Raw genomic sequence first — 144,179 nt, 5'->3', positions numbered from 1 at the left:
TTGCTATTGCCAATTTCTCTTTTGCAATACTTCTTTCTCTTGGAACTGATGTATGATATAGCTTTGTATACTAGTCCCATACACCTATTCTTTCTTAGTTGGATGAGATGAGATCACTTGACCTCTTGGGTGAAGTGATCCCTCCATTTGATGTACTGCACTCATCTTTCATCTTCTAATTTTTGTTCATTTTCCCTCTGATATGTTCAACATCAACTTGCTCTTTTCCTTTGTTGACTTCTATCTTGGGTGCTTTTGACTTTGTTTGGAAATTCTTGCTGATATGACCAATCTTCAAGCAACTGAAACATGTATTTTGACTTAACCATCTACTACAATTCCCTCTAAAATGTGTTCTTATGCAATTTTTAGGAATGTGTCCATACTCCTAACAATAATGATAGCTATACCTAGTGTTGTAATCCCAGTTGTAGTGATGACCATGGTTGTTTCCCTTTATAGGCTAATTGGGTGTCCACATAGGCTTTGATTTGCATTCAAATGCTCTATGTCCATACTTTTTATAGTTATAGTAGTGTCCTTCAAATCTTGGTGTCTTTATGGTCTTGGTTCTACATTCATGTGCTTAATGTCCTGGCTTTTTGCAGTTGTGACAAAAGCTTGCATTTGTAGGCTTAACATGCTAATGACTGTTCTTGATCCTACATACATTAGAGGTATGTCACCTTTTACCACAAAAATGACAAGTAGGTTTAGTGTTCTTACCTTTGTTACTCCTTTCTTCAACAATCATGGATGATTCTCTTTGCTCAGTGCCAGTGTAACCAAGTCCTGAAGTATCATTGCTAGCCCTTGGTGATTTCAGTAATTGATCAAAGTACTTGATAGAATCATTAGAGAAAGGAGTTTCATGTCTTTGCATATGTAACTCTCATTTCTATGAATGCCAAATTCATAAAAGGTGTGTGCAAAGTGTCAAGTTCCTCTTAAGGAGGAATATCTATTTTCCTTATTAAACGAAATACAAAAATGAGTTGTCCTCACAAGTGGACAACAGGACAAGAATGACATGTTCTTTACATGTGGACTAGAGGAAAAATAAATAATACATAAGGGATGCCTTGGTTTATCCCAATAAATAATATAAATACAACCAAGAAAAGACTATTAATTCTAACAATATGATAGTGGACATTATGGCTGGCTATGAGATGTACTCGCTTATGGATGGGTTTTTTGGTTATAATTAGATAAAAATTATGCCAAAAGACTAGGAGAAAACTACTTTCACATGTGTGTGGGGAACCTTTTGCTGGAATGTAATGTTATTTGGCTTGAAAAATGCTAGTACAACCTATCAATGAGTAGTAACTACAATTTTTCATGACATTATGCGTATGACCATGGAGGACTACATGGATGATACCTTGGTCAAAAGTACCAAATGAAATACTCATCTACAATATTTAGGACCCACCGTAGATCGCATGGAAAAATTTAGCTTGCAGTTTAATCTTAAGAAATGCACATTTGGTGTCACATTAGGAAAGTTACTTGGATACATCATCTCTACAAAAGGAATTGAGGTGGATCTAGAGAAAATACAAGTAATAATGGATATGCCACCATTGCATAACATTAGTTAGATGAGAGGTCTACAAGGCAAGCTCCAATCTATTCGTAGGTTTATCTCACAATTGGAAAATAGATCACAACCCTTCAAAAAGACTTTACATAATGGTGTGAGATTCAGTTGGAGCTATGATTGTGAGCAAAGCTTAACAAAGATCAAAAAATGAGTGCTAAGTGTTCCATTTATTCTCATGAGAGATGGATTCATGTTGAATCACTACTCATGAAATATGGGTCAATGAGTTTGACTCAAAATCACACAGTTAAATCCTAATATTCACATCACAATTTGACTTGCTGTGGAAATTATCTCCTACTTATCAATTGATGAGGTTAAGGGGCTTTCTAATGAATGGTTCATAAGGCACAACACTTGGTGAAGGTTTTGCAAATGGGGTTGCAAGCTTTCGGTTTAACTATGGAGGAAACTCTGTAGTTAAGCGCGCTCAAGCTGGAGTAGTACTGGGATGGGTGACCTCCCGGGAAGTCCCGGTGCTTCACCCCTGTGAGCATCACCTAGATCTAATGAGTGCTAAGTGTTTCATTTATTCTCATGAGAGATGGATTCATGTTGAATCACTACTCATGAAACATGGGTCAATGAGTTTGACTCAAAATCACACAGTTAAATCTTGATATTCACATCACAATTTGACTTGCTGTGGAAATTATCTCCTACTTATTAATTGATGAGCTTAAGGGGCTTTCTAATGAATGATTCATAAGGCACAACACTTGGTGAAGGTTTTGCAAATGGGGTTGCAAGCTTTGGGTTTAACTATGGAGGAAACTCTGTAGTTAAGCGCGCTTAGGCTGGAGTAGTACTGGGATGGGTGACCTCCCGAGAAGTCCCGGTGCTTCACCCCTATGAGCACCACCTAGATCTAATGGGTGCTAAGTGTTCCATTTATTCTCATGAGAGATGGATTCATGTTGAATCACTACTCATGAAACATGGGTAAATGAATTTGACTCAAAATCACACAGTTAAATCCTGATATTCACATCACAATTTGACTTGCTGTGGAAATTATCTCCTACTTATCAATTGATGAGCTTAAGGGGCTTTCTAATGAATGGTTCATAAGGCACAACACTTGGTGAAGGTTTTGCAAATGGGGTTGCAAGCTTTGGGTTTAACTATGGAGGAAACTCTAGAGTTAAGTGCGCTCAGGCCGGAGTAGTACTGGGATGGGTGACCTCCCGAGAAGTCCCGGTGCTTCACCCCTGTGAGCATCACCTAGATCTAATGAGTTCTAAGTGTTCCATTTATTATCATGAGAGATGGATTCATGTTGAATCACTACTCATGAAACATGGGTCAATGAGTTTGACTCAAAATCACACAGTTAAATCCTGATATTCACATCACAATTTGACTTGCTATGGAAATTATCTCCTACTTATCAATTGATGAGCTTAAGGGGATTTATAATGAATGGTTCATAAGGCACAACACTTGGTGAAGGTTTTGCAAATGGGGTTGCAAGCTTTGGGTTTAACTATGGAGGAAACTCTGTAGTTAAGCACGCTTAGGCTACAATAGTATTGGGATGGGTGACCTCCCGGGAAGTCCCGGTGCTTCACCCCTGTGAGCATCACCTAGATCTAATGAGTGCTAAGTGTTCCATTTATTCTCATTAGAGATGGATTCATGTTGAATCACTACTCATGAAACATGGGTCAATGAGTTTGACTCAAAATCACACAGTTAAATCCTGATATTCACATCACAAAAAATATCTTTTCAATCCACCAATCTTGATGCCTCTTATCCATGGGAAGCCTTTTCTTTTGTGCATTTCAGTAACTAAAACCTCTTTGGGAATCCTATTGGCTTAGGAAGACAATGGAAACAAAGAGAGAGCTATTTACTACTTGAGTCACACACTAATCTCTTATGAGATGAACTAGAACATCATTGAGAAAGCTTGCTTGGTAGTTGTCTTTGCTTTCCAGAAGTTGAGACACTACATGCTTTCCCACACTATGCAGCTCATGGCTAAAATATATCCACTAAAGTACTTGCGTAGTAAGGCATCTCTCACAGGAAGATTGGCTAAGTGGGTTACGATATTCAACGTGTTTGACATCCAATATGTTGAACACAAAGCTATCAAGGGACAGGTGATTGTAGATTAGCTAGCTAACGCACCTATGTAGAGTCTCCTACCAGTGAACATTGATTTCCCTAATGAATCAATCTTGATACTCACACATTAGATGTGGGTCATGTTCTTTGATGGGTCCTTCACACAATAGGGATCTGGTGTTGGATTACTCTTTGTAACACCACAGAAATATTTGTTGCCCAAAGCATACAAGAATATCTTTCCCTGTACAAACAACATTGCTTAATATGAGGCTTTGATCAATGGCATGAAAATTGCAGTCGAATGGAGAGTGGATCAATTAGACATCTTTGGTGACTCTTAGCTTGTCATCAATCATGTTAATGATGCATACCAAATAAAGGATGAAAAACTAATTCCTTACAAGCACATGGTTGATGACCTAAAGAAGTAATTTGCACACATTAACTTCCAAAAAGTTCCACGAGTAGATAATAAAGTGGCTAATTCCATGGATAGTTTGGCCTCCCTACTAAATGATGGGGACACAACCCAAGCACAGAATGGACACAACAAGAAAGGGAAAATTTTATTAACTATGAAAATATGCTAGTACACTTAGTGCAGAGAAACAAACTTCAAAACATGCCCTATGGGCTCACAATAGCATAAATCTGGAGATAAATTCTTCTCCCAGTACCTCCTCTCAAACTCCACTGCAAACTGCCTTTTATAATGCCAAAAATGTTCTTAAATAGACCTCAAAGTGTTAAGGATTAGGAATACATTCTAGAAAGTGCTAGTTGGCATCCACTGCCAAAAAGGAAGGTTCCAGAAGTCGCTTTAGAAGTCATTGCAAAATTAGAAGATTCCAAAAACGGTCGCGAAACTTTTGGGAGGCATAACTTTTGAACCGTAGCTCCGATTGACGAACTGTTTAGATTTCTAAAAAGCTCTCAAAGTGCTCTATAGTCCTATAGACAAGATTTCTCATCCCCCATTTTTTGGCCCTATTCAAGGTCATTTAATGTCCCTAACCTGACTTTGAAGCATTCTTAGGAGGTCTCCAAAAATTGAAAAACTGCAATAACTTTCAAACCATTGAGCCTTTTGTCCTGATTCTTTTTCTGGAATGCTCTAAATTACAATTACAATCATCTGACCAATTTAAATCTTCTAATTCACCAAAATTATGGCTTAATTACATATTCATATTTTTTTGGCATTTACACATATCCCAAGGTGCTCAAATACTCTATCCTATAACACTGACAGTGGAATTGTGAGAGTTGGAACCTTTATTTGACCCAAATGGGTAACTAGAAATGAAAACACATGAAATAGAAACTAAGTCTAATTACATTTTTTGGGTGACATAGGAGTGCCCTTATACCTCTAGATGCTCTTGCATCACTACAGATGCCTGAAAATGATCTCTGACATGAGTTCTTGGTGGAAGCATTGCACTACCCAGCCTACAACACCCTTGATTCTAGGATGATTTATTCTATTGTAGGACAAGAGGTATCCTGCTCCCATCACATCTATTCCTATCTCTGTAATCAAACCATTTTGAAAGGTCTAACCCAGAATGAGAAACATTATCTAATCCATAATGCTTCATAGTATGTCATTATTGTTGATGATTTGTATAGGATAGGTCTCGATAGAACACTCCTTAGGTGCTTAGAACCTAAAGAGTCCAAACATGCACTAATTGACATTCACAAGGGCATTTGTAGATCCCACTCAAATGGCCTAACACTAGCTCGCAAACTCCTTAGAGTCGGTTACTATTTGCCTAAAATGGAGCAAGAAGCTATCAAGTATGTTAGATCCTATAGGTAGTGCCATCTTCATGGGAATCTAATCCATGTTCCAGCTAGAGTTTATTATTTCTACTACAACATGGCCATTTCAACAATGGGCCTTTGACTTGGTTGGTTAGATTCACCCAAACTCTTATAATGGACATAAGTTCATTATCACAGCTATAGATTACTTCACAAAATGGGTAAAGGTAGTACCTCTCATAGTTGTCACTGGAAAAACTATAGCTCTTTTTATCACAACCTAAATCATCTGCAGATATGGTGTATCATACTTAAACATTACTAACAATGGAGGACAATTCAAGAACAAAGACCTCAAGGAACTATTCAATAAATTCAAAATCACACAACATTGGTCTTCTATTTATTATCCCCACGGGAATGGCCTGGCTAAGGCATCCAATAAGGTGATCCTCAAAATCTTTCATCACACAACCAACAAATCAGGGAGAGACTAGCATCTCCAAATTAATCTAGCCATGTGGGCATATATGACAAGCATCAGAACTCCAATAGGTACAACTCCCTTTGCTTTGGTGTATGGAGTAGATGATGTGATTTTGATAGAGGTTGAGATTCCTACTTCAAGAATCTCTATTGAGGGCCTTATTACTAATGATAATTACTGAATAGCTTAGCTTCAAGAGCTAGTGTTACTAGATGAAAGTTGACAAGTGGTGTGTGATCATCTATGAGGCTATCAAAAATGAATGTCAAGAAGCTACAATCAAAAGGCTAGGTCACATGACTTCCAGCTGGGTGATCTTGTCCTAAGAAAGAATCAATAGCAATGAATCCAAAAAGGGAAGTTTGAACAAAACTTGCTCAATCCTTACATCATTACTATAGTCTATGGATCCAACACCTATCAACTTTCCACAACCAAAGGAGAAGTGCCCAAGGAACCTGTTAATACTCTCCACCTAAAGAGGTTTTACTATTGATCTAATATCAATAGCTCTTTGTACATATCTATAAATAATAATAAAAATAAAAATAAGTCCTAAAAAAATTGTTACCCTGGTGAAAACCTAGCAATAGGTGCCTTAGTAACACCAAAAGAATGGAAAAATAAAAAATACAAAAAAGTTGAAAAACGAAAAAAGTGCCATTGGTGAAAACCTAGAAATAGGAATCGTGGTAGCAAAAAAAATTTAAGCTCTTCCACGAAGGTGAAAACCTAGTAAACAAGTGCCTCTTGTTCCCAATGCTCCACCTCACAGTGCAACTTATGGATTTATGTACTATTGTTTTATTGCTTTTCTTTCTTTCTACTCATGTATCCATGGATTGAGTCTTGTCATAGCTCAAGGGCATTCCCCTTCAGTGTCACTCTTTTCAAGATTCTCCTCATAGAATCTCTTGTGCAATAGTCACCATTTTTTTTGGCTGTGTCTACCTACCATCACCAAGTGTCACTCTTTTTGAGATTTTCCTCATAGAATCTCTTGTGCAACAGTCACTAGTCATTCTCGCTGTGTCTACCTATTGTTGCTAAGTGTCACTCTTTTCAAGATTCTCCTGATAGAATCTATTTCATAATAGTCACCAATTATTTAAGTTGTGACTACCTACTATTGTTTAGGTCAGGTCTCCATATTCCTTTATGGAAGATCTCTCTTGCATCAGTCACTAGTTGTCCTAGTTGCATCTATCTTCTATCACTTGGTCCTTTTAGGTTCTTCACCTTGAAGATTCCTCTTTGACCTTAGTCACTAGTTGTTTTCACTACATCTACCTACTATTTTCACCCTACTAAAGAGATTTATTACAAACATGTCCAGGACACTTATACTTGACATCAATCCTATAACACAAAAATGAATTCTAAATGACATACTTGTTTGGATATGCTGAGCATTTTCTTTATGTGTTTTGTTTTCACTTTATCATGTCTCCTCAAAAAACTTGATGATGTCATTTCTAACTAGAGAAGTAATGACTAGGGGCATGATCTTTTCTTTTCTTTCTATCTGCAGTTTAGTTCTAATTAGTTGACAAATTCCTATAAGAGGGGTGTCCACTATACGAGCCTCCATCTCATATTGGATAGCCGAGTGTACCTCAACTCCTTTTATACAAATATGTCAATAATCTTGTTTCTTCTCCTTATTTGTTAGAGTGAACTCTTCATGCTATAGTACAAACTGATAATCATCCTACTAAGTGAATGCATCGGTCACTGCGAGTATATATTGCACACTTTTGTTTCAGGTTATGAATGCAAGGGTCATTGCGGATAGAATACTTACTGAATACTTAGCATAAGATAGATCTCTCATGTGTTTGGTATGTCTACCATGAAAGCAACATTCTGGTCATCCTAACATTTATTTTTTGATGCTTATGTTAACTTGCTAGAATAGAAGGGCCAAATGTTTTGGTCATTCTAGCTTCTTGTGCCTTGAATTCTTACATTTAATCTTGAAAAACTTATAAGATATGTCCTATTCATATTCCTATGATTGTAATTTCAGTGGGAATTGTATAACATATGGGATTTCATCCAATGCCTAGTGATGATAATTGGCTGAGGCTTGGTAATCAAACCTAGGGTTTCATTTAACATAGTCTTGCATTGCATACTTCACTTGCATAAGTACGTGATTCAATTAAAAATCTACTTTTTCCTTCTGTAATGAGGGATTGTTTGCCTCTTTAATGCATCATGTTCTTCATGACTACACAAATGATCAATTAATCACCCCCTATATAATTTGATCATTCTGAACCCATTTTTGGGACCGAATTCAAAATTTGACATACCTAAGTAGCTCAAAAATGTGTTTTAAATTTTTTGGGACTGACGTGATCAAATGCTTCTGCAGTCCAAATTTTTTTGTTACTTTGTGATTCTTGGAATCTTTTCAACTCAAAATTCTTCAAATTTTCAAAATTTATTTTGCAAATAGTCAACTATGGTCAACTCTTGTCAACTTTTGGTTAAACTTGGTCTTTTGGACCTCAAAATCATGTCAAATTAACACTGAATTTGCTTTTGATTTCTTCTACATTGTGGTAAATCTTGGATTACATCTTTAACTCTCAACATATTGCTTTACATAATATTTTTGGTGTGTCATCAATTTATTTTCCTCCCAAGGGGTAGGATGATTACATCATTGAACTTAAATTCTAAATCAATCTAAATCCTTATTACTTGGAGCATCTCATTCCCATCTTATGTCCTCATCATCTAAGGCATCTCATCACTAGGGGCATCTTATTTCCCTCTTTCTAGCATCTTTTTCCTCTATTTCATCTTATCATTAGTTGATTATAGGTATTAGGATAGTCTAAACCCTGACTCCAGAGGATCAAGCTTCACTTTGGGGATGATTCTATGACTCATAATTTGATCTTGCTATCTTTTATCAATTTTAGGCATATAAGTGTTCTATCTAGATTCTTAAAGATTAAACTTCATTCTATAGATAATCTTTTAAATGAAATCAATTTTAGGTATCTAGGTGTTCTATCTAGATCCTTAAAGATTAAACTTCATTCTAGAGACAATCTTTTAAATGCTATCAATTTTAGGTATCTAGGTGTTCTATTTGGATCCTTAAATATTAAACTCCATTCTAGAGACAATCTTTTAAATGTTATCAATCTCAGGTATCTAGGTGTTCTATCTACATCCTTAAAGATTAAACTTCATTATAGAGATAATCTTTTAAATGCTATCAATCTCATGTATCTAGGTGTTATGTCTGGATCCTTAAAGATTAAGCTCCAGTCTATAGACAATCTCTTAAATGCTATCAATTTGAGGTATTTAGGTGTTCTGTCTAGATCCTTAAAGATTAAGCTCTGTTCTAGAGACAATTTTTTTTAAATGCTTCTCAATCTTAGGTATCACAATGTTCTATCTAAATCCATAAAGATTAAAATTTTTTCTAGAGACAATCTTTTAAATGCTTATCAATCTCATGTATCGAGATGTTCTATCTAGATCCTTAAAGATTAAACTCCATTCTACAGACAATCTTTTAAATGCTTATCAATTTCAGCTATCTAGGTGTTCTATCTGGATCCTTGAAGGTTAAACTTTGTTTTGAAGGAAACCTTTAAAATGCTTATCAATTTGGGTATCTGGTTTTTCTACTTGGATTCATTAAGATCAAGCTCCATTCAGGAGGTGGTCCTTAAAAGCTTATCAATTGGACTGGTATCATCAATTCCAAAACCAATCTTATCTCTTGATCTTTGCATCATACTTTCAAATTTTCTTTGAATCAAACATGCTACTTGCACATTAATTCAAAGAGGGGAAAAATTTAATACCCCAAAATTGGCTTATTGTCATAATCACCAATTCTGGTTTATTCTAATCAAACCTAAAGTCCTATCTCATTAGGCAATTCTTATTCTGATTGTCACTAATTGACTTAATTGTCAAATGCAAAAAACCCCAAATTTGCGTTAATCATACTCTTTATTTAATTCTTATAGTACTGACTCATATTAGTCAAATTAAACCTATTGATTAAGATTTAATTTAATTTAAACTATTTATACTTTAAATAAATTAAAATATCACCTAAGGCTAATGTACTAAGGGATTAAATTTATTTAATTTAATAATTATGCTTAGTTTAATTAACTGAATATGATTATTCAATGAAATAGAAAATGCATTTATGAGATCATATCTCACTTTATTAAATTAAGTAATATCTTCAAAATCCTCTCTTCAATTCTAAAATGGAAACTCTGAGTGAACTACTTCTTCAAATTGGAAACAATCTAGTCAACGTACTCTCACACTTATGACAAGTTCAGTTAACTACTCATCACACTCAAGATCAAGAAATAGTTAACTCCACCTACACAAGGAAGTTTCCATCTTAACTAAATCTTTGCTTCAATCTTGATCATCAATCCGAGTTGATCTCACCCATTGATGGATTCTGAGAATTCTATTTAAGGGACTCATAATTCCTCATTACGGAGGTTGAATCAAATTGTTATCAAATTTCTACTAAATTGCATACTCATCTAAGCTTATTTCATTTCTATAAACTTTCATTTCTTAGCTTAGTATCATTTAGATTTAATATCACATACATTTAGTTAATCTTATTTCATATGCTAATAGGTTAATCACATAATCATTTAGAAAACTTGCATGTGCATATAGATTAATCATTTTAAACCCTTTGTTCTAGCATGGTTCGATTTCCTGAACCTCAAGTTTGAGAGCATAAATAGGCAAAACCCTTCTAGATAGAAGGCAACGGGTCATCTTGTAGGACCCTTCTTGGATGAAAAATCTCATGTTCGTTGCAAGATGAATCCGCATGTAAAGACTGTGTTGAGGTGTGTGTGTGTTAAACAAAGGCCACATTCCAAACATACTATATATATATATATATATTAGTCTATGACTAAAACTCTTATATTATTGTTTCTTTATTTACAATATTATGAGGGATATTCCCTTGAATATTCTAATGGTTTGTAATAGGAGATGGAATTAATTTTTGCTCTCCATACAAATTCTAGAGAGTAAAAGTGCATCTACAACAAGTTTTCTCTCATAATACATTTATACTTTGCTAGCTATTGATTCATTCACCCTACTTAATTTTTTATGGTAGTTTTTGGTTAATTGATAGTACATTATAAATGACATATTTAAGAAATTACTAAGATCATTAGAAGGCAACATAAACATTTACCTAAGTGATAAAATAAGACAAGAACTATATAACTATTTGGTCAATCTTATCAATAATAAAGTTTGTAAGAATTTTCCTTAGGGAAGAATTCACCCAAGGCAAAGGAACTCAAAACACAAGCACAAATTAGACTAGAGTATGATCAAAATAACCGTATAGTATTCAATACAATGTACAAGAATACTAGGAGTGCCTGAATATAAAGGCCTCTGAAATGCATCTAGAATGCTTCAGAATCAACATCATGATAAGTCCTACAACTAGGCACATGTCCACTAGATATGGGTTCTCCTCTAGTAAGCTCAAAAATAAGTGCAATGATGAGAGCTTAAGCCTACAAAGGTGTGGCATGCATATTAGTGTTGTAGAAAATATGTGCTAGATTAGGATTGTGAATAACTATGTTGTTTACATGAGAACTCAGTGAATGATGGAAACTCATGTGTTGTAGACACCATGTGCATAATTGGAGTTGTGTACTTTTGTGTTGTCTACATGAAAACTCAAAAAGGTGTGCAAACTCCTAAGTGTCTCATTAAAGGAAATAATAAAATAATGCACTAACCTAAGTAAACTTAAGTAAAGTGTAAATAGTAAATACCTATTCACAACAACACCCCCCCTTAAGTGCAAATTAGGTGAATGCACTTAAGCTAACTAATGCATAATGGGTCTTGGCTATGAGGCCATGTTAGGTACCCATGTGAAAAAGCAATGCTATAGAATGATGTAATGCAATCTCTCATGAAGCGAAGAAAGAGGGAAAACCTCATGGGAGAAACCATCCTCCAAAAAGAGAGATGAGTACAATAAAGAAGATGAGAGAGAAGAAGACATCAGAAGAGCAAAAAATTCCTCCCAGAAGAAGAAGAAGAAGAAGAAGAAGAGAAAAGTCAAGGGACTCCCCTTTTTGCAACATCGCACACCCCTACAAGATCTTGCAAATGAGTATACTTGACCTTAGTGAAGGGTTTGGTGAAGATATTAGTGACCTACTCTACTATAGGATAGTACTATAGTGTAATGATCTACTCATGGATAAGATCTCTAATGTATTGCATATGAACCTCAATTTGCTTTGTTCATTGATGCTGAAATGGATGCTTAGAGATTTCAATGGAACTCTGATTATCACAATGAATAATTGTAGGCTTAGGTAGATCAAATCCAAACTCCTCTAGGATATGTTGTAACGAAAGATCCTTTGTAGCTACATTGAAAGCCCCTCAATACTTAGCCTCTGTGGAAGGAATAGCCACATTTTTTTGCTTCTTACTTTTCCAACAAATAAGGACAGAACCAAGGTGAAATATGTACCCTAAAGTGGACTTGCAAGAATCTAAGTCTCCTGCATACTCTGAGTCTATGTATCCAATCAGATGAAGTCCTATACCTACTACATAATCAATCCCATTTGTATGTGTACCCTTGATGTAGTGAAAAATTCACTTGGAAACCTTCCAATGAAGCTCATGAGGTTCTTTCATAAAGCATGAAACCATGCAAACTACAAAAGCAATATTAAGGTATGTATGTGTCAAGTAGATAATGCTCCCAACTAACTATCTAGATAAAATTGCATCAACAAGTGGAGTGGTGCGCTTATCCTCTAGCTTGATACCTGATAGGAAGTGAGTATAAGTAGGCAAGTCAAGAGCATACTTGGGTTGTGAAAGTGCGATCCCTGCTAAAGATTGTGTAATATCAATTCCAAAGAAATAATGTAGCAAACCCAAGTCTATCATGGAAAATCTATCCTATAGAGAGGTCTTGACCATGGCAATGATGGATGAAGTGCTCCCTATAATGATAGAGTCATTGGCATAAAGTAGTAGGATCAAGTGAATGTCATCTTTCTGAATAATATAGACATTTGAATCAAAGTGACATCTAGTGAAACCTATTAGGAGGAGGAAAGAATCCATTTTGGCATACCAAGCCTGAGGAGCCTGCTTAAGACCATAAATAAACTTCTTCGATTTGTAAACCATAGTAGAATCTTCTATGAACCCCTGTGGCTACTCCATGTAAATTTCCTCATGAAGATCACCATTCAAAAAAGTAGTCTTAACATCCATCTCGTTTACAACCCAACCTTTAGCTACTACAATTGCTAGTGTCAAGTGAATGGAGTTCATCTTGGCAACTAGTAGAATAGTTTGTATATAGTCTATATATTGAACCTACGAGAAATCTTTGGCAACTAGTCTACCCTTATGTTTATCCACACTTCCATCCATTGAAAATTTGGTTTGATAGATCCACTTACATCAAACCTCTTTTCTTCCTTTAGGAAGGGGAACTAAGTCCCAACGGTTTTTTTTCATCATTGAATTATATTCTTCCTCCATAGCTTTATCCCATTCTAGAATCCTTGATGCTTCTTTAAAATATTGTGGATCTCAAGCAATGGTTTTATATGCATGTGGAAATGACTTGTGTTGTGACCTAGTCCTCTAAGTGTTTGAAGGATTTCCCACCAATGAACCTGTTGCATCAAGGGTTTCCTATGTCCATTGAGGTTTAGTGGAAGAAGAAGAAGGAATGGTCTCAAATATTTGTTGACCCTGTGAAGGTGGTGTCCTGGGAGTCAAGGTTGGAGGAATCTCATCCTCTGAGTCACTATCATCACTATGATCACTATCCATGAAGGAGGAAGAATGAGGAGTTGAAGAAGCCAAGTTTGGACATGTCTCTTCGAAGTGAACACTCCTCTCATAAAATATTTCATGAGTCTCTAGATCCATTAGTTTGTATGCCTTGAGATGGTTAGGATATCCAACAAATATGCATGGTTTCCTTTGTGGTTATAATGCCTTTCACTTTTGTGGAGGTATCCTTGCCCATGCTAGACAACCAAAATCTTTGAAGTGTTTAACACTTGGTTTCCTACCAAACCAAGCCTCAAAAGGTGTTATTCCATTTGAAGCCTTCTGTAAATTTTTTTTTTGGATGTAGTTGGCACAACACATGGCTTCAACGCAAAACACTTGATCTAGAGACTTATGTTGAAGAATGAAAGTAGTCATTTCCTTAAGGGTCCTATTCTTTCTTTTAGCTAAAGCATTTTTTTGTGGTGTGTATGAAACTAAATATTGAAGATCTATCCCCTCATGTATGCAAAATTCTATAAGTCTAGAGTTGACATATTCTCTATCATTATCTATTCTTAGGATCTTGATGGTTTTCCCTAATTTTTTCTCAAATTGATCTTTGAAGGTGATAAAGTTATCATATACTTCACTCTTATGAGCTAGGAAAATGACCCAAGTGTACCTTGAAAAGTCATCAGTAAATGTGATAACATAGTATGCCTTACCAAATGATGGTACTAGAAAAGGGTGAGCTACATCACTATGAAGCAATTCTAGAATAGTAGTTTCCTTCCAAGACTTCCCCTTGTCATATTTCTCTTCAATATGCTTACCTTCTTCACAACCTAGATACACAGCCTTTGAAAACTTGACTTGAGGTAGAACAATGACCATTTCCTTGCTATGGAGTTGCTAAAGGTAGTGATAATTAAGGTGTACAAATATTTCATGCCATAGTTTACTTTGTGTGTTTGAATGAGTCAATAGGGCAAGAGATGTGGAATTAGGCACAAAGTGTGAGAAGAATAAAGTCTTGTCTCATGATTTTCCTTTTCAACCACCACCATTGAATCATCTTTGATATTTTTCACCACTACTATGTTAGGGAGGAACTCTACTTTGTTGCCACATACATAGTGAGTTATTTGATAGATGGAGAGAAGGTTGGTGGTAAGGTTAGGAACATGTAGTCCATCCTTAGAGATGCTATTTTCCAACTCAAAATTTCCTTTACCTTCTACTTCAACTTGAGTATCATTGCCCACATGGATGTAAGGCACATTTGATGGTTTTAAAGAGGAAAACTACTCCCTTGAAGCACCCATATGATGTGTTGCTCCTGAATCAAGAACCCATTCCTCCACATTGTTTGTACTTGAAAGTAAAGCTTGCCCCTTGCCCTTTGAAGTGGATGATGATCCCTTGTCCTTATATGCATCTGGTACATCAATTTTTGTGTTTCCTCATAATTCTAACCAATTCAAAAATCTACTTATACTTGCACTCATGTTCATCATGACCATTCCTCTTGCAATAGGAACAAGTTTTCTTCTCCTTTTTGTTGGAATTGTTCCCCTTTTGATTATTTTTGGAAGAAGACTTTCCTTTTTGTGAAGAAGAATGTGGAGTGCAAGAATATTGACTTGAGGAAGATTATTGTTTTTAGGAGGACTATTGTGTGTCATCTTGTGGCTTGGCCTTCTATTGCTTCTAATTCTTGTTGGATTTTTTACCACTTGATTTATCTTCATTTTCAACCAAGGCTTTGGTTTTGGAATACTTGAGAATTACCATACGCACTAGATTGTCATATTCTAAGATCAAAATTTCTAAGAATTTCTCAAATAAAGGCTTAACATAGGCACTACCCATTGTTAATTTGTGTGTATTAAGGATAGAAATAAAAGGAGCACATTCAAGTGGAAGATGAGTCATGATGTGCTTGATCATCTTTCCATCCTTGATGGGTTCAACATAATCCTTCAGTTGTGCCCTATACATTTCTGCTTGGGTAAGATAGTCCTTAATTCTATCAAAATTTTTAGGATCCAACTTTAGAAATTTATCCTCTATGGTGTAAGCCATGTCTTCATCTACTATCCCATACAAAGCTTCAAGTTTAGCCTAAACCTCTATTGGATCTGTAAGATTCCTAATATGAAATTTGATAGGATCAGAGATATTTTCCAACAAGGTTCCCAAGGCCATCTCTTGTTTGGATTCCTAGTCTTCTTTCTAAGCTTCATCAACATCAAGAGGAGGCTTATTTGCTACACTAGAGACATACCACAATAAACCTTTTTCTACCAATGGTTCTTTAATATTTTATTTCCAAGTAACATAATTATGTGGAGTTAACTTTGAAAAAGAACCCATAATGCAAGAACACAAAATCAAGGAGACATAGTACATAGTACACCACCCTCCCTCCCCCACCCCCCCTCTCATTCAACCAAAAAATCACTACCAAATGAATGATTTTGGCACTTTATATATAGTGCATTTAGAAAGGGCCACTTACCAAAATTGACAAAGTGGGCTTTCTAATTTTTCTGATTACAACCTCTATATAGAGTACAAATATGGACTTTTACAATGTAGCTCAAAATTACAATAATTATAAAGTAGTACAATGCAAAATAGCACCTATCTCTAAATGTGGTACTTTTTTCCAAATAAGACTATAATCTAACTACAGATCTAAAAAATAGATGAAAATATACACACTTTCAAAAAAAATAATACCTGAAAAGAAGTCTAGATGAGCTTGTATGATGCATTTAAAGTTGTCAAAAGTAGGATTAGGTAGGTATAGTTTCCAAAAAAGCTTATTCTGACAAATCTATACACCAAAACTATAAAAAATCTACACCACTAAAAAACATAGGAAATTTTACCCAAAATAAAAAAATGTGTAGCTGATTTGGAGTTTGGATGACTGAGTTATAGCCATTTGAAGTCGAGCTACCCAATCAAGACTACATCTGAAGAGGGGTCTAGAGTGGAAAATACTATGTTAAATTTGATGGTCAAATGGTCGTCATAGTAGTTCAATATTGCCCTAGAATGATAGTCAGATGGCCATCAAATTTTAGCTCCTAATTTGCTAACATTAGTGAAAATGGCTGGCCCCTGCTAATGTGGTGATGCCATCACCCTTATGACTACTAACGTTAGCTATATGAAACTGTACAAAATCATACAAAATAATTTGATGTGTACTACTAACTCAGCATATAGATGATCACATGGTGGCTTTCGAGGAGGGTGATATCACTGGCTAGTTGGCATGGACTGTGTCACTGAGCTGTGTATCATAGGATGATATAGTACTAACTGGGATGTTTGTGCATCCATGTATTGAGGGTTGCAAGTTTAATTTGTGTGGCAAGTAGCTATCCACATGTCCTCATTCTAGAAATATAGTTATGTTGTGTGGCATTTTCTTAGACATCTATGTGGTTGGAGTTCACCAATGTGTAGCATTTGCCAAAAACTAAAAGACTAGCTAGGAATCTTCTATGCAATGCCTAATTTTATAAAATAAATGGGAACGAAGTTTTAAAAAACCACTGCAATGGGCATTAAAATTAAAGGTGGCAGTGTTAGGTTTCACCGTTGAACTACTTCACTTGGCTGATAAGTTTCGCCGGTGCCAAATTAATAATGTAGCTAGCATGATTTGAAAAAATATTGAGCCCTAATATTATAGTCCCACATTGATAAGTTGAAAGCGCTCTGCACTATTTAAAATGTAGAGCCTATGAATGTAAAGTAATAGACCATGGTAGGTGCTTTGAGCTAGAAGTAAAAAAGGCCACTGGTGTGGATTCCTTCAAATATCACTAGACTTACGCTGTGAATGCTGCCAAATAATGTGAATAACCCTCTATTTAAATAATGCTTCAAATAATAGGTGATTGCCTTGAAATAAAATAATACCTACATAATAAAATAAATCAAATATTCTACACTGAATAGGGCTAGAGTGTCACTGCTTGATGTCTAGGAAAAAGAACTTTCTTTGCCTGGTGCCTATATGAAAAATAATAATTCCAAAAAATATTAAAATATGCTTCATTAATCAGATCATAAAATGAATAAATTAGACTAGTAAAAGATCATACCCAACTTCACAAATCGGGCCTTTGGGTTCTAATTTGCAAAAAAAATTGCCTCCTGGTTGACTATGGCCTAAAATAGGCAAATGTTTAGTCAATATTCACCAAATCATCACTTAGGACACATTTTGGCTCTAGATGATCCCAATTGCTCATGATGCTCTAGATTTGAATTGGGTCCCTTAGAGAGATGAAGCAATAAGGTCTCCAATTGCTATGTGATGAGTATCACCTTCAAATTTGATACCATGTAAGAATCTTCCTTAGGGTAGAATTCACCCAAGACCAAGGAACTCAAAAAACAAGCACAAATTAGACCACAGTATGATTAGAATAATTGTATAGTATTCAATACAATGTACAAGTACACTAGGAGTGCCTGAATATAAAGGCCTTTGAGATGCATCTAGAATGGCTTAGAATCAATATCATGATAATTCCTACAACCAGGGACATGTCCACCTGATATGGGTTATCCTCCATTGAACACAAAATAAGTGTAATGATGAGATGATAAGCCTACAAAGGTGTGACATGCAAATCAGTGTTGTACACAACATGTGCTAGATTAGGAGTGTGAATAATTGTGTTGTCTTCAAGAGAACTCAGTGAATGATGTAAACTCTTATGTTGTAGACACCATGTGCATAATTAGCATTGTGTAATTTTATATTTTCTACATGACAACTCAAAAAGGTGTGCAAACTCTTAAGTGTCTCATAAAATGAAATAATAAAATAATGCAAAATAATAAAATAATTCACTAACCTAAGTAAACTTAAGTAAAGTGTAAATAGTAAATACCTATTTACACCAACAAAGTTTAAATAAGAATTCTCCTTAAATAGAAACATAGTGAATTTTATTGAATGGAGTCTTACTTATATTGGTTCTTAATTGAAATGAACACATATACACCACTTAACTTTAAACAAAAATGGCTATTATAATGGATCTCTTACACATAAGCTATCTATGAAAACATATCTATGGTTTTGATTCATAAATCAACATATGGAGAAATTCTTCATTTACATAATAGCTACTTTGTCATCATAGTAATTACTATCCCTTTATGTGAGACTCTTTCTTTTACTTTATTTAGAATTATGAAATTGAAAACAATATTTCCTTTTCAATGTAACTATATACATAAAATTAAATCTTACAATGCAGCTATGTGTAACATGGAGAAGAATTTCACCCTTTCAAATACTTTACAAAATTATACATCCCTTCCTTGCTACTATGCAATCATTCATTACAACAACTAGAATAAAATGGAGGAATATTCTCCAATACATGTATAGTGTACAAGGACAAGTTTTCTCCTTCAAGCAACACCTACAAGATCATCTTCCCAAGCTTATTCCATTAATCCCTTGAGCACTAAATCTGAAAATACATCACAAAAAAAACAAGAAGACCATGAGTACTCCCCTACCAACCATAGGCCTCCAAAGAGACCACCCCTGACCTACAGGAAACAAGGCTCAAACTAGGTTGCATTCAAATCTTACAACTACATCCACAACACATTACAACACTTGAACAATTCCATCCATAGGATATTTAACCATGGTTCACAAGTGGAACAATCAATATAGGGTGAAGGTGTGCTTTTCAAATGGAGACTGACCATATCAAATAGCATCTACAATAAAAAAATTGCCATACCTTTTTAGGACTTTCAAAAATAAGAAAATCTCATGCCCTTTTGGAGCTTCCACACTCATCCTCTAAATACACCACCATCAGTTGAAGCTTTCTTGGAGTCCATCCTCAATGTAATATTCCTTCCTACACAATACTCCCCTTATCACCCCTAACAAGATGTGAATGATTATGGCATACAATGGAGCCCATACTTCAAGGTTCTCAAATACATTTTCAAGCCCCACTAACCCCTTCACCCTAGACTTCTCTTCCCTCCCCAAAGAGTGAGTTAAGTCCTCACACCCATGAACAACATACATAACAAAATGAAGAAACAAAATGAAATTCAAATAAAAGAACACAGTTCATCTCAAACCAACAATATCACAATCTTTACACAACATGGAACACCATTCAAACATTTACATGAACACTACATCACAATAAAATACCATGAAAATCTACTTACAATATGAACTCCCACTCCTTCATGCTCATGAATGAAATGCCAAACTGCAAGTTTTGAAAAAAAATAATATATGGGCAAGAACGAACCAACCTTGAATCCTTTTACAAAATGGTAATGAATGGTTGTAGAAGAGTTCCCTCCCCAAGCTTCTAAACCCTAAAAGTCTCTAAAGTTATAGAGTGGGTAGACAAACCCTTAATTTTCTCCAAGCCCTCTAAAAGGCCTCCAACTTATCACTTAGATAAAAAATGGCCCAACCAAGAAGCCTCTCTTTTCTTACATCCTTGCCCCTTTCTAAAATTTTGGTCTTGACCAAGTGGAAGAAGCATGTGAAATATTCAATTTTGAAATTCTAAGAAAGTGACATGTTTGGAGGGTTCCCAAGGTCATCTAGGCATACTAAAGATTAAATTGAGACCCCCAACCCATAGTACTATCACAAGAGCACTTATTTTTCACTAAAATAATCTCCTAGGACCACTTTTTGATCCTTAAAATTTAGTAGGAAGTTGGAATTCGAATTTCCTTTGATGGAGACTTCTCTTAACACTCTACCATAAAGGGGTTAACTTGCGTATTGCATTGGGTTAGGTGTAGGATAGGTGACTTTTTTCGAAAATCCTAAATGACAAGGCCCCAACACATGGACAACACAAGTGTCAAGTGACACATAAAAAAATAACAGTTTGCACTTATAGTGACATGTCTCTAATTTTATATGAATTAAACTATTACACACCCATACAATTCATTTTTATGAAACAAAACACATTACAATGAGGTTTCAATCATTTCCACTAATTCAAGCATGGCTATGTCATGTTTAGATGGGCTTGAAGCTTGGTTCTCTGTTAAATCCCATGGTAAAACTCTTGCACACTAAACACAATCATTAGTAGTCCAAGAAATCATATAAAAATGCATATGTATAAATAAATGACAATTTTAACATGTCATAATCAACATATTCAAATTTTCATAATTACATACCCCTACCTTTTTTTCTAATCTTTTTCATATAAGAAAACATACAAAACATTAAAATATCAAAATTTTCATATCAACATTAATCTTTCTCTATTACAATCAAATCAATATTCTAAATCACATTATATTCCATAGGTCTTGGCTTATCAACCTAATGTAATTCTCAAATAGGATACTTAACACTACAATAACTAAAATATTTATTAGTCTCAATAAGATCTTAGGTCCATTATTGATAAGGAAACTGCCAATCATGAGACACTTCAATCTCAAGCCTTGTTAATGATGTTCTATCATAAGGTGTAAGGTTCAACAACTCACATTCTATAAATGAGAGACAAAGACATTAGATATTAACTTCTTACGCTTCCTAGGTCTAACCATATTCATTTAATTTATAATAGGGTACTAGGCAATGGGCCTTACATCTTCCTCCCTTGCTTTTGACTTCCTCCTAGAAGTCATCCAAAATTAGGGATAGAGCCTTCATAAAGAGTACTTCCCTATTCATTACATAAATGGTCTAATTTTTTTGAGACATTTACATACCATTCAAAATAACTTTATGTGTACACCTAATTTAACTTAAGGGGCTATAAACAAGGTTCATAGTATGGATAAATTTTCCTAAGATTATTTACTACACACATATGATGATTAGGTATCCCTTAGATAACTCTCTACTTGGGAGAAGAGGATTGCAACAATTCTAACAATGTATTTAAGGATCAATCTAACATAATGCAGTCTCATATTGTCAGGTCAAGTTTTTCATGTTCATGACTTCTTATTGGCTTTTTCAATCTTGTTTAACTAAAATCATTTCTATTTACCAACCAGTAGTAATATCTAGCTACTTATTTTTCAGACTTATTAGATCATTTCTTCTAGGTTCTATTATGAAAATCTTCTACATTATTACAATGATCATTCAAATCCTTACCTCATTTAGGTCTATCTGTCAAATGCACAATAATTATTATGATGACTTTTAACATCCTTTCATGAGGTCTTTAACATGGTGCCTATTCATACTGTAATAGGTCAAAGGAAAACTACTTATATGCTAGTAGTGGTCAAATGAGTTCATACTTATGATATAGACAAGAGTGGTGTTCCAGGGACCTTATCTAAAAGCTTTATATCTTATAACAAGAGTACTTTATGGTGCCCTAATTTTTCTACATAGTTTATCAGGAATACTTCTTGGCATGACCATTTCTATAAAATACTCTTATGAACACAATTTGCAAGAAAATACCTCATAAATAACTTAAATCCAAGATAAAAATAACCAATTAAAGGAAAACAAACACAAGTATGGCCACAATTGTAAACCATCAATTAAAACAAGGCATATACCCAAGGAAAAGGGGACAATAAAAGAAATCAATGTAATCAATATTTGACATAGTTGACAAAATAAATTGAGAACCACAATGATTCACATCAATTCAAAATTTTAAGAGCGATGCGGTCATACAAAGTTTTCTTGATAGAAAGGAGAGGAAGAATTGTCTTATAAATGCATTAGGAATCAAATAAAACCCTCTTGTATTTTCAATCTTTTCTCATAATAGAAAAGAGGGTGATCAAAATCTTATGGTTGGTGGGGTTGTTGAGTCTAGGGCTCATTCTATTAGCACTTACATTTTTATTTATTATTGTTAGGGATTATTGAAAGTTATTGGGAGCTAGCGCTTAAACTCTAAATTTATACTAATGACCCTTTCGCTATACAAAAAGGATCAAGGTTTGTATCACACACCTTGGAATACGATACTAAAAAGGTTATTATTAGAAGGACCAATGAGATATCTCTATACTAATTTAATACACCTTCCTAACAAGCACCATTCAAGCTGTAATGATGAGTTTTTTAACGAATGGGTTTGCACTAAAAATAATAATAATTTTGTAATAGGTATTACCTTAGAGGTACTTATAGGGCTAGCAACCTCAAATACACACATTCTAAGAAATGTTTCCTACTCTCTATCTTGATGTGTGGCTTTCATCATCAAAGTATAGAGTCACTGTCACAATAGTCAAATCATAAACATTACCATTTAAGTCTAATATTTGATCATTATTCCACTAGAACTTCAAGGTAGGGCAGGTATTCCTAACCTTAGAATTATCTTCCATTTGTTATTCTCATCAATTTTAATTAAGAATATTGTGTCAATCAAAAGAAAAAAACTTGAGTGCATGAAGATTGCTCAATTTTTCTTAAGGATGGGCTATCATTAGAATAGGTCCTAAATTCATCTGATCATCTTGAATCTTGGCATGTCTTAAAAGTTCCTTTATGTTTGACATGCTCATGGTCCACTGATAAATTATGGCTATCAAGGAATGCTATACATATTTCCTCATTATCATGTTATTTAAGGATTTTAGTTCCACAAATTCTACACTAATACTTCCCTTGGTCTATACTTTAATCCTCTAAAGATTCAAAATTTAACATTATTATAGAGTAATATTATCCATTTAAGGTCTACAATGTACTTCTCATTTTGAGAAGACAATGGCTATTATGATTTGATTCTCTTTTGGAGAGCATACTCTCTTTTGCAACATGATATTATTTCTGTTTAGTATATTATTATATCTTTGTGTCATTATCACAAGGTCCCTTGTCATCATTAATCATTTACGATTAGTTAGCCTTGAGTGGTTTACCTAAGGGTGTTAGGTTTTCACTTGAAAAACTCTTATAGGCCACTAGATTGAAGGATAGGTTATTTGAAGTTCTTTTCTTACGAAAATTCAAAATGTATATTCATTTATGGACCCATTAATGCCCAATGTTGTGAAACCTGGCTCTGATACCAAAATGTCATGCCAATGATTTCAAGGCAAGAAAACCCCTTTTTTTCACCACAATTTTTTTTCCCACTTAATCTATCATCTATTTCTAATCCTATTCTAAATAACCTACAATTAAGCACTACATAACAATAATTGTAATAAACTAATCATTTAATAATTCCTAAGCTACACTCCTTCTTCATCATCCAAACTACTACTATCATCATTATGCATACCAACTAATCTACTCATTAATGCTAATACTAACTCTAAAAACTAAAGATTAATTATTAACATATCCATCTTCTTAACTAACGATAAAATAATTATTCTGATGTATTTACTCACATACTTATGTATTACAAGGTAATCCCTAAACTTACCATGTTAACTTATTTACTAACTCCCTCATACTAAAATTTCTCCACTACTATTAATTGTTTTAAACAATCTACCATACCATTTAGAAATATACATATTCTAAATAGACTCTTATATTTTATCATTTAATTAAATTCTAGCAATATTAATCTAACTACATACTACTAGCTAGCTTAATGAAAACATATATGATTTTTTTAAATTCTAAATGCTACCACTATTTTATTATTATCTACAAATTAAATAGTACTAATCATTGTTGATTATCAATTGACAATATAACAAAAATAAAAAATTTAATATACTAGACTTTAATAGTAAATACCAACTAAGTTAACTCTAGTTATCCATTAGCTAGACTAATCTTAAATTCTAACTAAGTACTAACATATCCTACTAACAAAATATTATTCACCAAATAAGCTACCCTTAACCTTTCCTAACCACTAATGACAATAATACTAATTTAAATTAGTAAACCCAAAATCCCTAACAAGTACATCACACTCTTACTTTACTAACTCAACCATTACCCAAAACTACTCAATAAAATTAAAATTAAACTAAATACTATAATATCTAACTCTTTTTCCTAACTATTTGCCTTTTCCAAATTGTTTCTTTCCTAGGCTCATGTGACTTCCATGGGGGGTAGATTCATTTACATTTAACTCCCTTTTTAGAGCACTTCTCCCTAGATATTGAGGAAAGGTATGGTGTGCATTGGTTTGGGGAAAAGTTTGTTGACTTTCATCCACCAAACTTCCCACACACACACCCCCCCCCCCCCCCCCCCCCCCACCCCCCCTCCCTTTTCACTTTATTTGTTTTTCAAAATCATGTATTTTCTTTTGGAGAATGGGAGCCTTCCCACATGTGAGGGGATGAAAGTAAGTAGAGTGTAGAATACGCTTTGTTTTCATTTTTATATAGGATACTTTTTATCGGTAAATTGTATTATATTATTATATTATTTTTATGTTATTTCTGATGTGACTCATTTACCAAGTTTAAGTCCCATGTTTCCTATGGGGTAGCCCTTCTTTTGATATATAGTTTTCTTGTTCTTTTATATATATAACACTCTTATCTTATTGTTTCTTTATTTACAAGATTATGACGGATATTCCCTTGAATATTTTAAAGGGCTATAATAGGAGATGGAATTAGTTTATGTTCTTCATATAAATTCTAGAGAGTAAAAGTGCATCTATGACAAGTTTCCTCTCATAATACATTCATATTTTGCTAGCCATTGATTCATTCACCCTACTTAATTTGTTATGGTACTTTTTGGTTAATTGATAGTACATTATGAATGGCATATTTATGAAATTACTAAGATCATTAGAAGGAAACATCAACATTTACCTAAGTGATAAAATAAGACAAGAACTATATAATTGTTTGGTCCATTTTCCTTATCAATAATAAAGTTTAAATAATAATTCTCCTAAATAGAAACATAGTGAAATTTCTTGAATGGACTGGTACTTATATTGGTTCTTAATTCAAATGAACACTTATACACCACTTATGTTTCAACAAAAATAGTTGTTATAATGAATCTCTTACACATAAGCTATCTAGGAAAACATATCTATGGATTTGATTCGTAAATCAACATAAGGAGAAATTCTCCATTTACATAATAGCTACTTGGTCATCATAGTAATGACTATCCCTTTACATGAGATTCATTCATTTCCTTCATTTACAACTATGATATTGAAAACAATATTTCCTTTTCAATGCAACTATATGCTTAAAATTAAATCCTACAATGCAACTACGTATAACATGGAGAATAATTTCATCCTTTCAAATAATTTACAAAATTACACATCCCTTCCTTGCTACTATGCAATCATTGATTACAACAACTAGAACAAGATGGAAGAAGATTCTCCAATACATATACAGTGCACGATGAGAAGTTTTCTCCTTCAAGGAACACCTACAAGATCATTTTCCCAAGCTTTTTCCATTCCCTCTTTGAGCACTAAATCTACAAATAAATCTCAAACAAAACAACAAGACCATGGGTACTACCCACCCAACGATAGGCCTCCAAAGAGACCACCCCTAAGCTAGGGGAAACAAGGCTCAAACCAGGTTCCATTCAAATATTACAACTACATAAACAATACATTACAACACTTGAACAATTCCATCCCAAGCGTATTTCACCATAGTTCACAAGTGGAACCATCAATGTAGGGTGAAGGTGTGCTTTTCAAATGGAGACTTCCCATTTCAAACAATATTTTCAATAAAAAAATTGCCATACCCTTTTGAGGCTTCCCCAATCATCCTTTAAACACACTACCATCAGTTGTAGCTTTCATGGAGTCCATACTCCATTAATATTCTTTCCTAAACCATACTTGCTTTATCACCTCCATGAAGATATGAATTATTATGGTATACAATGGAGCCCATACTCCAAGGTTCTCAAATACATTTTCAAGCCTAACTAACCCCTTCACCCTAGACTTTTCTTGCCTACCCAAAGGGTGAGTGAAGTCCTCACACCCATGAACAACATACATAACAAAGTGGAGAAAAAAAGGGAAATTCAAATACAGCAACACGTTTCATCTCAACCCAACAATATCAAAATCTTCCCAAAACATAAAACACCATTCAAAAATTTACATGAACACTATGTCACAATATAATACCATGAAAATCTACTTACAATATGAACTCCCACTCCTTCATGCTCATTAACGCAATGCCAAAATGCAAGGTTTGAAGAAAAATATTGTATGGGCAAGAAGGAACCAACCTTGAGTCCTTTTGCAAAATGGTAATGAATGGTTGTAGAAGAGTTCCCTCCCCAGGCTTCCAAACCCTAAGAGTCTCTAAAGTTAGAGAGTGGGTAGACAACTCCCTAAGTTTCCCAAGCTCTCTAAAAAGCCTCCAAATTCTCACTTAGGTAAAAATGGCCCAACGAAGAAGCCTCTCTTTTCTTAGCCCCTTGCCCCTTTCTAAAATTGTGATCTTGACCAAGTGGAAGAAGCATGCGAAATCTTCAATTTCGAAATTCTGAGAAAGTGACATATTTGGAGGGTTCCCAATGTCATGTAGGCCTACTAAAGGTTAAATTTTGACCCCCAACACATAGTACTATCATGAGAGCAGTTATTTTGCACCAAAATAACCTTTTAGGACCACTTGTTGATCCTTAAAAGTTAGTAGGAAGTTGAAATTCGAATTTCCCTTGATGGAGACTTCTCTTAACACTCTACCATAAAGGGGTTAACTTAGGTATTGTATTGGGTTAGGTTTAGGTTAGGTGACTTTTACCCAAAATCCTAAATGACAAGTCATTAATTCATGGACAACGCAAGTGTCAAGTGACACATAAAAAGAATAACACCTTACATTTATAGTGACATGTCTCTAATTTTATATCAATTAAACTATTACACACCCATGCAATTCACATTTCTGAAAAAACACATTACAATGAGGTTTGAATCTTTTCCACTATTTCAACCTTGGTTATGTCATGTTCATAGGGGCTTGAGCCTTGGTTCCCCTCTAAATCCCATGGTTAAACTCCTACACACTAAACTTGAGCATTAGTAGTCCAAGAAAATCATATAAAAATATGTGTGTATAAATACATGACAATTTTAAAATTTCATAATCAACATATTCAAATTTTCATAATTACACCCCCCTTTTTTTCTAATCATTTTCATATAAGAAACATACAAAACATTAAAATATCAAAAATTTCATATTAACATTAATCTTTTCCTATTAAAATCAAATCAATTTTCTGAATCACATTATATTCCATAGGTCTTAGCTTATCAACCTAATGTAATTCTCAAATAGGATCCTTAACATTACAAATCTTAAATATTTATTAGTCTTAGTAAGATCCCAGGCCCATTATTTATAAGTAAAATGCCAATCATGACACACTTCAATCTCAAAACTTCTTAACGACATTCTATCATAAGGTGTAAGGTTCTACAACTCCAATTCTATACACAAGAGATAAAGACATGACATCTTACCTTCTTACACTTCCTAGTTCTGACCATATTTTTGTTATTTATGACTTATAATAGGGTACTAGGGAAGGGCTCTTACAACACTGTGGGTCCATTTTCCAGCTAGAGACATTGTAGCATACATATGGTAGTACTTATTTGACTAGAGAATCTAACATAGACTTTCATTTCTTTGTGGCACCTTGTGACTATATTATGACCATGCTTCATGAAAAGAGATGGCCCACTAGACATGTGTGACTCTATCATTATGCCATTGAGCTTATTTTCCACACAACTCTCCATAGCGACATAACAACAAGCATAGATCTATTTTAACTAGATGGTTTAGAACATGCACAATCTGACGTATTTGTCTTATTCTATACTATGGGTCCATTTTAGAGCTAGACACATTGTGGTAGATAAATGGTAGTACTTTATTGATGAAATAATCTAATGTTGGCATGTATGTACGCCGTGGAATATAATGGGCCCATTGAGACATGTGTTGGTCTATCATTATGTCACTATGATTAAAGACTAAAAAACATTTTATAGCGATATAATGATGATCATAGATCTTGTGAGATCTAACAACTGAAGGCATCCAAATTTTGTTTAATATTTAAATGGGACCTAATTTTATAGGTAGGCATTTGGAATTTTCAACTGGCCAATAGCACACATTGTTTTGTTCAATTGACTTTTCAACTCTGCAATGTATATACACAGTTTAAATATTAATCATCAATTTCATTTCAAAAATAGTCATACCATATTTGACTTGGTTTCTTCACCATTTCTCCATTTTTGAACATCCATTTTGTATTAAATCTAACTAATCTTTCTTCTAACTTGTTCTCATTACCTACATATCAATCTTTAACCTCGATCTTTGATGTTCTCTAATGCATTTTCTCTATATATGTTTGTGATATCTTTAAATATATCCTTCTTTACATATAGATCTTTGACTATGAAGTTAGAAACTCTCAGAGATTTTGAAAGGCCTTCATGAAGAATTGCTTCTCAAAATGAATCCTTGTATTTGACATGATTAAGAACAAGGAATATAAATCATTAGGAAAATACATAAAAAAAAACTCCCAAAACCAAATCACGTAGCAATGGACTGTTATTTTTCTCATATGATTTCCCTCATTAGGTTAACTCAAAAGAATATGAGAAGAAAGGCCATCCTAAGGGATCAAATCTAGACTCAAACTCAAGACATTGACATTTGACTTGACTCAAAACCCAAAGCAAAAATATATGAAGTGAAACTTGGCAACACTCAATCCTTCCAATTTTTCTTCATTTTCTTCATTCTCTCCTTGTACTACTAATATTCCTTGATTATCCATTTGCTCATTTAGTCGTTCAATCTACCACTACATATCCAATAGAAATCTTTCCATTGGAGCAACACCTCCTCTTCTTCTTCTTCTTCCTCTTCCCCTTCCCCTTCCTCTTCCTCTTCCTCTGCTAGTCATCTGTCTACTCTAATACCAAATGATGTAGTACCGAAGTCTCTAGCTACAAAAATGTATTCTACAGAAGGAAATTACATAGAAAAACACATAAAAACAATCATATTTTGAAACATGAATATCTTCCATTAACCAAATTTTTTCTACACCACTTTGCTACTTCTTAAATTAAAAAAACACTCTCTAAATTTGAAAATACTAAAAATTACCTTTTTTTGGTAGATTTTAACAAATCTTTGATTTCACCTTTTTTTACATAACCTTCAAAATTAACACCTAAAAAGATGAAAATAAAATTGGAATTTTCTAAAACTACAACAACTTGACATGGGAACTAATCTCCAAATTTTTAAATGTCTGTTCGAAGTTATTTCAAAAAATCAACTCTAAAAAATAAACAAAAAATCATGACAACTAAATTTTGGGGGTCAAAATGAGTTTTTGTGGTACCTAAAACATAAATTCTTTTGGAAAAAATGGAGTAGAGTTGAATTATCAAGGCATCAAACTCCCCCTTTTGAAACCACTATATAATTTTGAGAGAAAACCTAGGCCCTAGTCAAAAGTTATGACTCCTAGAAGTTGATGCATCATGATGAATTTGTGATTCCTAATTGGTATACAAAAAATATAATTATTGATCGGATGAAAATACATAGAAATTTTTTAGCTATAAAAACTAATCAAGAGGAGCTGAGATAAGAGATAAAAAAAAAAAGCTACTTTATGAAATTAAAGATAAATTTCATGAAACTATTGTTGTAGAAGATTTCACTGAAGAGGCTCCTATCATCAAATAGTTGTTAAATATTGTGGAGAAGTTAAATAAGCTTGATAAATATACAAGGGATTATTTAGTACAAAGGTTGGAAAGGAAATTTGGGGACAATATAATGGAGAAAGCTTCTACTGCAATTATAGTAAAATAGGTTGAAGTTTAAACACTTGCATATAATATGGGAAACATATGCATAATTATAAATACATTATTTATGAAGTTGTAATAGGCCCAGTGTTTAAAAAGAAGAAAAGATAAAAAATGAACAAGATTGACATTTATTTATGTATAGTTGTAATAAACTAACCTTGGATACAAATTCAAGTTTTGTCATTTTTCAAAAATAAGGATTTTGAAGCGAAAATAGACTAAGTGTCAACAAGAAGAATGTAATATAAGAGAAGAGATGATGAAACATTACAAGGTTTGTTGACACCTGATTTGGAGGTAATGCAAAGGCATTTAAAAACTGCCAAGGATATGATTAAGAGAAATTAGAATTTATCTATTCCCAAGAATATGGTGAATTTGGTTGCAATATTGGAGATGGAAAAAAAAGTTTTCGTAACACTCAAGATCAAAGTGGATAACGCATTGTCACTCACTTTGAGGATACATCAACCAATTTTTTACTAAGTTTGATATAGTCCCCTATCCCCATATTTATGTTCAGATGAGAAAACTATGACAAAAATAAGGCAAAAATATTGTATGAAAGAAAGAGTAAGAAAAAGAAATATTTGATCTACCAAGAAATAGGGAAATGTGTATAATTTTACTAAGATAAGGATTAAAGCACACCTTAAGGGGAAGTTACAATTTTTAAGTATTTTTATGGAAGTATTTTCTATCATGGTAAGTGATTTTGTCACTAATGCAAAAGGGGAAGATATTTGATCCTGAAGGCTATTCTCCATTAGTCAAAAAAACATTATCTATTAGTAGAAATATTTTCTCAATCATTAGTACAACTAGGCCACCATATAGGTCATGCTATAAAGTAAAGGAGAAAAGAAGTTTAGTATGTGCTGAGGAAAATATAGTTGCCAATTGCACATGTGTCATCAATAAATTTAGTTGTTGCTGAGAAGTTCAAATGACAACAAAAAATTTGAGTTATTCAGAAGGAAGAAATAATTTATCCCAATTTGCTACAAAAGTTGAGAAAAGTAGTGATAAATAGTTTCTACATGGTAAATTTAGTGCCATGGGACAATGTGAAGAATAAGTTATGTTGCCCATTAGAAGCTAAGTGTGCAAAGTTACACAATTTTTATAGATTCATTTAAAATGCCTTAAAGTCATATATAAACCATTTTTGTTGAGCATAATTTATTTTTTATTGTTTGAGGAGAGTGTAAAGGAGGTAATTATGCTTGTGATTACACATCATTAACCCCTATGTATTATGATCAACTAGTCCAAAAATTGGGATTATTAAGTTGAAAAAGGGATGAATCCTAATCATTGATCAAGATCTATAATTTTTTTTAGATGGCTACAAAGCAATATCTTAATACACAATTTTGTGTTATTAAATTTTTTATCAAGAGGATTGAAAAGTTCAAGGTGAACAAGATATTGAAAAACTAAGGTGGTTGAGAAGTACAGAGAGGAGATATTGTGTATCTATCATAGAAAAGTGATTAGAATTTAGATAGAGAAGATATTTTATCAACATATCAAAGAAAATTGAAAGATCAAGGTACTAATTATATTCTAATTGGTGTGTTGGGTTTGTCTCTTAACAAAGTAGTCGTAATAGCCCATTGTAAATATCTTAATAGAATGCTCACTTAATTGTAATGTAAATAACCTTTAACCAAGGTATACTTAATATTCATTTTATCTTTAATACAACACACCCCTTACATGAGAGATAATTTGAAGTGATAAAATTTTAGGCATAATAGGCACACTTTATTGCATAATAGGCACCCTTTATTGTTGTAGTAGTGAAGACCTTTGGGGTGTCATTCACACCATAGTTTTGCCTTTTCATTGGGGGGTTTTTATATTACCAAATATTGTGTCATGTATTGATTATTATTTAAGGGAATTATTTATGAAAGTAGATATTGGATCAGATAGTACATGTTGCTACATGATGACGCATACTTAAGGTTAAGGTTGATATGTATGGTGAATTAATTTTGAATATTGTTTATGTTTTAAGTTGTAAAAGTTTTAGAGATCCTAATTCATGCCCACACTATCTGCCTCTAGGCATCTTAATATAAACAAGAAAGAGTAGCATTATCAAATCAAGGACTCTAAAGTAGTTTCTAAATTAAAGAAGAAAAATAAAATTCTAAAGGATGAGATTAAGATTCCAAACTTGAAGATGAGTATGATCGAATATTGAAAGAAAAACTACTTAGATTTGAGATTTGGGAATGCCAATCTAAAATCCAAACTTACCAAGGTGACATGTAAACTTGTACTACAAATTTATAATGTATAAGACTTGAGAAATATAGAACTATTGTAAAAGGAGAACTTACAAAAATAAGAAACATCTTGAGAACTTATATTCAAGAACTTAGAAGATTGGTGAAAATATTATGGCACAAAGACATATTAGAGACCAACCAATAATTGTATATATATAAGAAGAATCATCCAAAGGATCTGATGTTAATGAGGAAAAACATCTAGTAAACTAACAACTTGATTAGCAATAAAATATAAATAAATAAGTACTTATTCAAACTAAATAACTTGAAGATGTCTGGATACAATTTAATGAAATATTATTTTTGTATAATAATCTTGCACATGTGAAGAAGGAATGGACATGTAAGTAAACAAAACCCTTTTCTAGTTATTGTTATAAATTCTTCAATTGTGAACAAATCTTTTATGAATTTAGGAAATCTAGGTAAATTAATAATAATAATAGAAACAATAGTAATAGTAGTAGTGTTAGAAATAATAGTCCACCAAGATAACTAAGAGGGGGGGGGGTGGGGGAGGTGTGAATCAATTATCCAATTGAAATATTTATCAACCTTAATTAATCTTAACCATTAAACCAAAGTAAATATAAACCATACCAAGATGTACATACACAATTACACTATATTTGTTAATTATGGAAACCCTTAATTAGAGGGAAAACCTCAGTGAAGATGATACCCACAAGAAGATGTACTGATATAAATATTTCTTGTTAAAGGATAGACCCTGTTAGGAGACTCTGAATCCTTGTTAGGAATTGTTCCAACCCTATTGGGAGTTATAAAAGATAGAAGAAACCACTTTCCAAACACCTTTTGGGGAAAAGACCATTGAACTTCACTACTTAACTAATCTCTCAACATTTCCTTGTAGAATAATTGTTTGTACTATTCTTTATCCTCTTTCCTTTGTCTTGTCAACTAGAACAATCACTATCAAACCTCGTACACCAAGTCATGAACCTCAAATCCAATTACAAAACCTTGGATCTCACAATAAAACTTTGGCAATGAAGTTTTATCCAAATTCACTCTATTCTAATTATCTTCACATATCAATCAGATTCCTTCTTTTTTCTCTTCTTTCTTGCTTGTCTTCCTTTTCTTGTTCAATATAATAACGAAGGAAAATGTATTTCCTTTATAATAAGCCCATAAAACAATTCGTTGAGTCAAATATTACACCTTCTCAATTAATTATTATAGGACCTCATTAAGAACACATTTTGCTTAGTAGTGACATTAATCTATCACCTTGTAAGTTGAATAATTTTTTGCACATGTAACATTATGATGAGCAAGCTTAGCAATGTTGTCTCCATAATGTATTCTACATATATTTAATTTTGAATTAAAAAAATAAGAACTATGTTAATAGATATAACAAGTTTACTAGAGCCTCCTTCTTTAAACTCTATCTCTAAATTATTTTCACACAAACTTGCATAACATCTTCCAGATCTAATATTTGATTTACCCAAGTTTATATTCATACACTAGACACTTGTTAGTATCTCCCATTAACCTTGCTAGTGAATATTCTTAGTGATCTATCTATAACACCTTGATCTCTATCATTGTTCTTCTATCAAATACCACATAAAACTACTATGTTGACATCAATGACAAACACAGTAATTAATGAAGCATATCAGCATGATAATGATCTACAATACTCCCCTATAAGAATATCATCATCATTCATGCTTCCAAAAATCTCTCCCTTTGGCATTGATGGTGTAAGAATTTGGTATAGCTTTGATACCATTTAAGAATTTTCCTAACGCAAGAATGAAATGATAGGATGTAGAAGCTCAAGAGATAGCCGAAGAGAGACAAGATACAATCAAATGAGAATGGATTAATCAGATAATTGGATTTTAGATATTTGAATGAATACATCATAGAAGTTTCTTGTATATAAAGTCAACTGATATGTCTAGGAGTCATACAAGAGATAAGCATAATAACTAAGAAAATATCCACCAAGAGTATATTATTATCCATTGTGCATGAATGCATGTGCAACAGTGAGAGGATAAGAATACAAAGGTGTATATTGTAAATAGATGTAGTAGACAAAATGTGATCAATTGGAGTGAAAACTACTATGTTTTCAAAATGACAACACATATGAATATGCAAACCCCTAGGTGTCTACATGACAACTAATATGAATATACGTTAACCTAAGTAAACTTTAGTAAAGTGTAAATAGTAAATAATTATTTACATCAATACCCTCCTTCAGTGCACCTTAGGGAAATGTACTTAAGCTCACAAAAGATAGAGAATAATACAAGATTGGTCCTGGTTACTAGGCCATGTTAGGTACCCATGTATAAACTACAAGTGAAAAATATATGCAATGCAATCTCTAATAAAATGGAGAAAGAGGGAAAACCGCTTGGAAAAAACTCCTCCAAGAAGAGTGATAATTAAAATAAAAGAAATGAGAGAGAAAAAGACCTCATGTGAGGAAAAGATCCCACCCATAAGAGAGAATAAGTTGAAGATAGATGAAGTAGCACTCCACTTAATGTAGAATGTACACCTATGATAGATGCTTCAAACTCAATGTAGAAACTCCTTCATGAATAAATAACAACATTCAACCCCTTAAGAAGAAACAAAACTAATGGTTTATCAAAGAATCCTTGACCATGTGTAGGAAGAAACCTTAAAATGTATGGAATCTCTAAAACTTGTTCAAATGTCCCCATGTCAATACTAAAAGGTGTCTCCTCCAAATCATGTCTACTATACCACTCTACTCAAAAAGAAAAATTAGGGTAAAAAATTGATGAATGTAGAACATTTATCAAAGGATCAAGTATCTCCTTTTAAGAGAAAGTGACCTCCTCCAACTGATGTATCAAATGATCTACCATCATGTCAACCTCAAAAGATTGATCAAGTAGAGAATGAAGATTAGCATTAGCATGCTCCCTCACAACAACTAAAGAAGGATCATCTTCACAAAAGAGAAGATGAATGTCATAAATGGTGTCTCTCGAATCTATAATACATGAGTCCGGAAAAAAACTAGAGATGTTTGTCAAGTAGTCATCCTATGGAAATGTTGCCGCACTTTTCACCCTATACCTATGTTGTTAAAAATGAAAGATTTTGAAGTCATGGTAAGGTCTAGTCTGATTTGTGTCTAGGTCTAAGTCCTTCATAGGTAGGCTATCCTTGTCAGGTTTCCCTCTCTCTTGCCTTCTCATTTATAAGCCAGGTGGGTTGGTTCAAGTGTTGTCATGTTGGGTAAATGATAGCTCCTAACCTGGCAAGGATATAATGTTTTCATTGATGATCTTCTTAGATGAAAGATGATTGTGAAGTTGTGATCTCTAGGCATATACAAGGGACTTAATGAAAGTTTTTCTCACATGATTGATGTAATTATAGGTTTGGCAATTTGAAATTCTAGATGATTGCAGATAAGGTTTATTCTCCATATTGATTTCAAGATGACAAAACCATCAAAAGTTCTTCACATTCATAATGTTGGACCTAAAATATCTAAGGTAGACTTGTATAAATTGGTAGAAACTCTTGGTACTATATCCAAACTTGTGATAGTGCATGCAAAGAATTAGGCTCTCATGCAAATGCGTGATATTTCTTTTGTAATGAGTGTTTTAGAAAACTACTCAATAATTCAACCAAGCATAAGAGGTAGGAATGTCTACATCCAGTTCTCATCTCATCAGGAATTGACAATAGCAGAGAATTCAGGGCAGGCACGGTGCAGTAGATACCAAGATTCATAGTCCAACTGAACCCTCTTAGTTACTATTCATCATCTGCTCTATCCCATGATAATTGAAGTGTTGCATCAAGTTTTTCTTTTTCCCTTCTTGGTTTTGTTGAGAAGATTATCACATTTTAGAAGTCTGGCTTGCAAGATTTCATCCAGTATTCTTCAAGAAAAAGTGCCATTCAAGCTATGAAAAATCTGCAGAATCATAATATCTATGATGGATGTTGCCAGTCAGAGATTTAGTTCTCAAATCTTACTGAGTCACAAGAAAACTACAATAATGAAAAAACTAGGGACTTCACAAACCTGACATTGCCTTCAGAGTAGAAGAATTAGATGCCAACCTAGTCTTTTGGTGACACGGGAGGCATGTATTGCATACAACCAGTTTCACTCCATCATATGGTTGCACCAGCGATGGGACTAAATTCTGTATAGATGCCTACTACTTGTGGAGCTGCTATAATGGAAGCCTTTGGTGGTGTCTTACCACAAGGAGTCACTGGAAAAATTAGCTGTCCACTTCTTGATGGTGAGCTCAGTGTTCAACTCAATATATCTTATTTATTAAACAAGGCAAAACTTATTATCTATGCATTACCAGTATGGCTTCTCTATCTTCCTTCAATTTTCTTATCGAGAGAAACAACATGATGGTAGTTGAAGCAGACATGCATCTATCAGAAGTTTATTTCATGCATTATAATGAAAAGTAGAAATTTGAAACCCAAGTGCACCATTGCGATTTCGCACCTGTTTCTCTAAAACCCACCAACATTTCTCATGCACATTTCAAACCTTTTTTGAAAAATGAAGAATCTAGGTCCTCTTAAAATGTCTCAAAGAAGATTTTGTATTCATAAAATTTGATGGGAAAATATGTGTAAAGGCCCTAGGCAGAAAATCTAAAATCGGGTGAACCAAAGTCATTTTTGCACCTTAGAAGCAAAAACCTGCCAGCTTTTATCTTTTTGGTTTCAAATTCTTTTAAAATTTTAGTCATGTGGGATATTTTCTCAAGGGGCTAAACTAGTAGATTATGCTCTTGAATCGAAAAAAATCTACACTGGGGAAGGGTTTAAGTACATCAAGGAGTGCTTTGGAATAGGCACATTTCATTTCATTGGGCTTTTGAATGATGGTGGTGTTCATTCATGATTAGATCAGTTGCAGTTGCTTCTGAAAGGGTTTGCCAGGAATGGTGCCAAAAGAATTCGTGTTCATATCCTCACTGATGGTTGTGATTGTCTTGATGGATCTAGCGTTGGTTTTTTTGAGACATTAGAAAAGGATCTTTTTGTGTTGCATAAAGAAGGTGTTGATGCATAGATTGCCTCTAGTGGTGGAAGCATGTATGTCACGATAGATCATTATGAGAATGATTGGGATGTAGTCAAGCGAATCTAGGATGCACAGGTTTTGGGAGAGGTGCCTTATAAATTCAGGAGTGTAGTGGAAGCAGTTAGAAAAAAAACTTAGAGAAGAACCTAATGCTATTGATCAATATTTGCCTCCCTTTGTGATTTTTGATGAAAATAATAAAGTGGTTGGGCCCATTCTTGATGGAGATGCAGTAGTAACTATCAATTTTTGAGCAGATTGTATGATTATGATTGCCAAAGTATTTGAATATGAAAATTTTGACAAGTTTGATTGAGTTCAATATCCTAAAGTTCATTACATAGGAATGCCTCAGTATGAGGGAGAGTTAAAGCTCCCAAGTCATTATCTTGTTAACCCACCAAATATTGACAAAACGTTCAGAGAATATTTAGTTCATAATGGTGTACGAACATTTGCATGCAGTAAAACTATAAAATTTGATCATGTTAGATTCTTTTGGAATGGTAACCGGTCAAGATATTTTAACAAGGACCTAGAAGAATATGTAGAAATTCCAAGTGATTCAGGGATTACATTCAATGTACAGCCAAAAATGAAAGCTTTAGAAATTGGAGTGCATATTGTTCTTCCTGATTATTACTCTCCAGAGGGCATAGATTTAATTGTACCCAAAACAAAGGATGTGAGGGTAGTTTTTATGCTACCTCGGCTTGGAAGGACAATTACAGGAACTGTAGATTCGGATACTTCTTTGACAATACCGCCAAAACCTCATGAAGAAGAGATTCAGTTCATTATAGATGCCATCAGTGATTATTTAAGTGTTAAGGTACGCCACTCAGGTGTGCTATTTTCTTGGAGTGGGATTCATCTATTAGTAATATATCATTTAGCTAATGACATAACTAAAATTTCTAGAGATCATGTAGTTTTCACAGATATTGATGGTCTGGTAACTATCACTGGAGGAAAGTGTACCACATATAGAAGCATGGGAGAGGATGCAACTAATGTAGCTATTAAAGTTGGCAAATTAAAACCATCAAATAATTGTGTGATAGCTCATCTTCATGTTATTAGAGGAGATAATTGGGACCCGGCATCATTTACCAAACTTACACAACATTCATCTTATTGAGCAAGGTCAGACGAAGGGACAAAGCCATATTAGTTCCTCTTTGTTGTAATTTTGTAGTCACTTGTCACATGCCCCTTCGAATCCTAGAATTTGAAACACTTCAAATTCTTATGAAGATCATATATTATAATCCATATATAAACTGTGGAAAAAGAAAATACGGGGGTTCAGCCTTTTCTACATACAGTCGGAGAGCTGGAGTAGGAGGGGGGCAAATTGTTGATGTAACAAAACTTGATATTGTAGAGTCAATAAAGGGTGTTTCATGTCAATAATTTTTGTTTCAATCAATTAATTACATGGTTCTTTCTCTTAATCTGAGTTACAATAAGAAGGAAAGGATGTTTCATTCTTTTGTTGCAAGGATGCGAACAAACCTTAGTAAGATGTGCTATGGGATTTTTAGAGCAGAACTAATTAGAAGCTATTCATCGGATTTGTGAGTCTTATTGATTGGTTTTAGATTGGATAGCTCATATTGCCTAGATTAAGTCTTGTTTAGGCTTAATTTGGTTTGCCTCTTCTGCTCTCAGGTTAAGAGCATACCCCATGTTAGTTTAGAATCAAAACATAATTCCTTGAACATCATTCACATAGGGAGTTGTACATATCAATTCAGAGAGAAGCCGATAATCAGAGAAAGGCTTTTCAACTATTGCAAGTAGGTTTTGTTCATCATTTGGGTGTTAAGAGTCTTATTCTTATAGGAAATAAGAAAGGACAAATCTATTTACCAATAGGAACTAAGTCTGGAAGACAATGAATATCTTGTTGCATTGAATCATGTGAATCCATGACTATGTGAATACAAACATCATGAAGAAAAAAAATAGATACAATATTAGTAGGAGGAGAAGAAATTGGTGGCTTAAGAAGTGGATCACATGTGAGAATACCAAGGTTCATGTAGCCAAATTCCTTCTCAATGTTTGAATCCACACTAGAAGTGTGATCAAAATCTGCAAAGAAATCATTGTCATCGGTATGAGAAAAGCATAAGAATTAGTATAGCCTAGATGCATGATCAACCACCCCTATATAAATGACCTCTCTAGTCTTCACATCTCTAATAAAAATTAAATTAGGTGTGAATTCCATAGTCCTCCTTCTATCTCCATGAGTGAGTTGATAGATGGAAAGATTTTTGTTACTTAGGTGAGGTACACACAACACATCTTTGAAGTATCTCTCCCCCTTATCAATAGTTACCTTCCCAATCAAATTCATGCAAGTATGATTACCCATCAAAATAGGTGGAGTATGAAAATAATTAAATGATGAAAACATAGACTATGAAGATGCCATATGGTGAGAAGCCCCTGAATCTAGAAGCCATCTCCCTGAATCTTGACTTGTAGTAGTGACTAAGGCTTGACTTTTCACCATGTGATCTTTTCCTTTATCTAAATATGAAGAAGAAGTTGAATTAGTCATTCTTGAAGGTATATTTATTTGATTCTTCTTAAGAAGATTCTTTAGTTCATCAATTTCCTTCTTATAATAATGATGTTCTTCATGTCCACTCTTCTTGCAATATGCACAAGTAAGCAGCTCTCGCTTGGATGATTTCCCCTTACTATTGGAGTTGTCTTGTGGTGAGGAGGTTTATTTCTATTTCTCATTGTATGTCATATCTTTCCACTTGTTTTTCTTCCTTTTTCCTTTATTCCCTTGATTAGCTACCAATGCCTTACATTTGGAAGAATTGAGAATTCCCATACTCATTCATTTTGATTCTTCAAACATCAACATCTCTCCAAATGATTCAAATAAAGGTGTAGTAAATGCACTTATCATTATCAACTTGTGAGTGTTGTAGCTTGAAACAAATGTTGCATATTTGGAAGGAATAATGTCCATCATATGATGAATAAATTGAGAATTCTTGATGGTAATACCACAATCCTTAAGTTGTACTCTCAACTCATGAGCCTTGTTAACAAAATCTTGGATTGTGTCTATTGGTATTTTTAAACTACCAAGCACACAAATAATTGATACCAAGATTATGAACAAAAACTTAGTCGAAGGGTTAGCTACTTCCTATGCTCAACTAAGAAGTTCCCAAATATGGACCAAACTTTAACAAAATCTCATTGGTTTTCTACTCTTTAGCTCCTGCATTACCAAGGCTGGTGCACATGAGGGATCAAATGATTCAAAACATGATACTATCTTAACACCTTATTTATTTATTTATATTCTATTAGAATACTTATCCCCTATAGTAGATTTTTAGTCGTAGGTATTCTCATATTTACATGTAATTCTACATAATAGCTGCTAATCAAAATACAGAGATCAAATGCAATCAAATACTAACCAAATATGATACTCTTCATACATTTTAAAAAAAATTGATTTGAATTTAAGATTTTTCTTGATGGTTATGCATGATCTCTTCATATGAAAATTGAAGTAATTGATCATTTTCTCATCCATTACGGTTCAAATTCTGCCAAATTATCTTGACCTAATTGATTGCATTACAATCAATATTTTCAATAATTTTCTCTAAAAATCATCCTTATGCATATCATTCTTAGTGCTTGGAAATCCTATGATATCACTAAAGAATTTACTTAATTCATTCAATTAAAAGTAATAGTGAAGTGATATATAACCTATCCTAGTTGAATTAAATTGAATAAGCTTTTCCCATACAACCTCAAGATAACCAATCATTAACATTGAAGACAAGATTCAAAGGAAATAGATATGGTAATAGTTGATCTTTGTATTAATTTACTTTGAAAATTAGATAACATTAGAGCAATACTCAAAACAGCTCAAAACAAAACAACACTATCTTTGAATGTTAATGTTTTCTCAGGTTTGTAGAGAAAATACATCACAAAATTGGCTTGAATAAAAATGGACTGAATGTAAACCTAGCAAAAGCTAAAAACTACATAATAGTTTTGACCCATTCTCTAGCCCTTGGATCTAATTTATATAGCATGAGATGCAACAGCTTTCTTTTATGGGGACCACTTCTACTATGCTTCTTTGTTGCTAAAGAATTTGCTCTTCTCTTCTTGGAACTCCTCAACTATATAAAATTGTGGTCTCTGTGGATTATCTAGTAGCTCTACAAGGGGAGTTGACCTAAAGGGCTCAACAAGAGAATGAGGATAAGTGATCATGGGTTGGCTTGATTCTCCCACTTTACTCTTTCCAAGTTGGTTATCCATTTGTGCCACCTGAGCCTCCCATTGATGTATCCTATTTCCTCTCTCCTCATATGATTTCAACAGCTCTTCAAACTTAGCATTTAGCTCTAGGAATTTATTTTTGTCTTTTTCAGCAACAACAACCCCAAAATCCACCACTTCCTTGGCCATAAGAGATATCTTTCCACTATCTACCTTCTCTTCCATGTATACCATGAGGCTACCTATTTGTTCAACACTTGATGCTTCTTACATACTAGGCTTATCCCTTTTCTCAATACACCATATCACCAATGCCTGATGATCATTACTATATATCAATCCCTTATGGGCCTACAAGATTTCTAATTTAGTATTAAATTGAGTATCTTTCACTTTTCTTACAACATTAAGAATCATGGCATTGGCAATGCCCCATTTAGGTAAAATCAAAATCCATGAATCCTTCAATAACTATCTCCCACCTTCAGGGGTTATCTGTGTAAACTCTTCCATAAAACTAGTTTTGGCTTCCTCTTCAATTTCAAAGTCACTCCTATTAGTTTTCTCTACTTTAATTGGTTTACTCATGGCCTCAAAATTTTCAATATTTCTTCTCCATAAAAATTGAGAAAATTCCCTAGACTTGACAAAACTATCATCATATATATATTTTTAGAAGCCTATGCATTACAAGATCTATATCCTTACTTTTGTAATCTCCCACCATGAGAGCTAGTGTTGGAATAGGAGGTTCCTCAAGCACTTCTTCTTATATATTTTTAGTTGTGACTATAATATCCCTCTCCCCTCCCATTTGTCTCAACTATTATTTCAAGGATACTTCATCATCTATCCTAAGTGGAGTCTCGATTGTTGAGTATTCCTCAACCTAAGAAGATGATTCCTTTTCCAATTTTTTTTTCTTAGGTGCATGTATCCTAGGTGGGATTTTAAAATTTGGTCTTTTATATGGAGGAATAGGCTATACACTCGTAGCCATTATGCACCCAACTCTTTTCTACAATGTATACCACCCTGGGTTTAAAATCATTTCACCTACCAATCTCCCTCAATGGCATTGTCAGGATATGCTTGTGATAAAATTTCCTTCTTTTCATTCAAATTTTTCATAATCCTAGCAATGTTATCCATCAACATATCTATTTTCATACCCCAATATTTTTTTATCAACTAGGGGATCATAGTTTTTCTCAAAAGCCTTTATAAAATCCAGGGCTTTGTTGTATAATTTCAACTTCTCCTTCCTAAGATCCTTCTCATATAGTGAGAATTTATTTCTATGTCCTCCAGAAAGTATATTATTTTCTTATGACTTTTAGCTTTAGTTCTTTCTCTGAAAAGGTCATAAAACCCCTCTGAATCTATAAATTGGGCATGAGATTGAACCATTTGACATCTATCTAAAAATTTCTCCAAATTCTTCCATCCCTTCTCGACAAAGAAAAAATTGTGTACAATAGTAATTTGGGGAAAGAAAGTACCTAAGTTAGATTTTCCCAATAGTTCTCTTTCCTCCAATGATGCTATCTACCATACAAGCTCAACAATTTCTACTTTTAAAGGGGCTTGATAAGGTAGCACATGTACTTTTCCTAGAAAGACATAAACTCTAAAAACATTAGATACTACATTTGGAATGATGTCTCCTCGATTGTGACTCACCATCAAGCCTTTAGCATTATCTTTTGGTCTAATCAATTCTATTAGATGTTGTGGTATTTTAAGGCTATCCCCTATTAACAACATTCTAGCCTAGAAGCAAAATACTAGTCAAATATGACAAAACTGGCATAAATCACCTCCCATGTCATATCTACACTCTATAATTGGACAAGAATATTTTCTCCATCTCTTTCTAATTCCAACTTCATTTCTTTAGAGAAAAAGGTAACTCCCTTATACAAGAATATGTACATTAGCATGGAGTACTTCCAAAAGGGCTTATTAACTTTAGCTTTTACAATTCCTATTAACCCAATATGAATTTCTTCTACCAAGAGAGTAGAAAATTCAAAGATATAACTCATACCATACTAAAGGATTTGAGCAATAATGAAGACAATTGAGCCTAGGATGTGTTCTTTCTCACCCATGCTGAAGATTTTTTAGAGAGATAAATACAACAACTGTGCTCTAGGTTTCAAATTTTTTTTCAAGAAAGGCTTTAGAGTATTTGGTGTAACTAGGGGCAATGGTCCTAGTCTAAAAAAATTCTCCTACAATGTTCCTCCCCTTAGATATACTCTTTGTGCATCATACCTAGCCTAGAGGTCTTTCATTTCTATATTTTCATGGACTGCATGGTTAGTGTTTAACTTAAAGACCTCTTTGATCAATTTTTTTGAAACCCTAATAATATTATCACCAACACGATTCTTCACAATCCTAGTAATTGGATCATATTAGTTTGACATTATTTTAAGAAAATCATCATCAAAGAAAACTCATAGGATAATTAGTTTGCTTGTGTCAAATTCTCATACATTATTCAAGGGAGTATGTAGTCTTCTTCCTGCAAATCACTTTCAAAAAAAATTGTAGGCCTCCAACAGATTGTTTGGCATCCCTCAACCAATTTTCCTTGTCATAAAATGCCTCACTAAGTAGTAACTTAGGGTTTTTTGGAATAAAGTCTTTCCCCCTAGCAAATTCATTCATGGATTGTGGCATTTTCTCTAAGAAATCATCATGCACAACTCATTTCAAATAATCTACTTTCCCTAAAAAATCTCTTCGTGGAGGCATGTTTGATAATTATTCTACTGTGAATATAACATCTCAATTTTTAGAAACCCAAAAGACCCACCCAATTTTTTGGTCTTTCTCCTCTAGAAATTGTTTAGTAGTAGATCAAAACCCTTGGAAAATTTGGCCCTTAGCTTTCAAAATATTTTTTTCTGTGAGAATTTTTCAACCTTACTATCCAATTATAGAAAATTGGAATACTTACTATAATATTAAAGTTGCATGAAATAGAAGTGATCAAAATTAATGCTTCAATAGTCATATTTTGGGTCACACAGTTAAATTTGAAATTCCATCATTTATCTTCAAAATTAGATGACTTAGCTTGATTCCCAAATTACTACATTTACCATTTATGAAACTAGACATGCATCAAAGAGGTGCTTCCTTACATTTTTTTAATTTCAAGCAGTTTCAAATTGTGGGAAGCACTGATCATTGATCTTTTAAAGATTGATGATCAAGGAAAACCTTTAAATTTTCTATGTCTTCTTTTAATATTTTTGGTCCACTCATAATCACCCTCTACCTCAATAAATACATAGACTGCTCAATAAATTGGTATAAGCCATTTTAGCATGTGTTCCAACTCAACATGATGAGGTGACCCTTTGAATGAAAGGCCCCACTTTCCACAAGTTAATCAGGCATTTTCCCACTTTCGTTAAATATCAAACATCTCTATAATAAGGAGAAATGTTCTCCATTGATCTTCAAATCATCAATGGTCTTATAATATTTACCATGTTCACAATCTAGTCAGCAACATCAACCAATGAAATGGCTCAAATTTTTCCAATGTGTGCTAACAACCATTTGCTAATTATGAACTTGTTCTAACACATACAACATTTTGTGGCTCATTGAGAAACTAACAAAACCAAGGACTACGTGTTATACAAGAACTTCCCCATATTTGCTAAATGTTGAGGAAGTTCATAATGTGGGAAAACACTCATCATTGATCTTTGTTTGATCTATGGTTGACAAATGTAAACCCTACAGTGGTTAAAAAGACTTTGAAGAACACTAAGGAATTAACATAGTGTTAAGACCATGGCTAAAACAAAGGCTAACATCAAATTTTTTTTGGCAAAGTAATCCTAAAACAAAAATGTGAAGAGGTAAAGAGAAAACCTTAAAGTAAAAAGCTCCTCACACAATTTTTAAAAAATAATACTTTCCCAAGTCTTTGAAAACTAGGGCAAAATGATAAGGGTTTCATGATTTTTTTAAAATAAAAAATTTCACCTATGGTTTTGAACATAGCATACCTTTAAAACATTAGAAAACTAGGTTTTTGTTATAAAATACAAAAAATTGATTAAAGGTGAAAAACTAGATCAACAGTGGCTTTGTCTAGAGACAATGAATGTGAAAATTCATACAAGGGCTCAAAATCATGGAAGAAGTAGATCCCATACTTTGAATGAATTTTCCTAACAACCTCTGAGAGAGAAACAACATAGGAAGAAAGACTATAGAAGGCTAAACAAGAATTTACAAGGATGTACAAAATATATAGAAAACCCTAAAACTATTGTTCATGGAAAACTAATATTTTTTAGCAACAATATCTCTTCAGGAACTATCCAAGAATTGGTTGTTCAATAATGTTACTTGATAAGTCTTTCAAAATATAAGAATCTTCTCCCTATGTAGCATCAACTACATAAGGATCCAACCATATAGGTGGTGGAAATATAAGAGGAGTAACTGAGAGAGGAGGAGTGAATCAGTTACTACAAAATAAATCCAAGATCTCTTAGAGGTCAAAACAAAACAATAAACTATGTTGATCCTTGGTAGACACAAAAAGATGATGTAACTTAGTAAACACTGAGAATGATTGGTAATTTCTTAACATGCAAATCTTAAGATGTTATTTGTGATTACTTATTTGGAAACACTTAAAAGAAATAGCATTAACACATTTGACACCAAGATTTAATGCATAAAATCATTTTGGGAAAAACCAGCAATTGCAACTAGTTACTATTTTCACTCTCCTAAAGTGGGCCCCATTAGGAGCCAACCCTATTAAAGGTTACAAAACACACAATTAGGTGTGATCTGGTTAGAAGATTTAATCACCTTGTTAGGAGTGACCTTGTTAGAGGTCTTTAGACAATTCAATAGAATTGCCACCTTGTTAGAGGATTTACAAATAGCTATGAAGCCAACTATGTTTAGATATTTAGATCACTACTACGATGGTTAGAGAGTAATAATTACAAGACTTCATTTGGATGCAACTAAATTGGTAATTATAGATCTCAATTATGTCTTGTACTTGATCCTCCTTGATCAAATCTATCCTTTCAACTTCATGAGTATATTCTACTTATCCTTCTAATTTGTTTCCTCTTTGCATTATTAGATCATCAAAATATTCAATGCATTCACATTTACATACTCTAATTCTCAATTTAACATTTTATTTATATCTTTCATATTTTCAAGTTAGATCAAATATAACTTATAATAATTAATATTCATCTCCTCAAATGGCTAGAACCATCAAAAAATTCAATCGAACTTTATACTCCAAAATAATAAAATCCCTCGTTAGCCGAGCCTTCTTAGTAGGCACTAACTCAAAAAAATAAATTCTTGTGTTAACCAACTGAAACTCAGTCAAAACTACATACTAGAAAAGTTCCTGTGGTAATTGAGTGAGCTTAACACTAGTTCCATCCAATGTTTCCTTCATTAACTGAGTAAGATCATTTAACACTCATCTTCCATAGACTTTCATTTAACACACGAGTGAACTTGGTAGACACTGCCATTTGAATTAGGAAAATTTTGGATTGCTCGATAGCCACAAAAAATTGTCTTCAATGCTTGAGTGAGCTCAGCATACACTAACTAGTAATGATATGAAATTTTGTGTAGCATCAAAGACAATACACAATTAATTAATTATTTTCAACAATCTCCCTCTTTGGCATTGATAGAAAGACAAAAAGTCATAGCACAATGAAATTTATTTATTTATTTATTTTGTAAGGAACATATCCTTAGTTTCTTTCTGATTCTCATTCATGAGAACTCCCTCTATTAGTGTGAAATTTGTATGCCTTTAGTTTCTCCCTCTATTAGAAAACTTCTGTTTACTAGAACTTCTACCAAGTTCATTCTCTCTTTTTTTGACAATTCTTTCTATGATAAAAAACTTCTCCCTAGTTTTAAAAATAACAAAATTTCTATGAGATATGATAGTAAACTTCTCCCTCTTTGACATCACATTCCAAAGACAATACTAAGTGAATATTAATGTACCTCAACTATTGATTCATTTGCAATATGCACTTGCCAACTCTGCATCAACTGATTGATCTTCAACATGCTTTGGTTGATGGATCACTAAAATTCATTTAGTGAGCTTCATATAGGGGAAAGACCCTTAGCTTACCTTTTACATATAGAAATGCATCCTTAGGTAATGGATTGATGAATATGTTTGCAATTTATTTTTTTGTATTTACATATTCCAATTTGACATATTTATCTTGCACCAACTATATTAAGAACTTATATTTTATGGCAATGTGCTTTGTTTTTGTATGCATTATGGGATTCATTGATATATTGATTTCACTGGTGTTATCCAAGACACTAGTCTTCTACCAAGGAAGAATGCTCCACCACTAGTGCTTTTTCTGTCATCGTCACTTCCTACCCAATTAGCATCTATAAACAGTTTTAAGTCCAAGTTGCCTCCTATTTTGTAAGATAATCCATATTCTTTAGTACCTTTTAGATAACTAATGATTCTTTTGACTGTCATCAAATGATTTTTTTTGGGATTTGTTGATAATCTTGACACAATACTGACTACTAATGCAATATTAGGCCTTGTATGCACTACATACTACAATTTTCCAATCATTGATCTGTATGTGGTTTGATCTACCTCTTTGGAATCATCATTAATGTCTAGTAGACATAGGGCTTCCAACTATTTTGGAGTCTTCCATTCCAAATTTTTTTAGTATTTGCTTGATATATTTAGATTGAGTAAGGTAGATACCATCTTTCTTTTGTTGAATCTATAATCCAACAAAGAATTTTATCTCTCCAAACATAGACATCTCAAATTCCTTACTCATTTCTTCTAAAAAAGCCTTGCAAAAGTCATCATTTCGTGTGAATAAAGTTTCATCAATAAATTTTTCTACCAACACAATCTTCTTGTTTGGTACTTCTTTGATATATAGACTATTGTTATCATTTTTTATTTGAAAACCAATCTGTATCAAGTAGTTATGAAGTATTTCATACCAAGCTTTGGTAGATTGCTTGAGGCTATATAATTCCTTGTGTAATTTGTAGACCATGTCCCATTTTCTAGGATTTGCAAAACCTTATGGTTGTTCAATGTAGACTTCCTCATCAAGAATTCCATTCAAGAATGTAGATTTTACATTGATTTGCTAAACCTTAAATCCTTTATAAGTTGCACATGCTAGTAAAGTTCTAACACCTTCTAATCTTACAACAAGAGAAAAATGTCCACCATAATCAATACATTCTTCTTGAAAATATCCTTTACATACCAACCTTGCTCTATTTCTAGATACTTTTCCATCTTCATTCAGCTTGTTTTTGAACACCCACTTTGTGCCAATTACATTTTTATCCTTGGGTGTAGGAACAAGAGTCCAGGTTTTGTTCTTTACTATTTATTCTATTCCTTCATTCATTGCTTCAATCCAACTTTCATTTTCCAAAGCATCTTTAGCTTTTCCAAGTTCAAATTTAGCAAGTAAACATGTACCTATTAATTTGCCTCTTGTCATTGTTCCATCTGATTTGTCTCTAATGATCTGATTAGATGCATGATGCCTTCTAATATATCTTACTAACATAGGTTGTTTGGATTTATTGATTTCATTATGAACTTTAGTGTCAAGCTCGGGTCCCATTATCTGTGACTTGGGTCCATTAGACTCAATTTTCTCTGAAACTAGCTTGGTAGATTTTGATTGTGACTCAAGTCCTTCAGACTATGACTTGGGTTGTACTATCTACAACTTGGTAGCTATTGGAGGTTTTAGGGACTCGAGAGGTGAAGCTTCCTTTCTTTTGGATAGATTTGGTAGGGTATCAATTTCATAGTAAATAAATATTTTATAATCCTCGAACTCATTATTGATCTCTTCTTCACTCTTTTCTGCAAACTCATTAATTCTCACATGTACACTTTCAATGATTTTATGAGTCGATAAATTCAAACATTTTTATTCTTTACATCTATAGCTTGAGTATCCTAGTAATATGCCTCATCACTTTTGACATAAAATTTTCCTTTTCTAGATTCTTTTAAGATATAATATTTGCTACCATATACTTTTAAGTAACTTACTTTAGGTTTGTAGCCATACCATAGTTCATAAGGTGTTTGATTTAAGTCTTTCTTTAGTTGTACTCTATTTATGGTATGAAGTGGAGTGCTAATTGCTTCATTCTAGTATTTGATTGCAACATTCATCTCTATCATCAATGTTCTTGCACAATCCATGTTTGATCTATTTCTTCTTTCAGCTATACCATTCTACTCTGGTGTATTAGGGGTTGATACTTGTCTTTTAATTCCTTTTTAAATGCATAATTAATTGAATTCATTAGAGATGAATTTAACACCTCTGTCTCATCTCAATAATTTTAATTTCTCTCTAATTTCTTTTTCTACTCTTGCTAGATACAACTTAAATTTATGAAAAGCTTTTGATTTTTCTTTTAGATACATTACAATCATCATACTAGAATAATCATCAACAAAAAGAATGAAAAAATTTTCTCTATTGTAACTTTCTATTCCAATAGCTCTACATAACTCTGAATGTACAAGCTCTAAGACTTGTTTAGAATGATATTTTTTACTTTTGAAACTAGTCATTCCCATCTTACGAATTTGGCAATTTTTGCATAGAGCCATATCAGGTTTCTTCAAACTAGGAATACATCTAACCTTTTTGTGTTTTCTTATCTTATCTAGATTATCAAAGTTCACATGAAATAATCTTTTGTGCCATAGCTAGATTTCTTCAACTTGAGCAATAAAACATGAACTTTCACTAAGATCAAAATAAAATAGGTTACCTTTTGTTTGGTTGCTAGATCTAACAACATTTCCTTTTCCATCTAGCAACTTGGCCTCCCCATTCATAAATTCCACCTTCAATCCAATTTTTTTCAACTATGCCACACTTAGTAGATTATGCTTTAGACCTTCAACCCAATAAGTGTTATCACGTACAAGTTCATTGGTTAATGAGATATGACCTTTTCCTTTTATATGACAAGGTTCACTATTTCGAAATCTTTCACTACCTCCATCATAATGTTCAATTTTGTTCTATCTCCAATCATATGATGTGAGCATCCACTATGAGTAATCCATGTATCATTTTTTCTATCATGAGACATAAGTGCCATCTTATCTCCTTCATCATAAAATTCATCTTTTACAGAAATATATACCATTTCATCTTCGTTATTATTAGAATCATTAGCCCTAAAACAAGATTTATTACATTTTTCCATATAGATCTTGAATTCCTTCTTTCCTTTGTACTTATTACTTTTCTTCTCATTCTTGTTTTCTCTATTTGGAGACCTAGTATCAATATGACCAACTTCTTCACACAAAATATAGATTAGAGGAAAATTGCCTTTGTACTTTCCTCTTACTTTGGAGTATTTCTTTGTAAATAGGGTTTAAAAAATTTCAATATTACTGTTAGAACTTTCTTTAGTTTCTTCTTCACTTCCTGATTGATTGGCCTTTGATTTCTTACTCTTTTCTTTGAGTGAGAGTTAGGCTTCAAATGAAGACTCAATATTTTTGAAACTAGGAACATAGATATCATAGTTATCCAACTCAAAATCTCTCAACCATCCAACTAGAGCATCCAAAGTTACTCTTTTATTTGGATCACATCTCATTTATTGAATAGCTAATACTCTAATTGCATAAATAGGAGGAAGAGTTCTGAATACCTTGCTTATAACTACTTTGTCATCAATGTCTCCTCTAGATGCTTTGATTCTCACACTTGCTTTGATTCCTTCCACATATTTTGCAATATTTTCAACTTCTGTCATTTTCATCCAATCAAATTGAACTCTAAGACTTTTTTCTTTTACTCTTCTTACATTTTCATCTCCTCCATAGATGTCTTTTGATTTGGTCCTCATAGCATGAGCTATTTTTTAATCTTTTACTTCATTGAATTCACCATAACTAAGAGCAGATGCAATATCAATCATCACGATGTTATGATTCTTCTTTTTAGGAATGTCACCAACTAATAATGTTATAGTGGGAATGTTGTACTCCACATCAAGATATTTACAACCTAAATCACTGATAGTTTCCAAATGTAATCTCATAAGTCCTTGCCATGTTGCAAAATTGTTTCTGTTCAACTTGGAAATCTCTCTTCTATAAGACATCCTAATCTTTAGCTTAGCTCCTTGAAACCTTCTCTGCAAGCACCAAAAGCTCTAATACCAATTAATGGAAATATAAGAGGAGTAATTAAGAGGGGAGGGGTGAATTAGTTACTACAAAATAAATCCAAGATCCCTTAAATGTCTAAACAAAACAATAAACTTTGACAACTAAACTCTATTGATGCTCGGTAGATGCACAAAGATGTTGTAACTTGGTAAACACTAATAATCCTAAGTAATTAGTTAACATTCAAATCTTAACATTTTATTTGTGATTACTTATTAATTTAACTTAGTTGAAAACAAAAAAAATAAAATTGCATGAACATATTTGACACCAAAATTTAATGTGGAAACCTAATTTGGGAAAAACCACCAATTGCAACTAGTCACTATTTTCACTCTTCTGAAGTGAGCCCTATTAGGAGTGAACCCTGATAAAGGTTACCAAACACACTATTAAGTGTAACCCTATTAGAGAATTTAATCACCCATTTAGGAGAGGCCTTGTTAGAGGTCATTAGAAAATTCAATAAAACTACCACCTTGATAGAGGATTTACAAATAACTATTAAGCCAACTCTGTTAAGAGATTTAGATCACTATTACAATGGTTAGAAAGTAAAATGGACATGACTTGATTGGATGCAACTAAATTACTTATTATAGATCTCAATTTTGGCTTGTACTTGATCCTTCTCGATCAAATGTATCCTTTTAGCTTCACAAGGATGTTCTTCTTATCCTTCTAATTCACTTCCTCTTTGCATCATTAGATCTTCAAAATATTCCATGCATTCACACTTACACACTCTAATTCTCAATTTGACCTTTTATTTATATCTTTCATATTGTCAAGTTGACTCAAATGCAACTTAGAATAATTAATATTCATCTTCTTAGTCAGTTAGAGACATGAGATAAATCAATTGAACTTAATATGCTAAAATAAGAAAATACTTTGTTAGTTGATCTTGCTTAGTAGACACTAACTTAGAAATAAGTTTTCTATATTAACCAAATAAAACCTGGTCAATACTACATACTAGAGAAGTTCCTTTGGTAACTGAGTGAGCTCAATTAACACTAGTTCCACCCAACATTTCCTTCATTAACTAAGTGAGCTTGGTTAAAACTCATCTTCCATAGACTTTCCCTTGATGCTCAAGTGAACTCAGTAGACAGTACCTTCTAAACTAGGCAAACTCTAGATTTCTCAGTAGCCACATAAAACTATCTTCAATCTACAAGTGAGCTCGACATACACTTACTATTAATGATATGACATTTTGTGTAACATCAAAGACAATACACAATTAATAAATTACATTCAACAATAGGATCAAACTTTCCATGTTTCCCTTTGTCTTCAATCCTAGCATTTTACATTAGAACTAAGTATTCAGGTTCAAAATTTTTATTTACTATCTTTTTGCTATACAACAATTTGACTTGTAATTGTACTTTTGCATTTCTATGAGAGGCTTCTTTTTTGCTCTCTATTAATCCTACCAATTCATCCATTCTTTCATGCATATCATCAATTACATCTTCATTATACATCTTAATGTAATTGTAAGGGCCTACTAAATTGTTTTGGGGCATTCTTGCCTTGATTCTCTATACAAGATAAAAAGGTGCCACACCTATTACTTTCTTTACTATTACCCTCTCAGCTGATATTGCTAGCTATAATTTTGAATCCCATGCCTTTTTTTTATCAACTAGAGTTATTTTTATGACTTTTAATAAGCTCTTATTGGTAGATTCAATTTGTCCATTTCCTTGAGGATGATAAGGTGAGGATGTTGACCTAGTAATGCCATATTTATCACATAATTTTATAACTTCTTCTAACCTAAAGAAAATTCCATTATAAATTACAATTCTCAGAGACCATCCAAACCTTGTAAAGATATTATTCAAAAGAAAGTTATTCACCACTTTATTGGTAGCATTTCTTGTGGGAATGGCTTCTACCCATTTTGTCAAATAGTCTATAGTTACTAGAAACCATGAGTAACTAGTACTTGATTTAGAGGAAATTTCACCTATGAAATCCATGCCCCATTTCTTGAAAGGTGCCTAAAATTCAACTAGTTTTAGAGGAGTATTTCCAAAAAAAATAATCTTGCCTACAAATCTCTGACATGCAACACATTTTCTAACAAATAATTGTGCATATTGAGCAAGGTAGGCCACCAAAATCCGGCATTCATTATCTTGTTATAATACCTCTCCATCCAAGAGATATCAAAGGAATTAAACAACTTAATTTTGTCCCATACAACATGTCTATATTGCTTCAATCTATTTTTTTGCATAAGTTTCTCTCACTTGGGAAACTACTAATTTAGAATCACCAATAACATTTATATTTTTTATTCCCTTCTGAATTGCAACTCTTAATCCTAGTAAGAGTGCTTCATATTTAGCTGTGTTGTTAGTACATGAAAAATTCAAGGTAAATGAATATCTAAAATTGTTTATTTCTAGAGATATAAAAACTACTTTTTCTCCCAAACCTTCCTTAGAACTTGTCCCATCAAAACACATAGCCCACAAAATTGTGAATCCTTGTAGCATTCCACCTCATGTGCAATTGTAGATGTAATTTTCTCAACTTCTAGAATGAACAACTCTGCTATAAATACATTTACATGATTTTCTAGAAAATGTGTGGAATCCTTATCAACATCACCCCAAAAAATATGGTTAACCCTTGGTTCCCTGTCTACCCTACTAGCCTTGTCACCTATATGAAAAGTACCATAGGATAAGTCACATTGTATGCTACCTCCAATAGTAGCATTCCACTTTCTAGATAGCAACATTCTATAATGTGGAGGAATATCAACTATAAGGACTAACATTGTCAATTCTACATCATGGTACATGGCTAATTTTAAGGGTAATGAATTGATAGTACCTATAACAGGCACTTACCTAACATCCATACATCTACATCTACCTTTTTTGGTGTCTACTTGCAAACCTAGGGCTTCCATGATTTTAAATGGCATTATAGTATTAGCAGCTCATAAATCTATCATACAATTCTTCAGAGATCTTCCTTTTATAACCAAACAGAGAAAAAATGGGTCAATATCCTACAAATAAGCTACAAATGAATCATGTAAGAGCATTTTAGGAATTTATCACATAATCCCACTATATTCAACTACTACTGGGGTTTGTTTTATAATCATTGGTTTAGTAGTATCAATACTATTACCCTTCCCACCCAACCATGATAAAGATTTACTGTTATGTTCATCTATTCTAAATAATGCAGATAAAGGCACTTTTACAATTATTTGAGACAACATAGATATCATGTCAATTGGATCACATATAGTAGGTTTTAAAAAAATACTTGGAGCTAAGATCTTTTGAACATAACATGCTACTACCTACTTAGCGACATTAGATTCTAATTTATTTTCTTGTAAATTTGTCATAATTATCTCATTTATTTGAAATCTCACTTTCTTTTTATGTTCCCATATTTTGGCCTTACTATCTATGACCTTCTTGTTACTAAATTATCTTTCTTATTATCATCATTCATCTTAAAAGTAATATATTTTATCAAGATACCAGAAGGCTTACCGGTTTCATTGTTAACTTTCTTACTTCTCAAATTATAATTACTATGAACTTGAGAGATCATTTCTCCTATAATTTTGTCAATCTCTTCTTTAGAAAGCCATTTCAAATTTATATGACCAACATCTTAGGATATAGTCCATAACTTATCTTCATCATAGTCTTCATTATCTAAAATTACTTGTTGATGGTGTAATTGGTAAATAGTTCTCTTTTCATGTTCTTCTAGATTAGAATCTTCATAGTCATCACACATATTAACCATATTGCAACTTTCATCAGCATGGTTCTTTTCTTCTTATTCCTCCTCATTTTTCATATTTTTATTTGATGCAAATGATTGGGATAATGCACAATAGTTTGAGTGAGGTGATTGGCATATAATGCACCATGGCACATCATCAAAAATGTTGATAGAACTTCTTTGTAGAGGGTCAGGGGTGCCCTTATCTTTCATATTTTGGTTTTGGTTGGGAGTAGGTTTATCATCTTTCCATTGAGTAGTGTATGGATAGTTTTGCATTCTTGGTTTCCTATGGAAATGATTGTTTTTCACTAGGGCTTTCTCACCGGCTTAGATTTGTTTGCATTGAAATCTAGTGGGTTCATTTTTTTTCAATAAATTCAACACTTGGCCCATTGTGTCTATTGAAAATATAGATGGAGTAACTAAGAGGGGGGGCGAATCAGTTAACACAAAAATAAATTCACATATCCCTTAGATGTTTTAAAACTTAGTTATTGTTTTCACTCAGTAGCCACAGAAAAAAAAGATGTAACTTGGTAGATGTTTGTTAACTTATTACTAATATTTAAGCATTCACAAAGATTTAACATGCATCCATAAAAGAAATAACATCAACCTAAGAGACACTAGATTTAACGTGGAAACCCAATATGGGAAAAACTACCAAGTAGCTAGCTACCAATTTTTGCTCTTTTGAAGTGAGACTATTAGGAACCAACCCTATTAAAGGTTACAAAACACACTATTAAGTGTGACCTTGTTAGAGGATTTAAACACCCTGCTAGGAGTGGCCTTGCTAGAGGACTTTTGAACAATTCAATAGAACTATCCACCTTGTTAGAGGATTTAGAAAAATGGTTGTTAAACAAACTCTATTAAGAGATTTAGAAATCACTACTACAATGATGAAAAAGTAACAATGAAGTGACCTGAATGAGATGCAACTAATCTTTGTTGTTATAGATCTTTGTTCTACTTCACTAGATCCTCTCTGATAGAATACACCTTTGTTGCTTCTCGAGGATATCTAATCCTTCTTCCAAATATGCTCACACTTTCCTCTTCACACAGTTTACTCACTTGCATGCTCTCTCATTACAATTAGAATCCACAAATTGACCTTATATTTGTACATTAAAAATTGTCTAGTTGACTCATTTACAAGTTACAATTAGCAATAATCATTACATTAGTCAGCTAAAAACTTTACATGAAACAATTAAACTTTATTTCCCAAAATGATGAAATCCTTCATTGGCTAACCCTACTCAATAAATACTACTCCATAATTGATTTCTAGTGTTAACCAATTGATTCTTGGTAAATGTTGTAAACTCTGTAAAATCCTTTGGAGACTGAGTGAGCTCAATAAGCACTAACTTTCCTTCACTAACATTGTGAGCTCAGTAGAAACTAACTTTCCTTTGTTAACCTTGGGAGCTCAATTAACACTAACCTCTATCAAAAAATCCTTCAATGCTTAAGTGAGCTTGTTAGAGACTATCTCCATAGTATAACTTCAAAACATGCTTGGTAGACTTTGTAAATCACTTTGCTGATCATCTGAGCTTAGTAGACTCTAATAATTGCATTACTGAGCAATTGAGCTTGGTAGACTCTGTATGATAACTAATATGAAATTTGTGTAGCATTAAAGACAACACAAAATTGAACAATTCTATCCAACAATTTCCCTCTTTGGCATTGATGGCACAACAACATGTCATAGTAGAATGAAATTTGAGAACAAGTCTTTTTCTGAAAAAATATTTTTTCCCTCTTAGATTTTTTTCTAAAAACTTTTCAAATAGAATAATCTCACTTTGTGAAGGAATTACATAGCTTATTTTTAAATAGCAGACTCTTCACAAACAAATTCAAATTTTAGAAAGATGTGATAGTATACTCTCGCTCATTGACAACATATGCCAAAGACAACACAAACCAAATGAATAGCAATGTACCTTAAGTACTAATTTGTATGCAATGTTCCCATGACTATTCTGCATCAACTAATAGATCTTCAACTTAATACCTATTGATGCATCACTAAAACTTCATTTGGGTGAGCCTCAAATAGGGGAATGACCCCTAACTTACCTCTCAGACACAAGAATTGACGCTTAGGTAATGGATTGGTACATATATCAATAATTTGTTCCTTTGTATGGACATATTCTAATCTGATCTCCTTATCCTACACCAATTCTATGACAAAGTGATACTTTATCTCATATCCTACACCAATTCTATGACAAAGTGATACTTTATTGCAATGTGCTTGGTTTTTAAATGCATTACTAGATTTTTAGATGTGTTGATTGCACTTTTATTGACACAAAACATAACAATGGGTTCTTTGATTTCCACCTTGATACCTTCCAATAATTGTTTGAACCAAATAATATTAGAATACTTTACTACTGTTCTAACATACTCTACTTCTGTTGTGGATTGGGATGTACAATTTTGCTTTTTACTTGTCCAAGAAACCAACCTCTTTCCAAGAAAGAAAGCTCCCGTAATTGTACTCTTCCTATCATCAATGTTTCCTTTCCAATCAGCATTAATAAACACTTTCAAATCTAGGTTACCTCCAATTGTGTACCAAAATCCATAATCTTCAGTGCCTTTCAAGTATCTCACGATACTTTTGATTTCCATCATGTGATTTTATCTTGGTTTTACTGAATATATTGCAACAATACCAACTGCAAGAGCAATATTTGGCCTTGTATGAACTACATAATGCAACTTTCCAATCATTGATCTATATAATGTCTGATCTACCTTGTTTGATTCATCATCCTTGGTAAGCTTTAGTCCAGTGTAGATAGGAGTCCCAACTAGTTTGCAATCTTCAATCCCAAACTTTTTGAGTATCTCCTTGATGTATTTAGACTAAGTGATGTAGATTCCATTCTTACTCTACTAAATTTGAAGAACAACAAAGAATTTAATCTCACCAAAGATTGACATCTCAAATTCCTTGTTCATTTTCTCTAAAAATTCTTTGCATAAATCATCATTTCTTGTAAACAAAGTATCATCCACAAATATTTCTACCAAAACAATCTTGTTATCTAGTCCTTCCTTCCTTGATATAGAAGCTATTGTTATCATTAGTTCTCTAAAAACCAATCTAAATAAGATAGTTATGCAATCTCTCATACCACGCTCTAGGGGCTTGTTTTAGACCATGCAATGCTTTGTGTAATTTGAAGACCATGTCCCTCTTATCTGGATCAAAAAAACCTTTAGGTTGTTCAATGTATACTTCTTCATCTAGTAGTCTATTGAGAAATGTTTATTTGACATCCATTTGATATACCTTAAATCCTTTGTATGAAACATTTGCAAGTGAGGTCCTAACAACTTCCAATCTTGCAATTGGAGCAAAAGTCTCTTCATAGTCTATTCCTTCTTCTTGAGAGTATCCTTTACATACCATTCTAGCTTTGTTCCTTGACACCTTACCATCTTCATTCAACTTATTTCTAAATACCCACTTAGTTCCAATCACATTCTTATCTTTAGGCCTAGGTACAAGAGTCCATGTTATTTTCTTCTCTATTTTCTCTATTTTTTCATTCATAGCCTCAATCATACTTTCATTATCTAATGCATCTTTGATATTTCTAGTTTCAAAATTAGAAAGTAAACAAGTACCTTTTAGCTTACTTCTTGTCACAATGCCTTTAGATTTATCTCCAATAATTTGATCTGGTGCATGATGTCTCCTAACATAGTTGGCTAATATAGGTTCCTTCTTTTTGAACGAATTGTGTTGTCATCCTCTTGTATTTCAACTTCAAGTTTTGGCTTTTTTTTTTTTGCTTGGGTCCTTTAGACTCAATAGGCATTAGCTGAGTAGTATCTAAATGTGACTCAGGTTGTTGTAGCTTGGTTTGAACTTCTTGCAACTCGGTCAAATGAAGACTTGGGAGTAGAATTTTCCTAATTGACAGATGTATCTGGTATTGTATTAGGTTCAATGAAAAAAAATATTCTATAATCTTTTGGTTCCTTTTTGCTTTCTTCTTTAGTCCTTTCTACAAACTCATCAACTTTCACATGTTCACTTTCTATGACTTTCTGAGTAGACAAATTCAAACATCTATATGCTTTACTCTTGGAAGAATAACCCAAAAAAATTCCTTCATCACCCTTCACATCAAATTTACCTTCTCTAAATTCTTTTAGAATATAACATTTACTTCCAACTACTTCGAGGTAACTTACATTAGGTTTATAGCCATACTATAACTCATAGGGGGTTTTGAATGAGTCCTTTAGTTGTACTCAGTTGAAGGTATGAACTAGAGTGTTGAGAGCTTCCTTCTAGTATTTTATTGTAGTTCTCTTTTCAAACATTAAGGTTCTTGCACATTCCATGATAGATCTATTCCTCCTTTCAACTATTCCATTTTACTCACGAGTACTAGGTGTTGATACCTATCTTTTGATTTCCCTTTCAATGCAAAATCTATTGAACTCATGGTAGATGAGTTCACCACCTCTGTCTAACCTTAAGAATTTTAGTCTTTTCCCTATTTCCTTCTCTACTCTAGCCAAATACCATTTGAACTTCTCAAGTGCTTCTGATTTCTCTCTTAGAGACATGACAATCATCATTCTAGAGTAATCATCAACAAAAAGAATGAAGAACTTTTCTCTATTATAGATTTCAATTCCAATATGTCCACACAAATTAGTATGCACAATTTCCAAAACTTTCTTAAACTGATAGTTTTTACTTTTAAAGCTAGTCATTCCATTCTTACCAATTTGACAATTATTGCATAGACCAACATGAGATTTCTTTATACTAGGAATCCCTCTTACTTTCCTAAATTTTCTTATTTTCACCAAATTATTAAAGTTCACATGACATAACCTTCTATGCCATAACCAAATTTTTGCAACTTGAGCAAAAAATAATGAACATTCACCAATTTCAAGATAGAACAAGTTACCTTTTGTTTGTATGCTTGATCCAATCAACTTTCCTTTGTCATCCAACAATCTTTCTTTTCCATTCATGAATTCCACTTTGAATCCAATATTGATTAGTTGTGCCACACTCAACAAATTGTGTTTCAGATCTTCAACCCAATAGGAATTATTACATACAAGCTCTTTGGTTAGTGGGATTCTTCCTCTAGCTTTTATGCACTAAGGTTCACTATTACCAAACCTCACACTTCCACCGTCATAGTCTTCAAAATGTTCAAACTTAGTTTGATCACTAGTCATATGATGAGAACAACCACTATCTATGATCCATGTATCATTTTTTCTCACATGAGAGATAAGTTCCATTTTATCTTCTTCATCATTATTAGATTCATCTTTCATAGCAATGTAAACAATTTCATCTTCTTCTTCATCAGAATCATTAGAATCTTTAGCCATGAAACATGTTTTATTATCTTTGTCCTTGAATGATTTGAAGTCTTTCTTGCCATTGCATTTGTGACCTTTCTTTTCATCTTTTTTTTTCTTGTTTGGGCACCTAGCATCAATATGTCCAATTTTCTCATATGAAAAATATATTAGAGGAACCTTACCTTTGTATTCTCCTTTGCCTCTAGAATATTTCCTTCCTAGCAAAGCTTCAACCACCTCAAGATCACTATTAGAACTCTATTCTAATTCTTCTTCACTTTTTGATTAAGATTCCTTTTTTTTTTTGCCTTTTTCTTTGAGTGAAAGCTTGGCTTCAAATGTTGATATAATGTTCTTGGAAGCTAGAACATAGTTGTCATAGTTATCTAATTCAAATGTAGTAAATCTTTCTACTATTGCTTCTAAATTTATCTTATGATTTGCTTCATATATTCTTTCTTGAATTGCAGAAACTCTAATTGCATAAATGGGAAGTAATGTTCTAAGAACTTTACTTACAATTATTTCCTCCTCAATGTCTTCTTCAGAAGCCTTGATTGCACTAACAACTACTTTGACTCTTTCAACATATTTGGCAATGTTTTCATCCTCTCTCATCCTCATTTGATCAAATTGTCCTCTTAGACTTTCTACTTTGGCTCTTCTCACATTATCATCACCTCCATAGATATCTTTTAGCTTGTTCCACATTTCAAAGGTAGTTTTGCAGTCCTTTACATCATCAAATTATTCATAGATTAGAGCAGATGCAATGTCTATCATCATGGTGTTATGAGTCCTCTTCTTAGTAATTTCATCAACAAATAGAGTACCAAAAGGAGTCACATATTCTTCTTCAAGATATTTCAATCTTGTATCTCCAATGAAATCTAGATGGAGTCTCATGAGACCTTGCCATGCTGAAAGGTTATCCCTATTAAGCATTGGAATTTCCCTCTTGTAAGACATCTTGATCTTTAGCATAGATCTTTGAAATCCTTCCTGCAAGCACCAAAAGCTCTGATACCAATTGTTTGAAATGTAGATGGAGTGACTAAGAGAGGGGGTAAATTAGTTACCGCAAAAAAAAATCATAGATCTCTTAGATGTCTTAAAACTAGGTTACAACTATCACTCTATAGCTGCACAGAAAAATGTTGTAACTCGGTAGATGTTTGTTAACTTATTACTAATATTTAAGCATTCAAAAATATTTAGCATTCATACATAAAATAAATAACATCAACATAAGAGACACTAGATTTAACATGGAAACAAAATATTGGAAAAACCACCAAGTAACCAGCTACCAATTTTCACTCTTCTAAAGTGAGCCCTGTTTGGAGCCAACCCTATTAAAGGTTACAAAACACACTGTTAAGTGTGACCTTGTTAGAGGATTTAAACCCTTGCTAGGAGTGGCCTTGCTAGAAAATTTTTGAACAATTTAATAGAACTATCCACCTTGTTAGAGCATTTATAAAAATGGTTGTTAAACAAACTCTATTAAGAGATTTAGCAATCACTACTACAATGATGCAAAAGTAACAATGAAGTGACTTAAATGAGATGCAATTGATCTTTTGTATTACAAATCTCTATTCTGCTTCACTAGATCCTCTTTGATTGAATACACCTTTGCTACTCCTCAAGGATATCTGATCCTTCTTCTAAAATTACTCACACTTTTCACTTCACAAAATTTACTCACTTGCATGCTCGCTCATTACAATTAGAATCCACATCTTGACCTTTTATTTATACATTACAAATTGTCAAGTCATCTCATGTATAAGAAACAATTACCAATAATCATTGCATCAGTCAGCTGCAAACTTTACATGAAATAATTAAACTTTATTCCTCAAAATAATGAAATTCTTCATTGGTTGACCCTGCTCGATAAACACTACTCCAAAAATGATTTCTAGTGTTAACCAACTGACACTCAGTAAACACTGCGAACTATGTAAAATCCTTTGGAGATCGAGTAAACTTGGCAATCACTAACTTTCCTTCATTGACCTTGTGAGCTTGGAAGAAACTAACTTTCCTTTGTTAACCTTGGGAGCTCGGTTAACACTAACCTCTATCACAAAATCCTTCAATGCCCGAGTGAGCTTGGTATAGACTATCTCCATAGTGTAACTTCCATAAATGCTCAGAAGACTCTATAAATCACTTTGCTGACCAACGAAGCTTGATAGACTCTAAGAATTGCATTGTTGACCAACTCAACTCAGTAGACTCTATCTGATAACTTATATGACATTTTTGTATCATCAAATACAACACATAATTGAACAATTGTATCCCATAATGTCATCCTCAAGATTCTTACCTATAAGAGATTTAGCACTCTCCTTATTTTTCTTAGGGTTCAACAACTTTGGGTCATGATTCCTTCCTAGCTTACTAGATGTTTTCTTGTTATTCTCAATATTTACAACTATCTTTTGGGCATCCCTTAAGCTTTTGGGGATCTTTGTCCCTCAAATTATATGTCATTTTACTATCAAAGGCATTGAAGTATGTTGTAAGATATACATCTTCATTTAAACTCATTACCTAGAATACCTTGTACATTCCATTTTGAAACCTTTCATTGAAGTCAAATGTAGACTCATTAGGGCTCTTTTTGATGTTGTTGAAATCATTCAATATGAAGCCAACATTAGTGTTATCTCCATATTGTTCTTTAAATAACTTTTCCAAGTCACTCCATGGGCTAATGCTATAATCTGGTAGTCTTCTAAATCGATCTATTACATCCTTAGTTGATGAGTGCACAAACAACTTCATCAGTACATCCTCATGTTCTACTTCAAAATTATTTAGCATGTCTATAAAATTTCTTAAATTTTCTTCACCTGTGAAACCATTATTTCCTGAAAACCTCACAACCTTGTCTCTAAGGTTAAATGATATTGGATGTGGGAAAGAAAGAATACCTAAGAATGAAATTTGTCTTTATTTTTCCATGTATATAGGTTTCTTCTGAAAAACAAAATTATTTGATATACTTGTTTTATTGGTCTAGTTATGGACTATGCATTGAGACTATTATGTTTGAATGATAGGGATTTGGGTACTAATGCTTGATGATGAAGCAAGGGCAGATTGAGACACATTTTGATTTGGGACTATTGGTCCAAAATTGGGTATACAGGTTGTGGCTTGTGTACATAGATTAGGCCATTAGTCTAAGGAAGAATTGGATTTAATGAATTGAATCTTCCTTAGAGTTTCTGCTACCTAGGCTTCATTTTCAACTTTCTCAAGCTCTTTTGCTAGATCCTCCTTCTCTTTTTTGGCCTTTTCTAGATCCAAATCTAACTTAGACATGAAAGGGTTTGTATACTTATATGGAATAATTTAAGGTTCATTTATCTAGATCCCTACAACATTACCTTTTCCTTTATCTATTGGTTTTACAATCAAATCCAAAAAGTCTCTCTAAACTGACTTATAGGGTTGAACTTGAGATATAACAAGTTCTTGCCTTTGGCTTATGAGTTTTTCTTGTTCTATCACCTTGGATCTCAAACTATCCACATCCCCAAAAATATCAACATACAAATCTAAAGTACTTTCTTCTAATTTTTTGTTCAGCTCTTTTAGGGTACCCATCCTTCTAAGAAAACTATCTCTTAGTGAGAGCATTCAAAGCGGGTTTTTCTCACTCCTTTTCCAAATGAGCATGCTTGGCCTCTTATTCTGCAACCCATTTCTTTAAGAATCCTATTTTTTAATATACTTCTTTTTCTCTATATAAGTTTCTTCTAAATCAATAGGATCATCAAGATCTATAAGGTGTGTTTCTACATAGGGAGCTATTATAGGATTAAAAGGGTCTTCCATAACATTCTTATATACCAACCTATGATTCATTTCCTCTATCAAATCTGATCTATGCAATGTATCTCCCATTGAAGACATAATTTTATCTTAATAGGCTCACTCTTCGTATAATGGGGTACTAAAAATCCCTCTTAAGAGTCTGGTGGTTTCTTATTCAGAGCTAAGTGAAGAGGATTCTCTCCCTACCACAAGCTGGTATTGAGAGTTTACTAATACACTACCTTTTGGTTTCCAAGTAGGATTTAAGTTTTCTTTCCTTGTTTTTGTTCTTCCTATCACCTTGAATAAATGTAGTATACATTGGTACTTCTATATTTTCTCTTGTATAACCTCGTGTACTTTTTCTCTTATCTTCTATTTGTAGAAATTATTTGTTAATAAGCACTAGCCTCAAAACCATGACCAAGTTGCCACCATATCCTAGGGAAAATATGACATGAAATAGCTCTTGACTTGAAAACATCAAGGGATAATACTTATGATGGGTTTGACACACAAAGAAAACAATCAAAATAATTTGGGATTGTAGCTCTTACTTGATAGATAAGACACTATTGTAAGGAAGGTATACATCAATGTACACCTATGGTATTTGGAAGTCCCTTTTTTATAATCTCAAGGTCTATTACTAGAAACATCCAATATGACCATAGGAAACTTCTTGAAAGAAAATGAAAACACATTTACTTATATCACCAAAAAATGGAGTACTTTTCACACATACACATGTGTTGAACAAGTCTCTAGTAAAGTCACCATTTTGTTGGTGTTTTTAAACTACCAAGAAACCAAATACTTGATACCAAGATGATGAAGAAAAACTTAGTATAAGGGTTAGCTACTTCCTATGCTCAACTAAAGAGTTCTCAAATCTAGACCCAACTTCAACAAAACCTCATTGGTTTTCTACTCATTAGGTCATGCATAACCAAGGTGAGAGCACCTAAGGGATAAAATTATTCAAAACTTAATACTGTCTTCACACCTTATTTATTTACTGATATTATATTACAATACTCATCCACTATAATAGATGTTTGGTCATAATTATTCTCATATTTACATGTAATTCTGGGTAACAATAGCTAAGTAAAACATAGAGATCAAATATAATCAAGTACTGACCAGCTATGATACTCTTCATACATTTGAAAAAAAATTGAATTGATTTTAAGATTTTTCTTGATGCTTATGCATGATCTCTTCATATGCAAACTAAGGTAATTGATTAGTCCCACATCCATTGGGGTTTAGAGTCTACCCAATTATCTTGACTTAATTGATTGAATTAGAATCAATATTATCAAGAATTTTCCCTAAAACTCCTCCTTACGTATATCCTTATTAATGCTTGGAAATCTTATCATATCACTAAAAAAAATTAATAATTCATTGAACTAAAATGAATAGTTAATTTATATACAACATATCCTAGTTTCATTAAATTGAACAAGCTTTTCCCATACAACCTCAAGATAACTAATCAATAACAATGGGGACAAGAGTCAAAGAAAATAGATATGGTAATCATTCATCTTTGTAATAGTTTTCTTTGAATATTAGATAACATTGGATCAATACTCAAAATAAATCAAAACAAAACAACATGATCTTTGAATGTTAATGTTTTCTCAAATTTGCAGAGAAAATACATCACAAGATTTGCATGAATGAAACTGGACCGAATATAAATCTAGCAAAAGCTAAAAACTACATAATAGTTTGGACCCTTTCTCTAGCCCTAGGATCTCATTTATATAGCATGAGATGCAACAAGATTCCTTTTGTGGGGAACACTTCTATTATACTTCTTTGTTGCTAAGGAATTTTCTCTTCACTTCTTTAAACTCCTTAGCTGTATAAAATTATTTTCCCAATGGAGTACCTAGTAGCTCTACAAGGGGGTTGACCTAAAGGGCTCAACTAGAGGACAAGGATAAGCGATCCTAGGTTGGTTAGATTCCACCACTTTTCTCTTTCCAAGTTGGTTACCCATTTGGGCCACATGAGCCTCCAATTGAGGTATTACATTTCCTCTCTCCTCATATGCTTTCAGCATCTCTTAAAACTTAGCATTGACCTCCAACAATTTATTCTTGTCTTTTACATCAAGAATAACCCCAAAATCCACCACTTCCATGGTGATGAGAGATATATTTTCACTGTCTACATCCTCTACCCTATATACCATGAAGCTACCTATATGTTCATCACTTGTTTCTTCTTGCATCCCAGTCTTATCCCTTTTCTCAATAGACCATATCACCATTGCCCCATGATCATTACTATATTTCAATCCCTTATGGGCTTACAAGATTTTTTCTTCAGTTTTAAACTGATTATCTTTTTCTTTTCTTACATAATCAAAAATTATGGCATTAGCAATGTCCCATTTAGGTAAAATCAAAATCCATGAATCCTTAAGGGTTATCTATGCAAACTCTTCCATAAAAGTAGTTTTGATTTCCTCTTCAAGTTGTGAGTCCCTTTTGTTAGCTTTTTGTACTTTGATTACTTTACACTTGGCCTCAAAATTATCAATATTTCTTCTCCATAAAAATTGAGCAAATTCCCTAGACTTGACAAAACTCTTATCATCACTATGCTATTACAGGATCTATTTCCTTAGATTTTCAATCTCCAATTGTGAGAGCTAGTGTTGGCATAGGAGGTTTCCTAGGCACTCCTTTTATATCTATAGTTGTAATTTCAATATCCCTTTCCCTCCCATTTGTCTCAATTGTTCTCTCAAGGATACTTTATTGTCTATCTTGAGTCGGGTTTGGGTAGGTGAATATTCTTCAACCTAAGAAGATGATCCCTACTCCAATTTTTATTTCTTAGGTGGGCTTTTAGAACTTGGTCTTTTATATGGAGGAATAGGCTTTACACACTTAGCCACTATGTAACCAACTATTTTCTACAATGTATATTTCCTAGGGTTTAAAATCATTTTACCTGCCAATCTTTTTTCCAATTCAATTGCCTTGTCAACATATACTTTTGTCAAAATTTCCTTCTTTTCATTCAAAGTTCACATAATCAGAGGAAAGTTATCCATCGACATATCTATTGTCGTATCCAAATATTTTCTATTAGCTAGTGGATCATAGTTTGGTTCAAATGTCTTTATAAAATCTAGGACTTTGTTGTATCCTTTCCACTTTTCCTTCCTAAGCTCTTGCTCTTGTAATAAGAATTTATTTCTAATTATGTCATCCAAAAAGTATACTATTTTATTATGAGCTTTAGCTTTAGTTATTTCTCTAAAAAGGCCATAAAATCCATTTTAATCTATAAAATGGGCATGGGATTGAACCATTTCATATCTATCTAAAAGTTTCTCAAAGTGCCTCCATCCCTTCTTGACAAAAAAAAATGTACACAATAGTAATTTAAGGAAGGAAAGTACCTTTAAATTTTCCCAATAGTTCTCTTTCCTCCAATTATCCAATCTACCATAGAAGCTCAATGATTCCTACTTTTAAAGGCATTTGATAAGGTACTACATATGGTTTTCCTACAAAACCATAAACTCTTAAAGTAGTAGATACTATATAAATATATGTCAAATCTAACAAAACTGGCATCAGTCATCTCCCATGTCATATTTGCACTCCATAATTCGACATGGAAATTTTTTCCATCTCTTTCCACTTCGAACTTCATTTGTTTAGAGAAAAAGGGAACTCCCTTATAAGGGCATATGTACATCAGTATGGAGTACCTGCACAAGGGCTTATCAACTTTAGCCTTTACAATTCTTGTTAACCCAATATGAATTTATTCTACCAAGAGAGTAGCAAAGTCAAAGATAGAAATCATACAATACTAAAGTATTTGAGCAAAAATGAGGACAATGGATCCTAGGATGTGTTCTTTCTCACGCATGCCAAAGATTAATCAGAGAGAGAAATACAACACCTGTCCTCTAGGTTTCAAATATCTTTTCAACAAAGACTCTAGAGAGTTTGGTGTAACAATGGGCAATGGTCCTATTCTAACAAAATGCTCCTATAATGTTCCTCCCTTTAGATATACTCTTTGTGCATCATACCTAGCCTAGAGGTCTTCCATGTCTATCTTTTCATGGATTGCATGGTTAGTGTTTAACTTAAAGAAGTATTTGATCATTTGGTGAAAACCTAATAATATTAACACCAGCATGATTATTCACAATCCTAGTAATTGGATCATATTTCATTGACATTATTGTAAGAAAATCATCATCAAAGAAAACTCCTAGAATAATTAGTTTGCCTATGAATTTCTTTTGCCAAGAGAGTAGCAAAGTCAAAGATAGAACTCATACCATACTAAAGGATTTAAGTAATGATGAAGAAAATGGAGCTTGTAATGTCTTCTTTCTCACCCATGCCAAAGATTTTTTATAGAGAGAAATAAAACACCTATGCTCTAGGTTTCAAATGTTTTTTCAACAAAGGCTCTGGAGTGTTCGGTGTAACTAGGTGCAATGATCCTATTCTGACAAAATGCTCTTGCAATGGTCCTCCCTAAGATATACTACTTTTGCATCATACCTATCCTAGATTTCTTCCATGTCTATATTTTCATGGACTCCATGGTTAGGGTTTAACTTAAAGACCTCTCAAATCAATTCTAGTGAAACCTTAAGAAGGTTATCACAAGTATGATTCTTCACAATCTTGCGAATTGGATTATATTTCTTCGACATTATTGTAAGCAAATCATCATCAAAGAAAAATCTTGGGATAATTAATTTGCCTATGTCGAATTCCCATACATTATTCAAGGGAGTATCTAGTCATTTTTTTGTAAATAATTTTTGGAAAATCCCTAATCCTCCAACAAATACTTCGACATCCCTAAACTAGTTTTCCTTGTCACAAATACCCTCACTGACTAGTAGCCTAGTGTTTTTAAGAATAAACTCTTTCCCCCTAGCATGCTCATTCATGGATTATAGAATTTTCTCTAAGAAATCATCATGCACAAATCATTTACATTAATCTACTTCCCCTGAAAATCCCTTTTGTGGAGGCATGTTTGATAGTTATGCTACTATGAATATAACTTCTCAATTTTCCAAAATGCAAAAGACTCAACCAATTTTCTTATCTTTATCCTCTAGAAAATTCTCAACAATAAATGAAAACCTTGGGAAAATTATGTCCTTAGCTTTGAAAATCTTTTCTCTATGAGAATTCTACAACCTTACTATTCAATTATAGAAAATTATGCCCTTAGTCATATTTTGTATCACACCATGAAATTTGAAATTTCACCATTGATCTTTAGGAATTAGATTACTTAATTTGAATCCCAAATGACTACATTAACCCTTTATGAAACTGGATATGCATTAACAAGGCTCTTCCCCTTATTTTTTAAATTTCAAGTAGTTTCAAATTGTGGGACAATGTCAATCGTTGATCTTGAAAAGATCAATGATCAGGAAAATGTTCAGAATTTTCTATGTAATATTTTAATATTTTAGGCCCACTCATAGTTACTCTCTAGCTCAAAAAACACATAGACCACTCAACAAATCTATACAAGCCATTTCAAGATATCTTCCAACTCAACATAATGAGGCTATTGAAAATAATCAGGAATAGCTAGGTTATTGAGAGGGGAGGGGTGAATCAGTGACCTCAAAAACTTTTGACAAATTCAACACTTAATTAAATTAATCCATTCACCATTAATTGATCTAATCTATTGCACCTATGAGAAACTATAAGATAAACATTTATGGCACATGAACACAATATTTTCTAACCTAGAAACCTTCCAAATAGAAAGTAAAAATAGGCTAGGGAAGATACCCACAAAAATTCAATACTGTCATATAAAGTTGGCTTGTTAAGGCTTACAATGATCACTTCTGATGATCTACCTTGTTAGGAGAAATTAGGACTACTAGGTCCACCTTTTTAGAGGTTTTACAAACATACAATGAAGTGTGCACTCTATTAAGAGATTTAAAGAAAAGATTCTTAAGTCTACCATGTTAAAGGATTTGAATCTGATTCACCTATTAGGATGAAACAATAGATCTAACTTACAACTAAATTGCTGATTTAGATCCTTGAAATGCTGATCACCTCTTTGTGATAGTTAAAACTTGAATGTTCTTGATTTGACCTTGTTGAATACTTTTCTCTACTACTAATTGACATTCACATGTTGATCATCACATTCACTTTTCACTCTTCTCAAAAACAAATCATGCTTGGGTATGATACACTACATTACATATATACCATCCCAATTCTCATATTTAAAAGGTCGGCCAAAACACAAGTTAACACCAATATTACTAAGTTAACCCAAATGTGAAACTCAGGTTTAGAAAGCTAACTTGGTGACCTTTTTATACTTGGTGCCCAATACATTACTCAGCATTGTCATGCATTTGGTAGAATTAGAGGCTTAATCCTTACTAATCACTCAACATAGCTTCAAAATTGGTGAACATTGGAGACTTGGTAGATATAATGTAACTCCGTGGAAACTAAATACCATGTTTTCCTTCCCTTCACTTGGTAAACACTACTCATTCAGCACTCGGTTAACACTAGCTTAACATCACATTAACTAATGACTAAGTAGACACTGTGAAGCATGGTAACCATTGACTAGTTGGTAAGAATTGAAATACTTGGTCTGGACTGCTAGAATTCACATTGTCTGAATTCAATTGATAACCTTTGGAATGCTCGGTGTGAACTATGAAACCTGGTAACCACTGAATTGCTTGGCAAACATTGACGACTAAATGATGAACTAGGTAACCATATAGAATTATAAATAAGTATTGTCACTAATGAGAAACATTACTTAATGGCAATAATCTCCCCCTTTGGAATTAGTGACAAAAAAACTTATTAGCTGAAACTTATGTACAGTGTCATGCTAATTTTTATTTTATTTTACAAAATTTGTCTTTGTAATGCATTTGCACATATCTCCCCCACAATGAGCATATTATATTAGTCATAATATCATACTAAGTGTATATACAAATATTTCTTCTTCTTACTTTCTTCCTCTTTATTCGATACATATGTCTTTCCACAAATATCTTTTCTCCCCCTTTTTGACAATAATGCATAAGATTATACATCATACTTATAAAAAGACACTAAAATGTGAGAGAAACTTAGAATGTACCTTACGAATAAGAGCTAATGTCTTATCCTAGTTTTCTTGCAAAATCTTGTAGTTTTGAAGTGCAACTTATACTTTTCTTGAGAGTTGAATCATATGTTCTACAATTGAAAAATTGTTATCATGGATCAATGTTTTTGAATAAGAAATGTGCTTCTAAATTGTATCCATGATAGGAAGGATCATGTTATGGATGTCTATTAGTGTAGATTAGATCCTTGCTTCCTCTCTCAATAGTTCTACCTACATGTCTGATAAGAATATGAACCCTATGTGATGTGTAGAGCTCAAACTAGGGTCAAGCTGCAACTTTTGAGCACTGGCTTTTAGATCCTCATCAAGTTTATTTAATTTTCCCTTTATTTCCTTTGTATACCAGGTAACATCACATAGCTTGGCAAAAAGAGATGTTACATTTGTAAAATAATTTTCAAGATAAGCCAAAATTGAGGAGAGCTCTACATGATTGATGGAAATATGCTAAGCAATGTGCTCAAACACTTTATCGTCAAACTTTTTCTCCACCTTCTCCATAACCTTATCCTAGCTAGTAGAATCCTCATTGAATTTATTTACTACTTCTTCTAATTGTAGAAAAATATGTTGAGATGAATCAAAATCCATGCCTATAACCTCTATCAAGATATTCTTTGCACTCTATATGATTCAAAATTCTTTGTCCCTTTCTTCTCTGAGTTGGTTCTACTTTTCCTTCATCTCAAGAAGCTAGCTTACTAATCTCATTTGTTCCATAGTAGCATTATCAAAATCCAACTTGGGTATCTCAATTTCTTTTTCCAAATCAATATATTCCTCAAATTCTTTTCCAATAATCAAAAGTTTAAGTGGTGTCCTTGGTTCAATTTATAACATTACTACTTTGGACTTTGAGACAAAAACAATGGTAGAAATAGTAGGGCTTGTAGTGAAAACTTGTATGGGGCCTACTGATGAAATATTGATAAGAGTGCTAAAAGAATCCAAAATTGATGTGCTACCCAAAATTGATGTAATCACAAGAGGAATGCTGAAAAAAGTACATACAATAGGAGCACTTATAGGAGTATGCAAAATTGAAGTAGATAAAATTATAGAACTAGGTGTTATACTTAATGCTGATGTCCTTGGCTGAGGAGGTGAAGAAGAGCAGGGCTATAGCTTAGTGGATGAAGTGGTAGACACTTCAATTAGAGACACCTAGAGTTGAGAGTGAGCAAAGAGTGATTGGGAAGATGATGTATCTGTTGCTGTTACAATCAAACTTCCTGAAGTTGTCTCCATGAAAGATGATGTAGCAGTTTTTGGTGGACAGTGAGGAAGGGAGGCTATAACTTTTGCAACTATCCTGATTAGATCACTTTCTTCTTCTCCTTCTTCTTCCCTATCTTCCTCTTCAACTTCTTCCTCTTTCTCATATTCACCATCCTTCATCAATTCTTGATAATATTCAGCATCTATAGTGACACAAGGAGTATTGTCTTCTTCATTGTCACTATCATCATCATCATTGATTTCCACTAGATTTTCACTAGATTTGTGCATATGATAAACATTTTTCCACATGGAAGTAGCATCCTTGACTACATGCTCCATATATTTCACCAAAATCAAACAAGTATGAAATGTCATTGTCATCTTATCTTCATTTTTCTTCATTGCTTCCTTGACTTCAGCATTGGTAAGACTTGGTAGCAACTATCTCAAGGATTATTCATATATATCCTTAGTTTTCTGCATAGTTGATTCCCATCTTGGTTTCAACCTTTCTAATAACTCATTGAAAATCTAAGGGGCAATTTTATTAGGAGAATATTTCCATTTTCCCATCTTTTTCAATACTAGCTCCTCAATCTGCATCTTTTCTGCATCAATTCTAGTTTCATATTTCAATGCCTTAATATTTATAATACCTGCACCTTCTTCTAATTTCTTTAATATTTCTTGGAAGGTGAGAGGGGGCTTACTGAACACAACTTCACTAACTCCTTTCTTCTTGTATCTTCTTGTAAATACAACTATAGAGGCCTTGGGTGGCTTGGTGACAATCACCCTACCTTTCTTTCTTATAGATTCTTCCTCCTTTTCTGATTCCTATTCTGTTGGAAATATTCAAGATATAATAGGTTAATGAGAGGGGAGGGGTGAATCAGTAACAATAAAACTTTTGAGTTAATTTAGAATAGCTATAAACAACATTAACTCATCTAGCCTGCTGCATAAAAGAACTATTAAACATTTAAACCATATATGCACAGAGATTTGGTGACCTAGAAACCTTCCAAAATAGAAAGTAAAACTGGGGTGGGGATGATACCCACAAAGCTTCGTTACTGCAGTATGAAGTTGGCCAGTTAAGGCTTACAATGATCACTTCTAGTGATTTTCCCTGTTAGGAGCATAGAGGATTGCTAGATCCACCTTGTAAGAGGATTTACAAACATACTATACAAGTATGTACTCTGTTAGGAGATTTAAGTAAAGACGGTTAAGTCTACCCTGTTAAAGGATTTACAAGAATGATTCACCTATTAGGATGAACCAACAGATCAACTTACAACTTAACTGGATTCTTAATGTAGATCACCTTCTGTGATTGATGAAATCATTTTTGCTTCTTGTAGACCTTGCTAAGTATTTTTTTCTGCTGATGAATTCACACTATCATTATTCCATATATCTTGTATGTCTTCTTGAATATGTGTTTTTTAAACAAAAAATCTCTATCACTTCTATATCTATAATACATTACATACATACATACATACATACATACATACATACATACATACATACATACATACATACATACATACATATATATATATATGTATATATATATATATGTATATATATATACCATTCAAATTATTATTCAAGCAAGGCCGACCAAACACAAGTAAACAAAATATAACTGAGTCGGCCAAATAGTAAAATAAACTCAAGTTCTTCAGACAAACTTGATGACCTTCTGATATGTGGCATCCACTACGTTACTCGACATTGTCATGCACTCGGTAGAGGTAGGGGCTCAGTTCATACTAGTCATACAACATTGCCTGGAACTCGGTAACCATTGGTGACTTGGTAGATATAGTGTCACTCGGTAGAAACTAACATCTTCGTTAACCTTCTAAGCTCGGCTATCACTTAGTCCTTCCTTACTCGGTCAACACTGAGTGCTTCCTTACTCGGTTAACACTAAGTGCATCTTTACTCGGTTAATATTAAGTGCATCTTCACTCGATTAGAACTTTGTCTTCGATGCTTAGTTTGAACTGTGTCTTCATCACTCGAGGTGAACTGTATTACTCGATGTGAACTGTATTACTCGGTGTGAATTGTATTACTCGGTGTGAACTATATTACTCGGTGTGAACTATATTACTCAGTGTGAACTGTGAGATGAGTGTTGTCACTAATGGAAAATAACTTTATGCCAACATATTCTTCATCCTCAAATTCTTCTTCATCTTCACCTTTTCCCTTGGTAAGCATAAGAGGGGCACTTACAATTTTTAGTTTAGATATGCTCCTCTTACCTTTGTTTACCATCTATGGGAGCTTGATCTCAAGCTCTATTATGGCTTTTGCTTCATCATATGTTCCAAAGATAGGTACCTTTGGATCTACAAGCTCAGTTACCAAGGCTTCAATTATCTCCTTTTCTTCATCAATATTAACCTCATAAGGAAGAGGTTTCACCCACACTATTGTAGGCCTAACTTCTTGAATGTACACTCTATCACAATCAACTATAAAATAGACATCATCCTTGTAGTCTTCAACTATTTTTTTTGGAATTCAAAACCTATTATTTAGCTTCTCCTTGAAAAATTCAAAATATTTTTCCATTATGTTGTCAAAATTCTCACCCATCTCTATAATAAACTCATTAATTTGGTACAAAAGTAGAGTGTCCTTTCTCCATACCACTATTCCTTTGGAGGGGAAAAACTTTTGAACATAAAAGAACAAACAAGTTAACAAAGAACCAAATTTACATGGGTTATTCTTCGAGGTTCTTATGCTTTCCATGTTCTTGTTTAACTACTTCAACTTTAAATCTGCTAAAGCATATTCCAAATTCTTCTTAACAAATTTGTAAACAAGGTCCACAACCTCACACAACACATTTAGTAAAATAGAGCTATATATCTTATGCCCAATGATATGAATACCAAACCTGAGTTCCACATTAGATACATTACTAATATTCAATCCTCTACCATCCCACTTGGCTAGTGTTTTGTTTTATAGCTCATCCTAACCTAGGGTTTTGGTAACTTTGACCTTATTGAGCATAGGAAGACCCGTGATTCTATGAATCATCTTCTTCATTATCAAGACTAGTTGTTCTAACCATAACTAACAATTATGCACTCAGCTCAATATATATCGAATCCATTTTATCTGAAAGTTTCTTGGTAGGTGCATAATGTGGGTCAATCCTTTCTCCTCTAGATGTTTATGCTCAATCTTAGGTGTTCCATCCACACAAAGTTCACCTAGGGCACTATCCATTTCTAGGGTTCTAATTTCTTGTACAAAAAATTTGAAATGAGTACGAATATCATTTATAAGGATTACCTTTAGTGGAATTTGTGACTGAGCTCCATTGGGGTTGAGTGATTCTGCAATAACTGGTAACAATTTGAAATTCAATGCTTTCCTTTCAATGCCTCATGCTAATATCTCCAAACCTTTGTTTGTCTTGCTACTACTAATGGTGGATTCCATGATCACTTAGTAGATTTAGAAAATTTCCTCTAAAAAATTTTCTACAAACACTGCTTCAGATCACTTCAATGCTCTACAAATTGCTCTACTCTGAATATATTGAATTCATGGTGAAAATGAAACCAAAATCTACCTTTTGATGAAAAATTATTCCATTAATGCTTGGTACAATGAGAGCCATAATGACATAGTGCTTGACAAGTTTTCATCCACTATCTATGTAGATAACTTGATAGAACCTTATAACTTGATGACCAAAAAAAACTTTGTTACTCTTGACCTTGCTCGGTATGACTGAACCTTACTTGATGAACACTAATGCTAAACTTTTTTGGTCCCTCTATATCTAAAATACTAATTTGGATATTTTTCTTCCTTCTATTGGTACTACTTGAGATATGACTTGTAAGTGCAGTTCCATTCCTTCCTTGAGAATTTAATTGGAAATGGTGGAGTCACCCACTTCTTGAGTAACATGACCATCATTACTTGTCCTGGCTTGCTCGATAGATTTGGGAATCCACTGCTATCTCATCTACTTCTTGATGTCATCATATTTTTCTTTCTTTTTATCTTCAACTCTACCTATATTCATGCAATTCTTAGCTATATAACCAAGTTCAATGCATGTGTAACATCTTATTATAGTTTCCTTTCTTCTTAAGTGATGCCTTGCATAATTAATGACAATGTGTCCATATTCTCCATAGGAATGACATCTAAACCAATTATTGTAGTCCCAACCAAATATTTCTTTTACAAATTATTAAGCTAAATTGAATTTTTTAGATCTGCATTTAGATGCCTTGTGACTTTGTTTCTTGCATTTGTGACATTTAGCTTCAAAATTTGGTTTCTTCTTGCATTTATTAGCTTTATGACTATGTTGACTACAATTTTAGCATTTTTCATTGAATTTTGCCTTTCCATTGCTCTAATATTTGTTTGATGTATGACCTATCTTACCATAGTGTTTGCAAGTAGGTATTTGATTCCTTTGAACACCTTGTTTGGAGGATTCACCTTCTTCTTTGTATCTGAGTCTTGCTTTACCCTTTTGTCTATAAATATTCTACTCACTTTATTGATTCAATTGATCCATGTTTGCTTGGGATTTCATTATTCTTTCATTGAGTTGCTTCTTAGAATTTATATCAACCTTTAATCTTTCATTGATTTTTCTTTTAGTGCTTAAATCATTCCTTAACCTTTCATTTTAAGATCTCTGATTTATGATTTCCTCATTTGCATTGGAGAGTTGACTAATAAGACTTTCTTGCTAAAGGGATTAATTTTGAGTTTCATTGTTCCTTGCCTCCAGGTCTTCATTTTCATTATTTCTCTATTCCAAGATTTCACATAATCTTATTGACTGGGTCTCTTGTTCTCCTTTTAATTTTATTACCTCTTCTTATAGGGAGCCATTCATTTCTAGGAGTTCCTTGATTGCCTGATTTGCTTCATTTGAATTTCTTGAAAGGAAAATGTCTTCAATCTTTTCTTCAAAATACTGGTGGTCGTTCATCTATTTTGCAAGTTCCTTCCTTCTTTTTAGGGATTGGGAAAGATGCTTCTTTTCTTCCTTGAGTTGAGCTATGGCCATATCCCGATCTAGCTTCTCATTATCAATAGCTTTGTCAAGTCTGAATATCTGCATTATCCTTGATCTTTTCTCAAGCTATCAAACTTTATCCTAAGAGCCATAGAGCTCTGATACCAATTGTTGCAAATAATCAACACTAGCTAGGTTACTGAGAAGGGGAGGGGTGAATCAATAACCTCAAAAACTTTTGACAAATTCAACAGTTAAATAACTTTATCCATTCACCATTAATTGATGTAATCTATTACATGCATGAGAAACTAAAAGATAAACATTCATGGGACATGAACAAAATATTTGGTGACCCAAAAACCTTCCAAATAGAAAGTAAAATTGGCGTGGGGATGATACCCACAAAACTTCAATATTGTAGTATAAAGTTGGCCCGTTAAGGCTTACAATGATCACTTCTGATGATCTACCTTGTTAGGAGCAATTAGGACTACTAGGTCCACCTTTTTAGAGGTTTCATAAACATACAATAAATTATACACTCTGTTAAGAAATTTAAAGAAAAGATTATTAAGTCTACCCTATTAAAGGATTTGAACTTGATTCACCTGTTAGGATGAAACAATAGATCTCAGTTACAAATAAATTGCTGATTTAGATCCCTTAAATGCTTATCATCTCTTTGTGATAGATAAAACTTGATTGTTCCTTATTTGACCTTGCTAAATACTTTGCTCTGTTCTTGATTCACATTCACATGCTGATCATTACATTCATTTTTCATTCTTCTCAAAAAAAAATCATGCTAAGGTATGATACTCTACATTACATGTATACCATCCCATTTCTCATATTTACAAGGTCAACAAAAACTTAAGTTAACACCAATATTACTAAGTTAGCCCAAATGTAGAAACTGAGGTTTAGAAAGCTAACTTGGTGACCTTCTGATACTCAGGTCCACTGCATTACTCAGCATCATCATGCATTTGATTGAAGTAGAGGCTCAATCCATACTAATCACTCAATGTAGCTTCAAACTTGGTGAACATTGGACACTCTATAGAAACTGAATACCATGTTTACCTTGCCTTTACTTGGTAAATGCTACTCATCCATCACTTAGTTAACACTGGCTTCACATCACAAAAATTGATGACTCGATAGACACTATGAAGCACAGTAACCACAAACTTCTCATTAAAAACTAAAATTCTTGGTCTGAACTAGTAGACTTTGCACTATTTGAATTCACTCGATAACCTTTGGAATGCTTGGTGTGAATTGTGAAACCTAGTAACCATTGAATTGCTTAGCAAACACTAGAGACTAAATGATGAGCTCAGTAACCATACAAAATTATGAGTAAGTGTTGTCATTAATGAAAAACATAACTTATTGCCAATAGAGGCAACACTTTGAATACCTGGTCCCACTTTTCCACATGTTAATCAGGTGCTTCCACTCTTTTGTTAAACATTAGACATCTCCATAATGTAGAAAGAACTCTTTGTCAATTTTCAAATGATAAATGGTCTTATAAGATTTAACTTGTTCACAATCTAGTTAGCAACAACAACCAATGAAATTTGTCAAATTTCTACAACATGTGCTGACAACCATCTAAAAATTTTGAACATGTTCTAACAGAATCATATTTTCTTATCTCACTGAGAAACTAAAGTCACTAAGGGCTACATGTCATACAGGTGGTTTCCTACATTTGCTAAAGGTTGAGCAAGTTTATAATGTGGGAAAGTGCTCATCATTGATCTTTCATTGATCAATGGTTCACAAATGTAAACCCTATAGTAGTTTAAAACACTTCAAAGAAAACTAAGAAATTATCACATGGTTAAGACCATAGCTAAAACAAAGCTTAACTTCAAAGGATTTTTGGGAAAGTAATCTTAAAACAAAAATAGGAAAAGATAAAGAAAAAACCTTAAAGTGAAAATCTTCCTTTGCATTTTTTTAAAAACAATACTTTCCTAAGTCTTTGAAAACTAAGACAAAATGATAATAGTTTCATGAATTTAAAAAAAAAAAATTCAGCTAGGGTTTTTAACACACCTTACATTTAAAACATTAGAACACTAGGTTTCCACTATAAAATACAAAAACTTGATAAAAGGAAAAAAATAAGGCCAATAGTGCCAAAGCTTTCGGAGTCCAATCTAAGAAGCTTTTCTTGAAATATGAATTCATTATCTTCATCTAATTTACTATACAAAATTTCAATTTTATCCCAAGATTCCTTGGAAGCAGTCAAGGGTATAATGTGAAACAAAAGATCTTCCATGACTAATTCTTTGATTATTCGAAAAGACCTAGAGTCTTCAATTTTTTATGCAAATATTTTGTTAAGATCTATATTAGGACCAGAAGGAATTGGAATTTTTCCATTCACAAAGAGATTCAAGCCTTTCTTCATTAACCTACTCCAAACATTTTCTTTCCATGTGGCATTGTTATGTGGAGTTAGTTTTAAAAATGAAGAAGAACTCATGATGCAAAACCATCAAAGAACCCCCAGATTATCCAATCAAAGAAGCCCCCAAACATGATGCTTTTGGCACTTTATATACAGTGAATGTACAATTGGTTACTTGTCAAAAATAGACTAAAGTAGACTTTTGATTTTGATGGTTCCAACAACAAATATGAAGCTATCTTAGACTCAACAAGATAAGACACAAGATCTCTCAAGGATCTAAAAAAATACAAGTGCCAAAATAAGCCAAAAATGACCAAATGCTGAAAGTACTATGTTTACTCAACATTACTCCAAACTAATACTAGATCTAGAAAGTAGAAAAAAAATCATGAACTTAAAAAAAATAACAATTGAATATGTGTCCATATGAGGCCGAATAAAGCCTTTGAGGTTGCAAAAATTGGGATTTACAATTTTCAGAAATGTTTCGATCATGGAATTCTAACCCAAAAAAATAAAATGCTTGAAAACACGAGTTTGCATGAGGGAGATATCAATATTTGAAAATCACCTCTGTAATTATTTTTCCTAAATCATTGCCATTGCACCTCCAAAAATCAAATGACTCTAAATTTCACCTTAGATGTCCAATTTTGGTGAAACAAAAGTCAATTTAGGGGACTTTTAAACTTCTAAATGTGATACCAACATCTAATTGGCACCAATAAGCTCCAATCTTGACCTGCAAAAAAAAATCTCTCCAATGCTATGCAATGAAACTCCTATCACTTTGATACCATGTAAAATTTTGTATAGCTATGATACCATGTAAAAATTTTCCTAAGGCAAGAATTATATGATAGGATCTAGAAGCTCAAGAGATAGCACATGAGAGACAAGATATGATAAAATGAGAATGGATTAATCTAATAATTGGATTTGAGATAATTGCATGAATAGATGATAGAAGTGTCTTGTATATAAAGGCAATTGATATTTCTAGGAGTCATACAAGAGATACTAATAACAACTAAGCACATGTCCACCAAGAGTTGATTATCCTCCATTGTGCATGAATGTAAATGCAACAATGAGAGTATATGAATACAAGGTGTATCTTGTAAATACATGTAGTAGACAACATGTGCTCAATTGGAGTGCAAACTACTATGTTATCGACATGAAAACTCTTATGATTATGCAAACTCCTAGGTGTCTACATGAAAACTAATATGAATATGCAATAACCTAAGTAAACTTACATAAAGTATAAATAGTAAATAGTTATTTACACTAACAAATGGAAACATAGATGAAAAACATCTAGTTCTAATAATACCAACTATTAAAGATTGTTCTCTTTTATTTTCAAATGCTTTTCATCAATCATACTCCCCCATTGATATACCTCAATGTACTCAAAGAAAATTTTAGACTATAATCTCTCCCTCATTGACATCAATGTCAAAGGTTTTAACAACCATCTATCATTGCATGCTATTAATCTCTACAACAACTATCTCTAACCTGATCAAGTGTCTAAAGAAACTGTTCAAACATCATCTATCAAGTGTCCTAGATGACTCTATCCATAATAGATGCTTCCTCATATAGGAAGAATCAACACTCAGTCTAGACAAACAATATTGCACTGTACTACCAAACTAATGCACTCTTTCATCATCTACTCTAATTTAGGTAACGACATAACACCTAACATACCTCTCAAATACTCAAAGGTCTCTTTGGGAACTGGCTTGGTGACACTATATGCAATCTACTCCTTGGTGTTAACATTCTCCAATTTGATTTCCTTTTCTACCACTTTCTCTCTCAACACATGATGTTTGATAGAAATGTGCTTAGTCTTAGAATGCAACACTGGATTCTTAGATATATTCCTTGTGTTTGTATTATCACAATGTATGATAATAGGTTCACATAATTTTTTGTTGGTACAACATATTCTTCCTCCATTGTGCTCTATGAGGTATGATTCTTCTTCTTTATTAACCAACAAACTAATCTTCTTCCAAGAAAAAATGCTCCACCACTGTTGCTTTTTCTATTGTCCATACTAACTTCCCAATCAACATCAATATAAGCACATAAGGTGATATCATTAGATCTATCATACCATAATCTAAACTTAGATTTTCCCTTCAGATATCTAAATATCATGTTAACTCTTGCATAATGTGCTTCTCTAGGGTTAGCTTGAAATCTTGCAACAATTCCAACTGTATTTTCTATATTTGGCCTTATGTGAGTCAGATATTGCAATCAACCAATCATATATCTATACTTCTTTTGATCAATAGTAGGTGTCTCATTCTTTGTAGATAACTTGTGTCTAGTTATCATAGGTGTTCCAACTAGTTTACATGTCTCCAAACCAAACCTTTTCAATAAATATTTCAAATACATAGTTTGAGAAGTAAAGATACCTTCATTATCCTACACAGTTTGTAATCCTAATAAGTATTTCATTTCTCCTATCATGCTCATTTCAAATTCCTTCTTCATTTCTTCTACAAACTTGTCACTTTTATTATCATCTCCTCCATATATGATATCATCAACAAATATTACCAAAATTAACAATCCATCACCTATTTTTTTCAAGTATAGATTAATGATTTCCATTCCTTTGCTAAATCCAAGTTTTTTCAAATGCTTGTCCAACCTTCTATACTAGTTTTCAGGTGCTTTCTTCAAGCCATACAAACCTTTCTTCAATTTGCATACCATGTCCTTCTCATCTATTAAAGGAAAAACTTTAGGTTGTTCTATGTATATGTATTCTGTTAGAGTAAATTATTAATTATTTATTCTGTTACTTAAGCTTACTTAGATAAATGCATATATTTAATAGTTGTAGTAGTTAGTTGTTGACAACATGCGAGTTTGTTCCCTTCTAGCATGTTCCACCTTTTTTTGGAAGTGTGCTTAGTTGTCAACCTTATCTTCTACCTCCTTCCAGCTTGTTCTACAAGCTTCCATGAGGCCTTTATATTTGGTCTCTCACTCATTGTAAAATCATCCATTCACATAGAAATTCTGATGGAGTCAAGCCCAAAAATAGAATAGACATAATAGGAAAGGGAAAAACTTTATTAACTATCAAAATATGCTAATACACTTAGTGTAGAGAAAAAAAACTCCAAAACATGCCCTATGGACTTACAATAGTATAAATTTGGAGATAATTTCTTCTCCCAGTACCTTCTCTCAAACTTCACTCTAAACTACCTTTATAATGCCAGAAATGTAAAGGGTTAAGGATTAGGAATACATTCTTGAAAGCACTAGTTGGCATCCACTGCTAAAATAGAAGGCTCTAGAAGCTATTTTTGAAGTTGGTGCAAAATTAGAAGAATCTAGAAATGGTAGCCAAACTTCTGAGAGGGATAACATTTGAACCGTAGCTCTGATTGATGAACCATTTACATTTCCAAAAAGCTCTCATAGTGCTCTATATCCCTATGGATAGCTTCACTCATCCCCCATTTTTTAGGCCCATACGAGGTCATTCAGTGCCTCAAACATGACTTTGAAGCATTCTTAAGAGGTCTCTAGAAATTGATTGAAAAACTATGATAACTTTCAAACCATGTAGCCTTTTGACCTGATTCTTTTTCTAGAATGTTCTAAATTACAATTTTAATCATCCCTCCAATTTACGCCTTCTAGCTCACCATAATTATGGCTCAATTACATAGTCTTATTTTTCTAGCATTTATACATATTCCAAGGTGCTTAAAAACTCTAACCTAGAACACTAATAGTGGAACTGTGAGAGTTGGAACCTTTATTTGACCCAAATGGGTATCCAGAAATGAAAACACATGAAATAGAAACTATGTCTAGGTATATTGTTTTGGGTGATACAAGATTGCCCTTATAAATCATGATGCTCCTGCATCAAATTCTAATTTTCTATTATCAAATATTTTCTTGTGTGATTCTTGCCTCAAGCTCTTGCTCCTTAGGTTTCCCTTCAGCAAGCTATTTACACTATAGGTGATCTTGGTGCATTTTCAAAGTTGTATTCTCAACTCCTACATGGTATCAGAGCCTCCCTGTTACTTATTGTTTGAACTATTTTTTGAAGCTATGGTTTGGAGTCACAAAACCTAATTTGTTTATATATTTTTCTTTAATTTAGGGGTAGAGAAATTTTTTGAACCACTTTGGGGTCAAGTGAATGTTGCCATTGGATTCAAAAGGTCATTTGTAGTCAGCATTCATATAAAATGTTTCATTTTTGGCTACAGGGTGTTTTAGAAAAAAATTGAAGCCCCCTTGGTTGCAGTCGTTCAGTCGCCTAGACATGTAGAGCAAAGAAAATGAAAATAAATAAAAAAATAAATTAAAATAAATAAATAAATATATATATATAGCCACTATTGTAATGCTCACGTGCCACCACAAGACCACCTACTAACAACCTATGTGCCACTTAGCTGGTAGCAATGCCAACCCACCACCACAACTCCTTCACGGATAGTACCCCGCTAACCCATACTTCCACTCTACTTCAGATAGTGGCACTATCAATTTTTCCTCCCAAGCACCACTACTACTAGTGATTATCACTCTATCATCACTCTGGAAAGCTAACATGACTCTATGATTGCTGACATCACTTTTTAGCTTGCCACATCATCTTTCTAGCTCATGAAGTCATCACTATTAGATCCCATGCTAACATCATCTTTCGATGAGGTGTCATCAGGGTGAACCCACAATAGTGAGTTACACTTTTTCAGAGGAAGAAATTCCTCCCAAATCGTGAAAGACAATTTTTTTGCCTAAAAACTTTCGATAGAAAGTACCCATATAGTTTCTATCAAAACTAATTTGCACCCTAGTTTTGATCAAAACTAAGTAAATGGAAGAAAAGGGTCCTTAATAGTTTCGATAGAAAGTAAATAGTTTTGATCAAAACTATTTAGGAAAAAAAAATCAATTTAAATAGTTTCGATAGAAACTATTTAGTTTCTATCGAAACTAAATATTAATAGTTTCTATCGAAACTATGTAAAAACTTTTGATAGAAAGTTAGTTTCTATCGAAACTAGAAAACTAGATGTCTTTTGCAAATTCTATAATAGTTTCAGTTGTTTTCATGGCTTCCAGGCTCAATTACTAGGTCTAGATGGAGCATTGAAATCATGTCATTTTTCATGATAGAAGTACTCTGAATAAGCTTTCTAATGACTATGAATTTGATACATTTTGAATTTGTTAGGTATAAATTTTTGCATGTGAATTGAACATAGGTTCATTCTAAAAAATAAATCTTTATATTGAGTGCTCATGTAAAAATAGTAACTAAGAGAAAAAAAAATTGAAAAATAACTACGGTCTTTGTATTCAAGTCCTCTATCAATCAAAAAAAGAAATTTTGAAATTAGGTAAATATATAATAAGTTACATGTGTCAAAAGCCATGTATGTCCAGATTCATGTTAGGTCAACTTTAAATGCTAATAAAATATGAAATACTAAGGATAAAAACATCCGATCACCTCTATGGTTTTGGTATGGAAGTTATCAAACTAAATTTGAAAGAATCACATTAATATCTATTGTAGAAAAAAAACTATGTGTGTCAAAAACAATGTCACTTTTTAAAAACTAGGTTTTTGATAACATACTAGTTTTCATGGGAGAAAAAATAATTCAATCAAATCAAGTAAATTTTAAAAAATATATATATATTTAGATTCTACACAGAAAATCCTAAAATAGTCTAGTTTAGTTCATCTTCAAATTCCTAGCTGTTAAATGGCAATTTCAATCCGAAAGTGAAAGTTTTCTTGAAAATCCATAGTTCATTGTCAGTTTAGGAAAAAAAGTGCAACCCACTATTGTGGGTTCACCCATCATCAATTTGACTGCTAATGTCAGCAATTTGGCTGCTGGATTTTTTTTTGGTGATAGCTATTCAGGCATCAAATTTAACATAGTGAGTATAATTTTCCAGCAAGGTATTCTTTTGGAGTAGCAGTTAGTTTTTTGGCCATAACTTGAGCATACAAAGGTCTTTTTCCAATTCAAAAGAAGTGCCATAAAGCTAACTTAGAGACAGAGAAAATGGTTCTAGTTCCAATAGATTCTATTTTTTTTTCAAGCTTCCATTTTTGGCATCAAAGTAGAGACTTTTATTTCCTCCTTCTCTGCATCAACAATCTAGGTTTCTTTTCTAGTTTTTTGCTTTCCATAGTTGTTTTTTGTGGTGTTTGAGGGATATTATCTATTATGGGGGGATATTTTCTTTTCTATAATTTTTTTCAGATAAGACTCTCCTACTTCTATCTTTTCTTTGTCTCAATGGTAGATTCAACTATGACTCTTTGCACACCAGAACTTGGAAAGCACAAATGACTAGGCTTCTCATGTCAAGAGCTCTATGGTCTTGTCACGATGAGCACCAACCTATTCTCATGAGCTATTTTGAGGTTCTACAACATAGGAACAAAATTTATGAAGCCATGTGATTGATTGCACTAAACATTTTAGATAGTCTACTATTTCACTTGGATGGTTTGACTACTCCATGGGCTTATTGGTAGAAATTTCAGACTTTGTTTGGTCAAGTGAATGAGTTCTGAGCACTTTAGTTGGATGCAAAGTTGACTTCTTTGTCACTAGCCAACTTTCCCACCATTGAGGAATTTTTAATGAACTTCAAATCTCTGTGTATAGTTTTACAGGCATGTAGAAGGAATAAAATCAAACATGAGTGCATATTTTTGATACTCTCAAATCTGAGGGGATAGTATCAGATTTTTTCTTCTACTTTCTACTCCACACTAGATGTCCTTGGTAATAGACATAGGATGCCTACATTTGAGAAATTTTGTGATAGGTTGACTAGGGAATAGGAAAAGATCCAATAGGTGGATTCTTCTAGCTCTTCTAGCCAAGCATTGGTTGCCTAAAATTCTAAAGGGAAATCAAAGAAAGATACATCAAAATCTGATCCTAAGCCTCTACCTACTCCCCCAACAAACCCTTCAAATGGTAAAGATTCTTTAAAATCTGGCGAGTCTACCTCCAAGACCAAGAAGAAATCTAGTGAGAACTATAATTTTTGTGGGAAAGATGGACATTCAGTTTCTAAGTGTTGGAAATGATTGGAGGCTTTAGAAAAAGCCATGAAGGAACATCAAATTTCAACTCCTCAATCTTCATCCCCACTTATAGGGAAAATTCATGCTCTTTCTGTATGAGCTATGACTTCAGCACTTACATGGATTCTTGATTCTGGGGCTTCTCACCACATCACAAATGCTCCTAAGTTTCTTACTTCACTTGCTCCTTGTGCTACCACATAGATTGCAGTTGGGAATTCTTCACAACTTTTAGTTTTGCATTTTGGTACTATTAAATTGGTTGGGGGCTCTCTACAAGATGTACTTTGTGTTCTTGATATTTCAATCAAACCTCTTGTCTACCTATTTGATTTTGCATTTTGGCTCTAGCAAGATAGTTGAGTTCTCACCACATGATATGGTTATTCAGGACTTCCATGATCCTGAGATAATTGTTGCTATTGCGAGTCTTGAATCTAAATCACACCTTTACAAATTTGATGGTATTAAGTCTTTTGATGACACAAGATCATGCTTTTTGGATCATGCAGATTTAGTAAGAAGACTTTGGCATGAATGCTTTGGGCATGTCAACTATCGATATCTTCAGCAGATGTGCACATAGGCACTAGCTCTTGGGCTTCCCCAAATTTCCTATCCAAGTGGTGTTTGTTAGGGTTGTGCACTTGACAAGAAACATAGGGATTCTTTTCCACATGGACACGCCACTCATGCTTTATCACCTTTGGAGTTGATTCACAATGTCCTTATGTCATTTCCTACTTCTTTTTTAGGTGCTCAATATGTGCTTACCTTTATTGATGACTTCTCCAGATGCATGTGGGTGTACTTTCTTAAGTATAATTTTGATTTCTTTGACTCATTTCAAGATTTCAAGGCATTTTTAGAGAAGTATTCTAGGCTTTCTATTCACTGGATATGAACAAACAATAGGGGGAAGTATGTGAACCATGCTTTTAGAGATTTCTATTCTAAGCATAGTCTTTAGCATCAGCTTTTAGTTCCCTACACTCCTCAATAGAATGTTGTGGCTAAGAGGAAGAACAAAACCCTTTAGGAGATGGAAAATTGTATGATTTAGTCTAGGTCCATGGATTCATATTTCTAGGCAGAGGTAGTTAATTGTACTAATTACATTCAAAATCAGATGCCTCATAAGGCACTTCAACATATGACTCCTAAGGAGACTTGGTCCCATGTCAAGCCTGATGTATCATCATTTAGAGTTTTTGGGAGTATAGCATATGCCTTTGTACCTAATGCTTTGAGGAAATAAATGGAATGGAAGAGCTAACCACTAATTCTTCTTGGCTAATGCTAGGATGTAAACCCTTATAGGTTATTTGATCCTAATTCTAGAGAGGTCCTATTTTGACGGGATGTCTAGTTTGATGAGAGTCCTCCTATAGTTCATTGCTTTCCTCCAATGCCTCCTTCAACTCCCACTACTCCCTCTTCATTTCTAGATTGTTCCATAGATGATGAGGATGATGATCATGATGATCCCCATTTACCTCCACCATAGGATCCTCCCCAAATGCCTCAATGGGCTCAAGCTATAGTTGAGGTTGTAGGATCTCTAGCTGCTGACCCATCAACTTCTTCTCACACCTATTCTCATAATATAAGTTCTAGTCTTCTCAAAAATGTTATTAATGCTGATCCTTAGACATTTTTAAAAGTGATAGGTCATTCTAAATGGGATAGTTCAATGGAGGAGGAATATTCTTCTTTGATGGGGAATCACACATGGGATCTTTTTCCTCTTCCCAAGGAGAGAAAGTCAATGCGATGTAAGTTAGTTCCATTGATAAGCACAAGGCTTGTCTTATTACAAATTTTTTTTGTACGTTAATGGTGTTGATTACTCTAAGACCTTTTCCCTTATCACCAAGATGATTTCTATATGCATTGTCTTATCCCTCATAGCTTCACAGGGATGGCCAATTTATCAGATGGATGTCAATAGTGCCTTCCTACACAATGACATTACTAAGGAGATTTATATGGAGCAGCCTCTAGGTTTTGTGCAGGAACCCACCTTGGTTTGTAGGCTTTGATTTCCATTGTATGGTCTCAATCAAGCTCCTTGGGCTTGGTATGAGAAGATGGACTCATTTTTGTTTTCTACAGGCTTCACTCACTGCCATTCGAATTCCACAGTGTACATACAACATCTTGGAGATGAGATTTTGATTCTTGTATTGTATGTTGATGATCTCATCCTTACAAGTAGCTCATCATCTATGCTTTAGGATGTTGATTATGCATTGATGGACCAATTCAAAATGACTAATCTTGGTTTGTTGCACTAATTTCTTGGTCTTTAGATTGATTAGTCTCCCACTAGGATTTTTCCATATTAGTAAAAGTATGCTCTTGACATGCTTCATCACTTTGACATGCTTGATTACAAGCCTTATCCTACACCATTTAAGTCAAGTGTCACTTTGTCTACCTCCTGCTCCTCACCTTTAGTGGATGCTACTTTGTATCGATAGTTGGTTGGCGGCTTGTTGTACCTGACACACACATGTCTTGATCTTTCCTTTGTAGTTGGCCTTGTCTCTCAATTTTCTTAGGACCCTCATGAGATTCATTAACAAGCTTCTAGGCATATTTTGTGCTACATTTAAGGCACACTCATGAATGGGATTCATTACAATATGGGGACCCAACACATTGTTGGCTACACTAACTTAGATTGGGCCGATGATGTTGATGATCAAAATTCTACTTCTGGCTTTGTGTTTTACTTTGGCTTAGGTCCTAGCACATGGTCATGTAAGAAGCATCATTCTCAAGAACTTTCATCTATAGAGGCTAAGTACAAGGTCATAGTTCTTGCTAGTCAAGAGGCTTTATGGCTTTGTAAGTTGATGACCAAGTTTGGCTTTCCTCCCAATTGTCCCACTATTTTGTGGTGTGATAATCAGAGTGCCATCCACATTTCTTGCAACCTAGTGGACCATCAATGTACCAAGCACATTGAGTTGCATATGCATTTCATCTATCAGTTGATCTAGGATGGTGTTATTGCATTGGAGAATATTCCTACTTTCGGTTAGGTTGTAGATATCTTCACTAAACCTTTTGCATTGCCATGCTATCTTCAGTTGTGGTCTATGCTTGGGGTTACAAAAGTTGTCCTTTTAGGGGATTCGTTGAGGCCTTCCTTCCATCACTTCATGTTTTTTTTTCAGAATGTTGTTTTCACCTTTCTTTGGAAGAGGGTTTTTCACATGTGATTTTCTCTCTTTCTCCATTTTTCAGAGGTTGCATTTATTTGCATTGTACATGGGTACCTAACATTGCCTTATTGTTGGGACCCATTTTCCATTTTCTCTTACTTATGTGAGCTTAAGGCATTCCCCTAAGTTTCACTTAAGGGGGGGGGGGGGGGGGGGGGGGTGGGGGGGTGTTAGAGTAAATAATTAATTATTTATTCTATTACTTAAAGCTTACTTAAGTAAATGCAAATATTTAATAGTTGTAGTAGTTATTTGTTGACAACATGGGAGTTTGTTCTCTTCTACCATGTTACACCTTTTGTAGAAGTGTGCATAGTTGTCAACTTTATCTTCTACCTCCTTCCAGCTTTTTCTACAAGCTTCCATGAGGCCTTTATATTCAGTCTCTCACTCATTGTAAAATCATGCATTCACATAGCAATTCTAATTTTATATTGTGAAATATTTTCTTGTGGAGTTCTTCCTTGAAGATCTTGCTCCTTGGGTTTCTCTTCAGCAAGCTATTTGCATTGCAGGTGATCTTGGTGCATTTTTTGAGTTGGATTCTCAAATTTTATATATTCTTCAATTTCTCCATTTAGAAATGCTATCTTCACATCTATCTGATAGACTTTTAATTTCTATTGAGCTACATAGGCCAAGAATAACTTTATTGCTTCAATTTGTGCCATGAGAGCATATGTTTCTTCATAGTCTATTCCTTCTTACTGTAAGTAACCTTCACATACCAATGTTACTTTGTTCATTAAAACTTCACCTTTTCCATTCATCTTATTCTTGAATACCCATTTTGTTCCTATCACATTCTTATCTACTGGTCTAGGGACCAATTCCCATGTATCATTTTTCACTATCTGATCTAATTCTTCTTTCAGAGCTTGCTTCAAATAATCATCTTTGCATGCCTTCTCTACATTCTTTGGTTCTACTTAAGATATCAAACACATTTCTTCATTGACTTTACTTCTTGACATCACACCTTTATCTTTTTTTGTCAATGATATACTCTTGTGGATGATTCTTTATCATATTCTTGCCAGAATTAGAAGTTGTTATCTGAACTCTCAACTTTGTACTAACTTCCAAACTTTTTTCTTGCCTCATTTCACCTTCATTTTGAAAATCATTGTTAGTCTCAAAGAACACTTCATCATTCCTAGGTTTAGTAGCACCAACATTCTCATCATTAGAATTGTAGTCAACTAGTTTAAATTTATCATCAACTCTTACACTTGCACTTTCAAAAATAGTCTTAGTTCTCAAATTATAACATCTAAAAGCTCTTCTTTTCAATGAATAACCAAGAAACATACCTTCATCATGTCTAGCATCAAATTTTCCAAAATTATCATCTCTTTTGATATAACCTTTATTACCAAAAATTGTGAAATACATAACTATAGGTGAGAAACAAAACTATAGTTCATAAGGGGTACTATTTGTGTCTTTCTTGACCTTTACTCCATTCATAGTGTAAACTATTGTATTCACTACTTCTCTCCAAAATATCTAGGATACATCATTCTTAGCTACCATAGCTCTCACTACTTCTATTATTGACTTGATTATTCTCTTTGCAATGCCATTTTGCTTAGGAGTCATCGAGTAAACTCTTTCTTATGCTCTATAATCATATCTCTACTCTTCAATATGATTCTCATTCTACAAATCATTACTAATGATAACTTCCACATTTTTATGGTTAGCCTTTGGATCAACAATAGTTACCAAAGTTATTGTTGACAATTGGCTAATTATAAAATGTAGTTGTCATTTATGGAAACACATAATGTAAATGTTCACATGAAACCTTGGAAATAAAGATACTTAGTCTTTGGTAATCAGAAAAATGTCTACGTCTAGAATTTGGTTTACAAAAATGTATTCTTTTGATTATAACTTGTTTTTGACATCATATTATGACTAGAAAAGTTTCATGGAGATGGAATACATGTTAATGATGACATGTATAACCTCAGAAGCTAGTATATATGGATTGTATAGAACATAGATAATTGTGTTTTGATGAAATAGGACAACAAAATTGAAGAAAATAATTTTTTTTGTTTACAAAACAATTACTTGTCCAATTAGGCTAGACATCCTAGATGTTTATTCTAACTTGAAAAAGTGAATTGTGCTCTTAGCAAACCCAATAGTAATTTGTGTAAAGTCATGATATTTATGCAAATGACATTTTGTAATAAGAAGTGGTGAAGTATTATCTTGTCATATTGTGTAATTGTGAATTATGAATTGTGATGAGTGAACTTTTGTGAAAGTGATATATGTGAAGTTTCATATGAGCTATCTAGTGATCCAAGATCAACCTAAAGATCAAAGTCAATCAAGGAGGAAAGATAACAGTAAATTACTTGTTTGATCAGTGAGCTCTTCTTGTAGTTGAAATTGCATTTTTTGGTAATGGGCTCTTCCTACATACATTATACTACAACTCCTAGTAGGGTTGCAATCTCCTAACTAGGATTCAAAGTCTTCTAATAGGGACTCCTTATACTAAAATTTCTCATTGACTCCAAACAGGGTCCATCCTCTAATAAGGAACTTATATGTCAATATATTATCTAGTGACTATCACCACCACATAGGTTTTCCCTTGGCCATGGTTTCTCTAGTTAACAAAATATGGTTTTATGGGTTATCATTGTCCATTGTTACTATTATTGTTCAAAATTACTTTATTGATTTGTTATGCATGGTTTAAATTAAGTTAAAATATCTAGTTGGTGACTAAATTTTGTACAATATTGATTCACCCCCCTCTTTGTAATCCCTGTTTCTCACAATTGGTATCAAAGCAGAGTTAGTTTTAAGAGGCTTAATAGCTTAAGTAATATCCCTATGGAGATGGAATAGTTGATGAAGAAACTTGAAGAAGTGAAGAAATTGATCTCCTTACTAAGGAAAGATATAAGTTGAAGGAAAAATATGAAGACTCCAAAATATACATTGCTCAATCGATGGAAAGGATTAAACATCTAAAATCTAGGCTTGAATCTACTAAATCTAGAACTACTAATGATGAATATTTAAAATTTAAGATAGAGTACTAGATCTTGAATAATGACTTGAAGATTTTAAATCTAAAGTTGAATTTGAGAAATGATCCTAGTAAAGTTGAATATGATTTGAGGAATGAAAATGTAGATCTAAGAGAAAGTTTGGAAAAGAAAACATCCGAGTTTGAAAAATTGAAAGAAAATCATGAAGAACTCTTGAAGTATAATGCTATTGTGAAAGGTGAATTAACACAGTGCAAACAATAGCTTGAGAAGATTTATTCTACTAGAGAAACTATTGATGATTCAATTTCAATATAGAGACCTACTTATGATAGGACTAGTCTTGGTTATTTGATTAACATGTCTATGAAGAAACCTAAGATTAGATCATATCTAAAGGAAAAAGACAAATTTGATGATTAGATTGAATCCAGTCAATCTTCTGTTAAACCTAAAGAAGTTAATAAATACAAGAAAGTTGAAATTTTGGATGAACCAAAGCATGTGGAGACTCCTAAGGCAACTAGGTATGAATTTAGAGGTAAGCTCATTTTATGCAATGAAATAGGTCATATGAAAAGAGATTGTACTAATTAGTCATTTAATCATGTTAAGGACTTCTATTGTCATAATTGTCATGGTATCGGTCATAATGCAGTTGATTGTAGGAAACATAAGTATGATAATGATAGAAGAAATAATAGAATGTGTAGAAATACTAACCCTGCAAATAGAAGAATATCTAATGAAAGAACATCAAGAGAAGGAAGATCTTATGAAGAAAAATAATAGATCATTTGTTATAAGTGTAACAACTTAGGACACATTGCCAAGAATTGTCATGCACCTAATGACTTGAAAAATCCTTGAAGTAGAGCACCTGTATGTAGTTATGAAACAACTTCAAAAACACAAAAAAGTACAACAAAATGGACAAAAACTTTGGAGATAGAAGAAATAATGGAATTTGAGAACTTTAGTCAGAAGTCAAATGGACAAAAAATGGACAAAAACACATCACTAGAATTTGAGAACTTTAGTCAGAAGTCAAATTAGAGGTAGCAAAGTTGGGAAAAGGTGTATCCAATTAATTTTATATGGTACCTAAGCTCACTTGTGATTTGTAGCTCATCTAAACAAGTTATGAAGAAATTTAGAGTTATTAGTATTATAGTAAGGTTGATTCTATAATAGAAGATGAAAGGTAAGTTTTTGTAGAGAATTTTGCAATGTGAAGTCTTTAGAATGTTATGAAATGATGGAAAGAGGATATGGTAAACCTTAGGTGACTTCTAAAGATCAGATAGATAATTTTGAATAGCAGTTTAATTATAAAACATAATTGACAACTTTTTCATTTTTGCAAACTATGCAATTAATGCAACTTCAAGTTGATGGGATAAATGGAGTACACAATTGATTTTTACTTCATTGCAAAAACATCCAAAGTGAAGAGCATTCAAAAGCAACTTGTTAGAATGATTTTGAAGCAAACATTATTTTTGGAAAGAGGTATTTTGTCATTTTTTCCACAAATTTGTTTGGTAAAAGTTCATAATTCATAGATTTATGGATATGTGCTTAGTACATAGTGTTGAGAATGAGGATAGACCTAAGTTAAATATTTTTTGCATAAAACCTATCAAAGGAAACCCTAACTCAACATTTTCTATCAATCCAAACAATGCACTTTACCTTGAAGATGTATGGATTTATTTGAACAACAAGATTGAATCAATTGGTAGTGAATTCATGAACAAAGACATGGTATTGGTTTTTAACCATGACATGACTATGAAGCTTGAATTTGAACATCTAAAGGATTTAGACTTTTTTAAGCCTCACTTCTACGATTAATTAGAAATAGATGAATGGACACATATTATATTGATTAGGATACATGATAGCAAGTTATGGATGCAAGATAATATAGTAGACATTTTTGCTGACCTTATTCATGAGGTAACTAGTCTTAGTAAATAAGGTAGTGTACCTATATGTGAGAAGATGGTCAAGAGGAAAGTTGAAAGTTACACTAAAGCAGTATATAATGGTAAAGCTATGGTGATCAACACCATCAAGCAAGATGATGTGGGATTTCTAAATAGAATTATTGCTTACTCTATTTGTGTGATTTCAAAGATTGATGAACTTTTAGCAAGATTTATTTATGTACCATATAAGATATGTATAGAGAAGGAACAAGTGAACCTTAGTGAAATACTAAGAATGTAACTCCTAGAGAACTTGGAAAAGATTAAGAGAACAAATAATGTTGTTTTTAGATTCCAGTTATTGATCAATCATATATTCTTTCATGTACTTAAGAGATTTACCTAATTATTAGTCACATCCATGATGAGTACTGATAGATGCACAATGAAGAAGATTATAGAGGTGTGTAGAAGGCACCCTATAGACAAGATATTAGACAGTGGCAATCTGATAATGAGAACATTTTAGAATGAAATGGAATAGAGATTTAGAATTGCACTTGCAAATTTGGATAGATTCAAGGAAGATATTTGTATTCTAGGTGATATAGATCATACATATATTCAAGTAGTAGAACTTGTTGGGACTAAAAATCACATGGTTAATTTTGAGTACCATACCATTGAGAAATTCAAGCCATATGAGAACTCATAAATGCATATGTACCTAGATGTACCTTTGAGCCCCATGTGGTGTTTAATGTTTCTAACACCTTTCATTTACTATGTCTATATCTTCCATTAATTTCAATTGAGATTCTAAGTCATTTTGTGAAGTCTTGTTTTGAGCAATTTACAAATCTACATTTTACCCTAAGTGTCAAACAGTGACAGGAGGCCATGTTTGCATCTGAATATCTCACACCTAGAAATGTTTCATGAATTTTTCTTTGGGAGTATTTGGTATGTATACCAGATAGCCTATCTTTCAAATTTTGAGTTGTTTCAAATTTGTTTGACTAGGTTTCGAATCCCTCAAAGTCGATAATTTACTACTCTCATGCTGGTGCACATTGCACATAATTCTAGAAGGCCCAGTTTGCTGAGTTATAATCTTGACCCAATTGATGAAAATGTGAAATTTCCTTTTGCATTATATTGTAGAGGCTAGATACTTGTTATGTTTCAAGTTTTAGCTAATGAGAAATCATTTTGGTGAATTTTCAAACATGATTTCAAACACAATTTCTAGCTTTTTACTGGTGTCAGCATTTATAGATTTGTCGAAACCCCTGTTTGTCATGTTGTGTCTCAAAATCCATGATAGGTGAGATTGAATGGATTGTACCACTACATTTTACTCTAAAAACACTATAAGTGTGCCAACTTTCACATCTTTTTGAATCCATTTGCACACTTTCCCAAGTCAATTCCATTTGAAAAAAAGTTTTTCTGTTAGTGTTTCTAGTATGCATATTTAAGTAGCTCACTATGATCACTTTCTATTTGCATCCTATTGTTAGTTATGAGCCCAAATCCCAAAGTTATGATGTCCTCATGACATTGAACCAATGTCCTAGTTTTTGTCCTCCCAAGTGTTAGTTTACCTAGTTTTTGAAGCCAAATCCAAAGGTAGCTTATTGTTTTCTAACATGTTTTCTTGTAGGCAGTTCTAAGAGGTCAACTTTGATGATCAATATCTTTTGAACCTGAATTCGTCATGAGATGAGATTTGACAGGTGCAAGTATGTGGAACAAAGAATTAGTGTGTCTAATTTTAGAGCCTAGTTAGATGTTTGGGTCAATTTTTAAAGCCAGTCAAAGGAACTCCTAACACAAAATCGATAGTTTTCCAAAGAGAGTTAAAATAAGCTTTAATTGATGGTTCATTGAACAAACTTGATTCTAATTAGTTTGCAATGATCAATGGATCAATTTTGCAGTTTAGTTGCTTAGAAATGAATTTTTTTTTAGCCAGACCCACTTTAGGGGCCTAGCTAAAATTCATTAGATTTAATAGAAATGTGAGGATTATGATAATAGTATGGCCAGTTAATTATGTAATGCCCCACCAAGGGATCCAAAAGATTTAATCTAAATTTTTACTACCTTTGCCAAACATTATAAAAATAAAAATAAAAATTCTCAATTAATTAAATATAGTTAAGCATTAAAATCTCATAATAATATTCCATTAAATTAAATAATTAATTAATCTTTTAATTAAACTTAATTAATAGAAAATACACCAAGGACTCGTAAAGTAAAATACAAAAAGCCATCATAGAAATACACATACCAAATAAAACTAAAGGGTTATAATCACGAGTTATGTCATTTGATGCATTCAGAGGGTACTCAACTCAGATACTTGTTCTAATTTTTAATTAGGAAAAATGGCTTAAAAGTTTGGGATTTGGACTTAAGAATTTATCTCCCCTCTCTTGCCATTGAGATAATGCAATAGGGTACGCTCATCTTGGCAATTCAGGGAAGTTGATACCTGGTACATGTAAGCTGCATAAAATCCAAGCATGTACAAACATAATATTCTAAGCTAAACAGGCAATGGAAGAAAGTGGTGCATCATGTAGATCCTAACTAGAAAGTGACTATGACTCCCTTCCTTAACCACATTAGAAATGACATACATAAAGAGAATGAACATGCACACCATACACATGTAGTATGTGGTAAGTATCCATAACAAAGCACTTTTAATAATCCATCTAACTAATCATCATCAACAACTAAAAACATTATACCAATCATCATACATACATGAAGTATAGCATACCAAATAATCTCAACATATAATTAACTGAATTTGAAACAATAAATGATAATCTGTAAAAAATACTACTAGACATCAACCATAAAACTATCCTAAAAGAATCTAGCAATGATAATGGAATGTGAACTAGGGGCAGGCACTACAAATTATGAGGAAGTCAATGCATAAGTGACCTTTAGTTATTTGAAGGAACGAATAAGGAAAGTGAAGGAATCACATTATATGTCAGGAGATGCATATGTTGATTGATGCAAAAGGAAAATAGAGAGTTGAAAGTAACAATATTATAAGTCATGGTGCTTATAATAAGGATCCTTTCAGCACCATCAAATGTCCTACTAATAATGCACCTTTGTCTTATCAAGTTCATGTTCCTTTGAGTCCAACATTGTCCAAAAGGTCCATGAAATCAAGGAGTGCCAAAGGGGCCTAGGAAGCAAGTTATGGAATGTGATTTGATAGGTTCTTAAAGAGTGACAACCACAATTTTTAGTATATGGGCATTGCACTCTTGGTAGAATCATCAAGATCAACCCTGACTTTGCAGAGGAGCATCAATTGGTTGTGATTGATTGCTTAGAGGATCCTAATGATTACTAAAATGGAAGATATTGGATTTGCTTTATAAGATGACAAAATCAAGCAATGTTAGAGTAATTTTAGGTCGCATGATTAGCTATATGATAAGCATCATTGACACACACTATAAGATGGAAACTACATCTCGATCCATAGAATTAGCTAAAAAAATTTCTCTAGGCAACCATCGGCTCATTCAAACCATGAACAAAGTTTTTGAGCATGTGGAAGATCTTGTAAACATTAAAGTGGCACATAATTTGATGTTACTTATGGCTGAAGGATCTAGGGAGCTTGCTGAACGATAGTAGATATAAGAAAAACATGGAAGGTGAAGAGTAGTTGTACAGTTGAGTCTATGACTAAGCATGAAATAGAGCATCTAGTCCCATAAGGAACCCTCATGCCCATGTCAAGTGGGCAGCCCCATGAGTAGAAAAGCCAATTAACTCCATAATCAACTTTATTCAACCATCATGAATCATTTGCAAGATTTGACTGTCCCTCCTATTGCAAAAAATGCCCACTTAAGAACCACATAATTAACAAGTGGCAAGTCTAAAAAAAGTGCAGGTCAATGGAAACCCATGCCAATGTAATGAAATTATTGAATTTTCATTCTAAAGCCATAAAAGTCCATGTAGGAGTCAAAGCATTATAGAGAGTGTCACACTGGCAATAAAAAAGAACCCAGTGGCATGTCAAAAGTAGAGGAGGAATACTTGATCATCAGATTGGAAAAGCTCGATGGTATTTGACAACAAGAATAGCCCATGACAATCATGAAACAATATAAACCACACACATTTTAAAGAAGCTCCACATTTTTAAGAGAATACCCATAGGATGAAAGGGGCATGATGATAGTTAAGCCCATGGAATGTGTAATGAAAGACCCCTACATGTTAAAAGGAAAAGAAGCCAATTGAAAATAGAGCCAACAATCATACTAGACCAATCATGCCAATGAAAAAAGTCCACATTGAGGAAAGGGAAATCCACATAGGAAGAAAGGATGTGGTAGTAAATAGAGCATGCACATGGCAATATAAATGAAGAAACCATATAGATTATAAAAGAGGTAGAAACCCCTACGATAGGGAGCTTGCAAAGGAAGAAAATCTCAATTAGAAATGAAAAACAACCAATCCTTATGCTGGAACTATTTTTCCACATGCTTCTACCTTTTTGCAACCATAGTGAGTGACAAATCCTCATTGTGCAGGCTGCATGTAGAGAAGATGAGATATTTTTGAGAGTTAAAATGGAAAGCTCAAAGTGATTGGGCATGCTGGGGGGGGGGGGGCACGTTTCAAAATCTAATATCCCACATTGAGTAGGAGACCACCCTTCAATGTTTTCAAATATAATTGCACACAATAGGCTTAATGTAAATAAGATACCACCTTTTGAAGTCAGGCTCATGTAGTGGGGGCCATGGTTGGCTAGCTGGTAGGTTGACCTAATAAATTTTAAGCTAACATGTAGACTAAAGGTCAAACGTTAGCAACTCATCAAAAAAGTCCAAAATTTAGCAATTCACCAAGTTGCTAGCTAGAAAAATCCAAGGTTTTTTGGTAGTGACATAGCGAATCGCCAAAAAGTCAAAAATTCTACAAGATAGTGGTGGATCCCATGTGGTGATGATGTGGAGGCATCAGTGAGTTATTGAACAACAAGTAGTAGCCCACAAATAGATAAAAGGAGGACATTTGGCAAGTAGACTGTGGATAAGATGCTAACATGGAATTAGATGAAGGAGATCGCAACATGTGGTAGATCATGTGGCTCTTGATATATCACCAAGGGAAAGATGCATGATGGTTACTATAGTGACATAGTGACTATGACATGGAATCCAGGTGGTGTGCTGATGTGGCGACAAGAAGGACCAATAATGTGGTGACATGTGGTATCCAGCTGTACAGGCCCAAGCCAATCACATGATGACATGTGGCAAGATGATCAAACTAAGTTTGACCTAGATATGAAAATGAGAGAAATTTGAAAAGGCATAAATTTTAATATTTTATTGTTCTCCTAAATATGTAATCATCGAATTTTTTAATAAAAGTTTGAAATATTTGTATAGTCAAACTATAGAAAAAGGGATAAATTTTTGAAAATTTTCAAAGTTTTATGCTAAGCCATGAGACAGAGACTAGAATTTCAAATGGGCATAACAGGGGTGATTTTTATCCGAAATGGGTGCTCCAATATACCACTGGAAGTAGAACAAGATGAATTTTCTAATTTGAAGTTAGTTTTTGCATATGTGCTCACTGATTCATGCTATAAGTCAATTTTTAATTCCTAGGACATTCTCAGTAGAATGATAAAAAATTATCATTGAGCATCAAAATTAGTTAAAGGACAATTGTAAAGGCTTGTTGTAGTTTGAAAGTGAAGAAAATCAACTTTAAATTGTTTTCTTGTCTTTTGAAAGTCATGTTCAACTAATTTTTACTTTGACCGAGAGTTCACTTTGGCATCAAAAATTAGTTATGATGTTGAATAAAAGTATCTAATTTTCTTCATGCCTTATAGAGACCAAATGATGGGGATTTGATATGTAGTTGTAGAGAGAAGGTAGAGAGAGGCTTTTTCAGCTTTTTAGGAAGGAATTTTGAGGGGGCACATGTCAGTTCCAAATTCAATCTAGGAATTGGCCTCTTGATATTTATGATTTCTTCTTCTCATTTCTAAGAGTTGGAAAATTTGGAAAGTTACTCTAGAATGAAGACACTTTGTAGAATTGGCTCTAGAATTGAAGAAGTCTGAATGGAAGATCTAGGATGTGTTGGATCCAGACCATGAAGCTTTTGCTTTGGCTATGAAACCCCCTTCCCATCCTATCAGTTTCTCATTGCTGCCATTTTATCTCTTGTATGGTAGCATTTTTCATTGTATAGTCTAGTTTATTAGGTTCTTTATGAGTTAATTTTGTGCATTTTTGTGTATTCTTTTAAAGAAATCAATACAAGAGACTAAAAATGTTGTGTTTCAATTTAAATCCTCTCTCCTTTCTTAGTGAGCTACGATGTTTTATGATCTTTGAAAAAAGAGCGTAGATCATAGTTGAAGTCCCTTAAGGTTGTATGTTGCTTGTAATTCAAGGAATTATGTAAATTCTTTAGAGATTCAATAGGGTTATAGGTTTATTGAGGAGGATATCAAGTAAGAATGAGATCTAGATCAAACATTGATATCCAATTTATAAGGTAAATGGATAGATCTGGAGTCTTGGCATAAGATATGTGTTCTAGCTATCAAAAATGCATGAAGGAGATTTGTGAATTGCCTAATGGATGAGGCACTAATCTATTATAGGATCATAAGTTTGTTGTTCACACCTACTCTTCATCCACTAGCCCCACCCACATAAAATCAAATTAAATTCAAATCATCTTTACATTTTATGATGAAGAGCTAGAATAGCTTAACGCTCACTCATCTTGTGCATTCCATAGACTTTTAATTTTCTACTACACTTCTTCGTTACTGCATAAGTCATTAGGAGACATAAGGATTTTCATTTTCAATAAATACATTTAAATCTATGTTTCAATTACACTAGTACCATACATTAGAACCTTGAGGTCTACTTGCCTAGGTCTTGTAGAGCCTGAAGTGAAGAAGGGTCAAGCCTTATAGTTGGCCTAGTGTCTAAAATGATGTGTTGAAGATGGGAGTTAGCTACCCCTAGATTTATCATATTATCATTGGGGTAATTGAAAACTTGCAACATTTTCAAACACCAGTAGAACCTTGGGAGACATTTCTAGATCCCTTGAACTATGAATCGAATGTTGATGTACTAGTTGGTAATATTAATGTTTTATTAAATTTAGATAGAGATAGAGAAAATTATAGATTTGACACATATAATTAGATCACTCAATCAAATCATCGAGCAACCTTAAATAAGGCATGACACAAGAAGGTTGAGTCCATCATGAAGAAGGCACTATCAGAGGCCAAAATGATAGAGAGTGAATCTGAGGCTGTAAGAAACATATTGAAGACTATCATTTGCTAAGAAATCTTCAAAATACTACATACCATATGCAACAATGTCTAATGTTTAGCCTAGTGAGTAGAATAGAAAATCTGAGAGATTGGTGGAAGCAGTGTCTACAAAGATAAAAAGAGTCAAACAGCTGGCCACAAGACTAGGTAAGAGAGAAAAAATATTGTTGACAATTCACTCTAGTGATGAAGAAGAAGAGGAACAAGAAACTAAGAAAGAAAAAAGGTGACTCCACCTAATAAATCAACAAGAAAAGTACAACAACCTTGGAAGCCAAAGATTGAGAAGATAAATATAGCTATTGTTAATGAAGGTATATTTGTTTAAATAAATAAGTTCTATGATTTTACAAAAATTTTGAGAAAGATCAGATAGATATATCTACTATGAGATATATTGTATCAAATAATTTAAAATTGAAGGACCATGAGAGCATTATAAACTAGAAATTTTATGAGAAACTTATCTAGAAGAAGGGTTTAGAATGGAAGAACACCTCAAACTTCAAAAGTCTATGCTCAAAACCATTTGTAAGACTAATTATAAAGAAGAAGTTAAACGACTGTTGAATAACCTTGCACCATTCTTGAGGAATAAATTAAGGCCATTCCACATTATAATTGGTGAAAAGGACAAGTTAAGAAGTGAGGCTATAACATCAATCAATCAAATGATGATGGAGTCAAATGCAACATCTCCTCTAGCTCCTAGAACCTTGAAAGTGTCAATGAGTGGGGACAATATGTAGATTGATCAAACCAATGTTACCATTAACATTGATGATACCAACCATTTGGTAGTTCCAAACCAAATAAACTAGACACCAAAGATATCAAGGATAAGTTGAGACAAATTGAGGAAGAGAAGAGGCTACTAGAAGAAGAAAAGAAGAAATTGTTGGTCTAATTTTTCACAAAGTAAAATCTTCCTAAAAATTAGTAAAAAATTAGATAAGTTGTGTATCCTACTTATTAGGGTTTGGTTTTCTAGTGTTGCAAAATTTTAACCCTATGTGAAAACCTACTAAAATAAGTTTTGTGTCCCAAATAAACATGTTAGGTCTTGTTCTTTTTAAATGTTTATTGGGCAGTTAGTTGTTTTGAATTTGGAATATTCTTTTTGGATCTATTTAAGTTTTCACTTTTTTTCTTCTTGTTCCCAAAGTTATTTACACCATTAGATCTTTGCAAGATCTACAATGGTCATTATGTCACAAAAAGAAAATGGAAGGATCTTAACCAATGCGACATAGCGACCACTATGAAATAGAAGGACAATATCGTAAAGTAGAAAGTGGGTGTCAGGTTTTTAGTTGTTCCAGTTTTTTTGGCAATATGGCTGATGTGACAACTATTAGTACCTAAGAAGGGACTAGCTAGAATATATTACAAATTGAGTCACTAGGTTTTGGTATTTTTTGGTAGGTTGCTATGTCACGACCAAAGAATATAAGATCCTTGTCGGTAGTGATATAGTGCTTTGTTAGAAATTTAAAAAGATTGGAGATTATGAAATGGATGGGTGCCAAAATGTTCCCTATTTTTAAAGTAGTTTTCTGACTTTAATTCCTTTTTAAAAGCATTGATTGTAGTAATAATGGCAGAAATGTGAAGATTTATCTTAGTACCAAAATTTCAAAAGCCTTAAGGAGGTCACTATGTTGTGATCAAAAAATGAAGGAATCCCACTGGTAGTGACGAGGCTCATTTTTATGCTGTTACAAAAAGGATTAAAATATTTTATGATTTTCTAACTTTTTAAAATATTTCCAAGTTACACATGACATGGAACCATACTGAAAGCAAAGAGCATATGAAGAATCATGATCATTGGATTAAAGTTAATCAACGATTGTTTCTAAGTTGCCGTCAAAAGTTGCACACTATTTATTTAATGTGACATGTACAGTAAGGGGAAGAAGGAGGGACCTACCATAATTGAATTGAAATAAATGCATATTCCTCACTGTCAGATAAAGTTCACATCACTGGTAGGCACTGCATCACTATGGGGAGTTGCTCATTTTTTAAGGATGGCAATATAGTGACCAAAGGAAGAAAAGGAGGGACCCACCATAGTCATATTAAAACACTGATCAAATTTTTGTCATTAGATTGAACTGGAATCAACAACTGTCATTATGTTGTATAGACAAACTGCTCACTTTTTATGCATGGCAATGTAGCGACTTGGTGACACATGTCTACAAGTGCTAGTGGATCTAGTCCAAGCTACTAGTTGTAAAAGAAAAGCTTATGTAGAGAAAGCTTGTTGGATTGAATTCCAACTTGACAAGTGGAAAAGGAGTCATCCTTGGTTTTCTTCCTGGATTGTTGATTTTTTTAGATCGACAATATATTTTTAAAATCCAAATGTGGTACCAGCCTGTTTGCCTTATTTTTTATTTATGAAGAATGAAGGCTTATCATGCAAACTAGTAACAAAATGTATCATAGAAATCTTGCTATCCTTTTCATACACAAATGAATATTTAGGTTTCTGAAAGAATTGAAAGCTATTAAAAATCTTGTGATTGGGGTGATGGGGATGTGAGAGAACTTCCACTTGTTTGGAAAGTATTACAAAATTGTAGAAAAGGGTAGTAGAGAATCAAGTCATTATTCTTACTCTATACATCAAAGTACTCTAGTTTTTTGCAAAGTCATTTACCATGCTTCCAAATAAAGTTTTGTTGGGTCAAGAGGATTATTTTTCTAGAAATGTTCATGATGTTCTTGCACTATTTCCTAAATCCACAAATGAGACTATCAAGGTAAAAAAGTTAATCTCCCTAAACCCTACACTCAAGATTGATGACACATTATTTGATAAGGGAAATTGGGTTAAGGATGCTAAGACTTCTCAAACAGAGCTTTCCCTCTTTCAAAAATGGTTTTGAGAAAGGAAATTATTTACCACTCATGCAAATACCTAGAACTTTGACTTTAGAAACCTAGTAGTTCCTAGTGTCTTCATTGATGCTAATTTCTTAATGACTATTGCCAAAAGCTATGACCTAGAAATCAAAGTAGTAAGAAGAATAGATGGTGACTATCTAATCATAGTAAGCCCTAAGGAAATTAGGGAAGTATTTGTTCTAGAGCCACTATAAGATTAGGATACACCCATTAACCTACAAGGTTTAGAAAAAGAATATTTGTCTAAAATGGATACAATCAAGTAGGGTGTGCTAAGGGCACATATAGGCATAATTGAGAAGTAGCCAATGATTATAACATACTTTAGGGAACCTTTTAGAAAGGAATACTTTACTTCCTAGGCTATAGAAATATATATGACTCTATGTAGGTTTTTTGGTGAAGATGAACATAATTTAATGCCTACAAGTTTCATGTATATGATAGCTCAAATTTCTACTTTTGGTGTTGATGTTATTTTTTATTTTGCCTCATACCTAGGAAAGGAAATCGATATAGGCCTAGCTGGAATTGCTAAAGCTAAGATTGAAAAAACTTTTGGTCATTATTCTCTACTAATGTACATGTTTTCGTTCAAAGGAGTAACATATTTTGGTAAAAAAATGGATTTGAATATAGAAAATGAGGGAGAGGCTTTGCCAATTTAGTTGTGGAGTGTAGACATGACTTGGGATGTACAAAATGCTAGTTTTTTCAGGTTTGATAGGTATTTTTCCTCAAGATTAAGGTGCCTCTTATTAAGTGACAATCCTAGAGTTCCTAAGGCACTAGAAAATTTTGTTAGACCCATGGATAACCCATATAGTTTGAAAGGATCTCATAACTTGGGAGACATTATACCATACTTTGTTTCTATTGTTATTAGAGTTTATGGTTTTCAAGGGACTCCTCACGTTTTACCTTACCAACTATCACTGAAAATAGGAATAGCTAAGGTGTTGTGGCAATTGGGAGAACTAGAAGAAACCTATCTAGTTAAAAGAAATATAGGCTCAATTTTCCCCACTTGTACTATAGCCCATCATTTTGTTATTACAAAAGGAGAATAGTTATTTTTATACAAAATTTTAGATTAGTTTAAGATGGTAGTTTCTCATTCTCATTTTTGTGATAGAGAGGGTCTTTATAACCAAATTTTTAGAATAATAGTTAAATTTGGTGCCATTGATCATGAATCATATTACCCTAAGGATGTAATTAGAAATGAGTTCTCCTTGTAGGAGCAAGAGACCAAGAAAGAAAAGTGGAGGGTTTTCTCAAGGGTTTTGGAATTTATTCATTGTTTTAACAAGAATTATAAGCCTCTTGGTAATGCAAAAATAGAGGTAGATAGAATCAATAAACTCATGATTACTTTTCCTAAAATAATGAAAGCCATGAATGAGAAAAAAAAATTATTAATGCATATCCGAATAAGGCCAAAGAGATCATGAAGAGATTGGCATTCACTCCCAATATGGGAACAAGACAAATGATTGTCCAAAAAAGGCCATGTTATAATGTGATCCAGAATAGGAAGACCACTCTGGATAAAGGAAAATAGATAATAGCATCCACTAGTGCTATCTTGGAAGAAAGACCTAATGAGGCCCCTCCTAAGGGGAAAAGAATAATAAAAGAGCAAGGTCCTCACATTGAGGAGTATTCACCTACCCAATAACCTTCGCAAATTGGAGAGGAGTAGCTCACTGGAGAGCAAGTTGAATAGTTGGGGTCCCAAGGGGGAGTATTTATTACCCAAGTAGAGCTATATGAGGGAAACCCTCAAGAACCTCCTATGCCAACCTTGATTTGACAGTGGTAGATTATAGAGGAAGGGAATTGGACCCTATAATAGAAGAAGCCAGGAATGAATTTTTTTTGGGTGCAATTTTGTTAGAGCAAGAGCGTTCTACCAATTTGCATTGAGAGAAAATATGGTAAACTATGAGGAGAGGTGCAATAAGTTGAGGAGTGGGCACCTAGAAATGGAGGAGGCAGCCATGAAGAATCAAGTGAAAGATGGCATGATGCAATAATTCCAAAATATAACCCCTAAAGAGGGGAGACAATTTGTGAAAGCATCAAATATTCTATTGCTATCTAATTGGGATATAGCAAATGCCCTAGTTTTTAACTTTGTTTCAAGTAAACTAAATTTACATAATCAAAATAAGAAAGCAATAAAAGGTGCCACCTTTAGTGAAAACTATGCTGCCTTAGTTATTTGGTCATTAACGAAAGGATCTAGGGCTATTTCATCATAGCCAGATGACACTGGCTTAATGGAGAATATCATTGTAAAGAGAGTGGCAGATACTACCCATGTGGAGGCTGCACATTTGAATGTTAGAACATCTTATTTAGCTTTGGCCACTACAAAATGAGATGATTAGGAAAGGTTGGAATTACAGGCCAAATATGAGAGAGTTTTGGAGGCCTACAATTAAGAAATTCAGAAAAGGATTGAACTTGAAAATAAAGTAATGGGGTGCTCTTCCAGGACAAGGATTACATACCCTCACCCACCAGTGGATCATTTCAAATCCACTCCACTTGTTGAAATGCTAGATACTCTACAAAGTCCACAATACTATATGACTGAAGATTTTGAAGAAGAGAAGAGCAAACTATGGGCATTGCATGTAGAGTTAAATGTACAGTATGAAGACAAATTGAGGAAATCTCTCATGTATCTAGTTGGTAAAATTGAATGGCCAATATTCTATGATTAGTTATCAAGGGTAATAAACATATGCGAGGAAATAAAAGCAAGAAAAAAGAGTTTGAAACCCTTTGTTAATAAGTGGAATAAGAGGAGGAAAAAGGTTACATTGTTATATTATTTTGTTATAGAATTCACTCATGACTAAATTGAAACAAAAATTGATATCACTAATGATCTCCCAGATTTTGATGATAGAAGAGTTGGGTTACAAAGAAGAATTGTAATTTACTTGGCTAAGTACAAAAGTGTAAAATTTGACTTATTCCCACATGCTTTGAATAAAAAGAATAAATTTAAAAGTAAAGATGAGTAGGCCAAGGAATTAAATCACTTATTTTTTTATAGAATGAATAGAGTCATAAACAAAAAAGGACATACATTGTGGGCAATCACAATAGAAGAAATGGTAAAGATCAAGTTATTCTTTGATTCTTTAAAACAAGATTTTGTTAACATTGATAAAGAGGCTAAATATGTGATTAAGAAGAAAAATGATATGCTATAATTTAATTGGCTAGATGACACACTTTTTCACAAGTGGTTGGTAGATATTTCTTCAAAAGAGTACTGGGAAGAAGGTGAAAGCGATGGTGATGAGATGGATCAAGATGAAGTGCAAATCATTGATGGACCTTCAGGGGATTAGAAGAAAGAGGAGGACAAAGACAAGCAACCAATTGCAGTTCTAGGTGTAGAAGCCCAAAATGATGACATGGAAGAGGAAAATATAGGAATAAAGGTGGTTTTATCATTTCATGTTGAAGACAGTGAAAATCCTTGAGTTGACGTTGATTTGCAAATATTAGAACAAGATATAATATTGGCCAATTTGATAGCTACTTATTCCAAAGAGTTTGAATAACATAGGATCTAGTAATGGAATCAGTAGTATTTGGAGGTGTAATAGAAATGGGACCTACTAAAGGAATATTATGACGCCTATGTTTTATGTTACACAAATTGTTTTGTCTTTTTGACAACCGAATGTAAATATCTTCTATCTTAATGGACAACTAGGGTATAATTTAGTGGCTAATATTCATAAATTGGCTAATTTTAGAATTATTTGGCTAGTAATTTGGCTAATAATTTAAGATTTGATACAACCTAAATCGCCATAGTTTTATAAAATTTGGTTATAGAATATTTAAAATCGCTCAATAATTTATTTTATTAAAAAATTTAAACTCAAATATTTGCCACAATATTTGTTACATGAATAGATTTGAGTTACCTAAATATAATAAATTATTGGAGAAATTAAATTGAACTGACCAATAATTATCATAATTATTAGTTACTTTAGGGATATATCACCAATATTTATTTCTTAGTATTGATTTAAAGTATATGTAATTATTCTCATAATATTCCACAAAGTAAAAAAAATGTTCAATTTTGATTTGTAATATTCTATGGTGATCAATGAACTTCATATTATTATTGAGATTCATCAATATTTTATACAAAAAAAATTATGATTCAAAAATAATTGCCAATATTAATCATATTTAGAATAAAAAAATGAGAGATTCACCAATAGAAATAATTTTTTTTTTTAAAGATAATGAGAGATTCGCCAATATTTTATTTCTTTATTTGGAGGCGGCTTTCTTAAAGTTTACCCTGTGGACAACTATCATTTTTCTCTTAGCTTGAAGCTTGTTGCATCTAACAATATATAAATGAGATTCCAAGGCTAGAGAGAGGGTCTAAATTATTATCTTTTTTAGCCTTAACTAGGTTAGTTTAGTCCTTTAAAAAAAAAAGGTATACTTTATGATATTTTTCTCTACAAATTTATGAGAATTGTATTAGTGTGATAGGATCAAAATGCTTGGTCTAGAGTTATTTTGAGTTTTATTATGCAAACTTTTCAAATGAAATCAATGCAAAGATGAACTGTCACAATAATTTTTCTGGTCGAATCTTGTCTCCATTTGTGTTATCTAGTTGCCTTGAAATTCTATGGACAAGTCTTATTCAATTGAATACAATTAAGGCCAATTTTATGTCAATTTGCTATTGCTTTTAATTCAAAGAATTAAGTAAATGCTTTAGTGAAATTGATAGGATTACCCTAACAATAGAAGGGATTTCTATAGACTGTGGATCCCAATAGATTAGGCACTGATTTAATTATTTTAGTCTGCAAAAAGAAAGATCATGAAGAGCCATCAAACTTAATTTCAAAATCCATTTTATTTTATTGTTGAAGATTATCAATGCTGGTCAACACTCATTTGCATCTGATCTCTGATTCTTAGCTAATATTGCTAGAAATATTTGCAAACCTAAGGAGAATTGTGACCAAATTTTCTTATAAAGGATGTATATCATTTTTAAAATGTCATGAAATCAAAGAACTATGTATATGTTAGAGATAGGAGATGAGAATTAGAACGAAACTAAAAATATTCTCATGCAATAACATTCATTTGAACCATCCCTTAGGTATAACCACCTTTGTTCTATAGAGCCTAAAGAGTCAAAAATTTGTCTAGATTTTGTTATAGTTGGGTATAGATAAGAAACTCTTTCAATTCTCTATAGGAAGTAGCTAATCCTTAGATTGCCTATGCTTTGATTATCTTGGTCTTGAGTATCTTGTTACTTAATAGTTTTAAAAAAAACACCAATAGAAACTAGTGGAGGCCAACTAGAAATTGCTTGAGGAAGATTAGAAAAGAAAGGAAGAGAAAGAAAATAGAAGAATTGGAGAAGAAGAGATGAAAAAGAAAATTAATGAAGAAGAGAAAAAGAGATTGGAAGAGAAGAGAGAAAGAGAGGAAAAGGAAAATAAAGAAGAAGAATAAGGAAGAAAACAAAAAGAAGCATCAAAGAAACAAAGGGAAGATGAAACTAAACCATCTAGTTCATCAACACCACTCTCTCTTGCTAATTTAGCTACTGATGATGATTATCAAATGGATTTGATCTCATCCCTATCCAAACTTATACAAAAGAATAAAATAGTGAAAAGTTTACAAAAAGATTTAATGGAAGTGATAAATAGACTATATAGTACATTGGTAGTTCAACACACTAAACTAGATCTCGAATGGAGAGCACAAGTAGTGCTAAAATCATTTGATGAAGAGTTTACAATTTTTTTGAACGTTGCTGAGGTGAAGGCTAAAATTTCCCATGATGCTAACTTGTTTAGCACCATCTATCAAAATATCAAGAATGACTTAGTTACTCTTTATACTTGTATAAAATAAATTTGGAAATGTCAGTAGGAAGGGACAACTTTGTATGTTAAGTATACCTTATCATGAAAGCTAACTAAACACATTGATAGTCAGATAGAGATAAAGATGAGTGAGTTCAAGGCTTTATCCAGCCAGACCTAGCATACATTTTGTAATGTAGATGATTTTGAAGAACAAGCTATTAGTATTAATAGTGAAATTGGGAAATTGGAACTTTAGAAAGAAAAATTTTTGAAGAGGACATCTGATTTTAGAGGATATATTGCTCTGAAATTATCTCTTGTTGAGAAAAAACTAGAGGAAAGTGTCATGGACACATATTCCAACTTTTTGTATTTAGATATTAATATAGTTGAGATTACATCATATACCTTATGTGCAATTCTTACCTTAGCTAAGTCTACTAGGGAAACATGGACCAAAGATATGGATAGCTAGAAGGCTAATTTTGATGATTGTATGAAGATTATTTTAGCATAAGGAAGGAATATAGTTTTGGATAGTTTTTGGACAAAATCTTCACATTTTAACCTTTGTCATTGATGTCAAAAGGGGAGAGATAATATAAGAATTGTATACATGTCAAAGGGGATATTTTTGGGAGAGATACATGTGAATATTGTAAAAGTATAAAGTATATTGTAAGGGGGAGCATATATGTAAAGTTGAACAAATTGTAATAGATGTAAGGTGTTATTTACTTTTGTTTTTATCACTTAGCCAATTTTCCCTATTTTGTTGCCATCAATGCCAAAGGGGGATATTGTTGACAATTGGCTAATAGTGATATGTAATTGTTGCCATTTATGGAAACACATGATGTATATGTTCATAGAAAAATTCAAAAATAAAGATACTTAGTGTTTGGTAATCAAAAAATTGTCTAAGTACAGAATTTGGTTTACAACAGTGTATTATTTTGATTATAACTTATTGCTGACCTCATATTATGACTAGAAAAGTTACATGGAGATAGAACACATGTTGGTGATGATGTGTATAATGTTAGAAGTCAGTATAGATTGTATGGAATAGACATAATCTTGTTTTGATGAAATACGATAGAGGAATTAAAGGAAAGAATTATTTTGTTTACAAAATAATTACTTGTCAAATTACGACCAACATTCTAGATGTTTATTCTAACTTGGAAAAGTGAATTCTGGTCTTATTTGATTGAGTAGTGATTTGTGTCAAGGCATAGTATTTATGAAAGTACATTTTGTGATAAGAAGTGGTAAAGTACTATCTTGTAAGATTGTGTAACTATGAATTCTGAATTATGATGAGCAAACTTTTGTGAAAGCAATATATGCAAAGTTTCATATGAACTATCTAGTGATCCCAGATCAAGCTAAAGATTAGAGATCAGTCAAGGACGAAAGATAATAGTAAATTACTTGTTTGAGCAGTGAGCTCTTCTTGTAGTTGAAATTACATGTTTGAGGAGTGGGCTCTTCTTGCATACATTATACCAATGAACTTATATATCAATATATTATATATTGGGTATCATCCCCACTAGGGTTTTCCCTTGGCCAGGGTTTCCCTGGTTAACTAAATATTTTTATGAGTTATCTTTGTGCATTATTACTATTACTATTCAACATTAATTTATTGATTTGTTAAGCATGGTTTAATGTATGTAATAATATCTAGTTGGTGACTACATTTTATAAATTACTAATTCACCCCCTTTCTCAATAATCCCTATTTCTAATAGCTATATCTTCTGATACTTCCTCTTTCTTAACTAATTCAGGATCATTATCTTTATCATCACAATTATTCAAGAATATTTCCATACTTGCTCTAAATTCTTCATCTTCATTAGAAAGTGAACTCTTTCTATTTTTCCTTATTCTCTTAGTGCCGTAGATGAAAAATGACCAAACTCGTTACATGTCCAACAACCAAAAATTTCCATACCTTCTAGTTCTCTTTTCATAAGTAGCTCAATACCTTTTTGATCTTCATGTCTTCTTTGGATCTAGATCTCTCTATATTTGTATCTCTAGTTGTTTGTATGCAAAAAATATAATCTAGGTATGAAAACTTAATGCTTTGATCCCTACATAGATTTGATAACTTATGTGTCAAAATTTGCTTTATCTAACATATTAGTATCTTTTGTCATAATGATTTCCCAAATTTGTTAAAATTTATCATCAAGGACCTATTGCTCTGATACCGATTGTTAGAAATAATAGTTCCCTAAGATAACTGAGAGGGGGTGGGGGGGGTGGTGGATTAGTTATCCAATTCAAAAATTTATCAACCTTAATTAATCTTAACGATGTAACCAAAGTAAAAAAAAATCATAACAAGATGTACATACACTATTACTCCAAATTTTTTAAGTAGGAAAACCCTTGATTAGAGGGAAAACTTGGTGGGGATGACACCCACAAGATGATGTACTAATATAAATATTACTTGTTAGAGGATGGACCTTGTTAGGAGGTTGTTAGAACATTTAATACATATGACTCCCTATTTGGAGATTTTGAATCCCTATTATGAGATTCCAGCCCTATTAGGAGTTGTGCTAACCTTGTTAGGAGTTGTAGAAGATAGAAGAACTCATTTTCCAAGTTGTTGTTAACCTTAGATTGGTTTTGATGAATGAGTGTCTATACACTTAAGTCACTATAATTCATTTACTTAGTTCATGCCAAACAAGTAATGCATGTTGAGCATAACACATCAAACAAAGCATGCTGATTGAGATTCTTTGTAAGTGTCAAGTAAACAGCTAGTGCGAAGTTACTGTAATGCTGAGTAGATAATATGTGTTAAGTATTCATGTCCTAAACAAAGAGTGTATGATGAATCATTTAGATCTCAAGTGATAGCATTGAAGTTATAGTTAGTGTCAAGCACCAGGGACTTCAAATGCTAAGTGATATAGTTTTGACATAGTTATTTTTCATGGAAAAAATGTTGGAATTCACAATTGGGATGATTTACTTATGACGGGGGGGGTGAATCAGAAGTAACTAGTTTTTACCTTTTCAAATTCTTTTAACTAGAAACATCCACATGCATCCAATCTATCTAATGAACTTGAAAGCAAAGACATGCATGAAAATAGATAACATACAAATTTGGCAACCTAGAAACCCTCCAAAATGAGAACGTAAAACTAGGGTGGGGATGAAACCCACAAAATATCATTATAGCAATGTGTAGCTATTCAAGGTTACAATGTTTGACCACTTCCAATGGTATGCCCTATGAAAGGTTTGTCCTATTAAAGACTTTATGTTAGAGTAATTTATTTATTACTCTAGGTGATTTAGCTCTCTTAGGTGTATTTAATTTATATTTCATATTAATTATAATGCACAAACCTAGCTTTCTTTACTTTAGATTTTCGTTCACCTTAAAAGTTTGAACCTTTGTATTTTGATTTCATAACTTAGAATACTTTTTTGCTCTCACATTTTCTAGCTTCTTCAAGATCTTTGCATTTAGGTGTTCTTGAGGATCTATGAAGTTGGATTTCTCAAGTTCTACATGGTATCAGAGTGGACCTACTGCTTGCTCATCTAAATATTCTTGAAGCCACAATTCGCAGTCACAAACCCCATCTTTTTCAGAGTTTTTTACTTGAAAAGGGTGAAGGGAAAATTTTTTGGGCACTTTGGGCTCAAACGGATGCCACCATTGGATTTGGAAGGTCGTTTACAGTCAATAAATATAGAAAACTTTTTATTTTCAACTACAGGGCATTGTTGGAAAAAACATTTGGCCCCCTAGTATGGTTGTACAGACGTAGGGATCAAATTTTAAAAAAAAAAAAATTAAAAAGGTATATTTTTGGGTGCTCCACCAATGGGCTACCCTAGAGCCAACTTATAGCCATTGGAGTGCCACCCATGCCTAGCTTGTGCTTAGCTTCAGTGGGCACAACACCAATGGCGCAGCCAACACATTGCTACCACAAGCTGGTTGCCCAAGGGCCACCTCCGCCTAGCTTCAGCCAGTAGTGCTGCCGAGTTCTCTACTAGGGGACCACTACCATTGGAAATTCTCACCAACTTGCCACTCTAGCATCTGACATTAGCCGGGCATCATTTTCTATCAACCAACATTAGCAAACTATTGTTTGACATCATCATTTTATCGGGTGATGTCACTTACCGATAGCTGACATCAACCCAACCTAGTTCCTACTAACATCATCTTTCCAACTACTAACATCATCATTCTAGTTGATGACATCATCTTTTTGGTGACTGAATTTTTTTTCTGGTGATGGCTTGTGATGGTCATATGGGAATCAAATTTAACCTCATCTCTTTAATTTTCCAAAGAGTTCCTTTTTTGGACCTGTAGTCAATTTTTTGCTCATAACTTAAGCATACAGATGTATTTCTGTGATCCAAAAGAAGTGCTGGAAAGATGACTCAGTGACAGAGAAAATGGTGCTGATTTTGTTTTATTCTGAGTTTGTTTGAGCTTCCAAATTTGGTGTTGAAGTAGAGGATTCTATTTTCCTCTTCTCTACATCTAAATTCTAGGTTCTTTTCTCAGTTTTTGTGTTTTTCCATTATTGTTGCTTTGGTTTTAGGGGATATTTTTATTAGTTGTGGGGGGGAGCATTTTCTATTCTATAATTTGCTTCAGATTTAGACCCTTCTACTTCCCTCTTTTCTTTCTCTCAATGTCAGATTCCTTCTATGATCCGGCTCATGCTGCACAACCATCAGACTTGAAAGACATAGATGACTAGCCTTCTCATGTCAAGAGGCTTATGGTCTTGCCTAGATGCCAACCAACTTTCTCTATAGTGCCCTTATGAGGTTCTTTACCATAGAAAAAAAATGGATGAAGCCATGGGACTGATTTAATTGAACATCTTTGATAGCCTACTATTTCATTTGGATCGTTTAACTACTCTATGGGCTATTTGGACCAAATTCCACACATTTTTTGGCATAGTGAATGAGTTCTAGGCACTACACTTTGATGCAAAGTTGACTTCTTTGACACCAGCCAACTTTTCCACTATTGAAGAATTCTTGATGAAGTTCAAATCTCTGTGTATAGTCTTGTAGGGATGTGGTAAAAACAAAACTAATGATGAGTGTATTTATCTTATACTCTCAAAGTTGTGAGAATAGTATCAGATCTTTTCTTCCACTTTCTACTCCACCATGGATGCCTTGCATAATAGACATTAGATGCCCTCATTTGAGACATTTTGTGATCAGTTGACACAAGAATAGGCTAAGATACAATAGGTAGATGCCTTTGGCTATTCTAGCCAAGCATTGGTTGCTTAGACTTCTCAGGGAAAACCAAAATAGAAAGCCAAACCGAAGAAAGATGCACCAAAAACTAATGCCAAACCTCCTACTAACCCTTCAAAGGGTAAATCTACTTCAAAGTCTACTGATTCTACCTCCAAGACTAAGAAGAAATCAACTAAGACTTGTAATTTTTGTGGAAAGGATCGACATCTCATTTTTAGGTGTTAGAAATGTTTGGAGGTTTTAGAGGAAGCCATGTAGGAGCATCACATTTCAACTCCTAAGTCTACATCCCCCTTGCAGGGAAAGTTCATGCTCTTACTGCACAAACTATGACTTCTAGGCCTACTTAGATTCTTGATTCTAGTGCCTCTCACCATATGAAAAACACTTAGTAGTTGGTCACCTCACTTGCCCATTCTCCTACTACCTAGATTGTTATTGGGAACTCATCACATATTTTTGTCATGGGTTCTAGTTCTCTTGCATTAGTTGGGGGCTCTCTTTAGGATGTTCTTCTTGTCCCTAACATTTCAACAAACCTATTGTCTATATATTATATTTTCCACTCTAACTTTGATAAGACAGTTGACTTCTCACCACATGATGTGGTTATCTAGGACTTACATGATTTTAATAAGATTGTGGCTATTTGGAGTGTTGATTCTACATCTCACCTCTATAGATTTGATGCATTTGAGTCTTCTGATGACACAAGTTCATGTCTTGTTGCAAGTGCAAATTCAATAAGTAGACTTTGGCATGAGTGTTTTGGCCATGTCAATTACAAATATCTTTAACAGATGAGCATGTAGGCACTTGTTCTTGGGCTTCCCCAGATTACCTATACAGATGGCGTTTGTTAGGGTTGTGCTCTTGGAAAACAACATAGGGATTCTTTTCCACATGAACGAGCCACTCGTGCTTTGGCACCACTGGAGTTGATTCATAGTGACCTCATGTCATTTCCCACTCCTTCTTTTTCAAGTGCCAGATATGTGATTACTTTCATTGATGACTTCTCTAGACGTGCATGGGTGTACTTTTTGAAGTACAAGTCTAATGTCCTTTATTCATTTCAAGTCTTCAAGACATTTTTTGAGAAGCAATCTGGTTTTTCTATTTGGAAAATACACATAGATAATGGGGGGGAGTATGTGAACCAAGCTTTTAGGGATTTTTTCTCTAAACATGGTCTTTAGCATTAGTTTCTAGTGCCCTACACCCCTCAAAAAAATGGTGTGGCCTAGAGGAAGAACATAACTCTTCGAGAGATAGCTAATTATATGATTCAATCCAGGTCCATTGATTCATGTTTTTGGGTAGAGGCCAACAATTGTGCCAACTACATTTAGAATGGGATGCGTCACAAGATAGTTCAAAATATGACTCCTAGGGAGCCTTGATCTCATGTCAAGCCTGATGCATCTTCATTTTGAGTTTTTGGTGGTGAAGAATGGGCATTTATACTCGATGCTTAGAGGAGAGCAATGGAGCGAAAGAGCTGACACCTCATTTTTGTTGGCTACTATGAGGACATTAAGGCCTATAAATTATTTGATCTTGATTCCCGCAAGGTCCTCTTTTGATAGGATGTCCAGTTTGATGAGCACCTTCTTGCAGTAGATACCCTGCATCTAGAGTCTAATTCACTTACCACCACTTCCTCATCCTTTCTAGTCTCTTTTTCAGATGATGAGGATGATGATCATGTTGATCCTCATTTATCTCCACCACAGGATCCTCCCTAGATGCCTAAATGGTTTTGAGCTAGACTTGAGGCTGCAGGATCACTAGCTGGTGACGCTACCACTTCCTATCACACCATTTCACATATTGCAAGTTCTAATCTTCTCAGTCATGCTATTTGTGATGACCCTCAAACTTTTGTAGTAGTAATAAGAAATCTTGAGTGGGACAGTACAATGGAGGAGGAGTATTCTTCTTTCATGAAGAATCATACTTGGGATCTTTGTTCTCTTCCTAAAGGAAGAATGGTTGTGCAATGCAAATGGTTGTATCATACTAAGTTTGTTGCTGATGGTTCCATTGATAAGTGCAAGGCCCGTCTTGTTGTGAAGGGTTTTTCACAGGTTGAGGTTATTGATTACACTAAGACATTTTCCCTTGTCACCAAGATGAACTCTATTTTCCTTGTCTTGTCCCTCACAGCTTCACAGGGATGGCCCATTTTTTAGATGAATGTGAAGAGTGCCTTCTTGCATGGTGATCTTACTGAGTAGATTTACATGGAGTAGCCCCAGGGATTTGTGCAGGATTCCACCTTGGTTTCTAGACTTTGACGCTCATTGTGTTGTCTCAAATAGGTACCTCAGGCTTGGTATGAGAAGATGGACTCTTTTCTTCTTTCTACATGCTTCACCCATTTCCATTCTGATCCTATAGTCTACATTCAACATCTTGAGGCTGAGGTTTTGATCCTTGTGCTATATGTTGATGATCTTCTTCTCATAGGTAGCTTCTCCTCTATGATTAAGGATGTTCAAAGAGCATTGATGGAACAGTTTGAGATGACTAATCTTGGCCTGCTACACTATTTTCTTGGTGTCCAGATTGTTTAGTCCTCTACTAGAATCTTTGTTTACCAACAAAAGTATGCTCTTGAAATGCTTTGATGCTTTGACATGCTTGATTACAAGCCTACTCCTACACCTTTTCAGTTAGGTGTTACTTAGTCTACCACTTGCACTTCACCTTCAGTGGATCCAACATTGTACTGGTAGTTCGTTGGTAGCTTGTTGTATCTAACACATACTCCTCCCGATCTCTCCTTCATAGTGGGTCTTGTCGCTTAGTTTTCACATGAGCCTCATGAGAGTTATTGGAAAGCTACCAAAAATATTTTGAGATACATTTAGCGCAGCTGCATGTATGGCATTCATTACACAGTAGGGACTCACATTGTTGGCTACACTAATTTGGATTGGGCCGATGATGTCGATGATTCAAAGTCTACTTCTGGCTTTGTTTACTATCTTGGCTCTGGTCCTATCACATGGTCATGCAAGAAGTAGTAGGTTCATGCACTTTCATCTACAGAGGTTGAGTATCAAGCCGCAATGCTTGCTAGTCAGGAGATTTTATGCCTTCGACAATTGATGACTGAGTTTGGTTTTCCTCCTGATCATCCCACTATTCTATGGTGTGATAATCAAAGTACTATTCACATTTCTCGCAACCCAGTGGAGTATCAACACACTAAACACATTGAGCTTCATATGCATTTCATTCATCATCTGATCTAGGATGGTGTTCTCTCTTTGGAGTACATTTCCACTAATGCACAGGTTGCGGACATCTTCACCAAGTCATTTGCATCACCTCGCTATCTTTAGCTGTGGTTTATACTTGGGATTATGGAAGTTGTCCTTGGGGGCCTTCTTGAGGCCTTCCTTCCTTCATGTTTTTTTTCAGCATGTTTTTCTATCTCTTTTTGGAGGGGGGCTTTTCCCATTGGGTTTTCTCCTTTGTCTCCAGTTTACAGAGATTTCCTTGTTTTGGGTACTTGGTCATGCCTTTTTGTTGGGAACCATTTTCCTACTTTCATAGCTTCCTCCTAAGCTTCACTTAAGGGGGGTGTTAGAGTAATTTATTTATTACTCTAGGTGCATTAGCTCTCTTAGATGCATATAATTAATATTTTATATTAATTATAATGCACAAACCTAGCTTTCTTTCCTTTAGAGTTTCGTTCACCTTAAAAGGTTGAACCTTTGTATTTTGTTTCCATAACTTAGAATACATTTTTTCTCTTGCATTTTTGAGAACTTCTAGGCTCTACTTTTTCTATTTTCTGGCTTCTCTTTATTGTACGATATTTGCATGCAAGTGTTCTGGAGGATCTGTGAAGTTGGATTTCTCAACTTCTACACTTTATAGTCTATCCAAAGTGACTTGGTTAAAGGATTTCCCTAGTACACTAAAAGTAGTCTTGGTTAAAGGACTTCTATACATTCACTTGGAATGTCACCCTATTAAAAGATTCACAAATGGCTGCTAGGCCAACCTAAGTGCATAGGATTTCCATTATCTAATACAATTGTTAGAGAGTATTAGAAAGTCTTTGACTTGATAGCTTTGCAATCTCCAATTGCTGATTCCAAATCCTTGTTCTAATTTGACTAACCTAATCCTTACTTGATTTGATATGTCACTCTTTGACATTATGATACTCTATTCTTGATCAACTGAATACTGCAATGTTGCTTTGTTCTTCTAAGTCTTTTCACAGTTCCCTCTGAATTTCACTATAGTTCACCCATACACTTTATTCATCCATGCATATAATGGGGTTTCATCCTCCTTTTAAATATTTTGAAGACTTAGGGTTAGGTATGAATCTACGATCCACATTCGATCATCATTTCCTACTTAACTCATGCACTTTTATTGTTGGTTGCATGCCTTCTCCATTTTTTCTTATTCGCTACGTGCTGATTGCGTAGGTAATGTAAAAAAATCATTCTTATCTTCAATATTCTTTGAAATTCTTCTATGTCAGCTCAAAAATGGTTTACATAGGTGTTTGTACAATTATGAACAACTATGTCCAATCTTTGTTACCCGTCACTTGTTACCTTTGATGCTTAGCACTTGATCATTCTATTTCCCAACACTTGTAGTTCTGTCTGGCTTGACACTTGAACTTACTCGACATAAACTATTTACTGAGCAGAAACTATTTACTTGGCAACAACTATTTACTCAACATCAACTGTTTACTTGACATCAACTATTTACTCGGCATCAACTATTTGCTCAACATCAACTATTTACTTGGCATCTATACATATTTTACTTGGCATGTGTTACTAGCTTGGCATGAACTTGGTAAACATATTAAGTGTGTTGACATGAAATATTCAAAACTAGTCTTAGATTCAAAAAAAAAAACTACTATGTAAGCCATTTGTGAGCTAACTTAAGATATTATTTTGAGATCCTAGATGATAAGAGAAATTTTTAATTGTTGATTCCTACGCATTACATGCATCCATTCAAACAAAGGGAAGAATTAAGAACCAATAAGGGTGAATCATGATTTTTGATTCATACCTAACCCTATGCCACAAATATTTTCTTATAAAGGGTAAACCCTAATCCACACCATTTTTTAGTGAAGTGAGGCATGAGAAAGAAGACAAAGTAAGAAGAGAAGTTTGCATGCATAGGAATTGCAAATAGAGAATCTAAGTTTGAAAAAGGAGTAGTGATCAAGAGAAATAAATTGTAGAATCAGTTAGATGAGAATAGAGGAAGAAGTGAAAGGATAGAACAAAGAGATCTTATCATAGGGATATCAAGGATAGATGAAAAGAGCTAATTTTTTATCTACTAGCAGAGTGTCAACCATAGGATCATTATTTAGACATTCTAATAGGGTAAGACCCAATAGTCCTTTTAAGGTTTTAATAGGCTATACCTTTAATAGGGTTGATCATATTTCATGATCAAATGATTGTAACCTTAATTGGATACATTTTACAACTATAGTAGCGAAGATTTTTGGGTGTCATCCCCACCCTAATTTTACCTTCTCATTGGAGGGCTTCTTGGTAATCATATATTGTGTCATATGTGTGAATGTTTACTTATTTACATGATTTAAATGGATGTGATTAAAATGATATTTTAGTTTACACGTTGAATTATGAGATTGATGTGAGGTGATTGATTTTATCGGTAAAAGTTTGAAGCATTGATTCAACTCCCCACCCCTCTACCACCTTAAAAAGTTTACTTTTCCTATTGTAATTCTAATAATTGGTATCAAATCTTTGTTCTCAAAAAGGGGAAGCTTCAAAACTTTGAGGAATGATCTTGGAAATGGAAGTCTATAAGTTGGGAAATGTTATTGATAACCATAAGATTGAAATACAAACAATTGTACATCAATTGAATGATGCAAGGGATGTCCTAATGTGTTCACTCAAGAGAAGGAAATATTTAGCTATTGAAGAGAATGAAAATTACTACAAAAAGATTGACACTATTGGACTATTCAAAAGGGAACTCTAGAGATTTTGGCGCAGTAGTTGTAGATTTATTCGAAAATAATGGAACCCTAATTGAAGAGATCAAGAACCTAAATAGAGAGGATGAGATGCTAGTAATATTAGTCTATGATTTCATTGAATAGAAAAAGAAATTCATAGAAGAAAAAGTCATTATTGAAGATGAAAAGAGGACATTAGCTAGTAGATTGAAGGAGAAGACATCAAAACTACAAAGAATAGACAACATGCAATTGAAGATAATGAACCAAGTCATGATTGCTAATCATGAGCTGAATTGGAAAGACCTTGAGATCAAAACATTGAAATTCAAAAATTAGGAAGTGAAAAATGATCTTAAAAGGGAAAAGGAGTTTTTTGAAAGTTTGAACAAACCTCGCAAAGCCATCAAGTATTTTGAGAAATTGGTGAGATCTCCTAGATCAAATGATGATACTATTGGATTAGGCTTAACCAAAAGTAAAGAAGGAAAATTTTCCAAAAGTAGTGACAAAAGTATAAAAGGTAAGAACTCAAACCCACTTGTCATAATTGTACAAAATTGGGACATACTACTAATGTTTTTAGGAGCAAGACTAAAAATTAGAATGGTAAGTAAAAAAGCATGGGTCACTACCATAAGTGCAAAAAACAAGGTCATGAGGCACATGAATTCAAAACTAATACCATGGGTAGAAAAATATTTGAAGGATTATGCTATAATAGTCAAAAGTATGGACATAGAGTGAAAGCAGATCCAAACCCAAGTGGTCATCTGTCATGTCCCAAATTTAGCAAGGCAAAAACACAACCAATTTTTAGTTACTTTTATTATTCTTATTATTATTATTATGATCATCCTTATTATTATTTATCCATTGTAGTATATAAAAGAAAGTTTTACTAACATCTTGACAAATTTACAAGTTACAGTTTGGTTATCACCTAGTTATGTGTAGAAGACACCTTGAAACAAGGTTTTTTGAGGAACTATTAGAAGACCTAAGTGACCTATGGTTCATGCTCCTAATCAAGGGAAGTCCCTAGTGGTTGGGTTAGAATGAGGAACATTATTCTTGGAGTACAAAATTTATGATTGTTCAACTTGAAAATTAGAGACTTAAATTTGAACAAAGTTCAAATCACAGTTTTACTTCTTACTACCAAGGTATACATATATACTTGTCCTGAATGATTACCACACTTATCAAGGCATATGTTGTCAAGGCTTGCATCGATGAACTTACTAGCCTTAGGATCTATATAAATGTATCACTTGCAAAAATAATGCACCTTCCTTACATCAATGTAGATCCAAAACATATGTCACACTGCTTTAATCACTAAATTATGGAAAGATAAGGGGCTAGGTCCATTTATAATGCTTTAGTTAAAAAAATAGTTTTTTTTGGTGTCCAAAACCTCTATATACATACAAGTATTTTAGACATACTTGTTAAATAGGTAAATATAGATCATCATTATTGTGTACCTATAATAGATAACACTAAGTACATGCAATCCTAGGTCAAGTTTATGAACAACTATGTGCATTGATAGAGTTGAATTAATTAAACCCAATATCAACCATGTCTCCATAATTGATAGTCTCATGATATTAAAATTCTAATAGTGTTTATACATGTGTATGTAAAACAAATACATTTAGCTATGCCATATAAGGGTTTCTTAGATTATAACATAGTGTTGAAATGCCTTGCTATTGAAATTACATATGAGGATGTTACTAGAAGTAGGTATAAAGACTTTGATAAATATCATGTAGTGCATGAAAATATTATTAATAATTCACTTCTATCTCCACTTCCATTGTCAATTAGTTCAAAATCTGTGTTTACACATTTAGGATGTTCTTTTGTCATATATTCCATTGTAACACTAGATATTTTATTTATTATATGTTTGTTAGTGATCAATTCTATTACACCTCAATTGTTGACCATGTTAAACTCTGCAATGCAACTATACAATTATCATATTACCAACCAATAGTTTTGTATTAAATTTAAAAGCTTACCAGTACTATTTAATTAAGCTCCCTAATAACACAAGGAAAATTACACTAATTAAATTAGTCATATTAATTTTATTTCTATCCAAATAATATAAATCTAATATTAAAAATTTCCATCTACTATTCTCCTCATTAGTTAAGGTAATAAAATAAATCTTAAAATGATACTTAATATCATTAAAATGATATAACATATAACAATACAATAACATTCATATAATAAAATTATAACATAATATATAACATTTTATATCATACAAAATATTAAACATTGTACATTCCTTAAAACAAAGACATGTTATATTGATAACCGTCGGCCACAATGCGTGCGGCCTGTGGATCATAGGTACACTGTGATCACGCAAGTACCCTGTGATCTTGCAGGGCTGCAGTATGTCGGCGTAGGAGATAATGAGGGTGGGGGTGCGATTGGGGTAAGCCCCACCCACCCCGACATTATATATATTTAATCAGACATTTTTTAAATAATGTTCAAAAGCAATTTGTATAACATTTTTCATTAAAATGTTTCCATGCGAATTCAAATTTCTATTATATATATATATATATATATTTCTATACCATCACATTTTTAAAAATGTATACATATATATATATATATATATATATATATATATATATATATATATATATATATATATATATATATATATATATATATATATATATATATATATATATATATATATATATATATATATATATATATATATATGCATGTGTGTATATATATGTATGTGTGTGTGTGTGTGTGTGTGTGTGTGTGTGTATATACAGATTATAAATCAGTATCACAGCAATGGAAATATATAAATATATATATGTACTTATATATATATATATATTTATATATAAAAGTATGTAGATTTTATATATATATTTTAGAAAGAGAACACAGATATAACTTTAAATAAGAAGAGCTTTCAAATTTTTTTAAATTAAGAATTTCCTCTTGAGAATAATTGTTCTCTAAATTTAACCATAGATTTCTCTAATAGGTTGACTATAGATTTAGAAACCCTTTCCAAATTTATTTATCAATTTTATTCTAATTCGAACCCAAACCCAATTTAGGTCTAATTTCCTTCCTAGATTGAAACTAGGGTTTTCTAATATTTTCTTCTCAACCAAATAGCATATCTAGATTCTAATTTCTAATTTTAGAATCAATCACAAGGAGTATTCAGAAACATATAATAGACTCGATGAAGACAGGAAGAGAAATAGTGCAAATAGAATATGAGATTATCACGAGTGCACCTGGACACTGATGCTAATTTTCCATCCCTCAGAATTCTATAAAAAATCCCTTCCTTCTCCAACATTCACAATTCCTCCAAGATCCAAGCCAACCGAATCCTCCAAGTGACTAGAAGTGCTACAAGAAGCATAGAAGCAAGTAGAAACATATGAGCATGTAGAGGCATATGAGTTTCTCAAATGCATGTAAGCTTTGAAGCTTCCATTTTAGCTTGAAGCTTGTAGCTTGTCCAAACACACTAGGAGAGCCTCTATTTAAAGGCCTTCTAAGATGCATCTAGAATGTGTCTAGAAGGAACTAGAAGATAAGCATGAAAAATAAGCATGAGCCTACTCCAACCTTCTAGATGAGTCTTAAGGTTCTAGACACCATGTGCTCAAATAAAATGCTAACTCCTAAGTGTAGACAACTAGTGCATTCTTAGAGTGCAGACTCCAGTGTTGTCTACATAACAACTCTTGAAAATTTGCAAACTCCTAAACATTAAAATAATGCACAATCAATTAATATAATATTTACTTTATTCTTTCCAATTTAATTAATTTATTTATTAAATCTCATGCACTAAATTTAATAATTCCACTTATTTAAAAGTAAATATATTTATATTTTAGTCATATGAATATAGAATCTTTTAATAATTTTAATATATTTTCCACTTTTAAATTTCATTTTCTAAAACTTAATTGCTAAAATATATAATAGCTTTAATAATATTATTATTTATTCATTTATTTAAGAACAAACTCCAATAGATTATTATTAAAATAAATATTGTCACATTCCAAATTTAAACTTTTAACTTTTTATTTTCAAAGTTAATTATTTTATTTAATTAATTTCTCAATTAATTAAATAAAATAAATATTAAAATAGCAAATTAATTTTCCATTAAATTAAACCGTTAATTTAATCTTTTAATTAGGCTTAATTGATAGAAAATACATCAAAGACTCACAAAGTAAAAATATGAAAACCCATCATAGCCAAAATACATACAAAATTAAACCAATGGTTTATATCATGAATTACATCATCCGACGTATTCAGAGGGTACTCAACTCAGATACTTGTCCTAATTTTCAATTAGGACAAATGGCTTAAAGGGTTGGGATTTGGACATGAGAATTTATCCCGCCTCTCTTATCATTAAGATAATGTGATAGGGTATGCTCATCCTAGCAATTCAGGGAAGTCAATACCTGGTACTTGCAACTTGCATAAAAACCATGCATGTACAAGTACAATATATACTAAACTAACCAGGCAATGGTAGGAAGTGGTGCATCGTGTATATCCCGACTAGTAGGTGACTACGACTCCCTTCCTTAACCACATCGTACATGCCATATAGAATCAAACATGCACACTATACACATGCAAGTATGGGGTAAGTATCCATAAGAAAACACATATGATAATAATAAACCATCTAACTAATCATCATTAATAACCGAAAGCAATGTAATGATCATCATACATACATGAAATATAAAGTTTAAGTGATCGCATCACATAATAAACTCAATCAATAGCACAATATCTAATAGTCTCAAAATAATGCTGCTAACCATCAACATAAAACTAACCCTAAAAGAGCTCGACAATGACAGCAAAATTGTAACCTAGGGGCAGGCACTACATCCACCCCCCTGGAATTAGGCTTACTCCTGGAAGGCTACCAGAATGAGAAACTCAGATGCTCACTATGTGGGTCCCATTGAACCCTTTCCCTCTGTAGGGAAACATGTCTCCACTGAGGATATTACAACACCCTTAGAGCAATATGATTCTTTTTTAATGGTAAACCAAAACCCATATTGATCCACCATTCATTCTTTTAAAAACTACTCAAATAGATACCCTAACACATTCTAAACAAGAGCAACATAATGTGCACAAAAATAATCAAAGGCATACTACCTTAAAACATAGATAAAATGATACATGTTTTGCAACTAGAATAAGTTTCAATTTTCAGTTTTTCCCATGTTTAGGTTCAAGTAAAATTTTCAATTTTAAAAGCTAAGTGTTGAAGTATGAAAAATATGCAAGTAACAGTTTTATGTTCTGTTTCAGTTCACCTAGTTTCAAGTTTTCAGTTAGAAGGGGATACATATCATAGTTCCAAATTTTTGCTTTGTTCAACTAGTTAAAAACTAGTGGTATTCAAATATACCCAGAGCTCCCAATGTTAAAACTCAAGCTCTGATACCAAATGTAATGCCCCACCAAGAGATCCAAAGAATTCCACTAAGTTTACCAAACAATTTCTTTTTTTAAACAAGAAAGATAAACCAATCATAACATTCGCAAAAGCAATAGTAACATCCAACTAAAAGTAAACATAGCATAACATAATAGATTACATTCGTTAAGAATCCCTTAATGTTGTATCACATCTAAATATAGCTATAACTATTCATCTAACATCACATCCTTAGCAATGAAACATCCAATGTTCTTAAACAATATACAAGTGTCCTTTTGTAATTATATTTTACTTTAGCTCAATCATCCACTGTACATGTTACAAGGTATGAAATGCTTAAAAGAATAAACATCCATATAAATAAAGTACATCATCATCCAATATTAATCCATGATGCAATTAAAGTAAATGAAACCATAAGCCACACATCATCACATAAGATATAAACATCCATCATAAGAGATAACCATATATCACAAACATAAATAACTAAGTGCACGGTTCCTCCCAACCGTTAATAGCATCATTAGACCATCATGGATCCTAGCCATCCCTCTGTGTGTAACATCCCAAAGCACCGAAGAGATCATTGACAATTAACATAGTAGGAATGACACTCCTAAAACATCCTACTAACATGCAAAGTAAAGCATAAGATAACATCATCTAACATATGAAAATCATCAGTATAAGAAACATACCAATAAATACATCCATCATAAGGTATATCATCTATCATAATGCTCCAAGAAAAGAATGAAGATAAATACCAACCAAGAATACTCCAGCCATGGTGTCTCAGACGGATCTCAAATGATAAGGGTAAAAATACACTACCACCCAACCGCATGGAACCTAAGTGGTCCACTCCCACCATGCTGAGGAGATAATCTCAAGTCCGAAAAAGGCTATCCAAAACACATAGCATAAATCTCTAAGTCCAGGAAGACTAAAAGTATACTAACTCAAAGGTTCCATCACACAAAACCAGCATCTAATTCCTAGAGGCACACAAAGACATGTAGGAAACCTACTCTGCAAGTAGGAAAGTGGCATCGCAGTTATCACATACAAGTTACCCTGGCAGTTAGCTAATCTCCATGGGTCCATACTAATCTCATGCGGCCACTAGTATCCTCTCATACTAACGAGGCATACTATGGAATGCAAGGTCGCAACCATGCTTTCTCTCTACTCCCATCCTAGTCTGTACAAGCACTCAAGGCATGGGCAAGAACATCAAAACAATTATCTTTTTAGGTTCATTTAATCCCCATTTAGTGTGTAAATGTTATCACTTATTAACCAAACTTACAATGAGTTACCCTGGTAGCCACTTAGGGGCTCGGGCCCCATTGCATGCGACTTCCTGAAACTACAAATAGATAACCTACCCTAAGCTCATGGAATCATAAAATCACCCCAATCCTATACAAGCAACTGCAAAGAAAATCCAAAAGATAATCCATAAAAAGAATCATCAAATATCCACAATAAAAGCATCAAATATCCACAATAAGAATCATCAAATCATCAGGATAAGAATCATAAAATCTCCATGAGCATCTAAAAAAGCATCCATAGAAAATCATGACCACAATAGTTCTCTATTGGCAACTGAAGGCATCACTGATAATCATAAGTATCAATTGGTTCTCAATAACCAAAATATATCTAAAAATAAATCACCATATCCATTGGTTCTCATCAAGCAACCAAGAATATCTCAAAATCATACTGATCGAAGACTCCAAAATGGTTGAGTCAAACATGTCACAACATGACATCATTAAGAAATAAATCCACATTTTAGTCCCATCATGGCGACTAAAAAGTAATCCAAGGATAACTGATCGATGACTCAAAAATGATTAGCTCAAGAGTCTCAGATACATATACATCTCAGCTTCACACATTAAGACAGATAAACAATAACAATCAGTAAATACAAATATTTCATAGAGCATACGATCACATTACCACGGTTGGGTTTGTAAAGATCGAGACTAGAAAGATCAACATGCCATTACATCTCATAACCCCCGAGCCTCTGGTAACAACCTAAGACTGGTCAACACTAGTCAACCCAAAACCCAAAACAACAAGCATATAGAATACACAATGCAAACACATGTTTTTGTTTACTAAAATCTCATAGTTGAATTAAGTGTAGAGGTTTTCTATTTTCGTTTCAAGTATACTTCAGGTGTATAGGATTTATCATTTGTTGTACACATCAACCTGTTTGTTCCCTGATAGCACTATCCTTAAAATAATATTCTAAGAATCACTTAAGGGTAAATACTTTACTCATTAAACTGATCATCATTGACCTTAAATTAAATCATTCAATTTATTTGCTAAGATCCATATTACTAATTCAATAACTTTTCAACATAATCAAGGATCATTATTCGTTAAATTATAGGAGAGCCAATTATCAATCTTTGAATAAGAAGATTATAACTTTATTAAAATGATCAATTAAATCAATCAATTAACCTAGATACACAATTCCATGAATTTTATCATTCTAATAGTTTTTAATTCAATATTACTAAGTCTCACCATTAAAACATCTAAGGTCATTATTCAAGTCATTAGAATAAGACCTATCAACTTGATATCAATTTTTTTTTTACAATCTTATAAAAGAATTTTATCAATTAAATCTCTATTACATAATTATTAATTAAATCTAATTAACTCTCATTAATTGATTTAAAATGTAATTGCATAACCATATCAGTTGACTAATAACTAACTAGAGTTATGTAAGATAAATGTCAACTATAATTCAATACTCAAATGATCATATTAATAGTTCAATAACAATACCTTGATAATATTTAAATACAAACTATATTGGGTATCTTAATAATAATTTTGTATGACCACATTCATCATCTTTGAAAGAATACCAACATTCCCTTGACAAATTCATATTATCATTAATCATTTCAAATAAGACTCTATCGCACAACTTAATTATTAATATCATTAATTATACTTCAAATCACAAATCTAATATCTTTACAAAACTTTAATCATTAAATAATCTCGACTAGGTTAACTTTAATCAAATTTACTGATAACTATTTAAACCATTATTTATTAATAGTTTGTTAGACCCAACAAACATTAATAAATAATAAACTCATAAAAATTATTATTAATTGATCTAGAGAAACTTTACATAAACTTGATTAACTAATCAATAATTAATACTTAACGTATTAATACTTAACGTATTAACAATTCAGATCATAACAAGGTTATTAAATGCTATAACAATGATTATGACCCTAGTTAATTAAATTCAATATCATTTAAAGTCTCTTAATTTACATTACTATAATAATCATCATTAAACATCTCATATATATTAAATAATATTTAACATTAAAAGTCAACCATTAGACTTCATATTCTAATTCCTCAATACTCAAATTAATAATTCAATATCTCTTCTCTTTTCATAATATCATTCGCAATAGTTTACAATAACTAGCATTACGAACAATTAAGTAAAACCTCGATGAAACCAATATCAACTTCCGTTAACATTTGAATTAAGAGTTTAATATTAACTTGTTAACAACTAATAACAAGTTATATTAAATCAACCCCATTAAATCGATATATCGAGATGTTCCTAAAAGTATATTAAATATACAATAGTTGAAAAGACCCCTATTGTGTTTCAATAAGACTCATTGTGAATTCAATATCAACAAATATAATTCCCCTAAGTTCATTTAGATTAGATTTATAACATTAGACTAAAATATAAACAAAATAAGATATATATATATATAGATACGTATTAATTATCATTAATATTTAAATAATATACAATAATTATAATTTAAAATTTATTAATACTTAATATCATTAAAACGATATAAAATATAACCATACCATAACATTCATATAATAATATTATAACATAATATATAATATTTTATATCATACAAAATATTAAACATTGTACATTCCTTAAAATAAAGGCAGGTTATATTGATAACCGCCGGCCACAATGTGTGCAGCCTACGGATCGCAGGTACACTACGATCACGCAAGTACCCTACGATCACCCAGGGCTACAGTACGTCGGCACAACAGAGAATGAGGGTGGGGGTGCGGTCGAGGTAAACCCCGCCCACCCCAACATTATATATATTTAATCAGACATTTTTAAAATAATGTTCAAAAGCAATTCATATAACATTTTTCATTAAAACGTTTCCACGCGAATTCAAATTTCTATTATATATATTTTTTCTACACTGTTACATTTTAACAAATATATACATACATATATATATATATATACAGATTATAAATCAGTATCACAACGATGGAAATATATAAATATATATATGTACTTATATATATATTTATATATAAAAGTATGCAGATTATATATATATATTTTAGAAAGAGAACACAGATATAACTTTAAATAAGAAGAGCTTTCAAATTCTTTAAATTAAGAATTTCCTCTTTAGAATAATTGTTCTCTAAATTTAACCATAGATTTCTCTAATAGGTTGACTATAGATTTAGAAACCCTTTCCAAATTTATTTATCAATTTGATTCTAATTTGAACCCAAACCCGATTTAGGTCTAATTTCCTTCTTAGATTGAAACTAGGGTTTTCTAATATTTTCTTCTCAACCAAATAGCATATCTAGATTCTAATTTCTAATTTTAGAATCAATCACAAGGAGTATTCAGAAACATATAATAGACTCGATGAATACAGGAAGAGAAATAGTGCAAATAGAATATGAGATTATCACGAGTGCACCTGGACACTGATGCTAATTTGCGATCCCTCAGAATTCCATAAAAAATCCCTTCCTTCTCCAACATTCACAATTCCTCCAAGATCCAAGCCAACCGAATCCTCCAAGTGACTAGAAGTGCTACAAGAAGCATAGAAGCAAGTAGAAACATATGAGCATGTAGAGGCATATGAGTTTCTCAAATGCATGTAAGCTTTGAAGCTTCCATTTTAGCTTGAAGCTTGTAGCTTGTCCAAACACACTAGGAGAGCCTCTATTTAAAGGCCTTCTAAGATGCATCTAGAATGTGTCTAGAAGGAACTAGAAGATAAGCATGAAAACTAAGCATGAGCCTACTCCAACCTTCTAGATGAGTCTTAAGGTTGTAGACACAATGTGCTCAAATAAAATGCTAACTCCTAAGTGTAGACAACTAGTGCATTCTTAGAGTGCAGACTCCAGTGTTGTCTACATAACAACTCTTGAAAATTTGCAAACTCCTAAACATTAAAATAATGCACAATCAATTAATATAATATTTACTTTACTGTTTCCAATTTAATTTATTTATTTATTAAATCTCATGCACTAACTTTAATAATTCCACTTATTTAAAAGTAAATATATTTATATTTTAGTCACATGAATCTAGAATCTTTTAATAATTTTAATATATTTTCCACTTTTAAATTTCATTTTCTAAAACTTAATTGCTAAAATATATAATAGCTTTAATAATATTATTATTTAGTCATTTATTTAAAACCGAACTCCAATAGATTATTATTGAAATAAATATTGTCACATTCCAAATTTAAACTTATAACTTATTATTTTGAAAGTTAATTATTTTATTTAATTAATTTCTCAATTAAGTAAAGAAAAGAAATATTAAAATATTATATTAATTTTCCATTAAATTAAACCATTAATTAAATCTTTTAATTAGGCTTAATTAATAGAAAATACATGAAAGACTCACAAGGTAAAAATATGAAAACCCATCATAGCCAAAATACATACAAAATCAAACCAAGGGTTTATATCATGAATTACATCATTCGACGCATTCGGAGGGTACTCAACTCAGATACTTGTCCTAATTTTCAATTAGGACAAATGGCTTAAAGGGTTGGGATTTGGACTTGAGAATTTATCTCCCCTCTCTTATCATTGAGATAATGTGATAGGGTAGGCTCATCTTGGCAATTCAGGGGAGTCGATACCTGGTACCTACAACTTGCCTAAAAACCACGCATGTACAAGTACAATATATACTAAACTAAACAGAAAATGGCAAGAAGTGGTGCATCATGTAGATCTCGACTAGCAGGTGACCACGACTCCCTACCTGAACCACATCAGACACGCCATACAGAAGAAAACATGCACACCATACACATGCAAGTATGGGGTAAGTATCCATAAGAAAATACATATGATAATAATAAACCATCTAACTAATCATCATTAATAACTAAAAGCAATGTAATGATCATCATGCATACATGAAATATAAAGCCTAAGTGATCTCATCACATAATAAACTGAATCCATAGCACAATATCTAATAGTCTCAAAACAATGTTGCTAACCATCAACATAAAACTAGCCCTAAAAGAGCTTGACAATGAGAGAAATTTGCAACTTAGGGGCAGGCACTACATCCACCCACCCTAGAATTAGGCTTATTTCTAGAAGCATACAAGAATGAGAAACTCAAATACTCACTATGCGGGTCCCATTGAACCCTTTCCCTCTGTAGAGAAACATATTTCCACTGAGGATATTACAACACCCTTAGAGCAATATGACTCTGGTTTAATGGTAAACCAAAAACCATATCAATCCAACATTATTTCTTTTAACAACTACTAAAATAGATCCCCTAACACATTCTAAACAAGAGAAACATAATGCCCAAAAAAAAAATCAAAGGCATACTACCTTAAAACATAGATAAAATGATACATGTTTTGCAACTAGAATAAGTTTCAATTTTCAGTTTTGCCCATGTTTAGGTTCAAGTAGAATTTTCAGTTTTGAAAGCTAAGTGTTGAAGTATGAAAAATATGCAACTAACAGTTTTAAGTTCTGTTTCAGTTCACCAAGTTTCAAGTTTTCAGTTTGAAGGGGATACATATGATAGTTTCAAGTTTTCGCTTTGTTCAACTAGTTAACAACTAGTGGTATTCAAATATACCCAGAGCTCCCAATGTTGAGACTCGGGCTCTAATACCAAATGTAATGACCCGCCAAGGGATCCAAATAATTTCACTAAATTTACCAAACAGTTTTGTTTTTTAAACAAGAAAGATAAAACATTCATAACATTCGCGGAAGCAATAGTGACATCCAACTGAAAGCAAACATAGCATAACATAACAGATTACATTCTTTAAGAATCCCTAAATGTTGTATCACATCTAAATATAACTATTCATCTAACATCACATCCTTAGCAATGAAACATCCAATGTTCTTAAACAATATACAGGTGTCCTTTTGTAATTATATTTTAGTTTAGCTCAATCATCCACTGTACATGTTACAAGGTATGAAAAGGTTAAAAGAATAAACATCTGTATAAATAAAGTACATCATCATCCAATATTAATCCATGATGCAATTATAGTAAATGAAACCATAAACCACACATCATCACATAAGTTATAAACATCCATCATAAGAGATAACCATATATCACAAACATAAATAACTAAGTGCACGGTTCCTCCCAACTGTTAATAGCATCATTAGACCATCGTGGATCCTAGCCATCCCTCCGTGTGTAACATCCCAAAGCACCGAAGAGATCATCGGCTATTAACATAGTAGGAATGTCACTCCTAAAACATCCTACTAACATGCAATGTAAAGCATAAGATAACATCATCTAACATATGAAAATCATCAGTATAAAAAACATACCAATAAATACATCCATCATAAGGTATATCATCTATCATAATGCTCCAAGGAAAGAATGTAGATAAATACCAACCTAGAATACTCCAGCCACGGTGTCTCGGATGGATCTCAAATGATAAGAGTAAAAATACACTACTACCCAACCATGTGGAACCTAAGTGGTCCACTCCAACTGTGTTGAGGAGATAATCTCAAGTTCCCAAAAAGCTATCCAAAAAACATAGCATAAATCTTTAAGTCTAGGAATCCTAAAAGTATACTAACTCAAAGGTTCCATCCCATGAAATCGACATCTAATTCTCAGAGGCACACGAAGACATGTAGGAAACCTACTCTACAAGTGAGAAAGTGTCATTGTAGTTATCACGTAGAAGTTACCCTGGCAGTTAGCTAAACTCCATGGGTCCATACTGATCTCATGCGGCCACTAGTATCCTCTCATACTGACGAGGCATACTACAGAATGCAAGGTCACAAGCATGCGTTCTCTCTACTCCCATCCTAGTCTATACAAGCACTTGAAGCATGGGTGAGAACATCAGAAAAATTATCTTTTTAGGTTCATTTAATCCCCATTTAGTGTGTAAATGTTATCACTTATTAACCAAACTTACAATGAGTTATCCTGGCAGCCACTTAGGGCCCCGACCCCCATTACAAGCCACTTCTTGACACTACAAGTAGATAACCTACCCTAAGCTCATGGAATCATAAAATCACCCCAGTCCTATACAAGCGATTGGAAAGAAAATCCAAAAGATAATCTATAAAAAGAATTATCAAATATCCACAATAAAAGCATCCAATATCCACAATAAGAATAATCAAATCACCATGATAAGAATCATCAAATCTCCCTGAGCATCTAAAAAAGCATCCATAGAAAATCATGATCACAAAAGTTCTCTATTGGCAACTAAAGGCATCAGTAATAATCATAAGTATCAATTGGTTCTCAATAATCAAAATATATCTCAAAATAAATAACCATATCCATTGGTTCTCATCAAGCAACCAAGAATATCTCAAAATCATACTGATCGAAGACTCCAAAATGGTTGAGTCAAACATGTCACAACATGACATCATCAAGAAATAAATCCACATTTCAGTCCCATCATGGTGACTAGAAAGTAATCCAAGGATAACTGATCGATGACTCAAAAATGATTAGCTCAAGTGTCTCAAATACATATACATCTCAGCTTCACAACAGAAGACTGATAAACAATAAAAATCAGTAAATACAAACATTTCATAGAGCATATGATCACATTACTATGGTTGGGATTATAAAGATCAAGACAAAAAAGATCAACATGCCATCACATCTCATAACCCCCGAGCCTCTAGTAACAACCTAAGACTGGTCAATACTAGTCAACCCAAAGCAAGAAGCATATAGAATACACAATGCAAACACATGTTTTAGTTTACTAAAATCTCATAGTTGAATTAAGTGTAGAGGTTTTCTATTTTTGTTTCAAGTATACTTCAAGTGTATAGGATTTATCATTTGTCCTACACATCAACCCGTTTGTTCTTCGATAGCATTATCCTTAAAATTAGATTCTAAGAATCACTTAAAGGTAAATGCTTTATTCATTAAACTGATCATCATTGACCTTAAATTAAATCATTCACTTTATTTGCTAAGATCCATATTACTAATTCAATAACTTTTCAACATAATCAAGGATCATTATTCGTTAAATTATAGGAGAGCCAATTATCAATCTTCGAATAAGAAGATTATAACTTTATTAAAATGATCAATTAAATCAATCAATTAACCTAGATACACAATTCCATGACTTTTATCATTCTAATAGTTTTTAATTCAATATTACTAAGTCTCGCCATTAAAAAATCTAAGTTCATTATTCAAGTCATTAGAATAAAACCTATCAACTTGATATCAAATTTTTTTTTTACAATCTTATTAAATTGATTTTATCAATTAAATCTCTATTACATAATTATTAATTAAATCTAATTAACTCTCATTAATTTATTTAAAATGTAATTGCATAACCATATCAGTTGACTAATAACTAACTAGAGTTCTATAAGATAAATGTAAGCCCCGCCAAGGGATCCAAAGAATTAACCTAGAGTTTCACTAAGTTTGGTAACATTTTTTTTTTACATGAAAGTAAATACCATACATAACTTATTCACAATAATGGAAGCAATAGCAATGTCCATCTAGAAGTAAACATAACATACATAATAGATTACAATCTTTAAAGATCCCTTAATGTTGAATTACATACAAGAATCGATCTAGTACAACATTCACATGAAATAATAGTGATAAGTCCAATATGTTAGATTGTGGTGACTGATCAGGAAAGTACTATACATACTTCATAAATAGTGGGGTTCGGGGCATCGCACTGGAATTTTTTTTTTTGGGAAGTAGCCGACATGGTAGCCGACATATTCTGGCCAACATATGGCCGAAATGTTATAACCCTAAAGCGGTTTAATACTTGTATAAAAAGGGCTTAGGGTTGGGTATTTTTTATGTGTGGTGATACGAAATTGGTTCTTGCGGTGGTATTGAGCTGTAAGGGATTACGGATTGTAATCAGGTTGTAATCACTGGATTGTAATAAGATCGGACTTGCTGTTTGGTGGACGTAGCCCAGGGATTGGGTGAACCACATTAAATCTTGGTGCCTTGTGTTCATTTCTGTGTGTTCTATTATTTTTTGTTATTGGTTATATTTGCATGTAGTTTTTATTTCTGTCCGTGGTTTATCCTAACAAGTGGTATCAGAGCAAGGTTGTCTTTCAGTTATCCTCTGCAGGAAAGTCTCATGGTTAAGTGGGAGTCTCACGGTTGAGTGGGAGCAATGGAAGATGAGGGTAAGTTGAGGGTTGATAGGTTTAATGGGCAGAACTTCTAGTTATGGAAGATGCAAATGGAAGACTATTTATATCAGAAGGATTTATGGAAGCCGTTGGAAGGAAAAGCCAAGAATCAGGGAACTATGTCAGAGGCTGAATGGGATCTTTTGGACAGAAAGGCACTCGAAAGCATTCGGTTATGCTTGGCACCATCGGTGGCATTTAATATTACAAAAGCAAAGACGACAGAAGATTTGATGAAAACCCTAGCGACACTATATGAAAAGCCCTCTGCTTCAAATAAGGTATTTCTCATGAAGCGTTTATTTAATATGAAAATGGCAAAAGGTGGATCTATTGCAGATCATTTAAATGAGTTTAATACTATTACTAGTCAATTATCTTCTGTGGGTATCAATTTTGATGAAGAAATTAGGGCTCTCTTGATTTTGTGTTCTTTGCCTGAAAGCTGGAATGGCTTGGTAATGGCGGTGAGTAATTCTGTTCCTGGATCTAGTACTCTAAAATATGATGATGTGATCGGTGTTATTTTAAGTGAGGAAACTTGTAGAAAATCCTCAGGTGGATCTACATCAGGAAGTGCTTTGAATGCACAAAGCAGGGGCAGAACGACTGAAAGAGGAAGTAACTCTGGAAATCGTGGGAAATCAAGAGGAAAGTCAAAGGGGAGGAGGTCTCAATCGAGAGGACCAAATGATTTCTGGTACTGTGGGAAACCAGGGCACAAAAAGAAAGATTGTTGGACTCAAAAGAAAAATGAAGGAGATAAATTAGATGGAGACAAAGAGGCAAATGTGGTAAGTAATAAATCCGAAGAGGATGCTTTGCTTCTGTCTTTAGAGAGTGTTGATGATTCATGGGTTTTAGATTCTAGTGCTTCTTTTCATGCTACACCTCATAGTGGTTATTTCATTGATTATGTCCAAGGGGATTTTGGGCTTGTTTATTTGGGGGATAATGAACCCTGTTAGATTGTTGGAAAGGGAAAAATTAAGATTAAGTTGTAGAATGGGAATCATTGGCTACTACATGAGGTAAGACATGTTCCAAAGCTGAGTAGGAATTTAATTTCAGCAGGGCAACTCGGTGATGAGGGTTGTGTAGTTACTTTTAATGATAAAAATTGGAAGGTTTCAAAAGGTTCCCTTGTAGTAGCAAAAGGTGTGAAAGTAGGCACCTTATATCTTTGTACAGGTCATATTGTTCCTTCTACTTTGATTGTTTCAGAGAAAAATGAATATTCAGGAACAATTACTGCAGTTGAGCAGGGAGAACAAATAGCTGCTGTAGATTCTGATACAACACTGTGGCACAATAGACTTGGGCACATGAGTGAGAAAGGTATGAAAGTACTTCATTCAAGGAAAGTTTTACCAGGTCTAAAATGTGTGAATATGGATTTCTGTGAAAGTTGTGTGTATGGAAAACAAAAGAGAGTGAGTTTTGTAAAGACTTGGAAGGAAAACAAAAAGGAGAAATTAGAGCTTGCGCATACAGATGTATGGGGACTGGCTTAGGTATCTTCCCTTGGTGGCTCTCATTATTATGTTACATTTATTGATGATGCAACTAGAAAAGTATGGGTTTATTTCCTTAGACAGAAATCTGATGTATTTCAAACTTTTAAGAAATGGAAATGCTTGGTTGAAAATGAGACTGGTAAGAAATTAAAATGTTTCAAATCTAATAATGGTGGTGAGTATTGCAGTCATGAATTTGAAGATTATTGCTCCACTAATGGTATTCGTAGACAAAAAACTGTTCCAAGGACTCCACAGGAAAATCGAGTGGCTGAACGCATGAACAAGACTATAATGGAGTGCGCAAGGAGCATGAGGTTGCATGCTGGGTTGCCCTTACACATGTGGGCGAAGGCTGTCAATACTGCAGTATATTTGATTAATAGAGGTCCCTCTACTCCTTTGGGCTGTGGTATTCCAGAGGAAGCATGGACTGGTAAGAAGGTGAGTTATTCTTTTCTCAAGACCTTCGGTTGTGAAGCTTTTGCTCATATAGACTCTAAAAATAGAACCAAGCTAGAAGCTAAATCAAAGAAATGTGTCTTTGTTGGATATGGCATTAATGAATTTGGCTATAGGCTTTGGGATTTTGAAAATCATAAAATTATAAGAAGCCGGGATGTCATATTCAATGAAAAAGTGTTGTACAAAGATCTGTTGCAGCAACATGAGAAGAAAGAAGATGATTATGTAGTGTTGGATGATACTCCAAAAGCTGATGTTCCAACCATTCCTCATGATGTGCAATAACTGCAACAACAAATACCACACACACCAGTGAATGTTAGATGGTCAACAAGGCCAATTAGACCTCCACAAAAGTTTTCTCCCTCTTTGTATTCTATTTTACTTACTGATGCTGGTGAACCTGAAAGTTATGATGAAGTTGTGCAGGTGGATACTAAGATTCAGTGGGAGTCTGCAATGAAAGATGAAATGGACTCTTTGCTGAAAAATAAGACATGGGATTTGTGCAAGTTGCCTGCAGGTAAAAAGGCGTTACAGAATAAATGGGTTTATAGGTTGAAAGAAGAGGAAGGAGGTAAGAAAATATTTAAGGCCAGGTTAGTTGTAAAAGGATTTGCATAGAAAAAGGGAATTGATTTTGATGACATATTTTCTCCTGTTGTTAAAATGACTTCTATTCGTACTGTTTTAAGTCTTGTGGCTACTGAAGATTTGCATTTAGAGCAGATGGATGTTAAAACAACCTTTCTTCATGGTGATTTGGATGAAGAAATATATATGGCTCAGCCACAGGGTTTTGAGGTCAAAGGTAAGGAGAACTTAGTGTGCAAATTGAAGAAAAGTTTATATGGCTTGAAGCAAGCACCTCGGCAATGGTATCTGAAATTTGACAGTTTTATGTATGAGCATGGATATAATAGGTGTCATTCAGATTACTATGTTTATTTTAAGAGGTTGGATGATGATAGCTACATTATTTTATGTTTATATGTTTATGATATGCTTATAGCTGGGTCTAACATGGATCATATTAAGGGGCTAAAATGCCAATTAGCACATGCATTTGCTATGAAGGATTTGGGGGCAGCAAAAAAAATCCTTGGTATGAAGATTTGTAGAGATAGGAAGAATAGAACATTGACACTATCTCAAGCTGATTATGTTGAGAAGGTGTTGCAATGTTTCTCTATGGAGAATGCTAAAGCTATCAGCACACCTTTACCTGGTCATTTGAAATTGACTAAGGAGATGTGTCCCAAGACACAGGAAGAGGAGGATAAGATGTCCAAGGTACCCTATTCTTCAGCTGTAGGAAGTTTGATGTATGCTATGGTATGCACTAGGCTAGATATTGCACATGCAGTGGGAGTCGTTAGCAGGTATATGAGTCATCCAGGATTTGAGCATTAGAATGCTGTCAAGTGGATTCTCAGATATTTGAGAGGAACATCCAATAAGTGTTTACACTTTGGGGGCTCTACTACTGATTTACAGGGCTATGTTGACTCAGATTTGGTTGGGGATATTGATACCAGGCGGAGTACTATAGGTTATGTCTTTACTGTTGGTGGGGCAGCCGTGAGCTGGGTTTCTAGGCTACAGAAGATTAATGCTCTCTCCACTAT

General features: G+C 33.2%; 2 pseudogenes; both read left to right on the top strand.

Moving 5' to 3' along the window:
• The first annotated feature begins 36,422 nt into the window (after positions 1-36,422).
• Positions 36,423-37,369, top strand: LOC149541813 (polypyrimidine tract-binding protein homolog 3 pseudogene; annotated as a pseudogene).
• Positions 37,369-134,122, top strand: LOC149541812 (2,3-bisphosphoglycerate-independent phosphoglycerate mutase-like; annotated as a pseudogene).
• Positions 134,123-144,179: the final 10,057 nt, after the last annotated feature.

This window comes from Cupressus sempervirens, chromosome 8 (genome assembly GCF_028749045.1).
Source record: "Cupressus sempervirens isolate cs-2001-9-10 chromosome 8, ASM2874904v1, whole genome shotgun sequence".
In the NCBI taxonomy this organism is placed as follows: Eukaryota; Viridiplantae; Streptophyta; class Pinopsida; order Cupressales; family Cupressaceae; genus Cupressus; species Cupressus sempervirens.
Note: the sequence above shows the minus strand (reverse complement) of the source record. Positions and strands in the feature narration are given on the sequence as shown.